The sequence below is a fragment of the Centroberyx gerrardi genome, chromosome 3 (genome assembly GCF_048128805.1).
Source record: "Centroberyx gerrardi isolate f3 chromosome 3, fCenGer3.hap1.cur.20231027, whole genome shotgun sequence".
Taxonomy (NCBI): Eukaryota; Metazoa; Chordata; class Actinopteri; order Beryciformes; family Berycidae; genus Centroberyx; species Centroberyx gerrardi.
Genome location: NC_135999.1, coordinates 13,853,222 through 13,997,400, shown reverse-complemented (window position 1 = coordinate 13,997,400; position 144,179 = coordinate 13,853,222). Strand labels below are relative to the sequence as shown.

At 44.1% G+C, this 144,179-nt stretch overlaps 4 protein-coding genes across 6 annotated transcripts; 1 reads left to right on the top strand and 3 right to left on the bottom strand.

Annotated features, from left to right (window-relative positions):
* Window positions 1-24,844: 24,844 nt before the first annotated feature.
* lsm6 (LSM6 homolog, U6 small nuclear RNA and mRNA degradation associated) lies at window positions 24,845-28,021 on the bottom strand. Its single transcript, XM_071912474.2, has 4 exons — window positions 27,950-28,021; window positions 27,373-27,478; window positions 27,096-27,209; window positions 24,845-25,034 (listed from the first exon to the last, which is right to left on the bottom strand). Exons 2-4 carry the CDS (start codon window positions 27,464-27,466, stop codon window positions 25,000-25,002), a joined length of 243 nt encoding a protein of 80 aa, XP_071768575.1. The 5' UTR covers window positions 27,467-27,478; window positions 27,950-28,021; the 3' UTR covers window positions 24,845-24,999.
* A 30,345-nt stretch (window positions 28,022-58,366) lies between these two features.
* znf827 (zinc finger protein 827) lies at window positions 58,367-105,624 on the top strand. The gene is made up of 14 exons (XM_071912462.2): window positions 58,367-58,421; window positions 63,388-64,674; window positions 67,067-67,239; window positions 67,571-68,066; window positions 76,886-77,176; window positions 85,659-85,901; window positions 87,424-87,478; window positions 87,694-87,794; window positions 92,711-92,848; window positions 94,265-94,436; window positions 95,093-95,259; window positions 97,518-97,727; window positions 97,902-98,079; window positions 101,293-105,624. The coding sequence occupies exons 1-14, from the start codon at window positions 58,367-58,369 to the stop codon at window positions 102,326-102,328; spliced, it is 4,602 nt and encodes a 1,533-aa protein (XP_071768563.1). The 3' UTR covers window positions 102,329-105,624.
* A 10,656-nt stretch (window positions 105,625-116,280) lies between these two features.
* Window positions 116,281-142,699, bottom strand: smad1 (SMAD family member 1). 2 transcript variants are annotated; one of them, XR_013507989.1, is made up of 8 exons: window positions 142,644-142,699; window positions 135,659-136,273; window positions 133,077-133,343; window positions 132,832-132,948; window positions 130,847-131,068; window positions 130,286-130,542; window positions 129,326-129,544; window positions 116,281-116,293 (listed from the first exon to the last, which is right to left on the bottom strand). XR_013507989.1 is itself a non-coding variant. In XM_071911634.2 (7 exons), exons 2-7 carry the CDS (start codon window positions 136,056-136,058, stop codon window positions 129,401-129,403), a joined length of 1,407 nt encoding a protein of 468 aa, XP_071767735.1. In that variant the 5' UTR covers window positions 136,059-136,273; window positions 142,644-142,699; the 3' UTR covers window positions 127,879-129,400. The 2 variants fall into 2 exon arrangements, 1 of the variants encoding a protein (XP_071767735.1); XM_071911634.2 differs by lacking the exon at window positions 116,281-116,293 and having other exon boundaries at window positions 127,879-129,544.
* Window positions 117,230-126,233, bottom strand: mmaa (metabolism of cobalamin associated A). Of its 2 annotated transcripts, XM_071912320.2 has the most exons (7): window positions 126,094-126,233; window positions 125,421-125,850; window positions 124,636-124,758; window positions 124,170-124,340; window positions 123,306-123,391; window positions 121,156-121,305; window positions 117,230-118,616 (listed from the first exon to the last, which is right to left on the bottom strand). In XM_071912320.2, exons 2-7 carry the CDS (start codon window positions 125,827-125,829, stop codon window positions 118,320-118,322), a joined length of 1,236 nt encoding a protein of 411 aa, XP_071768421.2. In that variant the 5' UTR covers window positions 125,830-125,850; window positions 126,094-126,233; the 3' UTR covers window positions 117,230-118,319. The 2 variants fall into 2 exon arrangements, with proteins under 2 accessions (XP_071768421.2, XP_071768429.2); XM_071912328.2 differs by lacking the exon at window positions 126,094-126,233 and having other exon boundaries at window positions 125,421-125,870.
* Window positions 142,700-144,179: the final 1,480 nt, after the last annotated feature.

Genomic DNA, 144,179 nt, shown 5'->3' with positions numbered 1-144,179 from the left:
TATTTCTTATTTCATCACTGGTTTAAAGCCTTTTTCCACTTCCTTCTTTCGGGTCCTTTATTGCAGTTCCACCACTCTTGCTCTCTCTGTAGGACGGGCCCGCGATTATATACCCTATCCTCCATCTTAGAGCTTATTAACCTTTTTGTTGGAATATCTGGAGCATAAAGACCTCATTAAATATTTACATATGCACTAACCACTATGAAAAATTAAGAAACCCAAAGTTTTATTAACCTGTAGTAATATAACGTCTACTCTTGGCCAACAAAAAAGGTCTTTTATATTTTTGCACATTAAAGCATTCTGTAGCGCATAATAATGTATGGTAAGGAGGCTCGCCTTGCATTGATTAACTCCATTTTAATATAACATTAGGTTTCCCTAAACTAGCTTTATCATAGAATTATGCTTTTAATACAAGGTGTGGAATGGAGTGCAGGGGGGGGAGACGTTTTATGCCTCCAGAAATAAACCGTTGCGACAATCCTTAATTATCCATAGCGCGGCGTATTGTGACATACATGAGGACTTCAGCAAAATTCATATGCTCGCATTTCATGAATATATTACAGGCCGTACTGTAAATGCCTGTCCCTGCTAGCCATACTGACCCCGTCCCTCCATAGGTGTATTTGATCCGCAACACTCAGCCATTCAAATGGGACTAAGTGGCTTTCAATTATTCAAACATATATTCAGGAAAGGCTGTATAATGTTCGCTATCATCTGTGCCTGGCATTCCTCTCCTCTGAAGATCACCTGTTTTGGATTGCAAGCGACACCTCAATGCTCACAATTTAGAAAAAGGCTCAAGGTTTTCCTCTGAAATGTTTTCACTTTTATTAATGGCTTACATTTCTCTGGACTGAGAATGCTGCACCAATATCTTTATCATGGCTGTCTTCAGTGTCTTCTTTAGTCTTCTGAAATCATTCCTCTCTCCTCTGATAGGACTCAAACACTCTGGTTCCCAGAGAGCCATGGCTTTGATTCCTTCAGTGGTGCATGCAGAGCAGACTGCTTTCTACTGGGTACCTGGAGGCACTTACTCCTGCATGTCACCGGTGCAGTTCAGCTGAAGGGAAAGCTGCCCATTATGATTATAGCATTCAAAGCAGGAGTGGGAGCCTTATCGCTAGTGCCAAGGCCTTGCGCTGTGCAATCATGGCAATAAAATCAGAGGCAGATTTTAGATAGATAGATAGATAGAGAGGGAGAGAGGGAGAGAGAGAGAGAGAGAGAGAGGGGTCAAAGAAGGACAGACGTGGAGAGAACAGGAATATCAAAGAAAAAGAATTACAGGGCATGACGAAAAGCTAGGAGAAAGAATCGAGGAGAGAAAACATGGAAATATAGAAAGGGAGAGATGAGATGTGACCGAGAGCTGTAGTTGTAGGTGTTAAACTTTGATGCCTCCAGTGAGCGAGGCAGCAAAGTACAGTGTGGTCCAAGAGTAGCAGTAATAGACCGAGGACCTATCCAGGCAGACAGAGGGAGCGGGGTGGGGTGAGGGGAGGGGAGGGGGGGGCAGTGTAGAAGTGAGAGAGAGAGAGAGAGAGAGAGAAGAGAAGAGGCGAGCCATATATAGGGAAAGAGACAGAGAGTAAGTTAGGGGGGGTGCGGATAGTTAGATAGCGAGAGAAACGAGAAGGTTATCCATGATTTAACGCCTATGGGGCCGTGAGATGAGCCTTGCCAGTTCAGGCTGCTGTGATTGCCGGCTGCTGCTGGCTGAGGCTGGGGCCTTTCAGCTCATTTCATCATGGAGCTCCTAATGAGGCCCGGGCCGCGTCCCTGGGCAGAGGGGCTCCAGAGGCACCTCTGATGGAGGGTACCAGGGGGCCGCAGCCTCTACCGGCAACACCAGGTCCTGGGTATGTGAAGGGGGCGCATGTGGGGGGGTGGGGGGTGGGGGTTGGGGGGGGGGGGAGCATTGGCGGGTGTTGCTCCAGGGCGAGCTGGGAGACCCACTTTGTCCCGGGGCTGTGTGAAAAGGTCACTGCCCATGAGGAGTACCCACAGGCCCCCGCTGCAGGGCGTCTGGAGGGAGAGTTGTTTTTGTTCAAACAGGAAGTGGCAGGTTAAGAGGAGCATGTCCATCAAAAAATATGTGCGCTGTTTCAGTCGCACGGAAGTACGAGGCTTTTGTTTGTCAGAGTTTGTCTCTGCGCTCGTTTCATGTGGATTTTTCCAGCTCTGATATTGCATTTGCTCTGTCTTTCCATAGCAATTCAAACAAAGATATCGCTTTGTTTTTTTATCCATGTTGTGCGAAATTTGAAGATATTGAGCCAGGTGTCGCTACCTATTCAGGACATAGCTTTGCAAATATAGCCCTTCCCGTTATTTCATGTTACACCTTAGATCTCTCGCAAATCTGTCTGGGGAAATAGTCGAGGACCCAGGCCCATATGTGGCAGTATGGGTGCCTCCCTAATGAGAGCCGGCTCTAGGGGATATGAAAGGCAGAGCGGTAGGGGCGGGTGGCAGGGGGGTGGGGCCGGGGCTCGCTGGTGGAGCGACCTGTCTGTTCACCCCGGCTCTGGCCTTTGTGCAGAGTTAATGATGCCACTAATATGTTCTTTAAAGACCACACTGTGATTCATGGCTTTCATTAGCCCCGTGTGCCAGGGTGTCTTTCGCTCTCTCTCTCTTTCTGTCGCCCTTTTTAATGATGGCCTGGAGACGAGGTGGCACGCTTGACCCTTAATCATACGAGCGAGAGAGGGCTGGGGCGAGCGAGGGGCGGTGATGAGATGGGAGGAGGTTTTGGGGAAGGCAGGGGGTCGGAGGAGGAAGAAATCTGCTGGTTGTTCTTCATAATCCCGCTCCCTGGAGCTGGTTAAGCAAGGCGAGCGTACTTGGGGGCCGGGACAGCGTAGCATTCAATGCAGCCGGGGCCAGTTACATAAAGATAGACAGACAAACTCACGCATTTACAGATTACTCCCTTTATATTTACAGACAAACACACGCATGAACACATATCCCTTATTATTTTTTTGCCTTCATTTATCTAAGAAAGCTTGCTGATGGTTTAAAAAAAAACTATTTCAGACACACACACTGTCCACACCTGACAGCTGCCCAGTACAAAGAGCAGGTTCAGTGGAGGAGGTGGTGGTCAAGTGGACTGGAGGAAACCTCGACAGCAGTGGTTGAGGAAGAAGAGAACGTTATCCGTTAACTCTCCGGCTCAGTTTTTGATGGACAGCAAGGCTCCAGTCGCCACCCTGCTTCTCTAACCTTTAGGCCACCATCACCCCCGTTCGTATGTTCATCTACAGAAAAGGGTCATGACCCAAGGAGGATTTGGAGTGACGTGTGAGGTAGCTGCTGTCATCACTCCTGTGTGTCTGAGAGGGAGCCTGTGTGTGTGCATTTGCCTCTGTGTGTACATGTGTGGTTAAACATATCTCTCAGCACCAGTTGACTGTCGGGAGGCGGATAAATAAATGATAAATAAATTACACAGGGACATACTTGCGCTGCTTTGCAGAGAATTACAGTTGTTTACAAGTGTGTCAGGGGGCCTGGCAGGTAGAGCCGGGTCGTGTCTCTGTGTATCATGTTGTGTTGTCTTAGGCCACTGATGCCGGGGATAATTTGAATAATTCACACCCCGTGTGATCGTAAGAGACACCTCGTGTGTCGCTGTTTAAAAATGCAGAGCAGGCCATGTTAGTCCCTGCCCACTGGCCATAACCTCCCTGAACACACACCCCCGCATACACAGACACACACACACATACACACACACACACACACATGGACAGCTTTGGCCCAGACGAGCGCCCCCCATGATAAAGAGCAGATGTTTTCCCAACTGGGGGCATGCTTCTAATGCTTCTATACCTACCATCCTTTAAAACCCTCCCCCCTCCTTCTCCTCCTCCTCCTCCTCCTCCTCCTCCTTTCCCTCTGGTCTCTATCCAAGCCATCCATTTTTCGGCAGAGTAAAGACAGATTAGGGCCTAAATCCCTCGCAATTTGGGTCGCGGCCTTTTGTGTGCTCCATACGGCGAGAGGAGCGGCACGCGACTGGGCTCCCATTTGCCAGAGATCAGGGGGTTAGGCCGGCCAGTGATTGAGGGGAGCCGCACAGTGTGACCCTGTTTGGAAAAATAATGAGATTGAATTAACAGGGAGTCTATGGTGGAGAGGCAGCAAGGGCAAGGTTAGATACCCAAGCAGGGGAGAGGTGAGGGGCGGTGGAGGAAGAGAGGAAGGCTAAAAGGGAGAGAAGAGGTAGGGAAGCGTGGTGAGAGGGCTGGTCAGGAGAGTTAGTTGAAGTGGTGGAGTGGGAAAGTTGAGTTAGAGAGTGATGGGATACAGCGGTAAACCTTCATGCCAAGTTGCTGTCATGGAATATATTCTCCTGTGTGCTTTATCCACTATAGCGATATGTAACACTATTAAAGTTGACAACGCTTCTCATCGATAGTCTGATAGAAATTGTCATGCACTATAGTCATCGACAGTGTTACTGTTTCATGGCTTTTTCAAGCCTGTCCAAACCCCTCACTCATCATCATCCAACAGAGGGACTGGAGGGGCTGCCACTTGTACCCATCAATCACTGGGTCATGATAGCAAACAGTTTAGGGTGCATATGTGCTCCCCAAAGACTGTAGCTATAAAGTAGATAAATTCCAGTTTTAGAGGAATAAGCTTGTCTCAGGTTTTAGGCAGGCGCGGATGGTTCAGTGTTTGAACAACAGATGTTCAGACCAATTTAATAGATGTTTTGGGCTTTAAATGGAGGGAAAGTTCTTGTGGGATTACCCAGAAGCTTCAGCGCTTTCCTGAAATATTGTGCAAAACAGGAAACACCATCAGAGAAAACAGCATATCACTGCAACAATCCAACGTAGCGCCTCTCTCCCTAACTTCGGTTTCGGCTGTATTACCATCTCATCCTGAGTTCAAAGCAGCGTGATGTTAATGAAGGTTCCCATGTACAAAGAGAAGCTTATGTAAATGTTACCTCTCCAGATGTTCTATAGCTCTCAGAGCCACAGCTCCAACTAGCCCCGAGCCACACACTACCAGTTAGCATTTAGACAAACCTTTGTACCTTCACTTGCCTATAGGGCCTATCAGATCGTCGCAGCCTGAAAATCAATATCTGCTGCTAATGAAGTTTAGCCACACATTTTAATGAAGGACCCAATTTGCATTTAAAAGTAACATGAGGGGAAATGGGTTCATTTTCCCCCATATCTTATTTAGTATGTACATTTCAACAGAAAGCAATGCGTGGAGTTTGTTGTGTGTGGTAACGTTTGTCTGTTTGTGAGGAGTTTTATTTTAATTGGATATTGTACACATGCTGTTATCACATGTCTGAAGAAATTCAGCTGATGCGTGTGCTCCATGTGGATGTTTAGAAATGAATGGCTCATCATGGCTCTATGTGTGTGAGTGTGTGTGTGCATGTGTGTGTATGCATGTATGTGTCTTGTACATGCAGTTTGAACACAAATAATTTAAACATATTGCATCTGTAGGCCATTTTTTTGTTAAACCAATGAAATTACATCTCTGTACAAACAACACAACACGTCTCTGCACACAACAGACGTGTCCATGACTGTCTCTCTGAACCCTGGCATGGCATCCTGAGTATTATTGATCTATTACAATAAAAGTACATATTACATAAAAGTAGCCTACATATAGAGCTACAATAACCCTTTTCATTATGTAATGCCAAATGTTATTGTTTTTGCGTTTATCTTAAAGGTGTTACGTGTAGTATTTTTAAACCTCAATATATCATTGTCATATTAATTGTGATACCCTGGTGTAATTACTGTAAACAAATGAGACCATGATCGAGACAATTGGTAGCCTCTATCCCATACCAGTTGTATTGTTAGTGCTAATGTAGCTGGTAGAGGCTGCCAATCTTCTCAGCAATGGTCTCATTTGTTTACAGTAATTATACTAATGTCTCAAAATGAATGTGGTAATGATTTATTGATGTTAAAAGGGTATATATCACCTTTAATATCACCCTGCAATTTGTGCTGTTTCTGTTGTGCAATACAATTTTTGTAGATTTGGTATAAGAGAATTTATGTGACATCCATCCCAGAGAGGTGGTGATGTGGTGATCGGCTGCCATCGTGCCAGTGTATGTCAGGGGGGGCAGCTGTTAACTCTATGTACCACAACTGTGAATGGCTCGGAGGCAACATGCAGCTATTATTCACATGTTAAGTGTTTTATGTCTCTCTCTCGCTCTCTCTCTCTCTCTCTCTCTCTCTCTCTCTCTCGCGCTCTCTCTCTGTCTCTGTCTCTCTCTCTCTCTCTCTCTCTCTCTCTCTCTCTCTCTCTCCTCTCTCTCTCTGTCAGCCCCTTTCTCTGTCTCTTTTTCCATTTCTGTCTCTGTCTCACTCCTCTCCTTTCCGTCCCTATCCCGTCTCTCCTCCTCTTTCTCTCCTCCTTCCTCTGATCCACTGCATCTGTTTAATCTCTTCTCCACTGTAGCAGGTAGCTACAGTCTACAAAAAAAACTAGCTTTAATCCTTATTTATCTTGCTGTTCTACATAGATCATACACCCAACCTGTGTGTCTTTTTGTTAGAAGTTAAATTGCTACAGTAAAAAGGCTAAGGGCATGTTTTCCTTTTTTTTTTTTCTTTTTTTTTTACTAAACTCAAATCCCACAATTGAAAGAGGGATGAATGGATGGTGGTTATGCCTCCAGAAAGACTTTATGATATGATTCAGATAAACAACTTGCATGCTGCACAAACTCTCACATGTTGTCTAAGGTGTGTTCTGTGTAGTCTCCTTGTTGTAATAGCAGCTTTGATTCATGTTCTTGTTGGGAATTCTCTCCTGGACCAGGAAAAAACATTAAAGCCTCAACTTTTCACAAAACAGCTGCAGCTCACCCAGGGCATTTTGCCATTGTTTCCATCCCTGTTTTATCCATTTTCCTCCTGTTTTTGACTATATTGTTTTGGTTTATTTTTGTTTTATTTTTCTCTCTAAAACAATATTAAAGCATATCCCTCATGAGGACATGGTTGTATTTTTCACACGTAACATCACTCATCTCATCACTAATGTCTTAATAGAAAAGAGAACCATCTTTGAAAGCCTGGCATAATTAGCGGCCTCTCATGCTATTCCCTTAGAGCTAATGGTGAAACTTTTTCAAACACCGCTTTTACTCCCCAAATGTATACCGTTTCATCACTGACATAAAAAGTTTCACATATATGAACACTGTGTCTAACATGCCTTTACAATGTAATACGGTGTTCATGCTCCTTTTTTTAATCAAGCAGCTCCTCCTTCATGAAAGCCAACCTGCTCATTTTCTGCAAATAATAACAAAGGCAGGGTCTCCTGTGTGCCCGCTTGGTGAGAATACCATGAGATCTTTGCAACAATTTTCCTGCTCTCCCCTGCCGGCAAAGTGTGCCACAATACCAGCTGCAGCAGGAAGGCAACTTAGCCTCCAGCAAGACTAAAATGTGCATCAGAGAAAAACAGTTGTTTACTTTGTTTGAACTACAGTATCTCACCCACGGGAGGCTGTGCGCTTGAAGTTTTGCATCTTTCACTCGCAACTTGCGACAAAGAGACGGATGAATAACAATGTCATTTTCTCTACCTTCCCCCTCCTGTTGTCTTCTTTTCTACGTTCCATCTATTTCTCTTAGCACCCCGCCCCGCCGCCACCCTTCCCCTTTGCACTCCTCTCGAATTATTCATCGGCTATGTTAAAGTTTCAGCATGCAGTAAATTGATGGTGACACACAAACCACATTATGTTTTTTCACTCCTTTTTTATAAACCAACAGCACTGCTCATCTCTCTTTAATTGTGCAGCAGTTGGGGACGCAGATGCACACAGATGCGAGTGCAGGAGGGTGAGACGAGAGGAGGGAGAGTGGGGATGAAGAGACGGTGGAGCGGAGGATTGTGTAACTTAGTTAAAGTGATGAGGCAGAGCTCCTAAGTGACCCGGCTCAGTTGTGAGTCTTGTCTGTGTGCGTATCCGGAGTGTGTAAGTGCCTGTATGTGTCTGGATACCCATTCCCCACTTTGCTTCTACTTGAAATTCAATATTAACTTTCCGTTTAAATGTACTTTTTTGAAAGTTCCCAAAAATACTACTTGTAGTATGCAGATTGTATCTAAATAACAATCTAATCTAAGGAACTCCTAGTGCTATAGATAAAAGAGCATGGATAAAGTGGGATGATGGACACTGACATTAATTTACTGGCTTAAATTCTGAATTAAATCCTAAAAGATTAAATGCTTTGCCATTTCCCCCTTACCAATTCATACAATGTCAGAAAAAAAAAGGTGCAGAGATGTACCTTTTGTCACAAAAAGTACAACTTTTTTTCTGACAGCGCACCATCAGTGTATCAAAAAACTTCTAACGCATTTGAGATCCCCTATCTCTTTGTGAATTAATAGAGAAATAGCAGTGATATCTAGATGGAATAATAGCAGTGTCAGTCTTGGGAGGGGTACAGCAGAATGGAGGCAAGATCAAAGCAACAAAAGATTATTGATCAGAGCAACGGCAAATGTATTTCTTTTTTTTTGCTGGGTTGTCCGGATCCTTGTCCTTGATCCAGTCTGTTTTCTTGTCTTAATGAACATGTCTTTAGGGAGAGGGAGCTTCAGTAAGATACACTGTGAGTGAATTCTTATAGCACAATGCTTTGGGCCTGTTTGTATGTAATTACTAGACACCTAATTCTAGTGTGTGTGTGTGTGTGTGTGTGTGTGTGTGTGTGTGTTTCATATGTCAATCTCTCAATGTACTTGTCAGTAACAAGGCATCTGTCCTCAAGAGAAAAGTGTAATGAAAGACACAAAACACTGAGACAAACAAGTGGAATTTTAAAAAAAAGCCAAAATCCCCCTCTCTCTCTCTCACACACACACACACACACACACACACACATACAAATTACCACGATGAGCAAAAAAAACCCTAACCTCACATGATAAACTGCCACATTTTTACTAATGTGAGAGTCAAACAGGGAAAGAGATCAAAGCGGTACAACATGTTGTGGAACCAACAGTGTGCGGTGGGACAGGCCCGCTTCACCTTCCTGTCGCCTCCTGCTTTTTCAACCCTTCTCAAACGGAAAATAAATAAGTAATACTTAATATCATCACATGTGATTGAAGGGGCTCTGAAATGGAGGAGCGAAGAGCATCGGCGGATGAAGTGAAGTGTTGAAAAGAGTGATTATTTTTGCTTCACTGAGGTCTTATTTTTCAAAGTGCCACTAAAAGCATGAGAGACTTATGTCACTTTGTGCTGGCAGGACGGAGGGGCTGAGGGGTGATTTGATAGGAGATGAAAGAAAGGTACAGACACCCCACCCCCTTCTTTTTCATACCTTTTGCTCAAAACCGTGATACTTCAAGTGGCTCCAATCATATTCTCCACAAGGCAGTGTGATATTTATGGCAGAGTGCCCACAGCCAAAGCTAATATTATGAGGTTCCACAGTGCCATCCATATTGTTTTACCTCCCGTTGCCTGCGGTGAGGAATAAATAAAGTGCCTGCCGCTGTAGAGTGGCATTGGCAGTCTTGGCTTTCAAAGCACTCCTCCTCCTAGCAGGTTGGAGAGAGGGCTGGGCTGGAGAGAGGGAAGAGACGGGAAGAAAGGGGGCTGTCACTTTAGGTTGGGTAATTTTTGACGAGCACGTCAAGGCCTTGACAAGGGGAATGTGGCCGGCTTGTACATTAGAGTGGGGCTCACAGGCAGCACAGCACTGGGGACAGGTAGTAATGCAGTCCCAGAGAGTGCTGCTCATCTGCTCGCACTATGTACTTGTCTGGTGCCACACAAGGATGCCCCCTGTCGCCCCGGCTCCGCTCCCCCATCCCTCTGCAGAAATGACTTTAGTCAGTGAGGGAAGAATCCATTTACAATGTGTGCTTTATAACATCTCCTTGACAATGCAGTAGTGGATTAGAGACATTTGTGATGAATCTTTTATAAAGACTTTTTCCCCCGTCTTTTTTTTTTTTTTTTCTCCATGTGCACAGGCTTTCTGGGTCCTGGCGCGCCACATGCACATGTGTCTGTTCGGATGTCATCGCAGCGAGAGAGGAAGAGGAGATAGCAACGGGTCCTCGCTTAAAAAAAAAAAAAAAAAAAAAGGAAGAGGGAGAGTGACACGGAATCGTCAGAGTGGGGCATTAAAATTTATCCGCAAGTCACAACGGCTGCCATGATAGCGGCATGAAACTTTCCTTTGAAAATGAACGTCACTTGTCCTCTCAGTCATCCACTTCCCTCAGAACCAAGACAAGCGCTCTCTGTCCTCATCAATTCTTCACTGCCATTTTGACATTTATTTCATTCATTTGCATAACCGCTCCCTGTGTCTCTTGTTTCGCGCCCGTCTTAGTTTGAGCACAGCTTTCCTTTTTCCTCAACTTTAAAATGCTGCTCTAAAATTAATGCAAGCCCAACGAAATATATAAATATATCTAAAGTTGACATGATGTTGTTCTACATTATTCCCTTTGAAAAGCGATTTTGTTCGTACTTTAAGGTACTCAGACACGGCGGGTGTGGAGGTGCGGGCACACACTCGGGTTAACAAACACACACTCGCTTGTCTGGCCTTGCCATCCCTCCTGTCTGTCTGCTCTGTGGTGCTACATGGCAAGATGCATACTGAATGCTACAATCCGGAGAAACAGAACACTGCTTTTTTTTTTGCATATGCCTCCGACGCTCAGTAGCAGAAGAGAACTTTACTCCTAGCAGAATTAATTTGAGTTTGTGGCTGAGGCTGGAGGTTTTTGGGGTATTTGTGGACAGTTTGTTGGCCTCTAAAAGTGGCCGCAAGCTCATTACTTCATGTTTTACCTCTTTAAACACAAGTAAAGAAATCATGTAACTCAATGATTAATACTGTATGTCATCAGTGGGAATGAATTTCAACACTTAACCGTTCTTTTAAAGCCACCATGGGGTCAGAGTGGAGGTGAAGAGCAGGGAATGTTCTCTTTCGAGTCGCCGTTTATTCTAAGAGGTGAAGGCTGAATAAATCGGTTTCGGCCTGTGGTGAGTGGGCCAGTTTCCAGGTGTCTGCAGTGCAGATGGGCTCCTCTTCCTTTTTTCCACTTCAAACTCACCTGTCTCTCCCATTGTCCATTTGAAAGGGAAGCAGCAGCAGAATCTGAGAGCGAGTCAATGCAAATGCCGCATGAAAAATATTAAAAATTGATCGCCATTCCATTTGAATTCAAGGTAGGCATCACTCTCCATAAGCAGGCCTGTCTCTTTAAATCAGAGGAACTGTCGCTTCTGTGACTGCCTGTTTACAAAATATGAGGCTGAAAATGAGACCTGCTCCCTGCGGACAACCTCCTTGTATAAATATAAATAATAAATATTAGATAAATAATTTCTGCCCTTTAATAATGCAGAACTCAACGAAATTCACTTACACTGTGAAACTGGAGAATCTAACTAAAAGTAGATAATGCAGTAGTACAATAGGGGTTATAGTGTTGTGTGTGGAGGAGGAACAGGACAGCCGGGGTTAGGAGCCTCGGTGACCCAGCGGTCACCTGAAGAGATTCATACTGTACAGCTGCCACTGCATAGCCTTATGGTCAGATTCACATATTCTATAGCCAGGTCGCCATTGTATATAGGAATTACTTAATTCTTATAGGAATTATGTAATTCTTAATTAACCCGTCCTATAAAAAAAGGTCAAATAAAAATGTATTCACAGCCTGGGAGAGGCAGGAAGGGGAGATGATGCACGCTGCACCCCAGCGATGGCTCAGCTCCCCTGGGGAAAGGTAGTTAGTGGACATGGGAGTCTGGCGGAGCTCGGGGCAGAAGTATACGCCTCTATAACTGGCTGGCTGGGTGTCTTCTGGAGAGAAAGAGGGCGGAGATTTGATAAATGGTAAATTATGAAAACCCTTGTGCCAAAGCTAAAACTGTAATTAGCCTTAATTGGCTAATTGGATAGAATTGGTGGATGGCATAAGCGTAATTGCCCTTTTTTTTCAAAGCATTTAGTGCAAAATTGAGTGCGTGGCTGTGGCAATGACAGTGAAGTCATTTCACACACATGAAGTGCTTTTAAAAGCACAAGAGGACATAACCTGTTGTCAAACTGACCCCAGACTGAAATAATTGCACTGGCATCCAGTTGGGGTTTTTTTCCATCTTTTTGCTGTGTAATTGCATCTCAAATGACCAGTTCTTTTGGCCAGTTTTGTTTCTCACTAGATTTTCGGTGCACAACTCCAGCAGTATTGACCATTGTGGTACGTGGAGCCAAAAGGCTAATAAAACTCTCAGTGAAGCAAGTCAAGCCTTCCCTCTAACCTGCTGATTCACACCAAGGAGATGGAATGTGTAAAGACCTTCACTCCTAGTCTGAGACACTCCACTGAAACAAGAACTCTCTCTCTTTCACACACACACACACACACACACACTGAGTATTAGAGCAGCTCAGCTTAAGGTGCTCAGACTCTCTGCTAATAACACCATCTAGAATTCACGCCCTCCAAATAGGTTAATGTGTTTTTGCCCAGAGGGCCCTATCTACCTCAACAGCAGAACTCTTTTGCTCCACTTCCATTAAGCAAGAACACTGCCGCCTATTAGCCGCTTTGGTGTGCATGGAGCAAGGAGTGAGAATGCGAGTGTGAGTCTGTACGTGTGTGTGTGTGTGTGTGTGTGTGTGTGTGTGTGTGTGGACCACAAAGGTGCTCTGTTGTGCAGGGTGTTACTACCTGCAGTTGCCCAGTGTGCTGTGTTAACTGTTGCAGGAGAACAATGTTGCGGCCCCTGACAGCTTGTTAAAGACTGCACCATGTTGGAGCTGCTCCCACTGTGTTGTGCATTAGCACCCTGCTATATGCCACTATGTCCTGTGCAACCTCGACACATGCATACACACACACACACACACACACACACACACACATGAAAACTCACACAAAGGCTGCGGATCTGTCATGTGTTGTGTGCCTTGTTTGTTAACAAAGATGCACAGGGAGGAGCAAGTGGAGCATGACAGAAATCCATGCTGTGAGTAAACTTTCTCATCCTCATCTAAACCTCGATGCCTTCACCCCCCAAGCAACAAAATCCTTCACTGCAGCAACTAGTTTTAAGGAACTTTGGTTTGTTTGTTTTTTTCTTTCCATGTTACTCGTCCTATTACTGTTTCTCTCCTCTGATTTTTTTGTCATTAGTGACTTTTGATTAGCGTAATCTTTCAATTGAAACAGTCATATCAATCTGTTATCCACTTCAGAGATGTATCTCATTTTCAGCTTCATGATTTATTTTTGTAGTTTTCTCAAAATATACAGTGCTGGTCAGAATTCTGGCAGGGCTTGCATCTGTGTAAGTAATTCATTATTTCTTAAAATAAAATATATATGTATATGGTAAAATTCAAAAGATTTCTGCACCTCCATTATTGATACTCTCCACTTTAGATTGCAAATATAGGATACCAAAAAATAACATAAAATCTAAAAAAAAAAATAAAAAAAAAAAATAAAAATAAAAATGGCCGGGATAATATCATGGACATCCAATGCTCTAGTCACTAATAAAACCTAATCATAGCAGCAATAATATAATGTAGGTCCCTGAAAAATCTGAATTGTGTCACTTCACTGTTTGCACAAAGTTCCTTCAATACATTTTAATAAGGTTTTTCTGCCCAACCACAGATTATAAGCTTGAGCTCTTTGGTGTGTTGAGTGGAACAGCAGGCTGGTTCAGTGATGCTGTTGTCAAAATTCACAGCCGTCAAACAAGCCAAAACAAAACCGTCCCACTCCCACTAAGACATGGTAGACTTTTCAGTGAGTTTGAACTGTCTAATTTGTCTGTAGAAGTTATTAGAAAACAAATTGGCAGAATGAGAATGCTGCAAAGTGAAGGAGAGGAAAGTGGAGACAGTTTGGGGCATGTGGAGGTTAAAGTCCATTAAGATACAATGCAGGAACTTTGCATTCACAGTGCATTAAGCAGTTCTGCAGATATACATTTCATCAGATTTGTATGAAACGTGACACTGAAAAATGTTTTATGTACATCATAGCTATTATGAAAAACTTTATAACTGAAGTCTTGGGTGACAATGTTGTCAGGGCCATTTGCTCACTTTAAATTCTCATCTTAAATTTAATGTTGAGAATCAAATGAAGCCTTATATTAAAAATATTTACAAATGTTTTATTATTATTATTACTATTTGATAGATTTTTTTCAATTTCACCTTATTATCAAAGATATAGTCTAAAAGTCAACAACAGTGACTGACACATTTTTTTATTTGTACTAATAAATTTATTTGTACTAATAAATAAATATCTTGAATCATTATCTTGCATTAATTAATATATCATTGTAGCCGAGAGGCATGTTATAAGGAAGGATATATAGCAATTGGGGGACATAATAATAAAATATAGCTTGAGGTCGTTTCAATATCTGATGGTGCTAGCTGATGGCACAGTGCTTGAAGGTGCATGCACAGACTCACTTATTAAAAATCTAACTGATTATAGGAGAGAATCAGCATAATGTATAAATTCACTGTATGGTCAACAATGATACATAGACTTTACTAGAATATATTTATTTTGCAGACAAATGACACATTTCCATTATCTCCAAGTATTTTTAATGCGTTAGTTATTAATTTCATGCTATATAAAAATTCTAATTTATGAACACTTTCTGCAGAAATTAGATAATTAAGTCCTGCTTATGGCTTTTTTATTTTATTTTGATAAGTATTATAAATGAAAATGTGATTTTTTTTCCTTATCATCAATGTAGACATTTTCCTGTGACTGTCTTGCATTGCATTATTTGACAGTGTTGAAGCCTCTCAGCGTGTGTGGAGCAGGTGTCTGATGTGTTGCATGCACTGTGTCAGCCTGACCCCTAGTGGATGTGAAAAACGCCCACTGGTGTGCAACTCTTGCGTTTATTACACAGATTGCACAAAAATCGTTAGAGAAAAACATCTATAAAATTTGAATACATTTTGTTAAAATGAATAAATCATCTATTGAGTTGTTTTGATTTTATTTTACAAGCAACACATGTCCTAAATTGTTTTGCAGAAAGTATTCATGCTAAAATGCCTTAGGCCCTTACCAATGGTCTGTGTCTATGAACAGTTATTTGTATTTAAGCAGACTAAGCTATTATTCATAATGTTTGATGCCAAAGTCAATAAAGGACTGTACAGATATGTGATTTAAATTGTTCTCAATTCTCTGAACTGCAATGAGTGCTTCTGTCTTTAAAAACAATAAGTCATACATTGAATATGTATTAAAGCCTGAATAGTCCTGAGAGATGCAATGCATATATTTGATGAATTCCATGGCTGACTGGACTAGCCCATATTGTCAAGAGTAAAATAGATCTGACCAACTTAGAGACAGCAGAACTAATTAAATGGATAAAAGATGTATATGGCCTCCTTAGAGTATGTAAAATTAATACCAGACCAAAGGACTTGCCTCTAAGCCACTTCATCCGCTCTGCAGTGCCGAGCTGCTGTAGTGGATTGAGTTTTGACGGAGGGCAAATGGAGCTGTGTGCGTGTGTGTGTGTGTGTGTGTGTGTGCATTCTGGTCCTCTGACACATGGATTATTGTGTTTAAACATTTGTCTTTTGTATTTTTTATCTGTTTGCATGCATTTATCTGCATGTGGTCTCGCTTAAGCTGAAGTATTTATCTTCTGTGCATCTGGTGTATTTGCTGCCTGCGAACATGAATAACTGCATATGCACAGTGCTTACATTTGTTTAAGTGATTGCCAGTGGTGAGGCCAGTGGGGGTTAAGTGTGGAAATGCAGCACGAAAATGGGTTGTGCCCCCAATACTTTATTTAACTACTTTATTTTTATTTTAACTACTTCATTTAAATTCTCTCTCTCTCTCCCTCTCTCTCTCACACACACACACATACACACACAGACTCGTCCGAAGCTTGGGGTCACGCCTGTGCTGTCATACTGGCGGTGCCCCACCCACCCTGGCCCACTCTGATGGGACATTCAACCGCAGGATCGCAACACAGTCTCATCCCCCCTCTCTTCCACTTCTCCTGTTCCACTCACCTCCTAACTTGGGATGAGGAGAGGAGACAGGGACATTCCTTACAGCTGGCCCTCCGAAAAACTCCAGAGACGTCATTCGGCCATCTTAGGGTGGACAGGGAGGCACGCTGAAAAAATGCAGCCTCTGCTCCTGCGTAGGTTTAAGCAGAGGATGAGAGTGTGTTTACACTGAGGCTTGAATGGGTGCCAACATACCAGGCCTGGTAGGGGGGGAGGGAAGGAGAAAAAGTTAGCGTGGTCTGTTTTTTGTCTGCCTGGATCTGAAGTATGGTGTGTATACAGGAAACCAAAACCCATGTCTCATCTTTTATCGACCATCTATCATGTAAGGTTGGGGAAACTGCACTGGCGAGGTTATGTATCTATTGGCAAAATAGCACTAACAACGCTTACATACATGTTTGCACCTTCTGAGGCTTGTAGTCAGCACAACACACCACTAGAGGGCACACCAGTGAGACATCGCTGCTGCAGCTCTCCAAGGAGGCCCAGGCCTGCCAACTTGCCTGGCCTTGACCACGCACTCGGGGAGCCATCATTTATTTTTGGAGCCTGGACTACATGGCAGCTGCGAGAGTGACGGAGGGTGAGGAGGTGGGAGGGTAAGGAGAGAGAGGAGATGGAAGGAGAAGGAGGGGAACCGGGGCAAGTATGCCAGCACCAGTGACACAAAAAGCATTGTCCTGATTTAATGGCTGTGAAGTCTTGCCTCCCCCTGGTCCAAGAAGCTGCTGATGCTTAATTAGGACGAACACTCACTCAAACACACACACATACACACTCACACACACACACACTTCGGCCCCTCCACCCCAAACAGCCTCACCAGCCTTTCGGCTACCAGCCCCAAGCAAAGATGACTCAATCCAACTCTGCCATCATGGGAGATGAGTTATGAAGACAGAGGGTTTTTGTTGTAGCACGACACAACATATTTAATCACTTCCTACAGTGTGGAGGCCGTAAAATTGTCACCAGGCTTTAATGTGAAGAGTTAAACCTCTGATGAGTCATCAAGTGTAAAATCAAACAGCCTCATAGTCTATGATTCATAACTACACAGGGAGTTGTAAGCTATGCACTACAGTGACAAGAGGAAAAGCCAAAGAGCAGCAAGGGAGAAATCATCCCTGAATATGCTTTTATGTAGCCTGGTAAAACACTGTCTGTTGGAGGCTGTGACAGGTATGACTGACTAAATTGTTATGATTTATGCATTTTAAGTAGATACTTTCATCAAGGTAGCTGCAGAGAAACTGTGACTATATTTTAATAGAACAACAGGATTTCAGCGGGCAAACAAGGGAACCACATTATCGGCACCATGTTCTGCCATAAGACCATAGTTAACTTTTTACTGTGGGGATTCAGCTGCACAGATACTTATATTCAGCGTTTTGTATATTTATGTGGAATTTTATGGATTCATAGACACGCTATGTATCCATTAGATGACTGTATAATCTATTAATTACAAAGTTTGATTTTCTATCTCTTTTTGAAACAAATTACATATCTCGTTTTAATCTTTAATGGTGATTGAATGACCTTGTTCATGATGTAGAATATTGATTGCCTTGTATTGATAATATGAACACAACCTTCTTAACAGCACAGACAGCATTAATATGTATCAGATTGATAGTATCTCTCTCCATCTTCTTTTGGTGCAGTACCCAAATGAGCACATGTCCCATTTGTACAGGTTTCTGTTTTTAAAAAAGCGATACTGCTCATTCTCTATGTTTAACATAGTCGAAAATTCAGTGTGAAATGCTGGATGAATATTTTACCGTCTCTTTACACAGAGAAATAAGGATACAAGACAAACTCATGTACAAGCCCCACACAAATATATGCCAAAGTGTTTCTTCAAGGAATTTACATCGAAATGTATTAAAATTCCTCTCTCCATTATCTGGAAATGCATATTTCTTAATTATTCATTGCAAGGCATTGTAGCACCCAGGTCTTTTAAATTTTTTATTTCTGCTCAGCTTCAAACAGTAGATGTTGTAAAGGGGACCCAGTTTTGGGGTGTGGGAATTGCTGCGGGGCGAAACTGACAGGATTTTCAGTCTCGAGGCACCTCTCGCTTTTTCATTACTGCAAAGCAAAGGAACAAATCCAGGTCAATTAAAATAAGGAACAAGAGGGCTTAGTGGCTGGCTGCAGCAGTTAAGTGAAAGCAGCGCCGAGATCTGCCACAAGAGGGCACAAGGGGCTTAGAGATGTGTTGGAAATGTGTTGCAAGCATTTCTCCCAGCAGCACACCAGCCGAGGGACTGGTGACAGCGCAGAACATAACATGCAGATAACCATAACCTCACCTTCCATATTTAACTCAAGGTTAAACTTACAAGCTTTTCCTAAGGGTGGCATGTTACATTAATCAGACGCATGGCCACAATAAAGAAAAAATATAATGATGTAAGAATATGTTTCATGCTGTACGCTTACTTAAAAGCTCAGGCCCTTCACTTTTGGCAGTTCATAAAAGTCTGTCATATGCCTCCTCTCTCAGGTCTTACCTTTATATCCATATTCCCTATAAAAAACTGCTCCTCCAATACTGCTGGTGAAGTGTGTGCTAGAGAGCGTCCCGTCTCCACTTTCCATGATGGTCGTTAAAAACTCTCAAAGTGACACGCCCATGTAAAAAGCATAAGTGGCTAACCTGGGGGTGTCACATTGAATTTAATGGCCTCTTGTTCCTCCCCTCTGCTTTATAGAAAACCATATCTTGATGTGAAAGGTGCTCTCCCTTGCCTGTCTCATAATAAGCTGTGACACAAATGCTCGCTCGCACACTCACACACACACTGTCTCTCTCTCTCTCTCTCTCTCCCTCTCACACAAACACACACACACACACAGAGAGAAGAGAGACCCAGCTCTGGCCCAAGACTGAGAGGCTGTAATTGTGTTTATGACAGTGCCCTGACTCTGATACTGGCCCTAGTCCAGTATGCAAGCATGTGTGCGTGTGTGTGTGTGTGTGTGTTTGTGTCTGAGTGTTTGTGTGGGAGTGTGTGAGATTGATTGGGTAGCTTGGTTTGTGTGCTCATGTGTTTGGTAAGTGTGTGTGTGTGTGTATGTATGTGTGTGTGTGTGTGTGTGTGTGTGTGTGGTTGAGCCTGTGTGAGTGAGTGTAGCCTCCTTATGACCTCCCTGATGGCCAGAGATGGGCTGAAGTCATAACTCTTCTGTCTGGCTTTACCCTTGAGCAATATCACAGGCACTCTGTGAGCCGCGCAGAGTGCAGCAAGTCAAACCATTGAGCTTCTCTCAATGACTGTGGACGCATGCCGATACAAGCACACGCATACAAAAGCATTCCAGTGTGACACACACAATTGAACATTGAATCCCAACGTCTTTTGTGCAATTGAGAGCAAAATATTAATAGCAGGGTCTAGGGAAGAATCCAGTGGTTCATTTAGAAGAGCTAGTTATGATGTCAAATTCAGTAAGCTCAATGAGAAGCTATCAAATTGAGTGAATTTGTATTTTTCCCCGCTTCTCACTTGTAAGCAAAAGCATATGAAAAGGGATACTAATTTTTCTCAGCCTTGGGAATAATAAGTCAGAAGTCACCTACTTAATTACCAGAGTGGAATATTCAGAATAAGACCAATACCTGAACAATAGCCCTCATGCCTCATATTACAAGTCAGTGCTACAGTGTTTCATTGAAGGTCAAAGGTCATTAAATGACTCCTGACTGCCGCGCAAACATTTCCACTTCCAGTTCACCCAGTGACACAACAGCCCGACTATGGCCGTTAGTCTGAAAGGAAACAACAACAAAAGACTCACTTGCAATACCATTACCATTTTGGGTGCTTGCCAACAACACTCTGGATTACCTTGCATGGCAGACAAATTGGCAGTCGGAACGCTGGTGTAATGGAGGCTAATTGCCTGAGTGCAGGGTTAGTTTGTATTTCATGCAAATCTCATGTGCATAGTAGTGAGCCTTGGCTGACAAACAGGATGAACAAAAGCCATTCCGAAGCAAAAAAAAAAAAAGTGAAATTGTTTCTTTGACACAGGCTACGTACCTGCTATTCATTGATAATTGTTCACAAACACAGATCACTGCATTCTCAAATGTGGTACTGTTTTGTAAGTTGAGATCTCAAGATGGGCAATAATTTCAATACCATTCCACAACTGGCTTTACTTTCATACCGGCAATCATTTTCTAACGCTAGATTTTTTTTTCCCCAAATGGTAGATGATTTGTTTGGGAATTAATCTGATATAAACAACAAAAAAAAACTAATATTTCTTTATTTTTTTATTTCTCATTAATCTATGGGGAAATTAATTCAGAATAATCAAATGTCAACACAAACTTCTCCCACTTCCTCATTTTGTCCCATATAAATTTAGAAGTTTTAGAATTGAAGTCACTATGTACATAAAATTTTGCCAACCAAGTGGCAACCTGCCAGTGGCGAGATAGGCCATAAAACACAGCATCAATGTCAAATGTTATGTTCTCCTTTACAAAATTAAAAGTATAACCGATATAATCTTTAATAACCCTTGAGCAAAAGCTCCATTTGTTTTGCCATAAAATTTTACATTTTTGGAATCCAGAAGTTGATAAGTTTTTAGGGTGATGCAGATGGTGCAATGGTGTCGCACTTTACCCGCACCCCTACTATGCCTCTCCTCACTTTGCTGTCACAGGCATGACATAGCTCATTACCTCAGCTCATTAAGACAGACTAATGACATGGAACTAGATATGTGGGACGCACACCCAAAAACACAATCTGAACAATGGTGCTCAGAGTTAACAGTAGACACGATACAGGAGAAGAATAGCGATGATGATGTACTTGGTATTCACACCCATCCAGCTTACTGTAGTGTAAGTGGGTCGGGTCATGGTCAATAATACAACGAGGTTGCCGTTAACATGTAGGCCTACATAGTTACATGTAGGTGCTTGAGTGAGAGTGCGTATCCTGCCGTGTTTCCAAAATAGATCCTGCTGTTGTGGGATAGCCGGAGAGCCTTACAGGTCAAGATGCATGTGTCTTGGGTCACACCACCCAAGACACCCAACTGTACCACGCGTGATTTTTGTTGCCTTCGTCTTCGTAGGGCTGCTACATGGCATAGGCCCTGTGAAAAATATAGCGAACGCTCTGCTGTGAGTGCAACAGCAACGCCCTCTGGCCTCCTGAAGGGTACCTAGTTACCCTCCCCTAACCCTACCATCTGCATCATGCTGCCATTTGGAGCCAAGATAAATCATGGAAGCCCCTGTCCGCGCTGGGAATAGCTCCTTCCAGATAAGAAGGTCGGGGGTCACATTCCTGGCCAAGGTTGACTGTGCTCAGGGCTAAATAAAGAGCCTAGGGGTTGCAGAGCAGTCCAGGCCAGCACAGGCCCTCACACTCAATTAGGATCAAAACAACCATCAAACTTGAACTTGAATTTAGGTTACTGAAAGTTAATGGAAAAATGTGTAGCTATGCAGGGAGCCATCTGGATCAAAATGTCAGTAACGCACACTAATATCTGCGTCACCATGATATTTTGGGAGGGGAATAACCTCAATTGATAAATAGATTGCTACATAAACAATTGGGAAAGTTCAGTTTATTCACGATTAGCAACTGTTTTCCACGTTGTTAATAGTCTGTCACTGTTATCCTGTTTGTAACGTGTTTGTTTATTCTGCACTAACCTATACCTGGACCTCTGACCCTGCCAGTGGAATGTGAGAGGGAGAAACACAGTGTGGGAGGTCAGCGCCATCATTTACATCCTAAACACATGACAGGCTGACAGGCAGAGGTTAAAGCTGGTCAAGTTCACACAGGACAGCCCAGATCTCTACACACACACAAAAATCAAACTGCACCCATTTACACCAACACATAGATTCACCACAGTTTTTCCTCTAAATAAACACATGCAGTAGCCTACATGCATTTACTGTGGTGCTTATCCTTGATACTATTGAATATGTGACATTAAAAAAAAAATCATAAAAGCAAAAAAAGTTATTGTTAATGTTTCCAATGTGTCGTATCTGCTAACCCTGGCAAAAAAAAAAAAACATTCACATGAAAAGATCCACGCTGAATAGATTTGCATAGAGGAAGACAGAAATTTGCCCTTGTCCAAATGAGAACATGGTACAGCCAAACGTCTAAAACTGATTTTCAGGTTGTCCTTGTCATCCTTTGATCCCCAGTGAAAAGGCTAGACAGTCATGCTGCAGTGATCAGTCAGGGTCAAAGTCATCCTCTACTTTCCCTCCTCCTCCTGTCTCTGTACTGTAGTTTTTAGCTCTGGCAGCTGGTGGTGCTATAAGACTTGGGTCTCCGCCGCTTACTCCTTCATAAAAAGGCTGTCACCTCTTCTCTCCTCTTTTGTCCTCTCCTCTCCGTCACTCACCTCCACACGTCAACGCTGAGCCACTGCAGCATCCTCCACCAACCCCTGAGCCGGTCCGCTTTGACGGGGGTGAGTGGGGACCGGTGTCTAGCACAAACTGAACCATACGGGAGGAAAGGGCAAGTGTACTGAAACAAACTACGAGATAAACAGTGAGAGAGGTATTTTTCACAATCGGCCACTTTTTTCCAAGGATCCAAAGGAAAATGTGGGTTGTGAAAGGGGCTGAGATTCTAAAATCAATAGTCACATGTTGACACACACACACAAAGTGATTGCACCAGATCACAGTAGGAAGCGTGTTTTTTTTTTTAAAAAGCCCATGGTACAATAACATGGTGTCTGCCACTAGGTCATTTGTGTGAATGGTATTAATTGGGTTCCCTGTGAGGCCACACAGCCAGCGGCTCAGTTATGATTCCAGTAGGTAAATATTTGCCTGTACTAACCTCACTAGCTGCCGTAATGATTCTTTGTGTGTTGCACTGTGTACAATGTGTGTGTTTCTGTGTACATATCATTCAGTGCATGTGTGTGTGTGTGTTGCAGCTCAATCCCCCACTGTTCCCTCTCTACAGCTGCAGCTCGGCAGAGTTTGATCAATAACGCGTCCTTCATTTTCAAGTCGGGCCTGACCTTGGCAGCCTTTTGTCTCCTTCCAGGGGCCAGAGTGCGCATGTACAGGTTGGAAAACAAGGCTCTCAAAAATCCACCCTTGGAAGGAAAATAATTCCCCTCACTGCCTCCACACTACAGCATTCTCATTAAGAGCCTAATGAATCATATATTTATTGCGTTCTTATCTTAGCATAATGAGGTGACGCTACTTTTGAACTCATTTGCTAAATTACCACAGGCCACTGAAATGGAATAAACTTCCAATTCCTTGCATATGCTCCTGCATTCATTTTCAGGGGGCAACCTCAGCGGAGAGGGAAGAGCCGATCCAAACCCTATACTGACGGACAAGAAGCATCCATACACCCAGTCACAGTTGATAAAGGGTGTGTGCACTATGGGGCATTTGAGAGCAATGAATCAAACAAGACCACAACAGAGGGCAATGGGAGTTGATCTGATAGATCTGTTTACATGTTAATACAGTCTGACATAGCCTGCAGGTGGCACCATTTATAGACACCATTTTCCCTCCAATTTGACTGACTGCTCATAGTTGAAAAAAGGCCTTCAGCCATTGGTCCTGCAGTCACTCTCCTTCAATGTTATCAAATAATGGATGAGATGTTCGAATGGATAGTAAATGAAGAATTTTCTTGTGCAGGTACATGTTTAACCTGTCCACAATACAGCATTAAAAAAAGCAACAAGTTACATTTTGTATGCATGAGTGCTTCATCATGCACCCACATGCTTTATGATCTCTTATGTTATTGGGTACTGGCAAAGCTCAAATGGATGGTGCATTACTGGATTGAGGCAGACACTCCATCAGTATAAGGCTTAGTCATCATCTGGGGCCGTAGAATATTATCAAGTAACATTACTCAAGTTCAGTGTGAAAGAACATGCCAAAGAGATAAAGTTGAATGGGGAACAATAAAAACCTTTCAATTACAAAATCAATTTCCTTTTTATATGGTGCATTACTTGGAACACAATGTTTTATTTTGAACTGTAAAAGACGGCTGATCATCACATCATGTATTATAGATACAGGATGATGTGTACATTTGCAAATAGGTGCTTCAGTAATGGGCTTCTGCAAGCCAGTCCTCCTACTAAGATCAATTACAAAATTAGAAAAGTAGCACTGACAAATTACCATATTATGTATTAATCCATTTGTGGTGATAGGGTGGTAGATTTGGGCTACTTGGCTTGCTCCAGGGCTCAACTTTGAGTCAACGATTCAGACAAAAATGCCCATCAAAAATCCAAAATCTAAAATCCCACTGGCATTAGATAAACCTGATGGGAACTATACTTGAATTAAAGCCAACAATAATAGAAATATGAACCAGAATTCCTTCCAGGTATTGCAAGAGCCTTAAAATTAACCCTTAAAATGTCTTTCAGAATTACTGCTTTTGAAATATTTTAACTCCAAGCAAACCCCTAGTTTAACTTTTTTTCAGCAAGGAAATCTATATGAGACAGATACATTAAGAACAAATACTTATTTACGGCCTCGCAAAAGTTACATTTGCCTTTATATTTTTGGAATCAGCACACATGGTTTACATACTTTCCCTTGCAGCTTTAAACACCCAAATATTTAAATAATATTCACCAAATCAAAGTTAAATCAAAAAGGAGAATTTATTAAATTATTCCACTTCTACAAAACCAAACAATCTTCAGAGTTTGAAGCATTACACAAACAAAAACTTATGACAGTTAACTACTGACACATCAATCATTAAAAAATAAAAATGAAAAAACAAAATTGTCTTCATCACACTTTTCTCTTCTGGGTGCTGATGTACAGAACTGGGGAAGGAGAGGAAAATAAATAAGTACAAACATTAAAAGTCTGTAGCTTGACTTCGCAATACCATTTCATTTCTGTTAGTAGTACTGTTTATTTTATGGTCATCTACTCAAGTTTCGTGTAGGATTGAGCATGTGGGGGTAAAAATGAACATCACAACAGTAAACAAATGAAAAGATGTTTCGGTGATATTGTGAATACACATGAATTTTAGATGGATGTGGCGCACATCAAATGATTCTAAGCTTTCCAGGGAAATAACATACGCTGTACTGGAGGGCAAAGAATCCAGGAGGTAGCCTAAATTAATAAGAATATTAAGATCATTATGTAGGTTGTAAAAACATTTAGGGAATTTTGTCTCTTTCTGTGAAGAGTAAAATTGGAAAGTGGAAAAGTGCAATGTTCATTAGTAATTAGGGATGATTCAATTGATCAGCCACCAAAAATTAGACTATATTCATTCTAGGCTCAACAATGGACAATCATAAAAGCAGATCTAATGATGAAATACGTGGATAAAGTGTAGACATTTTTGTACTGATCAAGTGTATACGATATGGCATTCTGGGTAAAGGTGTAAGGCTGTGTGCTAGTTAGCAAATGTATTGAAGTACAGCCAAGTGAACTGACTGTCTGTTACTTTTCCTTACACACATCTACATAGTGTCAGAGGATAGATTATGGCAAGACCTTCATCAACCCACTCATTATTGACAAAAATATCACCGACTGTTAGCCTTTTAATCACACTGAGCACTCCATTGGCTCCCCATCAACAGGGAATCATGCAACACTGCATGGCTGGTGTCAGGAATATCTATGTTAGGTGGGTAATGATGGGATGGGCATACAGATGGGCATCAGAGTTGAAATTGAGAAAGTTGAGTTCTAAGTATTATGGTGGATACAACACTTAAGAAACACAGGTTTCTTGAATTGACAACAACTTGACAGATTTTAGTGCTACAACTCCTTATTCATCAAAGATAGATAGATTTTGGCCTAGGCCAAAGCAAGAAGGTAGGAAAGATTCCAGTGTCTGTTGCTTTGAGCTGTCCACATATATGCAGTATTTCAGGCTAAAGCCTGTTTCATAGGCTTGAAGTAGTTATTTCAGTGTCTTTTGAACATTAACTTATATAACATTGCTTAGGCTATATCACCTGAGGTTTCTGGGTTGTTTCCTCTCTTATTACATATACAGCTTAAAACAAGAATTATGCATCTAATACTAGAAATATGCATTGCCCAGTCTGCCAGAGGGCTCAGGCGCAGAGAGAAAAATGAGGGTTTTTTTGCCAAACAAACAAATAAACGCACACGCAGAGCCTGGCTCTTATAGAAGTGCTCCTCCCAAACACCTAAATACTACATCAACCTAAACGCAGTCAGTGCAGTCTTTTTTTAATTTTATTTTTTTAATTACATAATGTAATTATAATCATTTCACTTGGCAAGCTTGCTTGCTATTCGTTATAACATAATTCCCTCGCCTAATAAGCTTGTCTAATAGTTGGTGTCAACATAAAGTATAACTTTCGGCACCTGCACTTCACAGGGTTACAGTTTAGTACTTGTTACAGAGTTTAAATGGTTTGTGAATACTCATTACTGCCAATATCAGTATTGGACAAATCTGGAAAGAAGGTGTTATAATATTTGTAATAAAGCCAACACACAAGTCAGTAAACCCTGATGAAGACATTGCTGTAGTTTCAAATTCATTGTTCACCAACATAAAGAATTGTTTCTCCAGTTTATTCATTGTTTCCATAATGATGAAATATTAGAAATGACACCGGAAAATGTCAGCACTTGTGTCTTGCACAAAAATGAACTAATAATCCTAAAATTATTATGCCATGTAGATGTGGATTCATGGGGTTGAGGTACAAAAATGGCCATGATAGAAGAGGAGGATGACAAAAAGTTTGAGACCCATTCATGTAAAGTGCAACAACGACAAATATTGTGTTTCTCTCTGAGATGGAGACCACCACTGCTTCAAGTCTTAAAGTGTATAAACTTATGTATTTAAATGAGTTGCAGGGCCTTACCATTGTTTCCTCTTAGAAAAGCATCTCCATACTTGTTCTTGAGCTGACCATTGACATACTCCTCTGTCTGCTCGATTGCGATGTTCATGTAGCCATCCAGGCAGGCCAGGACACCTGCAGACAGACAGACAGACAGATGCAGTGTGTTCCGTTATGCTGCTCAGTTACTTTAACATCATTAAGTTGGGCTGTACTGTATGACTCTTCAAATGAAAATCACGTCAGGAGAAAACTTGACAGAAGCTGCTCATTAACTTGCCAGCTAGATTAACGTTACCTCTGTAATCGACACCAGAGTTCAGTTTGACCACCACAGGTCTCCCAATTATCTGCTTCAAGAAGTCACTCGGGGTCTGCTTTCTGAGACTCATGTTGACTGCGGTCTGGAAGGGGTCCGAGAGACAATTGGTGTTACGGATTAACATCAACTACATGGGTACTACTGGGTGGCAAGATACCACCCAGCTCGCTATGTAGCTAGATAGCCTTTACTACCAGTGTCTACCAAATAGTTCGTTTTAGGGTGAATGTTGTGAATAACGAAATGTGTTAAATTAGTCTCCAAGCTTGATACACAGCGAATAGCACTGCTAATGTTTATGACTTAGCTAACTAACCCGCTACCTTTGCTTGCTAATGTTACCGTATAACTACGTTAGATGCTAACGTAGTTAGCATAGTCAACTAATCGCTATTACTACAATGGCTATGGTGGTACTGAATGATGAGAGAGACACATTGTTCCTGCAAATACATTAAATGCATTCAATGACACTGATGGGGATTACACTGCATTTGAAAATCTTTAGTTTTCATAACGATTAGCATTAGCATGTATATAGCATTTCACCCACCTGAACGTTTGCTAAACGATTACTTTCGGCACCGAAAATATCGCCCAATCAGAATGACTACTGAGCTCAGCTGTACGGCGTCTGATAGGGGACAAAACAGTTGTTTTGGCTCGCGCTGGTTTGCAGTACAGTTCATTCCTCTCCTCTGAGTCAATATCCGACAGGGACATTTGTGTGCGTGTAAGTGTTATAATGACACAAAATTACAAAAGTGTGTTAATTAGGACACTGGCGTTTATCTATAAGTGAGGGTTGGAAGGAGGAGCACTTATCTTAATGGTGTTAGGATGCCCTGTCTCTATCTTTTTCAACAAGTAGGCTACTGTTCAATGAGTTTAACCAACATGTTCTTTTTATCATTGTACATCAAATTAATTACAGACATAAACCTTTCATTGATAAGTATTATTTGCAAAATAACTGCATATGCCTCTGCAGAGTACAGTTTTTTTCCACAAGAACCGGTTAGGTTAATTTTCTACCCAATTGAAAGATAAGATAAGATAAGATGAGATCCCTGTGGGGAATGGGGTCTTTGTGTCAGTAAATAGTGATAGGATACAGCAAAGTAAAAGAAAATTGAAATAAGAATATAACAAATGAAGGTTATGCTATATAAACATATACACCTGGCAATTTCAACTCGTTAAGTAGACTGTATTACTCCAAAATATGAGAGAATGTATAGATTACAGCATTATGTTATTATACATTATTAAGTAAAAAGCAGCAGAAAAGATTACTGAGCTGAAGACAAAAATGAATGCAGAATATGTACAATATGAAAATAGAACAAAAATAGGGAAAATATACAGTATGAAATAATTGGAAAAATCGCAATACATATGCAACATGTAACAATTAGAAGGACATGAATATATGAAGACAACAAATATAGGCCTATGCATTTACAGCATGTATACAGGATGTGCAAAAATGAGATGTGATTTTTGCCTTATCCGTACATTCAATTTACAGATGTGGATAACGTGAACAGAATGTGCCGATTTGATTAATGCATTGCAAGCTGTTCCTGCGGATGGAGGTACCATATGCACAGAAAAAGTGTTCTGATATGCAGTATATGCAGAGGGGGGCAGTCAGTCACATTGTCACCAGTAAGGGAGTGGGGAGAGGTGGGCAGCGTCAGTGTCAGGTGGGTGGGTGCTCGTGGGTGGTGTCCCATTAGGTGCCGGGGGGTCGGGGCAGCTGGCCTGTGGTCCCCTTGTTAAACCCGTTGAAAAACAAGTTTAACTCCTTCGCTCTGTCCTGGTTCCCCTCCACCAGTTGGTCTGGCTGCTCGTAGCCCGTGATCCTCTCATCTCACTCCACACCTCCTTCACACTGTTCTCCTGCTATTTATTTCATTTCTCTCCCGGGAGGTGTTCTTTCCACCATAAAACACTTTAACACTGTTAAAAACAACTATTGATGATGTACCATGTATTTCTGGGCCCTTCTTGTTGTTTGGTGCTGTATTTTTCTTATTCCTGCAGATAACTGGCCAAATGTAGACAGTGTGATGTCACGGTCACGCCAAGATATTTCCAGTGGAGTTTGCTAGCACAAAATCTTTGAGTTATCTAAAACATTAATGGTAAATGTCAGGTTTTGGTGTCACATCGGAGTTTCCACCTATGTTGAACAATCATACAGGGAGAAAACGATTGTAGATGAGGCAAAGAGACCAATTTCTTCACCGATAGTAGCCTCAATAGGCCATAATGCAATGCAGCCACAAGACATGTTGCATTTTGAGTAAGGAACATGGCCACGATCATAGACACACCCCAATGTTCACACACTATTTGGCTAGCTATCTATATTTACATCCCCATATACCCACCTTTGATTAAAAGCAACAAGTTCACTCCCCGTCTTTGCGCGTTATTGAAAGTCATTTTAGGAAACCTAGGAAATCACTCACTGAAATAAAAGCAGATGAGGCAGGTTGAGGGAAAGTGGGTACACCAAAAAAAAGTAAATAACAACACTTCATCACAAAATAACTCCTGGAGTGCATTGGACATCACAGATTGCACACAGCGAGTCCAGTGTCTCTCTAGTCAGAGTGAAGGAAAGGGAGACATGGTTAAAGTATAAAAATATAAACACAGTCAAAATATTAGAGATGCCTCAATATTCGTCTTCATGATGATGATGTCCTGACATGATGAAGATTATATTTTTGTTTCCTGTTATAGTGTTTCATGAAAAATGCATGAGGAAATTTTAATTGATGGAGGCCCACTTGTACTCATTTGTAGGATATTTTGCTCAGATTAGGCTTATTTCCCCTGACAAAAATCATTGTAATATTCATATAATATTCCTGTAGGGACCAAAATGTGTCTGTTCTACTCAGCTGTGAGTTTAGTGGCCTTATCTTACTTTATGGTATTTTTTTTTTATCTCCTATGGTATCATTATAATGTTCTTATTATATTTTTATAGGGACTTTTGCTTTGACATTTGTATAGTATAGTGCTTTTTCATAAGGGTAATGGTAATTAAGCATCCTCTAGGTTTTAGAGGTTTTCATTATTTTATTATAGGATGGCTGGGTTGTAGTGTGAAGGATAAAGAGAAAGTCCACCATCTGATAAAACTCTGGATGCTGGGTGCATGACCCAAACACTGCACAGCTTGGGAGGTACATGAAAAATGGTGTAGGGGAAAAAGAGGGATGAGATGGTGTGGTGAAAGATAGAAGAGGATATAGGGAGGGAGCATGTGCCAGTACGTGTTGAGAGAGACAGAGAGAGAGAGAGAGAGAGAGAGAGAGAGAGAGAGAGAGAGAGAGGGAGAGAGAGAGGGAACCTGAGAGGTGGAATCATAAAGTACTTCTTGTGTGTCTAGACAGGTTGCTTGTTAGCAGGGCATGGCTAGCCCTGTGGAGGCTAGAGGTTAATTTGGTATCTGCTGCTGTGTTAAACTAAGGTCAGTACTACAAGTCCTTAAGTCATAAACAAGAGTGGTTAAGAGCCATGTATACACCTAGGCACCGGTTAATGAATATTCAATGAAGATTTTTTTTTTTCCCCTTGTCCCCTGTTCCCTTTTTCGTTGCTCGCTTTGAAAGAAATTTTGGAGAGAAAAAAAATCCACAGTTTATCTCGGTGGCCTTCAAAGATTGACCTCAGTGCACTTACACTTTACACTTACTTTTCCTTTGTTATGATAATACATGGCCTTAGACGTAATAGAAAATGGCTTTTATGTGATTGGAATGTGGCACACTCTTTATGCAGTTCTCTCCCTGAATCCGCCAATAATGTAACTACCCATAATTTCATTTCTGGATGTAATAAAACCATTAATGTAATAATAGGCCAATAATGTGAAAGATTATTTTCAAGTTGAAATACAACTTATGACTGAGGCTACTTCCTCATTGACATTTGATGCAAATGTTTTTGCATGCAGCTCAGTAGCTGGGTTGGCTAATACAGAGGTGATGGTGAGGAAATATGAATGAGTGGACAAAAGGGAATGGATTGTAGTTCTCATGGACAGATCATGCCATCTAGGGGCCCTGAGATAAGTGTGTTTCACTTGTAACCTCCAGGAAATCCATGAATAATTAAAATAGAAAATTGAACTATTGAAATTGAATTATTAAAAATAATTAAATTGAAATGAGGGTAATTGTAAACACTGAAACTATAGTCTCAAATCCTCTTCAACATCAAATCCCACTTTTCAATATTTTACCATGGATTAGATGTCAATGATGGGCACGTAGTCTGTAGCCTATACATTATTTAGATGGTAAATGCTTAGGAGTTGGCCTGTTAAATGGCAAGGCATTTTTACATTCTCTATGTACCAGCTGTTAAAAAAAAGTAAGCGCTAGTACTTGCTTTTCAGTTACAAACTAATCTGATTGTTACTAGTCACTATTTGAAAATACTATTTAAAAGACATTACTTATTCAATAATTAGTCTACTCATAGTTATTCTTGTTTTTACACGTTAATTTTCTATTTTTAGAGTTAACTATTTGATAGACAATGATAGAATCCTTATTTTGCTAATTAATCAGGCTGATTTACTCATATACTAATTACTTTCCTCTTAAGACTAGTTTGCAACCTTAACAAGTCTCTATTTAAATTCTTGTCATATTCAGTCTTACTGGTCATTAATGATCGCAGCTTTTGCTACCAGGCCCTGTCCATAGAGATGAGGCTTGCATGTCTTTTAAGTCACTCTTTAAAACACTGAGAAACGGTGACATTTTTATGTAGTGGTTTCTCCTGTGTTAATTGTGTCCTATTGCTTTAATTATTGTATTATTTGTATTTTTTCTCTTTCTCATTGTATTATATTTTTATTACAGTCATCAATAGTACATTTTATTTACTGTTTATGTCATTGTTTTTAATGTTTTCACTTTTTAGTTTCATTGTTTTTAATGTTTTCACCTTTTACTTTCCTTTTTTCTTATGAAACATACTATATTATTATTATAGTTATTATCATAACATCAACATGATTATTATTATTATTATTATTAGTATCAGTAGTAGTAGTTAGTAGCATTAACCTAAACATTATTAGCATTAGAATTAGCATTAATATATGATATGAATAACTACCATCATCAGCAACATCATTGTTTTATTGCTGTTTAAAAAAGATCCATCTGAAATGGAGAAACATGGGTATTTTAACAAAAGAGTGACTTTTCACCAAGCAGTTCTGCATCACGTGGTGTCAGACGCGCTCTGAGCAGCCAGGATAACAGTGGTCAGCTGAAACGCACAACAGCAGTACTGTCAATTCAGAGACAAATCCCTTCTCCATCTCCAGACCCCTTAACCCCGAGGGGCGGGCCAGTGAAATAGAAAGATTATGGTGGCAGGGGATGCTATTGTAGGTGGGAAATGGGGGAATGGACCAGATGAGGGAGAGGCTCAGGGTGAACGGGAATATAGGGAGGGGGCATCCCTCCTGTATCCTAAAGCAATATGCAGGCTGGGGGGTAGGGGTGGGGGTGCTGTATGTGGATAAAGTCTAGACCGCCCTGACCCTTCTGAAGCCAGGTTTTCTCTTCAGGTCAAGCTTGATATGGAGAAGATAATGGAAAAGCTTGGGGGAGTTTTCAAATAAAAAAACAGATTGGTTGACGGAGTGTCCCCGTTCCTGCCTCTATCTAATCCCTAACTGTATGGAGGTAATAGCTTGGAAGTGATGGGCAACATTTCTTCCATCAAAAAGGGGCCAGGAAACCTCAGCTGCCACATCAACTGGCTTGATGCTTAGATCTGTTGCCTCTGCAGCACTGGGGGATGTTTTTAGTGGCTGACTTGTTCAAAGCTCTTATGATTCCATCCATGTCTGGCCTCTGTCCATTTAACAGTACCTAGCACCAAAGGCGCTCAGCGAGACAGGTGGTCAGACCTTCAGGTCCATTACGACAGTTCTGAATTCCTTCGTCATAACAGGTAACTGGCCAATAAAGAATGAAGACAGTCAGTTTATTGGCTGCAGTGGATTACCCACAGGGTGCAATGTGTGCCCCTGTGCTTTGTGTTTTGTTCCTTATTATTTCCATGCCAATGACACATTTCTCAACTTCCACTTAATGACTCAGCTGTGAGCAGTGACAGTTGACAGCGGTTGGCTGGCCTGGGGGCCCCATGGTGAGAAGGGGATGGCGTGAGGCAGACGAGGTGGGATGTAATCACTCCCTGTAATTTGGAGGAAATCCACTGAGCCGCTCACAGTAAAGATGAAAGCCCTCCTCTTGTTCCCTCTCCACAGCCACCAAGCTCCACTGCCTGCAAATGCCTGAAAAGAGAGGCTCAGAGAATCCAGTCTGCCTGGTTGGTGTCCCCCAGGGGTTAGTCCTGGGACCATCTCAAATCAGCTACAGCCCTGGAGGCATGTTCTCTCCCCAAGGAGTGGGGCCACAGACAGACAGTCAGACTGCCCATCCTCCACTGCATGGCCCAGGCGCAGCCAGCCAACACATAACTCTCCTGAGAACATCCTTAGTGGAAGGGAGCTCAGTGGAGCTTATGCTGAGGGGGTCTGCTTCTATCCGGCTGTCTGTCTGTCTGTCTGACACCCTCCCATGTCGCCTTATCTGCTCCCACTCCACTTTAATATCTCAATTTGAGGCATCCTCTGTAAGGAGGGAATGCATGATAAAGCCTCACATCACATCCAGTGTTCCCATTTGTCAGATTAGGGAAGAAACAAAGAACACTGGTGGGGCATTATACAATACACAAATTAAACTATTGTTGACAATATGACATGCTTTTGTGGATAATTGTCCCTAGAAACACATGGCTTGGCATAAAAATAATAATGTGAGCAGTAACCAATAATTACATTTTGTTAACCTCTATATACTATATTGTCTAGGCTATCTAAATGGCAGTCGATTTCACAAGACATTTGGCTCATCTTATGAACAGAGATCACCCAGTTTGATCACTTTGTCACATGACACTATCCTACCAAGATGTCAAAGAGAGACTATAGTGCTTTTGCCTGATAGATGGTGAATGGTGCTTATACAAGGAGCCACTCCAGTGCGCCCATAAATATGCATCGTGACATTTGGAACAAAGCCGCTCGTCCTCTCTTTCCTGATGAGCTCCGCCCGCATACTATAACATATTGCCATACTGTCACACCTTGTGTTTCATAGCCAATCTCTCTGTTCATCAAACTGGCAGATAACCTCTAGATGCTGGCAGATGATATGGAGGATGGCATTAGGGCTCTATGTATGCATGAGCAAGAAGTGAATTTTCAACATTGATGCTTATACCAGTGATTAATAATTTAGCATTATTAATTTCTGATGTTGTATTATATAATATATATGAATATTTCACAAATAGGTTACATTCCTTTGTATTTGTAGGATCTTTCATATTCTGCAAACGGTGACATTTTCACTAGACATTTTTTGAGAAAGTCACTCAAATTTCTCTATTGATCATCAGAGGTGAAGCCATGGTGTCACATATACAGGTTGCAGTCTGTTAAGGAAAGTGCAGCAGAATGTTCCCTGTTCTCATTGTAGCGTTAAGAACATAGCTGGCCTCTTTCTCCAAACACCTCATTGCTTTAGAAAGGAATAAATATCCAAGACAGCCAGGAGCAGTTCCTTTCAAATCCCACACACGCATATCCCTCTCTCCTCCATCTCTCTCTCTCTCCCTCTCTCTCTCTCTCTCTGTCATTTGACCAGCAGTGCTTCCTGCCACAGAGGACCTGTGACTCAACAGCCAGAATACAGCAACGTTCTCTTGCCCACCCTCTTGAATATTCATAGAAATAGGAGGACTGAAGCTCAGACCCATCCATCTCGTATCCATCCACATTTATAAAAAAAATAGGAAGCGTGTGCATGTGTGTGTGTTGGAGGGGGCTACTGCAGGAGAGGGGGGCGTGGGGGGGTTGTTTTACACTAATTTCTTTATCCCTTTCACAGGAGTGCCATGTTACAAGAGAATTCCTGAGGCGAGCCAATGGCCCGATAAATCTGCCGGAGCCTCTCTCTCAATTTGTCTCCGTGGAATGTCAGCTGGCAAGCGCCCAGACACTGAGAACCTCTTTTCACAATGCGCCAATCTAACAGACGAGATCCCATGTTGGAGCTACAGTACAAGGACTGGCATGGATAAATTGCCACGTGCCTTATCTAGGTCTCTTTATGTCTAACTGGCCGAGGTCTCGCTCCGCACAGAGCCTCCGATGACCACTTCCTCCCGGCCCCGGTGGTTAACCCCAACGGCTGAGTGGGTGACACTGACAAAATGCAGGTGTCACTAAAGAGGGACCTGTGATATGACACAGATGCTGTGTCAACCTGTCTCTCTCTATATGACCCGCAGTGCGAACAGAAATTGTCCTGTTTGGTGTCGTTCATCAATGTGTGCTGCGGAGTCTCCCACATAGATAGGTCCAGGTGGTGGAATGGCAGAGTGGGAGAACAGACCATGTTTGTGTGAAGACGCAACAACTCTCTCTTTCTCTCTCTCGCTCTCTCTCTCTCTTTTTTTTAAATAGACTGCTATGGCACTCTTTGTACTCTATTTAAAGGTTGTAGGTTAGCAAACAACAAGTTGCCCCCCACCCCTACCTTCAAATGAGTCATGAATGAATACATCCATTTATCTATCCACAGTACTGCAGAAAACATACATACACAGATAGATAGGAATATATTTATGTTCTTTCCAAATCAAAATATCCACTATTAACAACTGAAAGTAAAATTTATCATGGGGTTTTGTTAATGTTAGGTATCCTATTTGCTTACAAATCTCTAGCATATTTTTAGGATTGAATTATCTGTATATTATGTAATACATTTCTGGTAACAAGTTTAAAAAAAAACACACACTCATGCCATGCTCCAATTACACTGCAGTACAATCAGATGATGACCATGCATATATCTGTTGTATCACAATGTGGTAATCTGAGCACATTAAAAGATCTTTGTTTTGTAAAACATGCACTATCAAATGATGCAGGGCAAAAAAAAACCCACCATGACCACCACCTTATCCTGGACAAGTCCGTAATTCCAACACAGCCAGACACACAAGCTTATTTAAAAGGGGTTCATGTTACTGCATGACAGTTGGCATGACTGTAAAAAAAAGGCATGTGCCATGTAGAGCTGCCAACGCTCGGCATGACTGGTTTTAATATTTTAATGTGTTTCATTACGACAGTATGGGCCAGATAGCCTTCCTGACGTCCAGGCAATTGTCTGCAAATGAACAAGATTACATGACAAGCACTGAATGACAGAACTACCCGCTGCTGCCTACCCCCAGCCACTTATCTGATGGTAGCCTAGCAACAGATCCCTGACCTGGCTTTGACCTCCACCCGATAAGGTCAACACCTGAAGGCTCTCCCATTGGAGGGCTGGCAAAGAGAGAGGTGGAGCTTGGGGATGTAGGGAGACAAAGGACTCGCAGAGCAAGGGCAGACTCCTCTGCATACAGTGAGCATGCTCCCTGCTGACAAAAACATGTTCATACAAAAGCATGCCAGTCCTCTCTGCTAGGGTTTGTTACATCTGTCTGTGTGTGTGTGTGGACACACTTCTGTGTGTGGCAGTGGCAAGCCAATCATAAAAGACTGGTCAGAAAAGGAAAACACTTGCTTTTACAGTATCCCCCTTAGCCAATTCAGACAGCAGCCCCTGATTTTACACAGGGTCAAAAATGTTTCCCCTCAACACATTTTCAGCCAGGGGAAAAACAGCAGCTGTAACTGTTCATAATAAAAACTATTGTGATGATAAACAGAGGAGTCACATTATGAAGGAGGTAGTGAATGTGAAATTAATCGACCACAGCAGCCCACCCTGATAGACATCCTCACTCCCTCTCTATCATTTGCGTGTGAGCACACACACACACACACACACACACACACACACACACACTCACACGCACACACACACCTCACTTAGTTCAACAGCAGTGATATGGAAGTTAATCCAAATTGCAATAGTGGCAATATCCTATTAGACCATGGCAATAAAATCAAGCTGAGACTGGTAACACATTATAGATATCAGAACATGTTCAGCACGCTCCATTTACAGAATGGAGTGACATTAATCAGTGGGGGTCCCCTTACACACACATAGAGGCATAAAACAAACATGCAAATCATACACACACAGACATGCACAACCCCAAAGAACAGCTCATAAAAACAGGAGTATGAGTGTTGAAGGGCTCTCACAATTATCTTTTTTTTTTTTATTGTAAAAAAAGAATAATTTATTTGCTAAATAAAAACAGACCTACTGTAAGTGTAATAAAAAGATACTCAAGCTGCCAAGGGCAGAGAGGTGGACAAATGAATAGCTGTGCATGACACTTTTTGTAATTATTTTTGCTCACCTCGCCTCTGGAATGAAAAAGCAATTGGGAGACAGGCATCAGACAGTGTTAGTGTCCTAGTGCTTCTTGACCACGACAAAGATAATAATTATTCATCAGTATATTCATCCTATTCTGTCCATATGTAAAATCCTTGAATTCATAGAAGTGTATCCTTTGAGAACTGTCTTTGTCGGGGATGTGTCAATGACCAGCTCAGTGATTCCTTTTCAACACACTGAGCTTACAATAAGACGGGGCTGACTTGGCCCTGCAACTTACATCTCTGTCTGACATGCATATTCAGTGAGGTGGTGGCACTGCAGGGATGACCATTCAGCTTGTCAGGATTGGCGCTGCAAGCTAAAATAACTCTTGTCCCTGAGTTGAAGGACCTTCTCTTCTCTCCAGGGCCTTTTGCAAGACCTCTGCCCCAGTTCACCAGGGGCAACCTAGGCTCCTCCTCTGTGAATGTGCGCCTGTGTGTGTCCGTGTGTGTGTCCATGTGTGTGTGTGTGTGTGTGTGTGTGTGTGTGTGTGTGTGTGTGTGTGTACTGTCTCCTTACTGCAGGGAAATTGTTGAAGGTCAAAGGGCAGGAAGTTGGCCACCTGCCTCTGTCACACTAGTAGACGTAGAGGAGAGAGAGAGAGGAAGAGGGAGCAGGAGAGAAAGACGAGAGACAGAAAGAGAGAGAGAGAAAGCATGTAGCTGTGCGAATAGAGTATGTCTGTGTGTGTGCTTTTCTGTGACAGTCTGAAGGAATGACTTTAGCACTAAAAGCCTTGAATAACTACAAATCAATGCTATTCAGGTAACATCGTCTGAATCACCAGTGGCTTCTGCTGAAAATTGAAATGCTTTTCTTATTGTCACTGAATCATCAAGCATGTCTACAGGGAACTTTGTTTACTTGATGTTTCAGCGTTGATGCCCGATTGAAGGGAATGACTGCTAGAGGTGTTGGAGTCCTCCTGAACCACTATTGAATAACCTGATAGAGGACTCTCTCTCTCCGTTGGTATTTGGTCGAAGCGACAACCGCTCTCTCTCCCTGCATCAACGTGCCAACTGAGGGCGAGAGCGTAGAAGGCCAGAGGGCAAAAAGGGAGTGAACCACCTGCTTCTGTCACACTGTCAGGATGAAGCGGGACGAGTGCAAATAGGGTGAAGTGAAGTGTGTGTGTACGCGTAGGGGCTGGGGTGGGGATATTGTGTAGGAGGGGGACAGGTGGTGTGCCGGACAGCCCTGGCACAAGCCGGCCCAGGATTTATCACTCGGCGACAGTCACGGCTGGGCAGGGGACAGATGTTTCTGTTTACCCCAGGGCAACATCTGACTCGCCGAGCCTAACGTTAGCCCAACTAGCCGAGCCCGCACAGGACTGAGCCTGAGAGGATAGACAAGAAAAGGAGAGGGGGGGGGGGGGGAAGAGAGACAGAGAGAGAGACAGTGAGAGAGAGAGAGAGAGAGAGAGAGAGAGAGAGAGAGAGAGAAAAAAAAGAAGGAGAAGAAACTGGAGGATGTTCAGTTTGCCCCTAAGGCAGATAAGCAACTTAGCTCATTTCTTTCTCTCCAGTCTGCTCCATCCTCCACTGAAGCACCTGAAACTCATTTAGCCTCCACTAACTGTTGTGCCGCTATGGGGAACCATTTTAATAAGTAGTAATAATGCCAACTGACAATATGAGCTGTTTTCAAGGCAGGAGAACTGCACCGGTTATTGGGAAGCGAAATAAAACAATTCTAATTGACCTTGCGTATATTCTATATCTTCAGTTGGAAAAGCAGTCACAAGCACACTTACTGTAATGTTGTTTCAGGGCTATTCAGTGAAAGCCTTTTGCATTAGTGTATGTGTGTTCTGGCCGGGACATTTGAGACGTGTCAGTGGTAATAGCAGGAGCACTCATCCCCGGGGCAACGAGGAATGACCTTTAGGTTCAACCCTGAGTGAGGTCATGTCAGCGTCGCCATGGCTACTATCAGTAGATTGTCTCGTTGCCAGCATTACCTCAGCTGCCTGGCATTGTCGGGGTCAGAGAACAGGCTGTGACCTCCACATGGTGACCAAACTCAACTGGGAACAAAAACACCATCAAGCACAAACACTGCTAGTCGGAAGACAGAGAGTGATAGATATTGTATGTCTTATGCTCTGTTGATGAAAAAGCCAAGTGGAAAAGACGGCGTTGCGGTGGAAGTTTTAAAATTACATGCTGATTTATGTCTGAAATAAGTTAGCCTGGTAAATTGAGTTTGATATAACAAAGAGTTTTCTGCCATTAATTACAGTTAATGTGGTATAATAGGCTATGGGTGGACACACACACAACAAGATTTAGCACTGATTAAGCCATCCAGCATGAATAAGCTTAAAGGGGAATATCATTCATTTTAAGAACTCACATATGCTATTCCTATGGCCTGGGGTGGCTCATTCAAAACTTGTAAACATGAACATCGCTCTCCCACAGCCAGAAACCACAGAACAAAGACACTTATCTGTGATGTCATCAAGATGTATAACCCAGAGCTGCTGCATTAGTGAATGGGAGACTGATTTTGTGGAATCATAAAATGTTTGTTTGAGCTTTTGCACACAAATGAGCTTCATTTTATAGGAATGTTAACCGATCTGAACTGGAAAATGTACCCGTATCCCCAGAAAATCACTTGTGTGCTCTCAAAGTCACCTTTTCCATCTTTTCCAAGTCAGCTCTCGACTGAGCTGTGCACTGGCATGACATCACATATATGGAGGACAAACGCTTTAATTTGTAGCTCTTTGGCAAAGTAGAAAATGCTCACCAATCATAACTGTTCCAGGGCATAATTGACTACATAACTGAGTGCTGAAACTCAGCAGCTACTCTACCATACTTTGTACGCTCAACAAAAATATGGACAATGTGAAAGAAACAAGAAACCAAAAAGCATTTAACCTTTTCCTTGTAGCGGATCATCCACTCTCCGGTCAGAGCACCTGGTCCTCACAGTACTCATGGACTGTTCATCTGCAGGTGCAGGTGAGAGACACAGCTGTCCACACATACACACACACACACACACACAGAGACACACACACACACACGCACATACACACACACGCATGTGTTATGCCACTAACAGGAAATTTAAATAAAAGTGTGATTTTTCGCATTTCAGTAGTACATTGTAGTTGAGTGAAAATTCATTCAAGAATCTTCACTATCATATGCCAACACAATTTTCAACAGCAATAAGTATATTAAAATTGTAATGTAGACTATTGTAGTATTCAATATCACAATCCATTATTGTCCTCTCCACAAACCTAATGGGATGTCTTAATCCTTTCATGCTGGAGATGCAATAATAATATATAACCCTTTTAAAGGTTAGTAGCTGTCCTATGTCTATTTGTGGAACATGTTTGTCCACTCTCATCCTGATAGACCCCATTTAATCATGTTGTTCTGTTTCCTAATTAGCAGAAATGCAAAGTGTCTTTGTCACCTGTGGACAGCCAAGAGGGCTAATTTGGGCTTTTCACTAATTGCCACGGTAACGAGCCTCCTGCGCCTCTGCTGGGGGTGGGTGGAAGGGATGGCAGGAGGAGGACGGGAGGATGGAAGGATGGAGGGATGAAGACACAGCTCTCCTCACACACGGCCGAGGTGTGAAAGAACGCGGCAGGCCAACAGAACACAGCCTGGAGGAGTCCAACAGCAGGGAGTGGGGGACAGCCTGCGCTGTGAAAAAGCCCCAACACCCAGCTGAGAGGGAGGAGGATTCAGCTCTGGCCAGTTTTGGTCTCTCAGTGTTGATGAGGAGACGACTGCACCGGGTTGGATATTGTTGGACATTTCTCTCACACTGACACCTGTTATTGCCCTGTACCTGTTAATACAGTTTCAATACGGGTTCTTGAAACAATATACTTTTTCCAGATATTTTTGTTTTTTTTCCTCCTAAATAGACAAATCCTAGGTACAACTCACTAGGCAGTTTTGCATTAGCAGCAGGAGGACATGTGTGTATGTGTGTGTGAGATGGGGGTGGGGGGTGCGGTGAGGGAAATCAACAGTTAAAATTCATAATTTTGGGTTACTGTGATGAATAATTTTACTAAGAACTAAAGCTGTTAATCTCTGATCTTATTCTATATTTTTTCTTTGTGCAGCCTAAATTGGATCATGATGAATTGGCAGCGTGTGTTGTAAATAAGCCAATAACTTATAATGTAGGCTAATCTATCTCTTTACATTCATCAAGATCCTTAAGATGTATTCTGAAAGCAACTCTAATGATAAAGTACTAATATTGTGTATTATTATTTTTTATGACAGTAGTAGTACTAGTCATAATATAGCAGCATAATATATATCAAATTTGGAAACCTGTGTGAAAATTAAATTGGCCATTCAATATTAGCCTACTAATATTTCGTTTCAATATTTAAATTTTACCATACCACTATGGGCTAATTGTTTTCATTCATCAGAAAGATTTGGTAATTGTGAAAAATTGTGTATTATGCTAAATAATGCTACAGTCATATTATGCATCTGCTTCCTTTATTTCACCGTTTCAAATTGAAATGTCCATCCATCTTTGCATCACTTGCATGAAATAGCCTGTAACCGTTATTATAATGTCCTTATTAAGGAAATCAAATTGATTCCATTAATATAGATTGAGTCTATGAATATCGTCCGTTTGCTATTTATTAAAGAATATCATCCTTTTTGTTTTTTTCAAATTATTTTATTTTCAGCAATACACCCTGAAAGCTTGGGGGCACCTTGTCCGTACGCTGCTCTCGGGGGCGAGCTCCTCGAATGTGTGCGTGCGCGCAAGTGTGTGTGTTTGTGTGTGTGCGCGAGTGTGAGAGTGTGTGAGTGTGTGTGTGTGTGTGCGTGCGCGCGTGTGTCTGCTCTGCTGTTGCTGCCCTTTGATCCCTGCATTAGTGTTAGTTAGGGGCTCGGAGACACACTTGCACCGAGAGCAGCCATAGTCAAGACACGGCAACAACAACAGCGGCACCTCCTCCGCCTGTGTTCCCATTCCCCAACAATACACTTTAAACCGAGCAAAGCCAGGTGCACGACCAAGTCCCTGCCATCACTGGCGCCTCCAGTCTCAATGGGAAAAAACCTTTTTTCTTCTTATCCCTAAACAAGGACGAGAATGTGATTAAAAAGGGGGGAAAATGCCAAGGAGGAAGCAGGAGCAACCCAAGCGCCTGCCTTCACGTAAGTCGTTCACTCGATTTGTGCAATTTTTAACGGCTCTCCGTGTGTTTTGCGCAGTAGTTTAGGGTTAAAGAGGTGAAACAGACAAAAGACTCGGCGTAGGTTATTTCTCCCTTTTTAGGTCCGAGCGAGGCAGCCATGTTGTTGGCGATGGGTAACGTTAGCTAGCCAGTGAGTGGATAAATGATACGTGGCTTTATTAAGAGTATAATCGATAAAGGTCCAGTTCCTCTAAAGGTTGCGGTCAGTTGGCATATGTGTCGGTTGTGTGTGAGAAATAACGGCCGAGCGTTTTCGGTTATCTGTCCGCCTCAGCTTGGTCGCTTTTCGGGTAGAAAGGGGAGGATCTGGGAGTCTGGCCGCAATAAAATGAAGGGTCAGTCGGATCAGACAAGCCAGACTCTGGCTACCCATGCCCTAGTGTTCCTAGTTAGCAATAGCGCTATCTAGCAACGCTCGGTAAACTTCATTTCCCCGGCAATAAACGTCTAACTTTCGCCTCACAGTTTTGCTCCAAATCACAGAACCGAATTGTTCGCGCTTGTTTGTCGTCGACTTTAAAAAGTGTGGAGAGATTTTTTTTCAAGCAAAGGTATTTTTCTACCCCTCCCAGTCTGCATTCAGGCTATGTCAGAGCCATGGTCGGTCACCTGAAGTTCAGGGTTTTTTCCCCCTTCCCTTTGCAGCCATTCATTGCAGACAGACTACGATCAATAACGCGGTTAGAAAAAGGAAATGACAGTAATTCATTCCTACGTTTTTAAAAAATGTGTGCAGCAGCAGCCACCAATTATAAATCCAGTCTAGTGGATTTTGGAGGGAGGTCGGTTTACTTTTGTACATTTGACCCTACGTAGCTTGGATGTTCGTATTGTGCTTTTATCAGTCCAAATAATGAAAAGCTGCAATAACACACTACGGCCACTAGAGGATTGCTTAGGTGGATGTGGGCAATGACAACGATTATTAAAGGAATTACCAGAGTGTGACATTTTTTTGCTCTTGAGGAACATTTGTGCTCTATACATGCATAAGTAAACAGCTTAATGAGTCATATTGATATGCAAATGTCACGAATAATTGAGTGATTAATCTTAAATCAACGACGACTTAATGCATTTATCTTATGACACTATCTTCTTCATTTCTTAAATGTCAAACAATGCCAGCTGTTCAGCATAACCAGCCATGATCAAAAGCCACTTTCATTTGTCTCTTTTATCATAGTTTGCTGACATGTATATATATATTTTTTAACATGAAACAGTTTGAGCAAGAACGGATGAGCACCTGCACTTGAACCTTATTTTCAAATGTACATCCACAGATTAATATATAGCTGTACACAATACACAAAAACAATATAAATGTATATCTATATTTTAATATTCACTGATCTAGCGCTCAGGTGTTTGACCCAGGGTTGAACTTGGGAAATTGCAGCGGTTGGCTGGGAGGCATAGAGGTGGAGACTGGGTGAGAGTGGGCGCAGTGAGTGTGTTTGTGTGTGTGTGTGAGAGAGAGAGAGCGAGAGAGTGAGTGATATTTGGACAGTCAGCCCTCACTGATATGCTACTGACGGAGTATGTTAGCCACTTGGTTGGACTGCATAGAGCAGGGTCATGATCTAGCCCTTTGCAGGTTTTCTTTCAAACACTCTGCATATCGAGGCTCCTGTTAGGGTGCTTGTCCACTGCTTGTCCACTGTTTTCCTCATTGTTTACCAAAAAGATGTGTTTAATTTAGCGTATCAGGAAATGATTAAATGCATGGTGTACTATGTTACTTACAAGCGTAACACAGGCGTCCGTTTTCCTGCATTTCCCTTGTTACGTACGTAGTGACATTCAACTACTCAATTTGTGATTTCTCCTGTAAAAACAAGTCCAGTGGGTTTGTACCCTTGCACATCTTCATGATAGGCCTGCTGATACTTTGATACGCAGCAGCATACATGTCTTTCAAATGAGAAAAAGTTTCTCGTCTTGGTTAATTGGACTGACTCATTGTGTAGGATTTCATGACATGTTATCCCTTTAATGGGGACACAAGCAATTCTCAGATTTTCAGGATATTGTTCTGATATGAGCCAGTAGTCTGAAAATAAAGCAGAAGTGAAAGAAACAGTGTATTTGTATAACAGAAAGATATGTGTCTTAGCAATTGAGTTGCCCACCTAAGCATTATGTCTAAGCAATGTCTAAGCAATAGCAATTGAATGTCCATTCCATACCAAATGTACCCTAAAGCTAAACGTCCACAACTGGCTATTATGGAAAACAAGCTGTGTTTTATAATGACTAAAATATACAAAGGACAGACTTTATTGGTTTCACATGTAAAAGTATGAATAGGCTAAATCAGTTTGATTATGGTTTGTGATTCATCTGAAAAGAGGTGGACAGAATAAATTCAAGATATGGCAATAAAAAATCATGAGGTTCGCTACTTCCTGGTTTTGGCCAATTTGGGTATGTGTATCACATGGAACCCAATCCAGAAGTGAAAAACACATTTGGCACAGCCTCTTTACTATATTTCTGATCAGTCAAACATAAAGTCAAATGTTTTTCATCTTTTGAGCATACATTACCAACGTGAGCCCGTGTTAACTGTGCAATTAAGCTGCTCCGTAATGGGCCTGCAGCAACCAGGAATCTGAAATCATGTTCCCCTGTGTATACACTGTACTGAAGCCTTACCTCTCTCCCTGGACTTAAATGAAAGCCTTTTTCTGATTTAGAAGTTGTTTTCCTCTTCAATCATCAAACTGTCACTGAGAAGTATGAATTTGTCAAAAGCTTTTTGCGCTTTGTTTTGGATCTTCCCACTCTAGAATGGAAGTGTCACCTCACGCCATTCGCTGTCAGTCTGTGTGTTTTCATTATTCAGCCAACAACACCTTGGTGGTGTGCCAGCCAACAAGCACAATATCGAGCTTCAAATCTCTTCATCTGTGGTGGAAAAGGGCAAGCTAATACACTGGCTTTAATGCTAGAGGTGCTTTATCTTAGCACAGACCCAGATATATGGGTTCTGTAGCCTAGTGTGTACTGTCTTAACGAATTGTCTATGGCATAGCTTGCGGGAGGAGACTACACGAAAGTGTGCGTGCACGCACATGTGAATGTGAACACGTGTGTGTGTGTGTGTGTGTGTGTGCCCGCGCATGTGTGTGTGAATGTGTGTGTGGGTACATAAGCTGGCTATGGAGGTCACAGTACAGTATGGCGCCTTCACTCTGACAAGTAAACATGACCTTTGGCGCCACAATGAAAACTGCCATTCTTTATGACCTTGGTGTGTGTTATTGTTTGTGTAATTCTGTTGCCTTATTACTCACTCTTAAAAGGTAGGCCTGGTTAAATTGCACACAGGACCTTTGTAATATTTTGTGCCTATGAATTTATGATTTCACAAAAATGACACGCTGAGTTAGGGTAATCTAACTTTTTTTTAAACACATGCTCCATGTTTTGGCACACTATATGCCAATATTGACAGAGTATATGCATACTATATGGATTTTCCTAATCCACCTTAACATTTCTTAACTGGTGGTTATCACTTGTCCTCAAAATCTTAATGAGTGTAGGAGTATGCTAAAAATACAGGCTGAGTGAGACCATATCATAAAGGGCAAAACCTGAAGTGTGTTGGGAGGGAGATTTGTCCTCTACTCCTTCCTTCACTGGTTATCTACATTTGAAATGGAGGGATTTTGAGCCTTTCTACACAGAATTGTGCTCCCTCTCACCAGCCAATGGTTGACTGTCTGGGTGGCTCTCTACCTTACCGTAATGGCGGGTCACTGGCTCCCTTCCACTTGCTATGATTATAATGACCTTGGCGGGGCTGGGGCTTGAAAACATTGGATTAAGGGGAAAGGAAAATGAGAGGAGGTTTCCATTTCGCTCTTGGCATCAAATTTGTGGGGAATTTCTGCCAAGAATCCCCCGCCCCACAACCGCCACGTCCCCCTCAAGTTGATGGGGCTTGGGCGCACTGGCGGTGTCGGCCGAGTGGAGCTCAAGCGAATAATGATACACAGGCTTTCACTTAGAAATGAATTAAAGGGCAGGGGAAAGGTGGTGGATGCCTCTCTCACCATACACTGACATAGAGAGCATAGATACATGTATTCAGTGAGCATTCATATTCAGTGGCCAAACTGGACTCGCACAATCCATCAGTGACTTGACAGATAATTGAACTGATTGTAATTGGAAGCACTGAGGCTGATGTAAATAAAAGAAGTTAGTTGGGTAAGGTTTAATGGGCCTGGTTTCAAAGAAGTAGCCTAGCCTCAGGGCTTGGATCAATACCCATACCCAAATGTTACCTTACTTGCTCCATCAGACAGTGGAGAAGGCACACAGACAGCGAGGTTATCAGTGTGTCAGTGATAAGCTGCAGGTTTTACACAACTTAACTCTAAATGCTTGTTGTCAAGAATCAAAGCTCTCAATGACCTAACGTGTTAAGTTTAATACTTTCCTCACAATAACTTTTGCATGTTGCATTTGAATACTTGATTTGATTTTGTGCGCACATTTTTCTCACACAACACATTAGATATAGCGTCTGTTGTGACATGTTTTCCAGACAGCTAGCCTAAGCACCAACAGGATAGAACTAGGCTAATGCATGAAGTTGTCAATTGACTGAGCACATAAGTGCAGGCGCCTGCCTAGTAGCTAGTTTTATTGAGTACCCTAGCTTTTCACCTTATATTTATCCAGGTAAGGTTTGATGATCACACACGGATGAATGTGAAGCGACACCATGCTTCACATTCATACAGGTAGACATCTGGGAGCTGCCGAGTACAACCACAGTCTTCCAGCATTGGCTACTGAGCAACTCCACTGGAGCAATTGGGGGTTAAGTACTTTGTTCAACAGCACCTTAACAGTAGTTGCTGAAGGAGAGGAACTGCTCATTCACCTTCCCTACCCAGAATTTCTCAGCGCAGGAGCAGAGGAATTCAAACCAGAGACCTTCCAGTCACGAGGCCGCTTCTCTAACCTTTAGACTAGCGCAGTGAATATAGGAATGACTTCGGAAATCCCCTTCACCGAAAAAACATTGTAGACTAATTATCATATCCACTTGTTATTTAAGGGCCCCCTCCAGAGACACCATTGCCCTATACAAATTTCCAACCTCTGAAAACACACATCTCAAAAATGATGAATGATTATTTCCACAAGTCACAATCTCAGTAAAATGAGATTCATGCATGCGTCAGGAGAATAAGGGTGAAGATGCACAGCTGTGCTTGTTTCAGTTGGTCGTTGTCGCTCTCATTTTGCCTTGTAAAGCAATGATTTTCTCTCAAAGCATAATTAACAAAAATGTTTGAGGTCACTGGAGGGGGACCTGAATGGTTACTAGTTTGGATACTAGCTGATCTAATGTGTTTAAGTTTTCAAATGTACATGTAGGCCTATGTAGTGAGTTAGCTGCTTAGCTCCTAGAAGTCTAATGTGTGTTTTTAGGTTGCTTGCTAAAGTTTGTGACAAAGCAACTTTGTGTCAGAAGCAAAAAAATAATCTATGTTGCTTAAGTAGTGACAGTTTATAACATATGAATATGATTATCACATACTTAGTGAGTTTGACAGTGAAGGGCTTTCATTTACCATTGCTTTTAACTCGACGGATAGCAAGGCTACTTAATGAAACCACCAAGCTTCCATTAACCTAGTTGTATCCAGTTTGTGCTTTGACTAGTTGTCTGCTGTACATCTTTGCAAAATCAAGTCTGGTACACTATGCTACGCTTAAGTGGAATTTCAAACATTAAGGCAGAACGTAATTATGTAAACTGGAATATTCAACTTTTTAAAGGTTGAATACAGATGGCAAGTATAGAAAAATGGGGAAAAAAAAGAATTTCTATGTGGGTATGCAAACCAAATGGGCAGCATTTAATAACAAATTATTTTCCGCAACTTCAATAACTACATGAGTTGAAATTCACTCTGGAAATATAGATTTTTTTTCTTATAACAAGTTTTATCTAATCGCTTCAAAGCACCTTCTCTAAGGAGAGAATCCGCTGTAGCACAAAATCAGGCAAGAGTGTAGTTGTCCTGATACCTCCATTACAGTACCTGCCTGTCTGCCTGGTCTCAATCAGAACCCCCTCTGTGTGGAATGGAAGTGCCTCAGCCTTGGTAACGATTTTTCCCGTGTTGACAAGTCACAACATGGAGATCTACAGCTCGGAGAGCAGCCCTTTGGCTACGCAGAGCCCCGCTTGCACTGAGTAATAGCAATCTCACAGGAGTAGCAGGCTTTCAGCTGGCAGCAGTTCATACGGAACAGCTCGCCGGTGCAGCTGGGAAAGACAGAGCAGAGTGGAGAGGGAGAGAGGAGCTGGTGGTGGTAGCAGTGGAGATGGAGGGAGGGAGGAAGTGGAGAGGAAGAGCTGTTAAGAGCTTTGGGCGGTTTCTCTGTTGTTGTACCACACAAGTGCATCCAGGCCCTGCAGGACAAGCCTTTAACAGGCATGAGGGATGGAGAGCATGAGAGAAGAGGAGGAGGAGGCGGCGGAGGAGGTGGTGGTCTGGGGAGCTGAAGTCGGCCAGTTGTGCCAGACGCCCGCTCTAAACAGGGATGTGATTTATTGTTGGTCTCTGTCTCACGTTTCACTCCTAAAAAGACGTAGAAATTACATTGTAGAGAATTAAGGAACTTCCTCAATTGTCTCAGAAGAAAGACCGTCGCCTGTGGGCTGTGAAGAAATGTTACAGCATGTGGAACACGTCTAACTAGTGCATGAAATCCAGGGAAATTTTTTGCTTAGGTTGGCATAGATTTTTTTCTTTTATTGGTGAGGTCCTGTTGCTTTGGATTCTGCTTTGGTTGTTGCTTTTTGATTGCCCCTGCCAACTCCATGCTATGGCTAAATAAGCACAGTCCCTAAAGCTTCTATTTGAAATCTATGGTAATTCAATGTAATTTATCAATGTATGTACATGTTGCCAGGGGGCTTGAAATGGCTCCTGGCCAACACGTTGATCTTTGTCGCCCTCGCTGAATGCACTCTGCACGGCGCAGTGCTATGAGATGACCTCACTTCCTGTGTGGGTAGAAGAGGGCAGGAGGCCTCTTACACACACACGTGCACACACACACACACACACACACACACACACACACTCTCTCTCAAGCACAGCCTGGCTCTTGTTAGCCTTTAGTGCACTAGCCAGGCAAACCCCTCTCTTCTCCTGGTGTGGAAGTGTTTCCACATTGCACATTCAAGCAGTCAAGAGCAAGGCACAGGCTAATGTGTTTAACTAGCCGGGCTAACAGCTGTGTGTCTGCAGCTTTTTGGGACATAGGATCAGTTTTATAGAGAGATTAAAAATGCAGAGAAGGAGGGGGAGTTGCAGACACAGAATAGTAGGACCATAAGGCAGTGACAGCTCTCTAGGGAAACAATATATCACCTCTAAAAAGAGAGTGGAAGCGTTTGGCTCTGGGACAAAAATCCAGAGAAGTTAAAATCATTGATGTGAAGTCATCTCTGTGAAAGCCATTGTCAGTGCAGTGTGAGGTTATTTATGATACTGAAAATGCAGGTGAGTGTCTGACACTAATTCAGTGTTGTACATTACAGAGAAGGCTTCCCCATTTGCACAATGTAGGTTTAGCATCTCATAGTGCATTAAAAGAGAGACAGGCTCAGGTTTCATCCTTTCATTGTTTAAACAAGGGCATTTGGTCACTTGATTTTGCCCTTGTGATGCTAATGAGATTAGTTCATCACTGGATATTTCGTTCTGGGTGAGGAGCGCTGTAGCTTTAGGTGCCCCAAAGACCCTCCTACAAGCTGTAGTAGCCATCAGAGACAAATGTAGATGGACAAAATAGCAGAGTAGCCTCTAAAAAAAAAATCAAAGCTAGGTATTCTGAAGAGAACTGAATCAGATGGCTCAGCCAATGATTGCCTGTGTGTTCCCTCTCCCCACGAGTGTTTTGAATGGGGGCCATGTTGGTTCAGATTGCCATGTCATTAATCCCTCGTACTCTACAGGGGAGTGGTCAGCGGCAGATGTATTTGCACTTCCTCCAGAAGGTTTTCTAGATTAGCACAAATCCTCCCAGAAAAACCGTTTAAAAACCTCATTTGGCACGCACAGCCAGACTTTGTGCTCATAGCTGGCCAAAGACAGCCATCCCTCCCTCTACATCTCATTCTCTGACTCCCCTGATTTTTTTTTTTCCACCCCGTGGTTCTCAGAGCTTAGCTCTATGTCGATTTGGACAGGGCAGTGTAATTGTTTGGAAACTCGGTTCTGTCATTTGCATGTAGCAAGCAGCCACTTTTCCAGTTTCAGTGGTTTGACCTTGTTGTACCTGCCAGCCAGAAATGAGATCATCAGAGGAGTAGACGAGAACCTGACATCTCTCCTCCACCTACCCGTGGCTTTAAGTGATGGTTGTCATAGCAATCATTATGCCACAGAACAGACTCAGTGGGTGAAGGATGGCTTTGAATGCGGCAGCCTCAGGTCACAACCTGGTTATGACAGAACAGATAGACCTATGAGGGTTGGCAACAGCACATTGTCTGCACAAAGTAAACAGCTGCATACATTGCATGTTAGGTTCATATAGCTTTCAGGTCGAGATTGAGGCAATGTGTCTTTTTATACCTTGAGGAAAGCAAGGCAGGTATTGGTGTAACGGAGAGGGAAAGAGCAGCATGGGGCGAACAATGCCTCTCATTCCCATCAGCTGCCCTGGCCAGCATTTAACATGGAGATTGGAAATGGAATAAGCTCTCCCCCCGTTCTCTCTGGACCTGCATGTAAATGAGGTTAGCGGTTAGCATTTCCTGCTGTGCCACGGCAATTCTTCTCTCTCTCTCTCGCTCCCCCTTTCTCCGTTTTTTTTATAATGGCCTGAAACTGCTCCCCCTTTCCTGGGGAAGGGACCGGGACCAATCCTGATTAGTGTCCCTGTCCTAAGTGACAGGCTAAAATCCAAGCAGGCACTGCCTTGGGCGCCTCTGCCAAACAGCCGTCAACCCAATACCACCATAAAAAAAGCCATCTTTTTTCCCCCTCAATTCTCCCTCTTTCTCCTTGCCCACTCTTTTCCTCATTCTCTCCTGCTGTCCTTTCTAAGCGTCTCAAACAGACATTGCCTTTTTTCGCTCCTACATACACACAGTCCCCTTACATACATGCACATATAGAATTACCCCTCACTCTACCCCCACCTCCCGCTGGACCACGCTTTGTATCTCTGGGTTGACTGGCTGCTATAGAGCGGCTGAGTGTCCCTTTGCCAGTAGGGCGATTTACAAACAATACATGGATGCTGTACACACTCCCACCTTCCACCCTCCTACTCTCTCTCTCACTTCTCTTCTACAGACACACAATCACCTCTGTGAGCAGCTTCAGTATGCCAGAAAACGACGCAGCAGGGTGATGGCCTGTTCATTTAGCACTTTTTTCAAAGAATGTACCCTGTCTTCTTGAGAATGGTGGTGTGACATCCAGTCTTGCTGAATGAGGTTACTTTGTTGACCAGTAACAAAAATGTATGGGATCTGACTATATTATGTGGCTTATAATTAATAGTTTTCAAGACCACATGAAATGGTAATCTGAACTCAGTTCACGACAAGTTCCTCCGATATGAAGAAAATATGAGAGTGGGGGGCACATTGCATTGGTGAATGCTAGCCTAATGCTTAATGGCAGCAACTAATTACTCAGTATTTTATATATGAGAGGGCAATGAAAAAATAAAGAAGCAGGGTTGAAATATGATTGTAGTCATATCACCATACTTGCTGTAATAAATTGGGTATCGTGCTGTTTTTTGGATTTGCTAGCATGCCAATTTGTAGTAAACACAAACAAACAGACCATTGTAGAGGCTGCATGATACTTTGGAACCGAGCCCTCAGCACAGCACCTTGATCTGGCAACGTCGATCAAAATGTAACGCACCCACAGAGTTTTTATGGGTTACACAGACATGCAATTCGAAAAACGCACCTTTACCCCTAGTGGTCAAATATGATGGCGTTCTTTCTCGCAGAGAGTCCAGATGGAATGGAGAGTTGGCATAAAAGTGTCATGTGAATGACTGAAAGCTCCCATTGTGGACTGAATTTACTGACATACGACCCAGGTAGTATTTGCTCTAGATGTAAAGCTATGGGTTTATTATTATTATTATTATTATCATATGGGTTTGTTTTTGCCCATTATCTCATGAATAATTAATGTACGTCTGATAGCATCAATTGTAAACATGATTTCCAGCAGTAGTAAACTTTTTATGGCAGTGGTGTTTTGCCGAGTGTGGAAGTATTGAAGACTCTGTGAGCCGTGATTTTATTTAATCCTGTTTTATTTTATTAATTCTAGGTAGTGAGATTAGATTACAGAGGGCGAGGTGGCTGTCGACAAGGTTGCTCGCACCAAGTGTCGTAAAAGAGTCGTGCAGACATGGGATTCAGCTACTTATTATTCATAAACCCTTTCAGCCAATGAGTGCTGATTAGCCACAGTGCTAGCATGGACATGTAGCATGAATTCTAAGAAAAAAACCAAGAAATAATCACGCAATTTATATTTTTATATTCATCGACATTGAAATGATGTTGCACTTTTAGACGTTTTCCAGGCTAACAGCTCTGTAATGATACAATAGACCATATTAGCCATTTAGCCTTACTGACTTCCATGCAGTGCTGGTCTCTGCCCCCAGAGCAAGTTGCAAAGCTGTCTATGACTATAATGGCTGTAACGCCCCCAAGTACAGGTTGAGTAAACGATCCATCATTAAGCATTTAAAGGAAGAACAAAGAAAAATATTGTGTGCTGTTGTGAGTGCAAATTTCTCACAGGCGGAATTGTGGATATTTTTTGGCCTGTTGCATCTCCATGTAATGACTCCAAAAGGTTGTTTTTTTTCAGCTATATGCGGTCTTGTGTGAAGTGTGATGCATGTGCTTGCCTGTATTCAGTTTCACAAAGGAGAATGCCACCCACATATGCTATTCCTATGAGATAGAACGGCCCTATCAGTGTTTATGAGCATGAAAAACTCTTTCTCAGAAATTAGAATCCAGTGAACCAAGACTTCAATTTGTGATGTATAGCATAGAGACACTGCACTGACAATGAGTGGGAGACTGACTTTGTGGAGGCATAGTATGTTTGACCTTTGACATTTAAATACATTTAAATTATAGTAGTGCTATCAGCTCTGAACCACAAAGTACCCTGATCTCCAGAAAATCATTGTGGCTATTATTGTCAGAGTCACATTTTCTCTTATGTTATTTCATTGATGTACATTGATGTGCCATCAGGGCAGGTGTGGGCAACCTTGTTGGGCATGAGATCTACTTTTCACATGACTATGCTGAGATGATCTGCCAGCGCCTGTCAGATTCAGTAAAAAGTATGACTCATAACTCATAACCAGAATTAGGCAAGCATAGAACAAGTCATTCATAATAAAGTATAAATTCTGGCACAGGGTTTGACAATAAGGATTGCCCAATGACCCGGGGCCAGTAAGACGTTGTGGCCAGTTGATTGGCCAGGCCAGTGTCTGTGGGGGAAGAAAAAGTTTCTGGTCTTTCTATTTCTCACCTAGTAATAAGCCGGTTATCTTTGCCTCTCCGCTCTGGCACTGGCCTGCTCTCCTTTCTGTTGTGCTTTTTCCTACCCAATCAGATTGGATGCCACCTCAGAGTTAGTCAGGGACCAGCAATGCGGCGAGTTGTGTGGAGTTGACATGGTGGTGGCTGCCTCGAATTACAAAGTGAAAAGTAAAAGCCTGTTTCTTTTGTCATGGACGCGACGGTGTCCTTGCGTTGAAGATGATAAATCTGTCCTGTACCCTTTGTTAGGGATTTTCAAGTAAGTCGGACTGAGGTGGCTGATTTTTAAAGGCACTTACAATTACTACAAACGCACACGTAATGCCCGCATGACACATGACAAGGGCCGACTTACCAGACTCATGAGTATAATGGGAGAATAAATGCCATTTTATAATTTGGAATTTTACAACGTTGTGAAAGTTGTTAAAATCTGTGATGTGTTGGAACTGTTGTTAAAATAATTATTCACAATTAGTCATTTACTTTTTGTTGCTTATTGTTCAGTCACTTTGCTGTAAAATTATGAACATGTTATACTAATACATTATGAAAAAGTGGTTATTTTTAGTTTTGCTCGCTGCGTTAGGGTTAGAAATATAGGCTAAATTAATATTACTATCTAAAATAATGGCAAAAAACATACAAGTTAGGGTTCCTTTGGAAGACTGAACCACTCAACTAGCTGCCCTGAGAAGGTTGAGTGGTGAAGTTCCCCACCTCTGGAGCAGCATGTTAGCCCCTGCTGGTTTTGGATTGAATCCCACCAGCAATTTCTCTACTATGTCTCCCTCTGTACTTTCCCACTGTCTAAATAAAAAATAGAAATACTTAGTGAGTGGAATGCCCACTTTTCTTTAAAAAAAATCTCAAAATCAAATGTGGCTATTCAGTTTTAAAAATCTATTTATTGGAAGCATGGCAGTGTCTTACTAATGCTTATTTTACTTTTTTAAAGTTGTACTAGGCAAGGCTTTTATGTGTAAATACATGCGTTTTATCAGCCTAAATCACCAAGTCGGGATGCAACAGAGAAGAGCGTCCCATCTCCCCCAAATTGAGACATCGTAGAAAAAGAGTGAAATACATAACTTGAACTAAACAACAAGCAAGTGCTCTGTCAACAGAAACGCTAGATCTTGTATATTTTGCCTCTCTCATCCCTTTGGTATCCTTTGGTATAAAGCAATCACACACCAGCCAGGTTGGTAAACATGAGTGTGCTGTGTGCAGTTAACTAACATTGCGTTACATTATTGAAGTCCTCAAAATTTCAAACATTTACCTCTCACTGCCTTATGTGGCTGCCAACATGTGAAATTGCCAGGTGCAGTTTATTAAAAGATGTATTGCTACTAGTGGGCATCAAGGTGGTGCAGTAGAGTAGAGAGACTGTCCTTCAACTGGACCACCTGGGTTAAAGCGCATTTGTCCGCTCTGCTGAAGTGTCCTTGAGCAAGACACTGAATCCCCACCAACTCCTGGGTTGTGTAGCTGACCCTCTGCTCTGACATCCCTATGGGTGGGGTGGGGTGGGGTGGGGGGTGGAGACACATCACACATATACAGTAAAGCTTTTGCAGACACACATCCACCCTGGCACCTGTATTGGTCTCATAGTCTGCTCTCTGAGTCCGGTTGTCCACATGAGTCCAATTTTGCTTTTTGTGGATCTTTACTAAGCGAAGTGTGGAAGTGTGGTCATGAATCTGTTGTCTTAAATGTCAGGAGTTAACTTTCAGCAGAGTGTCCAGTAGTGTTTCCCCATCGCCACTTCTAACATTGTAAATGCAGCCTAATTATTACTTGGAAGAATTCTTTTTTTACAGCGATAGGATTTGACAGTCTCATGTGAAATGGATGATTCAAACATTCTGACACTGAAAAAAATATTTATTCGAACACCAACAGAGAACATTAGTTGGATGATGCAGTAACCTATATGATGTTTTCAAGCTTGGGCTGCACAATTATTGCTAAAATTATAATCTTGGTTATTTGGTGAGGTATTGTGATCACAATTACTAATCATTATTATTCATCTCAATGATTTTAGGACTCTTTGCCAATTTTCAGCTACAGTGGGTTGTCTTAAGTGAAATGACAGGTTTTGGTATTACAATATGCCAATATTCTATTATTATTGTAGAAACTAAAATCGTGACATGATTACACTTAAGACTCAACTCGTGCAACCCTTCATCTACGCAAGTAAATATAATGGAGTCAATAAGCCATAATGGAGACCAGCAGACTTTGAATAGTGGGCCGCAGAGAAAAAATGTCAGGAATTCTTCTGAATTTATGTTGGTTGAGTTTGTAACATTGCAGGGATCATGGTGACTTGACTTTTTTTTCTTTCTTCAAAATCATTCCATGATTGCCTGGAAGAGATGCTGCAAACCACTGATTGATTACAAAACTTATGTTGCCCGACCCAGGATTTGGGGGCAGAACACACTCTTCTCTTTTGCGTCTGGCTATGAGGGACAGGATAGTGTGTTCACTAACATAGAGTGAACTGTTCGACTAAGACTAATAAGGCGGGACCTTATTAATCCCTGTAGTGAAATTCTGTTTTTGCTTTCCCTCCTCCATAGGGAGGACACACGTATACCTGGTAGGGATTCAGTGTGTTGTTCAAGAACACAAGCAGGGCATGAATAGTGTTCTCTCCTAAGTGTTGACAACATGTTTTAAATAGACTATAGCCTAAATACTAGTGCTTCCAACTTTTAGTCAATTAGTTGCCCAGCCTGTTTGGTTGTAATGGTCTCACTCCATGCCATGACATTTTTGTCTGCACAATTGAAATTGGCACTATCTATTAACAAACATGGCAAAATTACAAAACTAGCTATTGCGGGAATTGCACAGCACACTGTAATAGCCCAAGATCACGTCCTGTGCTACGAGCAGCGCAAACAAAAATTGGTCGTTCTTGCCAATGTTTTGTATCTTCATCTAGCAGGTGAACAGTCAGTCAGATGAAATGATAAGATAGACAACAGGTCAGATTGGAGATTGGAGATTGCAGGTCAGATATCTGCTGAGTTTGATTTTCAGTAATATTTTTCCCTCCTGCTATTGAGTTCTGAGTTGCACGAGTTGCAGCTTTTTGAATGGAATATGTGAACAAGGGCTTTGTGAATCCTTTGTGACTTTTTTTGACACGATTTTTTCCACCTCTTATGTTGAAAAACAGGTCTGTTTACCCCTACCTTTACAAACATTATAAATAAAACAAATGCATGTAAAACTCAAGTTCTGCTGTCACATACTGCTAGTCCTTGTATCAAACGCTCAGGGCTGAATCATTCTAGGGCAGGACAATAAAGTGACAAATGAAATGTAGTTGTTTTCCCCTTTAATCACAAATCTTTGCAGTGTATCGGTTTTTGCTGCAAAGATGCAATAGACATAGCCTACCACTTCTCTCCCTCCAGCAGTTTAAGGCCATAGCTTTGATGACACATCTGAGATTATGAGCATGTGGGTTTTTTTTAAAACATGAGATGCTAAAAATGGAAGGGAAAAATAAACCAGGGGGTAAAGGGCGCTCCATCTGCAATGAGGAATTTCAGAGGTCTGGGGCTCTCAGTCGTCTCATTCTCTTCCAAGAACACTTCTCCTTCCTGTTTCACCTCTGGCATGCTGCCCAAAGTACCCACAAACCACGGAGGCCAAGGCCGAAAATACACAGATGGTAATTTGCACTACATTTCAATACGACTCAACCACCATTATATATAGCCCTGCTGCCTGAACCCTGATCCGCACTGTGAGTGTCACCTCACCTCAGATTCCAACTAAAAGATGGGCTTTCTGGGTTATCTTTGTCACAGACTGCCAGTTGGACAGGATAACAGGTCTAGTTAGCTATAGAGTTTTGAAATGGTGGGGAGTTGGAAGTTCTTGGGTGTAGTTTTCCTAATGTTAGAGCGGGATGTGATAAGCTGAACCTTGATCGATACACGGGAGGAATTTTTACCTCTGGATCAAGACACAGTGTCAGCCTACCGATGGCTAGATGGCTGTCTAATGGTTTAACTAACTCTACTGCTACATGTATATTAAACTACTGGATGCTAAGAGGACAGTCTGTCGAAGGTGCACTTTTTTTAAATGGCAAAGGGTGGTGTTACTTCCCAAGTGCACAGGGCACCAGTCCAGCACCAAGATCAACAAAAGACAATGAGCTGCCTACTGTAATGACATTTTGCCTCACTGATCACCGATCTTGCCCGTACTCTCGTTGGTTGTCATGTTTCATCTGCTTCATAACAGAAATAACATGATGGATAAACTTTAGAGCAATTATCACATTGCTCCTCCAAAAGAGCGAGAGAAAAACAACTACATTTAAGATTGATGACCCATAAATTCATGTGAAGGGGGAGGAATTTATGTCTGCTAGCTCAGCCACATCCAGCTGGTTATATTTAGAGCATCTGTATTTTTTACATCATATTCCAGGGTAGTGAGACATAGGGGAAGGGATAGAGGGAGACACAGACAGGAAGAGAGAGAGAAAGTGTGGGTGTGAAAGAGAGCAAGCAAGTGAGAGATTACGAAAAAGAGAAGGGAAGAGATCCTGATCCAATGCGTCCCAATTAATGGAATTACCTTCCTCCTCGGGAGAACTGTTAGTCATTTGCAGAGACGTGAGCCCGCCGGTAGAGCGTCTCTCCCACCATATTGTCCAGTGAGCGCTAATAAGGCAGCCCTGACCGCCGGGCGCGCTCATTAGCATAGCCCGCGGCCGTGGCAACCCCCGCCAGGCCCAGCCGGACACTTAATTACCGCCGTGGCTCCTTCTCCACCACATCCATACTCACTCCCTTCCTCCCTGTGTCCTCACCCCCCTGCCCTCCCTCCTTAACCCACGCCTAAACACACACACGCACACAGACACACACACCACACCACTACCTTCCCCTCGCAGTCATAGCAGGGAAGATGTGAGGATAATCAATTCAGGTGCAGTGTGGATGCGATGGCTTTAGTCTTGGTATGTTGTGGTAGTCTTTAATGTTTTGACAGGTTTTATGGTTTGCCGGGCTGCAGTCGTTGCAGTTTTCGGTGATTCCTTGACCTGCACCACCACTGCTGCTTGTCACTAATCAGTTAGTCTTTCCGCTGTGATCTCTCTCTCTCTCTCTTTCTCTTTCTCTTTCTCTTCCCTCTCTCTCTCTCTCTCTGTCGTTGCTATATTAGCTCATGGGCATGACTCTCCTTTTGACATCGGCACAGTATTGATGCACCCGTCCAGCCTTAATCGGCTAATGGCCTCCTCTTCTCTCCTGCCCAGCCAAAGCAACCCCTCCCTTATCCATCCCTCCATCCGTTCCTTCCTTCCCCTTTCCGCCTCCTCTCCCTCTACCCCGTTCAGGCCTGGGGTCAGTGAGGCCAATTTTCATGCCTGGCTAAGTCACAGAATAGCTGTGTGTGTGTTTGTGTGTGTGTGTGTGTGTGAGAGAGAGAGAGAGAGAGAGAAAGAGAAGGAATATGTTGGTCGGCAGCCTCACGCAAGTCATGTGGTGGGTGACCTGCCGAACAACCTTTACTCCAGTCCCTTGCTCTTCTCTCCCTCCTCTAACTCTCCCACCTCCCTTTACCAGGGATCATTGTGTGTGTGACAAGGTTAGCTGAAATCTGGCTGTACTGAGCCCAGCAAAACACACAAATGTATGTGCGTATACACACACACACACACACAAACACACACCACTCTGCCCTAGAAAAGCCATGGCCAAAATAATCCTGCCAAGTTCATAAATGGAGATTGTTGACAGCACTGCATGGTGAAACAATGAACAAGTAGGCTACCTGTGATGTCCAACTGTTTTTAGCTGTAGTCACAGTCCGTGGGCTCCCTGTCTCTTGTTTTGACAGGTCAACACAACACATGGATTTCCAAACACTGTAAGTTATAGTGGAGCTACATATCACTATTTTTAGTTCCTCAGAGTAGATCTCTGTGTGGTCAGGCTTCAGGCAGTTTATTCTAGCTGGTCTTAAATTCTATAGGCCCACTCGTTCTGTAGCCTCTGCTGTCACTCTTACTCGTTATTGCTCTCTCTTTGTCTATAATGCGGTGGCGCTATACGTCTGTGGCCCAGCGAGAGAATCCCCCGCCGCTGCACCACTGAATCACCCGTGTGTGAGTGATAACAGATCCGGACTGCTGAGCACCCCGCAGCTGTTTGTCTCAACATGCAAGTCATCCCCGCCATTACACCGCTAAATGGTTCCCTTTCAGTGGCAGACGCTTGCCGCCTCGGCCCGTATCTCCCTGCCTCCATCACTGGGGGGGGTTGCAGTCACTGTCGCCTAGCCAGCCACTGTACTGGAGGCAAGGCAGTTGAATGTGTGTCACAGAAAAAAAAAAAGAATGCAGTTGGGGGGAGGGGCTTTAGGTTGCGTTTAATCACATTCTTGGCTGCATATTTGTAGTTAAACGTGTGTGTGCACGTGCATATGTTTCTGCCTGTGTGTGTGGTGGGCATACAGCAGTGGTCGCGAGTAGGGAGCTCAGACAAAGCCCCCTGAGAGCTCGGGCCGGAGACCATGACCTTGGGAAATGTCATCCCGCCCACGGGGTGGCTCGCCTGTGTCACACAAAGCCGCGGTAGCAGAGCGCATCAGTGCACTGTAGCATTCTGGCAGAAGCCTAGCGGTGTAGTGTTGCGTTCAGTTGCCCCCCAACCTCACACCCCCCCACCCCTGAGGTTTACCAGTGAACCTAGGAAGCAAGAGAGTTCAGCCTCAAAGCTGAGACCTTGGGTCAGCAATCTAGCCATTTCCCTCTAACCACATTACAGCCATTAGAGGCTCTTGCTGCTTTTCGCATGTCACATGGAAACGGGTCAAGCCCTGCCCTGCATGACTCACTCGCTCTTTCTCCCTCTCCCTCTCTTTCATTCCTGTTAACCCTACTCAGGTGACAAAAAGCTTCAAGGAGCATGGGAAATCAGTGTGTCACAATCAGCACAATCTGAGGTTTTCTTTCACCTCTATGACAGCCTTAAGAAATGAGGAGGGTCATGCACACCATGTATGCTCATCAGTCTATTATATCTTGCATTGTAGGCCTAGGCAGGTTCTATTAGACATGGGTTTTTAGATGTTTAGAGGAATGCCCTTAGGCCAGTTTTATTGCATAATCCATTGCTTTTGTTTTTGGCATCTGACATTTTGTGTGAGCGTTTGATTGTGTAAATACTGTAAAGTGTAAGATGGCAGTGTGTATGTGTGTGAGAGATAGAGATGAGAAGATGTTGTTAGTAAGTGTGTAAGCCCTGTTTGATATCTGTTGCAGCAGGAGAGTAGCGGTCATAGTGGGCTGTGATTGTGGTCACCTTTGTGGACCGTGGTCAGTCACGCTGGCCAGATGTCAGCCAACTCTAATGATCCCAACAGGTCGCTGGGCTGGGGTTGCCTGGCAACCATTCTGCCTTTGCCTGTAAACAGAGAGCAGGCCCACCAGGCCTCTGTTAGGGTCGTCAGGGTGAAGACAGCCTGGGTGTGTGTGTATGTGTATGTGTGTGTGTGGTGTGTGTCTGTGAGACATTTTAAATAATTATTTTGTTGCTTCACAGTTTTGCAAATGCATGATTGCCCTATTTATCCAGTAAATTTCAGCTGGTTCATATGCATTAGAATCATGCTTTGTTAAGGTTGTATACAGTAACCCAGAGAAAAGAAAAAAAATCAGTTTTGACATTTTCTTTTGCCCAGGCTTTGACATATTCTTATGGAGGTTTGTTAATATGTATCAGGAATATTCACTTTTCTTTGTTCGCCCTTGTCTGGCAAGCTGTAATGTTTTGCTTATGAATATTGATACATGAAGTGTATATTAATGACCCTTGGTGACCTTAACCCTATCCTTATTGGCTCCCCGGTGGTATCTGCAGGCTCATGAATATTAATCTAGTTCTGTAACCTCCATTACCCTAATCTTTGCTGTCTAGCCTCCCAGAAGGACCCGTCGTCATGGTAACCCCTTTACTAGGCTCTTCTAGACCAAGGGTGGGAAAAAATATGGTTAAAAAAGGACAGAAAAATCTAAATTACTCAACCATCTTGGATGCACCTTGTGGGAAGCTGCCAATATATAAGAAAAAGGTTGAATTTGCGTTGCAACTCATTTTAGCTGTCTGCTTGCTGTTACCCCTGCTGTGAGCACTGAAGTCTATTTTGCAGCTTTAAAGGGCCATTTGATTTGTGCTTGGGCTGGTAATTGAGAATGCTTACTTTGGATAATGAGATGTCAAAATCCTAGTCCTAGTTTGGCTTCCTGGTGGTACAAGTGGCTTTTGCTATGTGACAGTTGACAAATCAAGGATGGTAATAGGCTGTATATTTCAGTGATTTCTAGAGATAAAAGCTGCCTGACTGCCGTCAGCCAGAGGCTATGGTGACCTCCTTTTTTTAACTGTTACAAAATAGGTGCCTGATGTTCACAGTTCTTACTCAGAATTCACAACCTTTGTGTTCTAGCTGAAAGATTATGCCCAAGTCTGTCTATTAACGAAAGCAATGTGTTGACTTTATTCCCTCCATACAGATACAGACCTAGTAGATGATCTGCGTCTCCGTCACAAAATTCTCAATGTTTTCGTCTCTGTTCCCTCATAGTAAATTCTTTGTCCTTTCTCCTCTCCTAGATGTGGACAGCAACGAGGAGGGAGGGCCTGATGGCGGTCCTGTGGAGGAGGAAAGCTGGTTTGGGAACGCCTCTGACACGCGCTCAGAGTCGTCATCCTACGGAGACGCCCAGGACGAGCTCCTCCTGCCCCGGGGCTCTTCTCCTGACGAACGGCCCGGAGTCACCGCTGGGTCCGGGGACCATGATACCTCTGGAGGCGAGAGCTCACTGGGTTGCCCCACACCCGTCCACCGTGCCTCTCTGGAGCTTCTTGGACTGGACGGGGGTGCGTTCTCTGCTCAGGACACACTCTCCTCAGTGGTATCATCGCTGTACGGCGAGGCAGCCTCTCGCGCCCTGGGGAAGCCCCTCAGCAGCAACCTACGGCGCCTCCTAGAGGCTGGGTCATTGAAACTTGAAGCTGGGGAGCTCCTGGGCCGGTCATCCAGGGGGGGTGCTGGGGGAGAGTCTCCTCCCATAGGTCTAGCCCCACCCCTGACTCTCTCCCCGTCTTCCCACCATGCCCAGCAGCTAAGTGCTCTTGCCCGAAAACTGGCCAATAACAACAACAACAGCAGCTCAGCCTCGGCCTCACCAGCCTCCTTGGCACCCTCAGTCACCAACATCAAGCAAGAGCCCCTTGACCCCTTTTCCTCTGTCACCCCTAGCAACGGCAGCGGCTTTGTATGGGTGGGTGTTGCAGACAAGTGGCCACCGGCCGGCTGCTCAGCGCCCTGCGGCTCCAGCCTGTCCCCGGACTCTGCCATCCAGAAGCTAAAAGCAGCAGCAAATGCTGTACTTCAAGACAAGAATGCAGTGGCCTCCTCCTCGTCAACTTCTTCTTCCTCCTCCTCCACCTCTGCCTCCTCCGCAGTCTCCACCCTTGGGGGAGGTGGTCGAGGAGAAGATGTGGTGCGCTTTGATGCCTTCACCTCCCCGTTCAGCCCGCAGTCGGCTAGCTCCACCCTCGCAGCACTTTCCAAGAAAGTCAGTGAACGGAGCCAAGCCTCGTCAACGGCCAGCGCTGCTACTGACCACCAAGCCTCGGCCAGCTCCTTCCTCTCGTTGGTGTCAATGACCTCCTCGGCTGCCTTGCTCAAAGAGGTGGCAGCCAGGGCAGCGGGGAACCTGCTAGCAGAGAAGAAAGAGGGTTCTCCCCTGGCCAGTGCTGGGGTCCTCCAGGAGGATGTGAAGCCCCTCCTGGACAGGAACCAGAAGGCCCCCACGCCCTCTACACCCACCCAGGGCCTAGAGTTGCTGTTGCCCTCCACCCCAAAGAGCAGAGGAAAACCTAGCAGCCAAGCAGGTAACTTAATTGACCTCTCAACCAATACCACTATGTCCATAGTTGTAGTAGTACTCCATTCAGCTATTTTGGAAATAATGGTATTACCAATATTTTTGAAAGTGGCTTATAATGAGAGTGAGAGTGAATTGCCAGTTGGAAAGATGTTTTTTTTTCTTCAGTGATTCTTGCTGTCAGTTAAACACAGAAGCTCAAGCAAGGTTATTACAATAAAATGAAAAGACCTTACTATTTGTATTGAAGAGAGACTACAAAGGTTCAAGAGCATTCCTGCAGCACTTCATATATGGAAAGTTTTCTTCCTCTGTCACCTTGCCCTTTTCTTTTGAAAAATTGTGGTACAAATTTACCTGAAGTTCAAGAGATCTTTATCTGTTTTAAAAAATGTTTTTGCAACCAGTATACTTCTTCAAATTCAACAGTAATTAAAAGTTACTTCAAAACGAATATAGCAATGGAAATGCAAAACCAAATGGATAAAAATGCATTACTAACACAAAATAGTAGAGTAGATGGTTCTCTCATAATTCCTAAAATGCAATTATCAGAAATGGCACAGTTCTGAACGTCCGTGATATGTTTTCCCCAGTTTTGTAATGGTTTTGTTCTCACCTCAGTGACGCTGAAGTAGCGAGTAGTGTAGCCTCAGTTTAACTGTCAGCCGAGCAGAGAGCAGAGCCGAGAGAAAACAGCCCTGGCTGGCCTTCTAGTCTGGGAAATGGTCTGTGGGCTCGACGGGGGGTTCCGACTGAGACCTCACTGCCTTCCCAGACCAGCTCGTTTGCGCTCGGATGTGCGCGCTGCCAAAAGGGGGCCGTCAGTGTGTGCTCGGCACAGTGGGGAGCCCTGGAGTCCATATCCATCTCAGCAGCCTCCTCCTGGCTTCAACCCCCACTAACCAGAGCCCTCTGCACTGATCAGCACAGCAGACTTAAGGCCAAACACATCATACTTTCCACTGACTGGATACAGATGCGTGCACTCTCTCTCTCTCTCTCTCTCTCTCTCTCTCTCTCTCTCTCTCTCTCTCTCTCTCTCTCTCTCTCTCTCTCTCTTTTCTCTTCTCTTCTCTCTCTCTCTCTCTCTCTCTCTCTCTCTCTCTCTCTCTCTCTCTCTCTCTCTCTCTCTCTCTCTCTCTCTCTCTCTCTCTCTGAGTAACTCACAAATGGCCATGCAGTATATTCTATAAGTGTGTACTCAGACTTAGACATATAACCCAAACAAGCGTGCACACAGCGATCTCACTCTTACAGACAGACGGAGAGAGAAAGCTTGAAAGGGCAGGCTCTAACTGAACAGCCTTTAGGGAGAACAGAATGTTTTCAGGGAGACGGATGGCCACTTTTGAGGGATTGTGTCGTAACCCCGCCAAATCTAAAATGGCTGGATCAAATTGACTTCAGACAGATGAGGCAGTCGATGTAATATTCTGTGATCTGCATGCTAAAAAGGGGGTCTGCTCCAACCCGCAAGCCGTCAAGGTCGAGCAGCGCTGTAAAAATGCAGGTAGTTGTTTGGTCGCCAGACTGAAAAATGTGACCTTGATTATTGACTGTCATGTCTTGTTTTATTGTAGTCCCTTGCCAGTTCCGCTATAAAACTGTATTGCACTGGTAGGTACGACACTCTGCATATATATGTGAAGCATACCTCTCTTTTCTAAAAAATGATCTTGATTACATAGGAAACAGGCATGTAAGTACCAAGGCTAAGGCACTAACCCACACGTACCTCTCCATTTTTATTTCTGCTTCACTTGCCTCATCCTAGAGTAAGCAGAAGTCGTTTTTGCGTGGTGATCTCTTCTGCGCTTGGAGAGGTTGGGCCGCAGATGGCGGTTTATTGTTGCAAATAGGCAGTCTCGAGGTTTTACACCTCAGGTCAATGAATGGCTGAGCACAGTAATTTCACCAAACACTGATTACCAGATGTTTTTCAAGGAACAGCACTGGAATACTTATGAAGCCATCCTGACAGGCCCTTGTAGAATTTGTAATGCAATCATGCCTCTTTCTAATAAGACCAATTAAACAGTAATGGATGCCGGATATGAAGCCAACAACAATAATCGAGATACTAAAACATGCTTGAGTTTTTACTTCCATTGTTCCATTGCTTCCAGCTGGCATTTCCCTTGATAGTTTTCACTATTAGGTGTGTGGAAGTAGTCTCTCACAGACCTGAACACAGTCAGAGTTACCATTGACTGTAAGAGATGATTTTTATTTCTTCACAGGAAGCAAATCACGGTTCATTTTGCTCAATAAATTTTGCATTGCTCTAAAATACTTAAGTCTAGCTATTCTGAAACTCCTTGGATTTTAATGACCAGCTGAGGTTGAGCCAGAACTATAATTTGTAAATGATAACAATGACCTGTTGTCCCCTCAAGGCTCTCCTGAGGATGGTGGCAAGCCGTTCCAATGTCCTGTGTGCGGACTGGTCATCAAACGCAAGAGCTACTGGAAGAGACACATGGTCATCCACACAGGCTTGAAAAGCCACCAGTGTCCCCTGTGTCCCTTCCGCTGTGCTCGCAAAGACAATCTCAAGTCCCACATGAAGGTGAGATGATATGGGCTCATGTCCTTTCTTTAACCTGTGACCCTTTCCCCCTTACACATCAACTGTCCCCAGTGGCTATTATGGCTCTCGGGATGTAACTAATTGCTGACACTAAAGGATATGCATGCTTTAGTTAAAGTCACCTCTAATATACTGTTCTACATGGCACAATTAAACACTATGGCATGTTTGTTATAGCACCTCACCAGTGGATATTACTGAAATGCAGCAGTGCCTCCAGAAAACGAAGCATCCCGTCTCTGTTCTCAGTGTTCTGTAGTGCCAGAGAAAATGGTGATTCAAAACTTAAACAAATCCTGCTTACTTCCAGGTCCATCAGCACCAGGACCGGGGTGAGACGTTCCAGTGCGAACTTTGCCCTTTCACCTCCTCCCGCCACTTCAGCCTGAAGCTTCACATGCGCTGCCACCAGCACTTCCCCCGCACAGACGTCAAGGTGAAAGAGGAGGTCACCACCGACACAGAGGGCGAGGGCTCCCTGATGGGTGACAGTGGCCCCGCGGACCTGAGGGGGACTGAGGCGTCCCCCTTGCACTCAGACTCTAGGCAGCAGACATCCCCTCCAGTTGAGCCTTCCCCCAACCACGTCCACATCAAGGAGGAGCCACAGGAGAGAGACCTGTCAGTGCTCTCTCCCTTTACCATCTGCAGGGAGCGCCCCAGCAGCAGTGCCAACTCGCTGGACCTCTCCGTGGTCGGGGTAGGAGTGGGGGTCAGGTCCAGTCCCAGTGGTCCAACCACAGCCTCCCTCTTCAGCCCTGATATCTCTACCAAGACAGCCACTGACCTGCTTATGAAGCTGTCAGGTAAGCACAAATTGTTAATATCTTTAATGTCTTAGGGACCTATATAAAATGGCAGCAGCTTATAAGAGCCTATTAAGCTGATAAGCTAAAGCATAGTGTAATTTTAGTTTTTTCCATCACCATTATTGCCCATGAGATGTCTAAACCCACCAATACATTTGCCACAGTCAGATGCTACTTTTGTCAGTTCTACTGCAGGTTTGCCTTACCTCCCAGAAGTCATAGGCTCCCATTGTTTTCAAAAATCCACTAAAAACAGCTCACAGAGACATACTGCTGCATTAACTAAATTAATCCGTCATGTATTGTATTATTTCCTAACATGACTTTATAATGCCACAGTCATTGCAGCTGCAATCAAAGTAGTTCCATTCTGCCAGAATTGAATGTGAAGAGATCATTGCGCGTCTCCAGCCAGATGTTGCCTCCCACTCTGCCTTAAGTTTTATTTTGCCTCTTCACTGCCACCAGTAGTAAGTAACATTGCACAGTAATGGAAAAAATGAAAATATGATGTATTATGTTAGTCAAGGCAGCAGTACGTCTCTGCGAGCTGTTTTTGATGCATTTGTGAAAACAACGGGAGCCTATGACTTCCGGGAGGCAAGGCAAACCTACAGTAGAAAAGACAGTAGTAGCTTCTGACTTTTCATGGGCAATAATGGGCGAAATTACACCGGTGTTACCCTTTAAACGCTGAATTAAAATTTTAGTTCCTGTGCAGTTTGAATAATATGGGCCCAATTCAGGCTGCACAAAGATATGCAGGTCTTGCGTGGATTTAGACATTCATGTTTGAGCTGTTCTTTTTTAGACCTGGACTATTTGATGTGCATGCTGAGATACTGGACATGCCTTTGTTTGTGCACAGGTTTACTGAAAACCTTGGCTTTTGTATCCTTCCCGTCAGTATGGTGGAAAATGGAGCCATGGACTTTTCGCCTTTTCATGTCTTTCTCCTGAGGCTTTGCCTTTAAGTACCTCGTGCCTTTAAAATCAATTTTGTTTAGGACAACACAAAAATTGAATTGGAAAGTTACTCTTAGAACATCATTTATAATAGGCCATTCACATTTTTTCCTATAAGAAACCGCAGAAAGGCTTATTTTTATATCAAAAGATGATTTTCTTAATGTCAACTGCTTTCTACTCAGCTCACCAACAAGCAATGAAACTTTGCACAGACACTTGTTATTGCCATGTCTGCATCACATACCAATTATATACTGTTCATGGAAAGTTGTCTTTTCCTATGTCTAAAAGTTTATTCTTGTGCACTCAGCACCCTGATGATCACATGCGTACATTCAATGGCACATATGGCATTTGGAAAACCCACAACATAATGAAATCTGCCATTGATCAATGTTTTTGCGGAACAGTGTCAAGCCAATGCGTACATAAATGGCAGGACCCATCTTGATTGCTTAGTTATGGAGAGTCATCAGATTGCTTCAGATAACATTCCAATTGTTCTGAGACCAGTCGTTAGCATTGCATTGTCTGATTCATTTGTAATCCATTCAAGTGTTTTTACTCAACACTTTGTTTCCTATTTGGGGTCTTTGGCAGTTATTAGAATGTACATTTCTTGTTTTACATCATGAGACAGATGGGAGTGCTGGACAGATTGCAGAGTTTCAGGTGTGTAAGGAAAGGAGCATATACAAATGGACAAGTCATAGTCGGAATCTGCGTATCATAATGTGACAGTGGACACGCCTTGATTTTCATATTCATCACCAAGGTTTAAATCAGTCCCCATGTGAGTTAATATTTGGCACAAAATCCTGCAGGTAAATAATGGTCTTTTTTTGTGAAGTTGAGTAGTAGTAAGGGACATGAATAGACAGTGGAGTACAACATTTGATTTATTTTGAGCACTTATGTAGTCAACCTACAGTCATCGACTATACCTTGTTGGCTTAGGCTTCATCACACCGCCCCAGAGATGTCACACCTGAGCATTTTTTTGTACCCTTTATCCAGGGAAAGTTGACAGAGTACGCTTGCTCTTTTCCAGCAATGCCTTGCTTCACATTGACACATTTACTGAAAATCACACCTGGGAGCTGCCCAGTACCTCCATAGTCTTCTACTGTTGACCACTGAGCAGTTCCACTCGAGCAATTGGGGATTAAATGCTTTGCTCAAGGGCACCTTGGCAGTTGTTGTTGAGGGAGGGAATAGCGTTGCTCATTCATTTTCCCCACCCATGTCCTCCCAGCTGGTCTGGCGATTCAACGGTGACCTTCCAGTCACGAGCCTGCTTCTCTAACCTCTAGACCAGCAATTATAGCAAATTATATTCTGAACATGTTGATGAGACCAACTAAAAATGTTAGTGACACCAATGGGAAAAGTTGGTCTGGAGCCCTGCATTAAGGATTGTGCATATAAAGCTACGTTGTTTAAAAGAAGCTTGTTTAAAAGCTAGTCTAGAAACAGAACAGTGCCAATCATCTTCCTATTCTTGGCCTTGTTATGGGGTATTTCAAACTGAAACTCAGGTTGCAATTGATGCTGTGAACCTGGTTGTCTGTACCCCATGAGCTATAAGCAGTTGTTAGCTATTGCTCAGTCATAGAGTATAAAGACATACAACTGTTTTATTCCATTTCATTTTATACCATTGTCAATGTTGTATTGTTTCTGCATTGGCTCTTTAACTTTCCTAGCTTTCCCTGTTATGAACAACATGCTCACAATAATGCTATTCATCTGGTCTCTTGCAAACAAATGGCTGGAATGTGACATGTGACATGAAATGTTAAAAAGTTTTAGAACATATTGATTCAGTTTTCTTTAAAAAAGGAAAACCGTATCTGTTTTCCCTGAATAAACTTGACAAACATGCTGTGCTAAGGTATATTGGGTCCAGACCGTGTTTAGATGCATTTCACCATGTTGCAAAATGTCAAAGGATGAGCTGCTTTGAGACAATGGCAAGATTGATGGAAAAAGGTTGATCAAGGTTCAGCGCCGGGGTCGAGGCTACGGCTGCCACTCTTCCACTTAATGCTGTGTAATTAGATTGAGATCTCGAGCGAGGAGGGGAGGAAAAAACCCTGGGAACATTAGATTAATTAAAAATTTATGCATAATTCATAATTAAAAAGGAATTCATAATTTGAAATGATTAGCGCCCTCAGTGCCATCCTGTGACCCTGCTAGGATGCACGGGGACTGGGCTGGCTTAGTTAATTCCCCCTCGATCTTGCACACCCCGGCTCCACATGGATGCCCCCTGGGTGCCAGTTGCACTTCACTCCCAGACTGCACAATCAAGCCCAGGCAACTCCCAGAGGAGCCAAGATGGCTCCTCACAATGTCAGTCCAGTGTCAAGTGGCGGACATCTTAGTTAGGGCATCACTCAAGGAGAATGAGGGAGGATTTAAAAAGACAGGACGAGAGGATAGTGAACTTGAATGAGTGATGATGGGTTTTAATGAATGCTGGTTCTTTTGATCACAACGTTCTGTCTTCGTTGGAGGGTAGAGTTAAAGATAGAGGAATATGAAGCTAAGTAGAACTGGTCTCAGATCTTTGTGAGACTTAGCCATGCCATGGAGCAGCCAGGGAGAGAGAGGTGAGGAAGTTCCTCCTGGGACCTCTAGACTCCATTTCTTTTGACCTCCCTGCCAACCCAGATTGAGTGTGTACACGAGCAGCTCATCCCTCCTGCTTTTACACTGCTGTCTCGGTGCCTCAATCCCATAAGGCCTGTGAGAGGGGGGGGGGGGGGGGGTATAAAAAGCTAGAGAGGGAAAGATAAAAAAAGAGACAGATAAAGTGACAGCGAGTGAGGGAGACAGAGAAAGAGGCAAAGAGAGAGTTGCATCCGAGTTCCCCAGGCATAAAAAGCCAGTGAACTCTTCCTGACCTCTGACATAATAAGCATATCATTTTTTGGGCTGCCCTGCTTTCCACTGGGTGTTAGACTGATACCCTTTGATTTTTATCCTTGCATGCTGACACAACCGTTAGCTATCCAGTGTGATCCACATTTTGATTCAGAGATGAAAGCCACTGAGGCACTTTGAAATGCACAGCCCCTACCCTGCGCCCAGTGGACCCAGAGTTAATAATGACAGTGGGCACTGCACACCCTCCAAACACCACCCCACCCCCTGCTGTGGTGACACGGGGACAACGAGCTTGACCCTGGCTGGGTGTGAATAATTGGCATGCAGGGGGTTGTGGGAGGTGTCGTATCTGTCGTGATGCTTCTGCAGTTGTCTTATTTATCTTTTCCTGGGAGAGTATCTTGCATGCAATGCATTGCTCCAAGGCGATGATGCAGAGGCAGAACTGAAGCATTGTACATGGGCAATGTTGTCAACAGTGACAACCAGGAGTATTTGTTTCATGCAGCCCAATGTGCTATGCACATTGATTTTTCTCGCATTTTCTTGTTGTTATCCTGGCTGAAGGATAAATTCCACATGTATTCCACGTGGGATCACCATAGTGGCATCTGTATATCTATATTCAGGTGTTGAAATATGTGGGCTTTGTTACACCATCTCTTAATCAAACCAAGTTGACAAGCCAAGTATTTTGAGTTGTCTAGTTTTTAGTTTCCTTTTGTCCCTTTCTGAACATCTAGAATTAATCTGCATGTCCCTCGCTTTCTAGCTCCGCATGAGCAGGCACAGGCAGGCCTTTTGTGTGTGACCTCTGGTCCATACATCCCCACTGCAGCCATCAGTATCACTGTCCAGTGTCTAGCACACTGTCAGCTATTGTTGGGTTCTCAACCTGCCCCACGTAGCCCTCTTTTTTTTTTTCTCCTGGAGAAAACAGCAGCCAATTGTCAGAGGGAGAGCAGGCCGGCGTGACAGAGGTGGAAAGCTAATGAAGTTATTTGACGGCAGCCCTGGCCACGGAGCGAGAGGTGAGGCGGAGTGGACAAGCGCCTGGCAGCGAGACGGATGAGGCGCGAGGGAGAAGCGTGGCGAGAGAGAGAGAGCGAAAGAGGGAAAAGAATGGCAATGGAAGGAGCGTTGGTGGCAGGTGTCAGAAGGGTGTGATAACATGGAGACAAGCTGATAGCATCGTCAACCCTGGGCTGGAACCAGCCTTACAATACCATGCACAGGGAGCTGACATTGGCCAGGGTACATATTCACACAGGCAGGAAGCTTACAGCAGAGATGCCCAGTCACCCAGAGATGCCCGTCTCCTCCTCAGATCTGTGCTGCCTTCACAAGATGATGTGCAAGAGCGATTGTACATGAGAATATTGTGATTGGGAAATTCTGTCAGACCAAAGCCTAAAGCGTAAGCTTGGTGTTGTAGGCTGAATTGTTCCTGTTGATACTGTGCTGCAGCTTTTTGTTATCGAGCCATCAGCCTGGAGGAATAAAAAACTTGCCCATTGGATTAGGCTACTAAATAATTCATTGGGCTCTGTAACATAGATTCTGAGTGGAAATACACTCTATTTATAGCGACAATCCAAAAGGTCACTGGAGTGGTGTGACTTTGTGTGTGAGTGCACGTCCCGGGGTTGTTTTTGTTCTGGTGAGGCCACAGAGGAGTAGAATGTGTGAATGTAAGTTTGTGTGAGTCTGTATTTACTAGTGGTTTATGTGCAGCACAGCACTTGCGTACAGTTTAGGTGCAGCACGATACAGCATGTGTGTGGTGTGGTGCCTACATGTGTGTAAAATGTATATGCCTGTCGTATGTGACTACGTAAAATATAGGTTTCCCTCTGCAGACATACTGTAGATTTGTATGTGTCTGTGTGGGTAAATGTGAAAGTGTATTTTTATGCGTGTGTGTAAGGCTGTGACCAAGTGTGCTGTCCCTGTCTGATCCGACATGGCCGAACACGCTTCTAATTAGAGGACGTCCTTCCAGGTGCTGACCAGGTTATACTTAGCCTGCCCGCTGACATCTGACGGTGTGACATTTCCAGCTGGTGCCGCGTGCGACCCCGCGCCACTGCCCCCTAACTTGAAGGTCACTGTCCCCCTCCCCCACCTCCCAACCTCCTCCTTCTCCCCCTCTTGAACTACAGCCCTGGCGCGCCATGGTGTGGCACTGTGGCATCGTGGCACCGCATGGGTGGTCAAAACACCAGCACCTGTCCCCTTTCCCTGCCCCGTATCCCCTGTCCCCGAGCCCTCTATCCCTCCGGCATAGATCATCATTAATCAGAGTGGCCGGAGCCGGCACAGATTGATGATGCGGGCAGGGGGCGGCAGGCCTGTGGCGGTTAGAGATGTTAGGTGAGACGGCAGGGTGAAGAGTGGAGCAGATCTCTGCTGGGGCCGGAGGAGACTGGACAGCAGTCGGCCCAAGAGTGATAGCCTCTCTTATATCTGTGCCCTGTGTGTGTGTCTGTGTGACCGTGCGTACATTGAGGTGTAAAGATGGTTTGAAAACTGTAGATGTGTCAAGGGTTGTGCTGATGGATGTGTGCATGTATGTTTTTGGGTGTATTTAGGACAGGAAACTAAAATTCACCAGCCACTCTCACCGTTTTACCAGCCAACCAGGTTAGAATAGAATAGGATCTCCAAACTCTGGTTAGTTACTGGCAAAAGTGGCTGGTAGAATAAACAGGTCAAACTTACCAGCCATACCAGAATTCGGCCGATGACTAGTGTTAGTGTATGTTCAGACTGCCAGCCCAAATCGGATTTTTGGCATATCCAGATTGGAGTCGGATTGATTTTATCAAGTCTGAACAGCAAAAAACCACATGGAAACCGATTTTTGCAAATCAGATTTAAGCATGTGGTTTGAAATGCAATTCAAATTTCAATTCGGATTTCTACAGATGCGTCTCAGTCTGACCACTCTAGCTGCTCAAAACGGTTTTCAAACTGTCCTTAACTCACACTCACAGCACGACACATGGCGTTGCCGTCACATCCAGAGCATGGAGAACGTAAACAACAGCCTTTACCACCGGGGATGTTTGCTGCGATGTGGAATTCTGTACCGCAACTAGATTGTCCTGTGGCACGGAGGAAAAGATGATAAGTCTCCATTATGCATTTGCAGCTTTTTGTTTTGGTTCCGTATCTGAAAAACGTGCCGTCAGTTACCGTGCGTACACACGCCGACGTCGTTACCACAGCAACCAATGCAGATAGCTTAACGGTGCCTGAACACACAAATCCGACCTGCTCACTTGCAAATAACAGTGTGGACAGTCAGAACTAAAGATCGGATTTGAGAAACAAATCGGATTTGCCTGCAGTCTGAACAAAGCCTTAGTTTCTTCGTATTACCAACCACTGTACATTAACAAAAAAAACACACTTATTTCCAAATGTTTCGTTGTTTGGTGAATAAATGAATGAATGAGAGTATCACTGTTTTGGATAGAATTCATTTGGAGATATTTCCAGAGACTAGATATTGTAAGTGAAGTTCTTAGGTTACAAGAATGTCCCAGCCTGCAGTTCTGACAGAGCACTGAATAAATTGGAAAACTGATTGATTTCCATAGGTTTTCTCAGTATTTATGGCTATTATTAAATTTAAATCATATAAGCTAAAGCCTATATACTATTTGCTCCTTATTTTAAGTGATGTAGGAAGTGCAGTGGGAAGTGGTGAGAGACACAAAGAGAGGCGCTGGCCCCGCTGTTCTTTTCTTGGCGGCTATCGGAAGTTGCTCCATGTCTAATTATTAATTATTCATCTAAGGCGGATTAGATGTGGCCCAGTTTCTCTTGAAGATGACTTTGGAGCAGAGGGATCCATGTGACACTTCACTCCCTAACCTAGGCTACGCACTGCGGAGATGGCAGATAAGACTTCAGCTGATTGCTATCGCGCTCTACAGAAGTACAGGAATTATTTCATGTCCTTGTGTCTGAAGAGGATTGAGACGGTGTCAGAGGGAAAGAAGGGACGAGGAAGCCAATCATAAGTGGAATGGAGCTGAGAATAAAGTGTACAGAAATGAGTTGGACAGAGCCAGTGTGAAAGAGAAAAGAGGAAAGGGAGGAAGGGGGGAGATAGTGGTGGATGCCCTGCAGACCTGGAGGGAGAAAGACTCAGTCATGAGGTCCCACCATCTGTGTTGGCCCACAGTGCCCCTACTGTGACTTCTGTTGGAGCAATAGGACTGTGAAGACAGGCTTCAACCCACTGCTGACCACTTTGTGTCATGTCCCATATTAATCTGCATTTCTGTGTATTATGTTGTATCAATATTCTTCTGATTTATTTTATTGTGACATAACTCATTTCCTTTTCTCAAATGTTGACAAGATACTCTCATGGCTCATTTAAGAGTTTTATTGTTTGTATGTCAGTTACATCAAAATAGATTTGTTTGTTATGGGTGATTATCACAAGCTGAAGCACCAGTAGCATACTCTCACCAGTAGTATACTGGCAATGTGTGAACCTATGGTGCATGCAAGCTTTAGAAACCTGTTGCCCTACAGTTCTGCACAGCAGATGCTGTGATAGAAAGAATCTTGAGCCTCTGCATGGCCTCCATCAGACCTGTTAGTGCTGGGTTAAAGTAATCAACCGGAGTCAAACACTGGTTAATCCAAACCTTTCTCAAAAGTGTTTTAAGAGTCATTTCTCAAAATATCACAGATCTCACTCTCAGATCAACCTCTCTCTCTCTCTCTCTCTCTCTCTCTCTCTCTCTCTCTCTCTATCTCTCTCTCTATCTCTCTCTCTCTCTCTCTCTCTCTCTCTCTCTCTCTCTCTCTCTCTCTCTCTCTCTGGCTCGCTCACTCACTCACTTACTCGCTCGCTTGCCTCATTCCTCTATGCTTTTTTACTCCCTTTTCCCATCCCTTTAAACTCTTTTCTGTCTTTCTCACCTCAGCGGCCAACCAGAGGGAGGCACTGAAGTCCCCATTCCACCTGAAGGAGGAACCCAAGGCAGAAGAAGCCTTGAGCCCCAGACCTGCCTCCCAGTCCCAGAGCCAGTCCCAGAACCAGGGCCAGCCAAGCTTCCCTGCTGCTTTCTGCCAGGATGGGCCAACGGGGGCTGCAGGAGCCACAGAGCGCCCAGGGCCCCTGAAACCAAGGGAGGGAAGCCCCATGGCCAAGAACAGCTTGCTGAGCCAGGATATTAACGTTAAGGTGGCCTCTGAGCTGCTGATTAAGCTTTCAGGTAGGGTTTGTTGGTGTTGGTGGCTGTGTGTGCATGCATGGTATGGGTGGCAAAAAAAGAAATGAGCAAATGAGCTCCACAGACCTCAGATTGACTTATGCATTCACAATCCACAAACAAATCTGCTCCATCATAATCTTATAATCCCTCTGAATCTGAGAATAAGAACATTTTATCCATGGTGTTGAAATGATGGGTATTGGATGGATATATTTCTGTATTTAATGTAAAATACTTTACAAATGTGAACGCACTCAAATATGTTAAATAATTTATCACCGCTTTGCAGCAGTGGTTTTAGGAGAGAATGTATAAGTTTAGGCCATGCACTCTTTTATTGATATTTGTTCTGCTGGTGGTCTCTTGGGGCTTCAGATCAGCCAATAGGAGCTAGCTGTAGGCCAAAGGTTATGCTATTGGCCACCATAAAAAGATTCTGTTGTTTTCTACTATGGCACACCTCACCAAGCTAAAATTGAGGGCTTCTCAAAGGTGAGCAAAGGGTACCTGTGGGAAAAAGCTCATCTGGTGAAATAGTCTTTGTTTCTCTGAGGCCTCTGTTCCAGATTTTGGCTGCAAAGCCTTTGTGTCCTTTGTGACGATATACAGGTCACTCGTCTCAACCCTCCATTTTCTCTCCATCCCTCTCTGCATCTATGGCTCTCCCCATCCTGCATTTTAGTGGAGGAAGGGTGGTACGCTGAGGGTCAGTTCTTTTTTATGTTGTGCAGTCAATAGTCTTCTCTCTCTTCTGAAGTCCCTCTCCAAAACAATGCCATCGATTGGCACAAGGTCTATCTGCTCGCTACATTGCACTTAAAACCCAACCCTGTCTTGCCCCCTGTTCTACGGCGGATGATGAAACAATAAAACAATAAAAGGTTTTTGAGAAGCACCCTATCTAAACCTGCGTGCCCAACAGGGACCACTCTGACATCTTCCCATACGGCATGAATTAGTCTTCACGCCGTCTGGTTTGAGCTCAGCAAGCGGGTCAGTAACAAGTCTGCAGGCAGGGGCTCAAATTTCACCCAGTTCTTTGTTTTGCAGCGTGTACTTGGCAGTATGTAAATGTTATTGTTGTTTTTCAATTACTGTACACTTTGTGTCACTGCTAATGAAAGTTTAAAGTAGCTGCTTATTTTAGCCTCCATCCAAAAACACTACTGAGTGTCAGGTCTAGTTCAAGTGTGTTACAGACAGGTGTTTGTCCACTGTGGGCTGCTGGAGTGTGTCTCTCAGGCAATCGAGAGTGTTATTTGCTCAAGTATGTATCAATATGTACCAATAGAGCTAGCTGCTACAGCTACATGATATGCAGACAAAATCTTTGTTTTTCCAATTAATTGCAATTCATGTATATTTTTCAACATGTAGTTTCCTAAACAATTTTATTATTTGATCTCTAGATCAGATATTCTGTACAGCCCCAATATATATTTTAAGTAAAATAAAATAAATAATTAAGTAAAATAATAAAGTAATTACAGCCTGTTTTGGAATTGGACATTGGAGTGGTTAGTATGTTGAAATTGTGCAGCCCACAAATTAATGTGGCATCAAGCTTGTGCAATATGTGTGAGCAAGCATGCATGTGTACATGCATCCATGAGTGTTGAAAACATGAAGCAAATGGCAATCTGAGGGTGGCGCAGTGGGGCACCGCTCCATCCACAGCTCTTCATCCTGTGCCAGTGTGTGCGTGCTTGACAGACACCTCACACACCGGTTGCCATTGTTCTCCCTGGGTCGACTGGTGTTCAGAGTGAGTCATGCTGGCTGGGAGCGCTGTGGTACTACACGTGTGATGCTCCACTGCCTGCCCCCAGGTCACGTTTCCCTGTGTGTGCATGTGCTTTTGTGTGCGTGTTTCAGAAAGACAAAGATGACATGATTAGTACTTACAAACAACAGAGAAAGCAAATATGAGATATTGGTCAGTGTGTGTGTGTGTGTGTGTGTGTGTGTGTGTAAAACGGAGAGGGAGAGAATGATGTGGGTAGTGTATAATTCCTCCACTGTACTGCCCCCGCCTTTGTTCTTTGTTTCATCGCCCCTATCTCTCTCTCCCTCTCTCTCTCTCCCTCTCTCTCCCCTTCCTTTTTGCCGTTTCCACCCTGCGCTAACGTTATTCTGCTAGTCTATTTAGTCCACAAGCAGCATGGCCAGCGTTTATCCCCCTATCACTTAGACTAGCTCTGCAAGTGCAAGGTTGACCTGGGTTAGGGAAAGATGCTGCAGCGTTCGTCCGTCCACTGGCTCCCTCTGCCCCCTCACACAGTCCTCGGAGCACAGTGCCGTCCATCGCCATGGCAACAGCGGGGGCGGTAGATGGAGAGGGCTGTCTGGAGTGACAGCCTTGACAAGAGTCTGGACCCTCAGATGACCCTGGGGGGAGGGGAAGGAGAAAAAGAGGTGGTGAGGAGGAAAGGAGAGAGAGCCAGGGAAAGGTCAATGCCATTAGAGTCACGTGTGATTACGGTCATGAGGTTCAAGGGCATCTGCACCATAACCTTTCTCTGTCCCCTGTTAAAGGTCAACCCCAGAACACAATAACCTAGTGAGGACACTTAAATAGGGAAATCACATTGGGGAGTTTAGGCAAGCATTTTCTTTGTTCAAAACACCACTATTTGCCTATTAAAAACTGCTTATTTCCTCATTCTTACTAGTGAGCACAGCAAATAGACATAGCCTAATTGAATTTCTGCAGCTCATTCTCCTTCGACCATGGCGGTGGACAGTCGGAGCAAGTGGGGTTGTCATCATTACTGCCCATTGTGCTGTAACATGAGTTGCATCATCCCTTTAACTAGGTCACTTCTTCTTTTCTCCCTCCTTCCCCTCTCTCTCCCTCTTCCTTATCAAATGTTGGTTGGTCGCGTTGAGTCGCCTTGCTAGCGCTACCTCCCCCACATCTGTTTAAAACCAGGCTGCTGGTGTCTGGGGGCTAATTACGCCGGGCTAAATAGTCCCTGGCGCCAGTGGCTAACGTGCACCAGCAGATGGGCACTGGTGTTGCAGGGCAAGGGGAACATGGCGTCACAGGAAGGGAGGGGGAGGGGGGCACAGGGCCCTAGGTGGTGCCCCGGCAGGCTGGCAGAGTGTGGGTAACAGCCGTGCCACCCACTCACCATCCAGCCACCCTCACTATAGGTGTGAAATCACACTCTGTACTGGCTAAACTCACTCCTCATTCCTTAGGAATAGCCCTTCCCTGTTTTGAACATTTCACAGGCCCCCTCGCTTCTACAATGGTCGTCACCTTGCTAATTAAACAGTGAGCCAGGCCCTTTGTGATATATAGAGATATGAGAATGAATGGATGGATAGGGCTCAGTGACCAGGGCTTTTGACTGAAAGGACTCACATTTATACACTTTGCATTTTGCTCGCACATGACCATGCATGCACATAGACTCGCTTACACAGGAAAGCTAGTTAATGAATGATAATGCTCATAATTTATCTATAGCCTCACCAGAAATGTAAAGACTGCTCTTGATGTAAAGATGAACAGCATTCATATCTACAGTATGTAATGTAGCTTAATGCAGCCTATAAGCAAACTATGGCATACTGTAAGCAAACAACTCACCGTTCTAATTCATAACACTGGCATTGCGCCGGTATCACTTTATCTAAAGCTCTGTGCTTTGACAGTGTCCTCGCCATGCCCCCTCAGTGTGCCCGTTAGATGACCTCTCTAACTCCCACCCTGCCTGCCTCCATCTCTGTCTCTCTCTCTCTCTGTCTCTCTCTCTCTCTCTCTCTCTCTATCACTCCCTATAGGTTAGGAAATGCAGTATTGCTTCCTTTCGTCCTTTGCTATATGTCTTCTTCCTGGGGTGGCTTGCTTTATGTGCTGCGATGATTGACTGAATTATTGAGAGGCAATCAATTGGCTTCACCAGTACTTAGTCTTCTTTTGTCTCAACTTTTTAAGATAAAGCCTCACTAGCCTTGGATCAGCTGCAGCTGCCACTTGTATCCAAATTGTTTTGTCTAGGACCAGTTTATAGGGGCCATAGCTGGCTCCCTATGGGCTGTTTATCAAGCATGCTGGTCTAGAGTCAGATGTAGCCGCAGTTTGCGACTGTTGGGAGGCTGAGCTATTTAAAGCTAGCTGGTCTAGGATCAACTGTAGCAGCAGCTGTCTGTGGAGTCTGCAGGCAAGGCTGCTGTGGCTCCCACATGACATGCAGTCTCCACACTGCAGCCTTTGAAGCGCCTGAACTCTTCACCCCTGTCTGAGCAGGTCGGCGAGAGAGCAGGAGAATAGAGAGATTGAGAGAGAGAGAGGGATGGGGGCAGGGATAGAGAGATGCGGAATAACATAGCAGGGAGAAGGGGTAGAATGAGAGAGGGGGAGGGAGAGAGGTGGAGAGGTTGTCATTTAGGCTACAGCCTCTCCTCATCCTCCTGTCCTCCTCTAGCTCCTCTCTCTCATCCCCCTTTCTTCTTTCCTCTCTTACCCTCGGGTGTTCCTTTTCTGGCACTCCTTGCAAAATTTTTTCCCTCTCCTTTCCCTTATACTTTCCTTATACCTCTCTCCTCCTGTCTGTCGCTCTCCCTGCCTGTCTGTCTTCATCTTTTTTATTCCAACTCTGTCATCAAAGCACAGCGTGATGAGATGGCTTTGCATGCATTGAATCAGTAATGGCGTGTGGCTGTTTCATCTAGTTATGGTTATACAGCTATCCGGGGTCTATACCTGCCTACTGTATACACACAGCCAGACAAACTCTCACGTCCGCACTGATTCAAGTAGACACCTAAGGTCAAAGTTGATCACTAAAAACAGAGCAGCCCACAAACCCCAGTCACTTTCACTCTGTCTCAAAAACTGAGCGCTATGTCAGAAGGATCAAGGAATGTATAGTACATTTACACTTGGCTTGGCGGACATCCCTTATTCATGAGTGATATGATCCAAAGCATGGATTACTTCTTAATGGTGTGCTATGTGCGGGATTTCTTAATCCATGTGACACTTTCAAATCAGCGGTCATAACACATCACAAGTCTTGCAACACTGTGCAACATGGTTGCTATCACAAACCTCATCAGGCTCATATAAGCTTTCATTCAGGACCATTTTGGAGGCTAATTTAACTCCTTTAACCCCCTTCAAGAGCACTGGTAAGCGACAAAACACATGGCTAGGGCGGCTTTACAAGTAGCACCCATGTGCGTTTGTTTATGTAAGTAGAGACATGAAGCTTGAGGGAAGTGAAAGTGAAACAAGCACACTTCCTAATCTCCAACCAAACGAAAACTAACAGAACAAAGACGACACGCACAGATTGTCTAAAAAAGGGGGCATCCTTCATTGTGTGGACACGGTTTTGTTATAAAAACTCAGACACTGAGCAGGAAACCATCATCTGCAAGCTGTCATTGCCATGGGTGGAAACACCTGCGACATATTTTACCATCTGAAGATGAAACGTGTGTGAGTACAGATATTGTAAGCTTGTTTCAGTTTTATCCAAAAGTTTTACCTAAAGGAAGTGTGTTCCAAATAAAAAAATAAGTACTTAATTGTTACACCTGCCCTCAAATTAACAAAATGTTAAATTAACTTAACACTGTTGAAACGCTAGGCAAAACAGGCATAAGCGACTTCTTGTACTTAACATTCTTCAAATAACATTACCACAAAAATGATTACCGTGATTACACCATTACCATCCAAAATTGTGAAAATATCATGATGTAAAATTCAGGCCATATTGCCCACCACTACATACTTACCACCTTTATTTAATAGCCTGTTTAACCACTTTATTTCACAGAGTTCATTTCTAGGTTCTATTTGAATATATATTTTTTCTTTTTTATTTGCTGTATTTTGAATGAATATATAGTGGAATTGGAGCAATAGCGACGAAGCTAACAGAGCTGTGATATTTACTGAGAAAGGTTGACAGGCACCTTCTTACTCAGGGTGCACACACACACACACACACACACACACACACACACACCGAGACATTCCTCCAGACCCGATTCTGTGGCCTAATGGCAGCTGGTGTATCACAGAGAAGGCTTCTGCACCAGAGGGGATGACACATATGTGCATACACACACACACACACACACACACACACACACACACACACACACACAAGCTGGATTCAGGCGGACTGAGAGCTGCTTTTTATGGCTTCTGAACATTAGGTCATGACCCCGACCAAAAAGCCGTAGCTGTTATCAGTGTGGGACTTGGGGGATGGGTTGATTTTTATTTTGTGGCAGGTAGGCTTCTGATCTGGGCTGTTGTGATGCTTCCAATGTGACGTCGGTGTGAAAAATATTTTCTCTCTGTGGGTGACCGTGTGATCTCTCTGTGATGGCCCTTTGTGTGACGTAAGCATGTTTATCCCAGATCTGGGAGCTCCAGTACATACAGTATAGTATCACCCTGTGTGTGTGTGTGTGTGTGTGTGTGTGTTTGTGTGGCCCAGCAGTCCACTCAGCCCCTGTCGTTAGGGGGTGGTGAACCCGTGATGGAAGCGCGCGTGTCCCTTGGTTGACCCTGGCGGCGCGGTGCCCCCTACCCCTCCACCCTCCCCTCTCTCCTCCACCCCTCTGCCCCTCCACCCCTCCTTCCCAGGCCACTCCTGGCCAACTCTGGCCACCTGATTAAGGGATTAGCGGGCTGATGGTTGTCAGTGTCCCCTTCACACTGACTACTACCACTACCCCACCTGGGCCTAGGGGAGGAGGCTGCGGGGCGCTTACACTTAGATTCATCCGCACGAACAGTATACACACTCTCAGTCACGTCTGCATGCATACACATATGATAGATACACTCTTGCGTGTTCGCACATGCACACAATGTAGGTCATGCTCCAGCCTCAGTGACTCACTCTCACCCTGTTCAGAGGAGGAGGAGGAGAGAATGTGAGGGGAGGGGTGGCAGGGTCAGCGCAGGGTTACTGCCTCGTATCTCCCCTCCTTTTCTGCCTCCCTCCCTCCTTTTGCTCCTGCTCTCCTAACCTCCCCTTACCCCCTCCGCTGCTCCCTGTATCCTGCCAAATTCATATATCCCATAATCGCGCTGAGTCGCCATGTCAGCAGCACTGTATCAACTCCGCTGCTTTGTCTTCCTCCTGCCTGTCGCCACATTGAGACAGTGCACTCCTGCCATCACCCCAGTCAAGATCTGTTACCTCGGAAATACAGATGCCATCTCTTTCCCAACTATTTTTAGCCTGCTCCATTTGCCTAACCTTTTGAACTTGTCTGATAAGTGGCACATGAGCAAACGGCTGTTTCACCCGTTCAGGATTCCATCCCCTTACTGTCTCCTTCCCCATTCTGTCCCAGAAAACCATCAAAATAATACTTTATAATGCCTCTCCCATTATACTTCTAATGGGAGAGTCGTATCTCCATCACCTCTACTTATTATAAACATACCTACAGGACTGCTTAGCTCATATTTAGTGTGTTAGCATCCTTCTCGCTTGCTTCAGTGAACCTGCACGAGCTGCTGTAGTCCTCCCCAAGCGAGTGTGTGACCTGCCGGTGCCCTCTTGCCCTAATAATCACAAGCTAGATGCTAACCGGCTCAGCTCGGCTTTAGAGGGAATGTTCATGTTTTGAGTGTCATTTGGATTTCCTTATTTTGCCTTTAATTCCATCCATACCACATCTCTGACCACTCGAGTATGCAGGGCAAGGTTTTGAAAGACAGGGTTGGAAGGAGAATGAAAGGAATGGAATTATTTGGTCTCAGGAGTTGTACAGCACAGTGACATCTGCTACTGCAAATGGAAAACTTAAAACATGCTTATTTTGATGCATTCATGGGATGTTCTAAGTGGGTCCAGCTTGCATGAAGCATACAATTATGGTCATTTTGTGTAGATTACTGGAGCAGCTCAATCTAGTTCATTAATCCTCTGAATACACCAATATGAAATCCTAGTTTTCATAAACTGTTCAGTGCTTTGAGGAAAGCAATTAACCTCCCCCAATTATCATTTGTACAGGATAAGCGCATCTGTCAGGTACTTTGATAGAAAGGACATCAACTTCAGTTAGATCTTTATTTGTGATGCATGTACAGTATAATCTTCTGTGTTCAAATCATTCTGCAATCAGGGTGACTGGGGATGCAGAGATGCTCTGATCATTCAGTTTAAGAATATCAAAGCTTTCACTGAAATCCATTCAGTCTAATGAAATTGAACTCATCAACAAAGAAATTCCAAAAATTTGACATGTTTTGTAGCATGTATTTGCTTCATTTCTGTTTTGTTTGCTTTTCTCCTTTCACCAGCTGGTCCTTTTCAGTTTTTAGTACTGAAGTCTGAATATATCAGGGTATTGTGAAGATTTACCAGCCTTTGTCCTATGATTAAAACAAATTCTTTACTCTTTATTCTTTACATATACAGTAATGCTTAATCCTTTTGATCAAAGCCGTACCACTCACTCTGTCTTTTGCTTCTGTCATCATCCACAGAGAACAACAAAGACACCCAGTACCAGACGGTGACAGTGAAGGCAGAGCCTATGGAGGTGGACCCGCTCCCTACAGAACTGGCCCCACCTGCCTCTCACCTGCTGGCCTTCAGCACTTTAGGGGCGAGCGGGAAGAGTGAGCCAATGGCCAACCTCCCTGAGACGTTGGCCCGCCCCCAGAAAGACCTCTTCTCCCAGGACATATCGGTCAAAATGGCCTCCGAACTCCTGTTCAAATTGTCAGGTATGTTCCTTCCAGAGCTAAAACACACGTATACAAACAGTGTGCAGGATACACTGTCAGGTACACACTGTTCTCTGAGCAACAGTAGATACACACATACACACACACACACACCCGTGCACACCAGCATGTCTCCTTTTCCCTGTGGCACATCAGTGTAAACCTTGGACTGTTTGTGATACTTGACTATAAAACCTACATGTTTCCATTTCCATCCTCTGGTGGCTCTGTAGTAAAGTCGAGGATATATGACATGTAATGTGGTCCATAGGTTTCCCCTCCTTTTTCCCTGCTTGGCCATGAAAGTGACATTGAAGCAGCAGACAGCTGTTTGTATTGCTAGATAAAGACAGAGCTTTGAAGTGGACCCATTGCCCCCCAGAGAAAAGGTGTGTGTGTGTGTGTGTGTGTGTGTGTGTGTCAATGGGGAACAGGCTTGTAGTCCTGTAGCCGCAGCTCTAGCTAGCTTCTGATTGCTTCACTTAAATGCCATGTACAGAAGCAAGCGTGTTTAAAATCTGTCTCCCTCTCTTTGCTCTCTTTTGCTCTCACACATATTCACATATTCACACATTCACACACTGACAATCTCTTTCTTTCCCACACAGTCTGTCTCGCAATACACACCTTTACACACTCGCACAAGGCCCCATGGGGAGCGGTGTCTGCACAAATGCCCCCTCTTCCCTCCTCCCTCTCCTCCTTCTCTCATTCTCTCTCCCTCCCTTGACTCGTTTTCAAACATGCCGGCTCAAGCACACTTGGCTGCACACGCTCTCCCCCTGCACTTCCCCTCCCTCCTCCCTTTACATTTCTCCCGTGCGGCATCTCCATGGCAACGTGGAAAGAGACCTCTGTCCTTGGCGAGCAGTGTGACGGAGTGGGGTGTTTGGGGGGGGGGGGGGGGGGACGTGGTGGTGGTGGGGGGGGGGGCAGAGGATAAGGAGGGCAGAGAGGGCAGCGGGGGTACAGAGCATGCCCACCCAGGGAGCCAGGGCATCACTAGCCTGGCAACAGCGACAACCACTCCCTTACAACTGGGCTCTACTGTTTTAATGTGAGGGGGACTGGAACAGAGTGGGCTGCTGTCACACAATGAGCAATCAATATGAATTACCCAGAGCAGTAGGACCTCTGAGACACATCAGTAACCAAGGTCGCTCTGAACACTGAGATGGTTGCAGCTTTGAAATTCACTTCAATACATTGCCTTGAAGCTCACGCATATGGCTCCATTCTCGGGCATTTGTATAGCATTTTGTATAGCTGGATTCTGAAAATCCATGGACAGTACGCGCATTAGCAAGTAGTGGTATTAGTTGAGTTAACCCTGTTCAATTTACTTAGCAGTTTAGTGCTCTTAAAAGCTTTTGCATTTCTTGAGATTTAACCACTCTGTCATCAAGCAGAAACGGCTGCTACATTACAGTGAAAAATAAGTTCTCAGTAGCAAACTCAGGACTTGTACTAAATCGTGTAGTAATGACTTTTCACTTGATGACTTCTGTTTTTTGTTTTGCAGAAAAAGTCAGCAAAGCCAATGACCATAAAGACAGTAACATGGTGGGAATAAACAGGTGAGACAATCTCTCTCTCAATCTCACTCTGTGTAGTTGCTGTTTGTTTACACTGTTGATCATAATTACGAAATGCTCTTTTATTTTTTTCTCAATCTCACAATTTGTAATATTGATTTTTTTTTTAAATTTAAATATTTGTTTAATTTATTAGCTACATAATTGTATGTATGCAGTATCTGTATTATATTATGTATTATATCTCTTTGTTGCAGTCCGTTCCTGGACGAGCGCTTCAGACAATCACCCTTTAATTCGCGCTCCAAGAGCTCTTCCCCTGCAGAGGCCAGCTCCTCTGCCAGGGCAGCCTTCCATGGTAAGACACATGCAACACACACACACACACACACACACACACACACACACAGTAGAGGAACATAGACATCTCATATCACTTGAATGCAGGCATAGAAGAGAGGGATGTGCAGTATATTGGCACCCATATTGTATCTTGTTTGCCATTTTGTCATTTTACGTAAAGGTTATCTCTTCCAAAGAAAAATAGACAGGCAAATAATCTGTCCAAAACAGAGAACTACTGGAAGTCATTCATCGGTAAAAAGTCAATATTACCGCATTATTAATAGAACAGTATCTTCAAAGACAAGTATGCAGGTCTTCATCTTATTCACACACTAGCTTTGAGAAAAAAAGAACTGATTATGCAGAGAAGCCCATTATACACACACACACACACGCGTGTGCATGCATACACACACCCCCACACAGACACACACACATACTCCCACCTAGTCACACAGAAGCCTCAAGGCCTTTGTAGCACGGCAAGCTCCTCAAGATCATAACATCCAGGCAACTACACATAAAGACACATCCATTTCTGAGGATGCTGCCACAAGGACACAACACAATCAACCACCTCCGACTCTTCATCTCCAACCAGGACGAAGGCCTCCCGCACTTAAACTTAAACATCTCCCCAGCCACAAGCATCAACGTCAGTCAATCCTCTCTGGTACACCCCCCTCTCTCTATTTCCACCTTTGCAGCTCCATCAGGCCTCTCTGCACTCGGACGCATTTCCCCAACCTGAAGGCCTCTGCCCGGGGCATCCCCTGCCTCCCCCCCCTCTACTCTTCCCTGGCATCCAAGAGCTTCCCTTCATGTTCCTTTGGCAGTGAGAGATCCAGAGGTTAATTAGCTTGTGCCAGCTTTGCCCGTCCCTCTGCCAGTTAATGAAAATCTGATTGGCTTCTGGGTGTCAAGGGTGTCCTGAAAGTTAATTCGCCCAGCCCACCTCCCCTTTCCCTTGTGTGTTTAGTGCTGCAGAACCAGCCTCTGCTTTCTCTCTCTCTGTTTTACTCTTTTTCTTCTTCTGTCTCACTCTCTCATGTTCTCTCCCTCATATGTGTCTATCCACACCTATTCTTTTTTCTTTGGTGTGTCTCATAGTTATCTCCCTCCCTCTCCCTCTTTATCACCCTCACTCTCTTGATGTTAGTAAGCATAGTTTTGGCTGTAGCTGTAGAGCTTCAAACAGCTGTCCTCTGTATAATGGCCAGTGAACTTCTCCGGTCCTCTGCTCTTCCCAGTTCACCCCACCTCTCCCGCACTAGCCATTACCTATTTGGACCCAGCATTGCCAGAATCATAGTTCGTGCTAGCTTTATTCCAAATGCATGACTGAGTACTTATGATTTACTGGGTGTAAAAATGATTTTATCTGTCTCAGCACTCCAAAATGAGTGTGTTTGAGTGAGAACTGTATGCTGTTTCACATGCTGTGTATTTAAGAGAGAGAGAGTGAGCAAGAGAGAGTGAGTAAGTGTGTGTTTGTGTGTTAGCAATGTGACTTCAGGGGTTTGCCCTCCTCTCCCTCCAGTCTGGGGTTAAGCACAATCCATCGTCTCTCGTCCGTGCCCCTCTCTCTCCAGCTCTAATAACACTAATTAAACCATTAACCACTTCAAGGCCCACACCACACCCTAATTGGCTTAATTATCAGCGTGTGTGCTGGGCCGTGGCCCCAGGCCATTGCCCATTGGCTCCTGGTCACCTCGAGTGACCAGGCCCTACCCTAGTCTCACCTTTGACTCAGGACAGCTAATGCTGTTATGTGCTCAGCTTCAGCTACAAGCACCTTAAGAAGCTCTTTGGTTCCCGGGATAAGCCATTCACAGACAGGGAGGCTGGAGAAGAACGGTGTGAATGGCCAGCCAGTCAGACATGGGGGCCGCTGTCATGGTGAGAGGCAGCTTCCAGCCAATAGAAAGGTCAGGAGATCCATAACCTGGAGGTTGGCTGAGGTCGCGGAGACTCAGGTTTCTTGACGAGTCTCATGTTTTGACACCTTTGCCACCTGTCTGGCTTGGGGTGCGTGTGAGGAAACCACAGACACGCACACACACACTTCCCTTGGTGATCTTAAACGAGTTCACATGCAAGTGTTCTCTTAAACTAGTCTACTTGCATGCCTTTACCACCACACACATACACTCACTCACTGTCAGCTGGGTGTCACACTCCCACTGGTGTTTCAGTGCTGGACCCTTGTTACAGTAGTGAGTCAGAGAGCTGCAGTAGCAGGGGCTCACATGACGGCTGACTCAGTAGCAATAGGATGATTAAAACTAACCTACATATCAGCAGGCTCATTTAAGATTTCATAGTTTGCAGTCTATTGCTAAAATCTGGGAGACTGAATTTCTTAGAGGGAACACTCTCTATATGAAAGTAGAATTTCATTACTAAATTAAATGTTGCGAGAACTTGGTGTTGGAGTTCATAAAAATCTTATGTAGTGTAGTACTGCATGGATGTATGGTAACTTTGTTATGGTAATGTTTACGTATGTAGTCTTTCTTGAAATTGTACTGTATTAAACTGGATACAGGCCTGATTTCTTTTTCTCAAGAAAAAAAAATGAAATTAGATTATATTAAGTAAACTATGGAATGTTTTTTCTCGCAGCACATATTCACCTAAATTGCAAAATAACATACCCAAAGATAGTCGAGTGGTTAAGTCCACCACCTCTGGAACCACGTGTGTGTGCTGCTGGTCTGGGATTGATCCTACCAGAACATACTCTCCTGTGTCTCCCCTACTCCGTCTCCCTCTTTACTTTCCAACTGTCTACATAAATAAAAGATACTCATGGTGAGTGGACTACCCACTCCTTTTGAGAGAGAAAAAATCCAAAATAACAGATTTCTATACTTAATACAGTATATTACCCACCTGAATTAAACAGAGTCTTAAGATGGATCCAACAAAGCCACCAAAAAAAGATTTGTGAGTGATGGTGCGACACAAGTGAAAGCAAATAATTTTTCTTAAAAATTGTGGAGGGAGAGGACAAAGAGGAGTTGAAATATGTAAGAGAAAGGGACAGAAAGAAGGCTCCAGGGCGATCTTGTAGATTCAATGCAACCCCAGCAAAGAGTCCTTCAGCACCACTTTCCAAGGCCAATGCATCTGTTCTTTAATGCTTGCCATAAAATCTCCCTCCAAATGCCAAAAAACATTCCTTGCTACCTTGCCTCACTCTGGGATTCCTGCCCCCAAAATGCCCCATCAGTTGTCCAGGTTGTGTAGCTTATGACAGTTTTCACAAATGGCCCTTTTAAGATGTATCTTAAAGGATCTTAAAGGGGGGGGTGGGGAGTGCGGAGTGCGCATTGATTGCCATCTGCAAAGAATCAAAACTTTTACTGAAAGGGAGAAACTGACTGAGCAGCTTTTTTAAGCATTGGAAATGAAACTCATAGTAGCATAAAGGATCCTCTCACTTTTCTGTGCTTTGCACTTAAAAATGTTTTGGCCAATGTCATCTGTGTAGCATGTTCTCTGAACAAAGCAAACAATAAGCAAAAATCAGATTTGTATAGTGCAGACTGAAGACTGAAACACGGCTACCTTCTTTTTACTCTGTTCAAGCCAAACTATTAAACTATTAAACCAATAAACTGCTCTGTTCTAGCCTAATTCTAACCCTACATAGTGAGTTTAAGGTTACATTCAAAGAAGCAACTGTATTTCTTCAGATTCTATCAAAGCATCTGAAAAAATATTCTCGCTCTCATTCTTTTTTTTTTTTTCCTTTTGATTGAGGTGTGGATGAAGGGAAGGGAGGGTGACATAAGGAGAGCTACAGCGGGTGCCATGGGTGTGCCGCAGGCATTAGAGCAAAGGACTGGTGCTCACTGAAATATAGTTGACATTAAGAGCGCGTTTGCACTGCATCCCACCCGTAGGCTATACAAGGAGCATCTGCCAAACGGCAGTAGACAGGTTTCAGTCTTGTGGGTTAGTAAATTTAGCCTACAGTGCATTAATTGTTCCATTGAATCATTGAAACTTAAGTGAGGCAAGTGAGACATTCTTTCTGGCTTACATATATCAGGAAAGATCATTTAAAAGTTCCTAGATTTAGGCAACATTTTCATAGATTTGTCTACCCCTTTTTGTCTAGTTTTCGGACACATAATATTTACACAGGGTTTGGGGCTGTTCTGTGCCTTACATATTGATAGGCCTGCCATGATTTAATGCAGCCATGTGAGCAAAAGCTATGCTTCGCTTTTGTGTGGCGTAGAATCTTCAAGGGAGAACCACACTTTTACAAAGAGGTTAATTTTCTACCACTCCTTGTTGAATGTAAGGCTGTGTTGTCTCTTTCTCTCTCTTCATCTCTCTTTCTCGCTCTGTCGTTCCCTCTCTCCTGTTTTTTTTTTCTCATCTCTTTTATGCCGTTCTGTCTCACTTGTCCCGTCACCAGTCCCCCTCCAGCCTCTCCCGTATGTCGGTGCAATGGGGCGGAGGCCAGGGGCAGAGCGTAGTATGCAGGCTGATTAGCATGGATAACCACACACACCCTCCGGAGAAGGGCTTAGGACTGATAGGTGGTGGAGGGCATATGGGCACCTGCTCAGAACGAGGCTATTGTATGAGATTATAATAGCTATTAAGGAAACAACGTATTTTTTTTATTTGAGATTTCAAGCAAATGTGAAGGAAAAACAAGATATGCCCTGCGTTGTGTCCTCTGATAATTCAAAGAACAAAACAATCAATACATGAGCACATAGCACAGCAGTGTGTTCGGAGTGTCAACATCTTCACATATTTAACTCAGAAGTTGCTGTGTGTTTGATGTATGTCAGCATGATATCACACCCCTCAGTCGACCTGCAAATGCTGTTTTGGATGATCGTGGCAGTAGTGATAATGATATGTGTGTGTGTGTGTGTGTGTGTGTGTGTGTTCCAGACTCAGAAAAGGGTGGCGGGGAGCCGGGAAACGGGATTGCCCAGTGGAGACTGAATGAACAGCTCTACCCCTGTCCTGTCTGCGGCAAGGTGTTTGGTAGACAGCAGACCCTTTCCAGACATCTGTCTCTACACACAGGTAAGCACACACACACACACACACACACACACAGGGACATCGTTGGTGTAAGTGTATGTGCGCACTGCTGTGTACATGCATGTCGGCTTGTGCATTTGCATGTTCATGCGTAGATGCCAGCACAAGTGTTTGGGCATGCATGCTTGTGTATGTGCTGCCCAGAGTAAGTAAATAAGGTTGACTAGACTGGATTACCCTTCCTTTAAAGAGATTACTACCATGATTAGTCTCACTGGGAAAACTGCCCGTGTAATTACCCAGCTAGAAGGATGCCTCCCAGAATGTACACACACTCACACGTACACACAGACAGACACACACACACACACAGACTCCACTAATTCCGATGCAGCTACAATTGGTTCCCTCTTTCACTTTCTCTCTCTCTCTCTTTCTCCCTCTCTCACACTCAGACACAGGAGACGTCCTCAGGATAGAGCTGTGTTCTCCCCAGTGTCCTGATTACGCTATGTTTTCAAACTTGGCCCCTCAGAACCCCTAATCACTCCCTGCTCCCAATTGATCCATTCTACCCCATCACACTCCTCTGCAAGCCTTCCCCGGGTCCTTATTAGGAAACAAATAATGAATATTATCCTTATACTAAGCATTTTATTTAAAGCAAATTAACACTGGATCAGAAATTAATGTAACCTACTTGGGAGAGCAAACTAATTCACTGAGCTCACAAATGGAGTCTCATGTACAAAATGCCCCCACACAATTGGACATGCTCTCACATTTTGCGTGCACACATACACATGAAGAGAGACACACACACACACACCATCTGAGAGGGTTGGCTGTGAACAGCTTGGCCACACCACAGAGAGCAGAAGCAGGGGCATATGTCAGCGTGATGGTCTTTTTGGTTTCCCCGGCGACATAAAGGTTGCCTGGCTTCATGTCCTTGGGGCAAATTGTGTGTGTGTGTGTGTGTGTGTGTTTTTCAGGGGGAGCTGTGTGTGTTACTATGTTTGTGTGTATTGGGATACAGGGGAAGGTTGTGTCTATGCATAATTGTTTTTTGAGTGCTCTCAAATAACGTGTATGAAATTATGTGCTTGCTTGCACCTCTTGTATATGACTCTGTGTGTGTGTGCGTGCGCGCGTGTGTGTGCGTGCGTGTGTGCACCATGTTATGGCATCCAAATGAGCCCACAGGAATATTTGGATGTGAGACAAACCCAAAAAAGTTGGTCAATTATGAGGGCAAATTGTTAGACATCACAAAGGATTTCTTTCCTAGGATTAGGATTAGAGTTACAATTGGGGTCGGGTTAAGGGTTAGGCATTAAGTAATTAGGTTTGCGCTTGTGGTAAGGGCTTAGAGACTGACTGTAACTTAATGAAATACCATCTGAGGTAATGTGTACAGTAACCCGAGGACGTGTGTCTGTGTGTGTTTTGTTGCAGAGGAGAGGAAGTACAAGTGTCACCTGTGTCCTTATGCAGCCAAGTGCAGGGCTAACCTCAATCAGCACCTGACCATCCATTCTGTCAAGCTGGTCAACACAGACACCGACCAGATCGTCACCGCAGTTACCGCCGACTCTGCCGAGCGCAAGAACTGCCCCTACTACTACAGGTAGTGATAATGGACCAAATCAAATACCTTCCCCCTACTACCACAGACCTGGCTCATGGCATTTGTTTTAACCTACTTGGATAGAAAAGCACACTAAATTGACTTTTCAAATGAAGTGTCATTCCAAAATTAGATACTTACCATTTGAAAATTGTGACATCGATCTGATAAAAAAAGATTGATGGCATGAATGATAAAATCTGATAATGATAAAATCTTTATAAATGTTTTGAGGATGAAATCAATTATGTTTTTAAGTACTCAGTTTAATTTCAGGCAGCAAACGTTTCCAAAATGTTTACATAACATTTTGGAATGCATTTCTAGCACTCATATGTATTGTCCTCCATGGAAAACCCCACCCACAGGGCTTGTAAAAAAACAAACAAAGAATAATTTGGGAGTATGATTTGATCCAGGTCTGACTACAGGCAGTATTACACATAAGACAAACATCTAAGAACTACACTTAACTACAACTGGTAGTCTGCTGATGGATAGCAAAAACTTCCCTTAACATAAGAAGTGGTGATGCATCAAATCGTGAGGATTTCTACTGATGGTTGTACAACACACTGATATCTGAGGGCATAACGACGCCAAAGCTAACTGTCCTCTTGTTCTCGCCTTCCTCTTCCTCTCTGTTCTCTGTCCAGCTGCCATGTGTGCGGTTTCCAGACGGAGCTGAACGCCCAGTTCGTCAGCCACATGTCGCTCCATGTGGACAAGGAGCAGTGGATGTTCTCGCTCTGCTGCAGCGTCTGTGACTACGTCTGCGTGGAGGAGAACGACATGAAGAACCACGTCAGTACCGGACACGCAGGTAGAGATCCTCCGATGTTGTGTGCCGGTCCAATGGGTCCGACGGACTGTGACGGTAGAACCAGAAATAGCCATAATGAGCTGGACTCTACAATACGTGTCGGTGGAATATCCCTCTGTCCTCTCTTCTTGCAGCCTTCTCAAAATGTATTGGATGAGAAAGAACAGGATTTAGTCATTTTCAAAATGACTATCACATGCTGGAGAGTGGTTAGTAGCATTACACATCGTGGCTCTTGTTCATAGCTCAGAATAGAAATAATATGGCCAGTTATTTATGAGGATGGGAGCCAACAAGGTCTGTTTCAAGTCAATACATTGAAACATAACAGTAATTTAAACATGAAGGCACAGTTCAGTATCAGAGGAGGATTCAGTGACTCTGAAAGACAAGGACTAGGACTAGGTTTCACAAACAGGAATAGGACGGCCTCCTCCAGTCGACCTTCTCTGGACTTTCAAAGCTGCAGGTCTGAACCCCTGTTGGTCGATATGAGTGTTTTTGTCTGAAACAGCTTTGTCCAGTTTATTGCTGACGTTTTGCCCTTCCACCGTTTCTGAGTGTGAGTGTGTGTGCTTGTGTGTGTGTATGTGTGGGTGGGTGGGATTGTCCAGCCTAGACAGCTGAGGGGTCTTTCAGAGGCCACAGTGGCCTTGTTTATCTGAGAGGGTTGGCCCTTATCGTGCCTGAGGGGAAAAAATCAATAGGCCTTGGGTCCTTTGGAGACGAGCTGGGTTTACGATGCCACTGTGGCCATCTTTTAAGTCTCTCCGCCTAGCTTGGCATTTACCTCACACCCACACAAGATGGACACCTCAGCCGACCACACAAACGTACAGGAGCACTGTTTAGTGCTCACAGTCCCCACTTCTCAAACACAAACATCTTACCTTCTTTAAGTTGAGGCTTGCATCCTATTTCAAGGTCCTAAGGTTCTATCTCACTTAGCCCTGCTTGGTAAGGTATCTAAAACTCTGAGAGGGAATCCAGCCAGACTGTAAAAGGCTGGTTATCTGGTCAACTGGGTGACTCTGGACATGCCCAGAGGAGAAATGGCTGAGCTCAGCAGGTGTTGTGGTTCAAGCTGACCTCCCACCACCCATGAAGGCTGGCCACCGCTTGGGAAAAGGGTCAGTCGGGTGCCCTCATCAGTAGGGGGGGGATATCTGGCAGTATTTGCTGATATCTGCCCTGGATATTCTGGAAGCTAGAATTTGCTTCTGTGTGTTTTGTTTTTTTTTCATTCATATACTATGAATGCTACCGGCCATTTGCAGATGAAGCTACAAGGTAAAAGAGCTAATGGGATATCTTTCAATTAGAATGGAGGAAGTTGATGTGTTACATGGTCAAGGCCCACGGGCTTTGAGAACCGTCAGTTTTTCCTTTTGCTTACATTTTGTGGCGTTTCTTTAGATACTGTAAGAGAGGCCGTGTAGATGTTAAATACTGCAATACAAAGTTCAATATTGTATTCAAAACGCTGCCAAGACTGTGCTGTAAATTACTACGGCACCTTTTGATTTGATTGATGACAATTAATGATATCTTCCATGTACTATTATTCTTGGTATGAAAAAGCATGTGCACTGGATGTGTGCATTCCTGTAGGTCATTGACTCAGACTTATGTGTGTGTGTGCCTGCATTAAATAGATAGGTCAACCATTTCACAATCCGTGCAGCCCTTTCTCCCTCCTTTCACTCCTTTCCAGAGTGAATGCCCTTTGTTGAGCCGTGCCCTGAGATGCTCCCGCCATCTTAGCTCCTTTGGCCATGACCCTCGCTCCTCACCCCTCCCTCTCTAATTCTCTCTCTCTTCCTCCATCCTAGTGAATTGCAGACTGGGAGAGGGGGATCAATAAAAGCACACTGCCTCTTGATTGGACTGGCAGCAGGGCCTCAGTCAGAGGACAGAACACTGCAGCTGAGGCTGCCTGCTTGTAGACTCTGTGTGTGTGTGTGTGTGTGTGTGTGTGTGTGGGTGTGTGTGTGTCAGTGTGTGTCAGTGTGTGTATGTATGAACGTAAAAGAGGTGGCGATCTTGCAGCTCTGAGGTTTTTCTGCATCAAGCATTCCACACAATTTCTGTAGATTTTCTGTTCATATTTTTGTCCCTGCTTTGTCTTCAGTGTGGCAGTTATGGCAGACTTTACCCCAGGCAACATGGCTTTGACGTTGCTGATTTAGCACACATGGAAACATGAATCATTATGATACAGATTTGTCCTTTTCTGCCCTCTGTCCTCGTGTATCCAGGTCTGAACTCACGGAGTCCCCTAAGTGAGACCAAGAGCACCTCCTCCTCTCTCTCAGCTCTCAGCGATTCACTCAACAGCTCCGAGGGCGGAGACCTCACCCACGGTAACGAAGAACTCAAGAGCCTGCTAGCCCCGCCCTCCTCTGCAGGCAGCCAATCCAGCTCCGGAAGCCACTCGGGATCAGGAACTGAGGAAAAGTCTGACAAAGGCAAGGGATTGTGGGAGCTGCTGCTACCTGACAGAGCCTTGAAACCTCATGTTTGATGTCACATATACTTAATAAATTCATAACCGTAACCATCTTGCCTGTCTACACGATAATTAACCTCCTCTTCTGCAGCTCTGCTAACTCTCCCTCTCTTCCTCGGCCCCCTCTCTCCAGGCTTCGAGTGTGTCTTCTGCAACTTTGTGTGCAAGACGCGTAGCATGTACGAGCGGCACCTCCAGATCCACCTCATCACACGCATGTTTGAGTGCGACGTCTGCCACAAGTTCCTCAAGACGCCCGAGCAGCTGCTGGAGCACAAGAAGTGCCACACCGTCCCCTCCGGAGGGCTCAAGTAAGGAAAGCAAGTACAGACAGAGGTTCCTAACTCCGCCCGTCCTCCCCCTCCCTCACCCCTCTCCCTTTCCCTCACTACACACACACGCACGCATAGATAGAAATTAGGGGTGTGCCAATTCTGGGATATTTGGATTTCTTCGTGTCCATAAAGCGCGGGAGGGACTAAAACTTGCAGAATCAGAAATGGTTGCAGAAATCAAACAGTATGACAGTACAAAGAAACGGTATGACGGTAACGTTGTGCCACCTTTCAGTTTGTAGCACCCATCTCACAATATTTTCAGTTATTATCAGTTAATGCACCACTGATTGCTTCAAAAGGTGCATCGTTTTAGATATATAAAGCTGCCCCTCAGTCCCACGGTTCATTTTAATAAGGGCTGTTCAATACAGGGACTGCCGAGCACTTCTTGTGACAGCCGGACAGATTGTTTCTCCCACCTGTAAGCTTCTAGTAGTGAGACGAATGAATACAAGAAACATACACGTATGTTTAATTTGAAGTAGATTCTAGACAGTTGTTATTTAATCTGTCCTCAATCAGGTAATTTCACTTGAAAGTTGAAGCTATCATTTGCTGGCTGCAGATAACAAATGTTCATTAAAATTACTTTTGCTTGACAACCTCTCTTGGCAAGTGTAACTTGTTAGACAGTGGTCACAGTGTCTGCAGTGGCTGTTAGGAACAGAAGGGAGAAAGGAAAGGAGATGGAGACGGAGTTCCCCTCAGGGTCTGTTGTCCCATTGCCCGCAGCGAACAGTCATGCCAAAGAAAAACAATCTGATGAAACCTGTGCTAAAGAAAGATACAGTTCTTCCAGCACAGATAATATATCACAATGATTGGATGAAATTCAGACTCGTTAAAAAAAATAGCAACAACAACAACAAAAAAAGATCTATAAAGGCTATTCTTTTGATCTGGTTTCTTGGCACACCCCTACTTGACAGCCACTCACAAGCAAGTGCATACTTGAAATTTTCTAGATCACTCCACTCACACTCCACAAGCATAAATGTCAGATCACTCACAACTGAAACATCATACGCTGAAATTACCCTTACAGACATTCACACAAGTCAAGTCTAAATGTACGCTCGCAAAGAATCGGCACGCTTGCAAGCTCACACTCTCACACGTCTGACGCACAGCATGCATATCCGAGGAAACACTGACCCCAGATGAAAAGCTTTAGAATATGCATGTTTTCACCTCGCTCACATCCTAGCTTGCATCCACCCCAGATACTTAAGACCCCCCAAAAATGCAAATGTATGCACAACACGCACATGCATATTTGATATAGTGAGCTTATTTCACAATAACTTGATAGGGCAGCCTTATTATTCCTTGATTCACTGCTTATGTAGCTAGCTTGCTCACACGCTTCCCTCTCCAACTCCATACTCCAATCCTATAGGAGCCTCCGTTGTACTGTGACATGTTTATGTCCCATTCTCAGCCTGTCAAGCTAACATTTAAGCCCATCTGTTGACCTCAAACCAATGCCAGCACATAAGATCCACCACATCACACACTAATGATGTTAGTATGTGCTTTTAAGCTAGTCACGATAATGTACCAGACAAACATTTAACATACACTCAGTTCTAGCTTAGCATTTGAAACAATTTGGGATTGAAAGAACTTGCACTCACATGAAAATATTTACCTAAATTACTGGCTACAGTTTACTTAACATCTAGGAAAGATACCAGGAAAATAATCACAAATGTAGGTCTTTTTTCAAACGTTCATTTCAAGTAACACAACAGTCATTTTTTGTGCTTTTGAGTTGTTCTCATAACTACAAAGTCTGTGCATGTGCAGAACCATTGATGATCATTATGATTATCGCCTCATCTTGTCATAAACAAAGATCTGTGTTCTACATCTTGTTTCTGTGCAGCCATCAGTGGTTTCAGGGTATTTTCAACATTTGCAAATGTCTGGAAAGAGTAGCATTTCATTGGATGTAGCCTAGACAGTTACCAACAGGGTTACTTCGACTTGTATTATACACAAGTCTTGTAGCTGACAGCACACAACTATTCAAACAAGCCCCTTTGTAGTTTAAGGATACTATTTGAACAGCATGTCTGTAGTCACTAACTAGTGTAACTTAAGCACCTGTCGCTAACTGTAGTGTGTGAGTGAAGGATAATGAATGTAATGGGATTTTGTTTACGTTTTAAGTGGTAAAAATGAATGTATCCTCTGTCTGGTACCAATGTTATTGTCTGGTACCAATGTTATTTAGACCAGATTGATCTCTTCAAGCTACCATTCAAGAGGGAAAGGAACAGGTGGTGGATATATTGGGTTTTTTCGGTTCAAGGGAGGAATGAAAAAAGAAGGAAGGAGCCAGCTTTCACTGATACTTTTTCCATATTCATACAATAAGTTATCAGCAAATTCACATTTGTACACACATTGTCGCTGTACTGTTTATATCCGCACACGTGGGTTGTATTTCTGTCAGGTTCACACCGTCTCCTCTTTATGTTATGTGAACCGAATTTGTCCTTACTATCAAAAGGTGTAGAATGAGCTAATGGACCTGCAAGCAGGTCAGCAGAGGTTTGAGATAAACCAACACCGATAGCCTACATTTTTTGACCTCCCAGTCCAGATCAAGAGAGGGTTTTTAGACCAGTGTGTACACTTAGCAATGTGAAGTGTGTCTATATATGTAGGAGTGTGTAGAGAGGGAGAGAGGGCCTTGACCATTCGAGGTTTTTCTGAGGTGATTCTGTTCTGCAGGGTTTGTGAAGCGCTTTGGGGCCCAGAGCAGATGAAAGGTGCTATTTAAATGTAAGTGCCACTCCATTTCTTCATTTCCCTTCATGTCCTACTGCTCCCATCTTTTCTCCAGCCTGTCACCCCCTCCCACACACACACATACTCATACCCACACATACCTGATCACCTCGATTCTTTCACAGACATACCCCTAAAACCACCACACATACCACCATGAGCATACCACATCCTAAAGCATAGAATGTACACACTACACACACTTTTCCTTCACCTGTCCCTCTCCTCTTCATCCCTGAGTGTTATTAAATTTAAAGGTGTGTTTTGTGGTTCTGTATGTGCTGTGCACGTCCCCTTCAACTGTCTTTTGCTTTTGTGTGTTGTGTCCCTCCCTCCTTCCCTCCCTCCTCCCTTCCCTCCCTCCTGGCCCTTTATTCCCTTATCCAGGTGCCCTTTCTGCATCTACTCCACCAATCGTCCAGCGGCCATGGAGTGCCACCTGAAGACGCACTGTAAGATGGAGTACCGCTGCCGCATCTGCCAGGCATTGTGGCCCGACCAGGCCTCGTTGGAGGCGCACATGCGCGGCCACCGCCTGGGCAACCACTACAAGTGTGAGCAGTGCGGCTACCTGTCCAAGACGGCCAATAAGCTGATCGAGCATGTGCGTGTGCACACAGGCGAGCGGCCCTTCCACTGTGACCGCTGCTCTTATAGCTGCAAGCGCAAGGACAACCTCAACCTGCACAAGAAGCTGAAGCACGCGCCGCGCCAGACTTTCGGCTGCCAAGAGTGCCCTTTCACCACCACACACCCCTTTGTCTTCAGCCGCCACCTCAAGAAACACCAGGGCGGAGGGGCAGGGGGACTGGGTGGAGGCGGAGGAGGAGAGGAAGAGGAGGATGAGGAGGCCGGAGAGGAGGAGCTGCCGCTCGAGGGTACGTCGCCGGGGGGCTCGTCGACGAGGAAGAGCCAGGAGCCCTTCCTGTTGGGTGGAGGAGGCGGGGGGAGCAGCGGAGGGAGCGGGAGCAGCAGCCCCCTCATGAGTCTCACAGCGTCCCAGGCCCTGCAGTCTGTCGCCCTGTCACTCACGCTGGGCAAGTCCCATCAGCTGGAAGTCCCGCCCCCCGCCGCTCAGCACCGCTTGGTGAGCACTAACCGCAGCGACGCCGCCAGGACCCTCGGCGGTCCGAGCGGCGGAGGCCCCTCCCTCTTCTTCCCCTCCTCCCACCACATCTTCGAGCAGTACAGGAACTGTGAACGGGCACACCTGATCCCCCTCACCACTCTGTTCACCCACAACAGCCGCTTCACATTCCACTCGCACCCCCACTCACCCCACTCCAGATGGCGGCCCACCACGTCCCCTTTCCTCTTCTCCTCCAGCTCCTTGTCCCCCTCTCACTCTCCTCCCTCACCCACCTCCCACAAACACTCCTTCCTGGCCTACCTGGGACTGATGGAGAGGGCCAAGACTGTTTGACCTCACCCACTTCTTCTCCTCCTCTCCTCGCTCTTTCCCTCACTCCTCGGACAGTGGTGTGAATGACACTAACCCACTGCAGTGGGAGCAACTTCTTTTCCAATCAGACCAGCAGAATAAGCTGGACCAGACACAAACTTATTGAAGAAAAAAAAAACATTTATGAGAGAAAAAGGCTGTACGTGCTAAAAATGCATTTATATCAAAAAGCTGCTTTTCTTATCAGTTCTATCAATTGAATTATTACTACTACTACTACTCTCTTATCCTTTTTTCTGTTTTTAAACTTCTGAATGACCTGGACCCAATTGCATTATCTGAGGAAAATAACGTATCTCAATTTTATAGATATTTTTCTTTAGTTGTTTGACAAGATAAAAGTTGAAAAAGAAGAAACAAAACTTGCAAGTGCTACATTTTAGTGCATTTTTGTCTATTGCTATTATGCATCAAAATAGCATGCCTGTTTCTGTGTTTCAACTAGCTTTGACGTCATTAGGAAGCTAATTCGAACTATCCTGAAGTGTTAGCGGCGCAACGTGGACAGAACCAATGAAACGGAATGCTTTTCTTTGAAAAAGGCACGTTTCCAAAGCAACGCCTCAAACCACGCACTTACTTATTTATCAATCTTGTACATAGTTTTGTAGCCCTCCCCCTTCCCACCACTTTGATTTCTGTTGGTTTTGTATAACGGTGAAACCATATGCATAGTTGCTGCCTGATGACACCTCTGTCTCAGAATAAATGTTGGCTGTCATTAACAAATGTCATTTTAATGGCCATTGGCTAATATGGACAGTTTTCCCTCTTATTCTTAAATCTACACTCTGTTACCATCCTGGTTCTGAATACTTAGTAGAAGCTGTTATTCTTTATAAGCTTGTAAAAAAAAAGAAAAGAAAATAAGCTATGATAATCTAAATATGGAAAATATTCAGTCTGGGTCTATCATATGACAAGAAACAATAGCTATACATTTATTACAATTAATTATTAGATTTGAGATTAAAATGTCACCAACGCGTTTGCACTCCCAAGTGAGAAGGCATTGAAGTCCCTCAAGATGGAAACATTCATTCACTTATATCTGAGACCAGGTGGATATCAGAGCAGCATTACATGCAGAACTATGTATCGCGCACCTATACTTAGAAGAGATATATGAGATAACTGTTTTGTGGAGGTGACCGGCTCTGGGCTAGATATCTACCCACCGCTCACGGTCACCACAGGCCGATTCAATGGTGCTTTTTGGAGCTTTTTGTAATTTTGTGTAAAAAAAAAAAAAAAAAAACTGTTCCAAAATGACTTGAATGAATGTATTTTTGTTTATGTACATGAGAAAGTGATACAGAAGTGTAAACAGAGAGGTCTTCTGTGCTGGTAAAGAGAGGAAAGTGGTGTGTTTGGTGGCCTTCTGTGTCTTTTTTTTGTTTGTTTTTGTTTGTTTTTTGGTCTTTTGTTTTTTATTATTATTTTTCTTTTTTTTTACTGAGCCTTCTACATCATAATAAAATATTTTCTACTAACATTCATAGAGAACCCATTGTGAGAAAAGCTCCTGTAGGTGCAATGAAGAAGCAAGCCATTCACTTGTACAGGATTGTGTTCGATGGCATGGCTTCTGTTAGGCCGGCAGACATGGTACTGCTTTCTATTCCCCTCCTCTCAACCTTTGAGTTTTAATTGCACTTAACATAGTTACATTTCAAGCCAAAAGCACTTAGACCCTCTATTTTCCTTTTTAAAAGTGCAAACTTAGATCCATCAAGTCACTATTATACGAACTAGACAGTAGCCTGGAAATGTTTGCTGGAAATGACTCAATCAAAACTCATAGTTTTGTGTGTAGGCATTTCTGGTGGTGCAAGGGTCTGCCTTTGTGAAATTGGAGAAAGTAAATGAATACAAATTGCATGAATTAGACAGTAGAGGTCAAGCTCTCCCTGGGAACTAAAGGTCCCAGGCTAAATTGTTATAGCCAATTTTGCACAGTGCTGCACTTTTGATTATGAGAATATGTATTTATCCGTACAAGTCTAAAATGCTCAAAAAGGAGTATGTTTGTGAGATAGGGCAGCATAGTACAAGCGTTTTATTTTGAAAAAGCTTTACCCATAATTGACAGTGCTTGTGTTCCTAAGTGGTCTTCAAGCCAAAATGGTTTCTTATTTGTAAAGGGATTGTTTTTATTTTCCTCATCTTTTATATTTTCCTCACCTGTTTGTCTGTTTTGCATTTTCTTATGATTTGTTGTTGATGTTTTTATTTTTCTACTTAAATCATGTCAAAAATGTTGATTGGACAGAGAACATGCATTGTCAAGACCAAAATGTAACTTAACGCAGGATGTGATGTTAGGATTGAATCCGTCATGCCCTGTTCTGGAGTAATGCCTAGATTGTCTCCCCTACACTGGTCTTTGTTAGTTCCTTTTGCTCTGTCAATGTCTGGCATGCTGTCTCTGGAGCGACAGGAGCATCCCTCCAACACACACACACACACACACACACACACACACATACACACACACACACACACACAATGAATTGAGCTCCTTGTACTATCTACGTTATCTTTTATACTCTAGTGCCACTTGGTGGAAGGAAACCACCTGAGACTTCTGAGAATTAGTCAAACTAATTGTCAGGGTCCAAAAGAAAAGATAAAAAGAAGAGAAAAAAGAATGTGTCCACTGACACCTTTTTGACTGTCTGCCTTTTTAATACTGCATAATCATTATGTAATCAAGAATGGCTGCACTTCCTTAATTCCCCCTTATTTGAAAAGGCAACAGGGCTCTATCTTTTTGAAAACCAGTATTTCTAAGCACTTATTTCAATGTTTATTTTGCCTAATTGTAAGCAGCACAGTGACTTTTTTTTTTTTTTTTTTTACGTTAAAGTGTGACTACCTTTTCAGCACTTCAGAGTATGCATGACATTGCCCTCTCTCTCTAGTTATTAGCACTTAATTGTTTTTATTCTCAACTAACTCCCTCGGTTGCATTTAGTTGTTAGCATCACACTGCACAGTCTACAATCAGTTAGCTTTAAGTTTGGCTGTATTTTATGATTAGAAAAGGCTCAACTATCTTTTATCTTTTGGCACTCGGTAAAAATTGGTATGTGCTGTATAAAGCTTTTTTTTATTACTCCATTGTTAAGGCTGTACAGGGTTGTGACGATAACTGGTAAATAGATCATTTGTACTTTTTTGGTTTTGTATTTGTTTTCTTTGTTTGGCATTATTTTATGTTCAACTTGCCAGATCTAAATGTAACAGGATTTGAAAGTAAAGCTTACATCAGATATTACATCAGCTTGTCTGTCCTTTCTCTGTCTATTGTTTTATATTTTTGCGCCTATTCCAAACAGTAAACCCTGTTCACTTCCAATTTTGCAAGTATATAAAAAGAAGATTTCCTCTCATCTTTCTGGCTAGCTAGTTTTTCAGTGGATACCTAACTGACCAAGAGATGTTCATCGCCCCCATCCACATGTACCTAAACTCACAGCAACCGTTTAATTTGAGCATCATCTGTGCTACATATCACAGATCATTAGGTTTCAGGCAATGTTCCAAAACGCTCACTAGGATCCTCATATTTAAAATTTAAGGCATTTAGCTCACACTCTTATCCGGAGCAACTGACAATCAGTGCAACAGTAGAGTAAATTCCTACATCGCTAAAATTACTGCACAAGCAACTAACAGTAAGGAATGCAAAGGTCTTAGTGCCCTTTTCAATATTCCTGTGACCAAAGAAAGATCACTTAAGGGAGAGCTTCTAGGAAATAAATAAAATGAGGGCTTTTTTGAGAGCAGTTACAGTGGTAGAAAAGATATCATTCAGTGGAGAGAAGGAAAACAAAACACAAAGAAAGCACGGATCAGTTTTTTAGGGGTTACACCGTTCCCTCTAATTCATAGCGGTGGAATGCCATCATACCAATAAGGAATAGGATCTGTCATGGTGTCTAGCTGGTGTTTTTATTAGACCGATGGGAGGTCTCTCTCCCTCTCCTTTCTACGTCGTAGTAATGAAAGTTACAGCACGTTCTCGCCCAGCCAAAGGTTGGCCCTGCCTAATGAAAACAGATGAAGCAGAGATAAAGTGTTTGCCGACATTAAGGGACTCATTTATCACCGTTAGCCCCCGAGCTATAGAACACCTTGGTCTGGAGCTCTCCTTTAACAGGCCCTGCCTCACAGCACCGGTGGCAGACTGCAGCCTTCCAGGCACATACACACTGCCATCCCTCTCAGTCCCGATGTCTCTCTCTCTCTCTCCCTCTCTCTCCTCTCTTTCTCTCTCTCTCTGTCTCTCTCTCTGTCTCATCCATTGCAGTGCTGTCTCAGCCGTTTACATATAACTGTTTTTCTCATTCACAGGCTCCGTATTTGTTACGTTGTAGGTTTTAGCGGCAGAGAGGATCGAGTTTTAGTGGACCCTTTGCCGAATCCAAAAGGGTCTGGCGGTCCTTGGGGGACCTCCATCGCCGTGCCCCCGGCGTTGACCCGCGCGGGTTCAACAGCCGTCTGAAGCCTCGCACTCCTCTTCTGTAGAGGGGCCATGTTCTCATCTAGCTGCTCATCTTGCCTGTGTATTAATGAATCTTTTCGGCTGTGTTTAAAGCTGCTTAATTAAGTTCAAAGCAGCGCTCGGGGCACTGTGCGCCTGCTCAGCTGACCTCCCTGCGAGTGGAAGTGTTGATTAGGAAGTGAGGAGACACACAGGCACTGCAGGGGATGGCTATTGATTGAAAGGATAGAAACCTAATTTGGATTTTGTGATTGGAATATTGCACTGTACGGGGGGTATTTTTCTTCCGTTTCACTCGGCGAATAACAATATCTCAATTCCTGGGCTGACAGTTAGTGAAATTGTCCGCTAAGTGAAGAATTTCTGTGATACGGGCAAACGCCGGAGTTTTCCCTCATCCCAATAATAGCCCTTCACCCCGGCCCAAGCTGTCTGCACAATGTCGACCTTTCGACACCACCTCGCGAAAGTTGGCCGCTGTCGATCGATAGCGTGTTAGCTTTTTGTTTGTAGGTTCAGGCTGCCTTGGCTTTATTACAGCGGCTGAGAGTCATGGGGGAGTCGTGCACGGCTTTGCGAGAGAGGAGCTCCCTCTTGTTTGCCAAAAGTGTAATCCCGCCGTGACCCGGCGTGACCCCGCCCTGAGAGGAAAGCTGCTTAGACAGAAGTGCGTGTCTGCGGGAGCTCCCAGCTGCCTGGCCTCTCTCTCTCTCTCTCTCTCTCTCTCTCTCTCTCTCTCTCTCTCTCTCTCTCTCTCTCTCTCTCTCTCTCTCTCTCTCTCTCTCTCTCTCTCTCTCTCTCTCTCTCTCTCTCTCTCTCTCTTTTTCTGTTTTGCTCACTACATCTGCCTCTCTCTCACTCTCTTGCTTTTTTCTTCACAGCTCTTTCTCTCACTCACAGTACAGTCCAGCTCCAACTCTCTTTTCCCCCCCCAATATTTCTATCTCTCCCTTTGTCCACTCAATACTCAATCTTTCACCTTTTCTCCCCAGCTCTTTAACTCTTCCTCATTCCTTTCTCCCTGCTCCCTCTGTTTGTCCCTGTCATTTTTCCTCCTCTCTCTCTCTCTCAACAGTAGGCAGTACTTCCACCATCACCCCCCACATCACCCCATCACACCCCCCCCCCCCTTACCACCCTCTCCATTCGGCATCGATACTTCCCAGGCTCTCTCTCCTCACCCCCCGTTCACCAAGGGGTTTTAGCCTGTGAGGGAGCGGAGGGTTTGCTAAGTGGAGACAGATCTCCTTTTTCGCCCAACACAGAAAATAAACACAGAGGGCCTAATGTACAGGCCCGGCCATAGACAGCCTTTTGGTACAGGCAAGAGAGCAGGACCGCTGGTGCACAGGGAAAAAAAAAATGAAGGGAGAAAATGAGCTCTGGAATCGATTTGGCATGGGCTGGAGCCAGGGCTAAAACTGTGTGGAATAAAGCTGCGCTGAAAGCCGCTTGTTGATTCACAAATCCATTCATCTTTTTTTTTTTTTTTTTTTTTCTTTTTTTAATGAAAAATGAAGCACTGAAGTGAATTGGTGAATATGAAGATCCGTGTTAATTGAGTCGGTGATAATGTGTACAAGCTGTATACACTACCAGTCAAAAGTCTGGACACACCTGATCCAAGGTATTATGTTTTTCATTATCTTAAAGCCATTTTGAGCTAAAGGCTTATGCTTAAATGCTTGAAATTTGTTTCTTAGACAACTATAAATAGTTAAGTTGATGCCTTTCCAAAGCCTTTGCCTTTCCATCAAGGGCAAAGGGTGGCTACTTAAATAATCTAAAATATAAAATAGTTTTGTTTTAACACTTTTTTTGGTCACTGCATACTTCCATTTGTGTTATTTCATATTTTCGATGTCTTTACTATTATTCTAAAATGTGGAAAAACTGTCCAAGCTTTTGACTGCTAGTGTAGGTCTGCAATGCCTGCCAGAAAACTATGCAGCACTGTGCAAAGTGCAAGTCGAGGATAAAGATGCTCCATTGAACAAATCACATTCAAGGTTACTGCAACATGACGGTCACGTTCAAGTCCGCGCAAAAGCAAGAAAGCAGCCCCGCGTATCATTTACACAAATCCCGATCTGAGGTAGACCTCAGGAGAATAGCAGTGAGAGATGATCCGCAGGCTCCTGTGGTGTAGCACTCATTTGCCAGTCTTGGATTGGACACACATGGTGGGACGTGTATTTACATGCATGCCTATTGGTGCCCGGCCCAGGGGCATAGCGTCACTGGCTGCCGACCCCCTGCTGGGCCCGCTCCCCATTCTTTGGGGTGAGACATCACTCGGTGGGGGTCAGCAGCAATCTGATTCAGGAAGCGCTGCAGGGGAGTGTGTGTGTGTGTGTGTGTGTGTGTGGGGGGGGGGGGTTACGCAGAGGAGGAGGGATTACCCACAAGGCTTTGGGCCTGGCATATCCAGACTTAGGGCAGCCCAAATCAGCAAGGGGGACAGATCACACACCCCTGGCTACTGCCTCGAATATACGGCTACTGCCTGGCCACTCCTATTGGATGACAAACACATTATAGAGGAGAGGAGGAGGAGGAGGAGGAGGAGGAGGAGGAGGGAAATGGGCGGTGGGGGGGAGCAGCTCTACTTAACTATGATCATGTCTCTGAAAAAGATAGGACACAAGCCAGCCAACTCCCCTGTTGTTAGGCTCCGCTGTTACCATGGCATTACATGACAGTCATCAGCCATAGGTTACTTGGTTTCTATGGGTAACAGTCAGCGCCGCACTTCTTCCACATCCACTGTGACACTGAACCTGAAGATATCTCCCACCGATCCTCAGAACTTCACGTGTAAAATCGCTCTCCTCGAATGCCGGGGAGTGTTCATTTTGAAATATCAATACGTGCAAACGCTCTTTTATTTCCAAGCGTTTCGCCTGTGAGACACAATGATTTCAATGATTCAGGTCTGCTGAGATCTGGAGTGAGCAGATTTAGTGAGTCTGGCTTTAACAGAATAGCCCAAGGTCAGGCCCAAACTAATCAGGCTCCTCATTTCCCTGGGTGGAGTAATGAAGTAGAACGCTGACCCCAGCCTGACCCTGGGAATCTGTAGCAGGGAAAACAGGCCTGGAGACCAATTAGCCAATAGTAAAAGGAATTATTAAAACAGAGCATTTATTTATTAAATTTGATCTGTACTACACACAAAGTGCTTCAAATGCACCTTAATGTGTAAAGCTTGATATACTGTATATTATATAGCAACTGTCATGAAATGTTGAGTCCTACTAGATAATATGTTCCTCTTTGTGCGTATCCTAAAGATTATTTGTAGTGAGGGTTGATAACAACCTGGTTAGCTCTCCTAATTATCTTATGCACTTGAGCTTTTAATGATTTCCATGATTCAATTATCCCTAACTGAATTCCTGTCTTCAATCAATTAAAGCCATAGCTGCATACTCATCCATCTTCCAATCTAGACATCGGGAATCCCTCCATCCATTCTCATTTGAGAAGAGAGTGGGTCAAACAAATTAACAGAGATCGCATCCATCCATGTCTTTTTTTTTTTTTTTTTTTTTTTGTCATTTTCTCACCTTTGTTACTTCGACATCCAGGGAAGGAGACGGAGTGTGGCAAGGATTTCTTTTGGGATGGAAACGCGAAACCCTGCGTCACTTTCAGAACTTTCTTATTCGTGCCTTCGCCTCCATGTGTCCTGCTAAAAAAAAAGAAAAAAATCAAAGAAATGGTTAAGGGGTGATGTAGAAAAAAAGTGCTTTGTGACTATTTTACACTCACATCACATTTCAAGAAGGTCAAAGATTGTCAAAGTTGTAGTTAAACATTTTTGTTGCTCTTTATGGACTGGAACAATGCATCTCTGCTGTGAAGGATGGTACTCTTGGTTAAAATGCGTTCTGTTGAAACCTTGAATAAACTACAATATAGTCTTTTCATCCAGGCCCCTTTGTTGTGCCCCTCTCCATTGGTTATTGTGGCACTCAAGGTGAAGGTGATGGTTCTTTTGATCTCTCAAGAACACTCACACACAAACACACACACTTAAGGATGTCAATACACATACACACACTCTTTCCAATTCGCTTTCTCTTTCTTTCTTACTCTTTAAGACAGAAACAGTTATACAATAATGTACCATAAAGACAAAAATACAAAACAATCAGACAAGAAAAAAGCAAAAAAAGAAACACAACCTGTGGCATTATAAAGTGTTCTAATAACTTAGAGAATTCATTATAAAATCTTGCTCATGGACTTCATGTTTGAGTAAAGTTATCCTCTTGACCTTCTCTAGACTCAAACACACAAACGCAAACAAACACACACTCGCACACCCGCACACACACACACACACACACACAGTTTGGCACCATCTGCTGGAACTTTGAGAAGCATGTGGTTTCTTAGAGAGAGATTTAGCTTGAGAATTAATAAATGGGTAATAAAGTAAACAGAAAAGGATCAAACAACCCAAAACTCAAATCATGCTTAAGCCAGAACTGCATACTGTTTTTGAAACAAGCCTTCTCAATTCGTTACAGTGAGATCAAATGCACACACACATATTTCAGGGTTCCTTAATAGTATATTGGTTATTTTCCACAGAAAGGCAAGGGTACATTGACTGATGAATGCAGTCTGTTCAGCCAGTTCACAGCCGACTTAGAAGAAGCACAGCAATGGTTGCCAAGGTGCCCAGATAGTCATTTAACCCTCATTGGTTGAGAGAGAAGCCGAGGGCAGTGTAGCCTTTTCACATGCTGCTCTTTCCATCCCCATTATCTCTTCTGTCTCATCCCTGCGACGACCAATATGGGTTCTTTGAAAGGGTTTAGCATTCTTTTAAATGTAAATACCAGACTGTGCTCTTTCTGCACAGACTCGCAGGATGGCGTTGAAGATTAGGCTTGATGGTTTGTCAGCACAGCACTGCTCTTGAGCAAATCGTTTACCGACAGCGCCAACTGCAGCACACAGCATTAGGCACATTTTGTGAATCACTGGTCACATTTAACACTGGAAAAGGCGATCAAACACACGGATAGGCCTGCTACACTTGTTATGGCCTGTTCAAGCATCACACTACGACAGACTGTGTGACAGAGGCATGGCGGCACGTACAAACTTACAATCCCATCACTCTCAGCAGTGTTCATCCGGAGAGAAACACAAACAGAGGGCACTAGGTGGCTTCGGACGTCGTCATACAGAGGGACCCTCGGCCACCGCGGTTCTCAGGGCCGTGGCATGTTTGGATGGCGGCGGGTGTGCGTTCCATGGCACTACTTTCAATAGAGCTCCCCCTGGAGTAGCCAGGGAATGGCTATCACAACAATTACACTGACAGCTCTTTTCTAAAGTGCACTTGATTTATTTGATTTAGCTAAGATTAATGGCCTTCCCCTCCAGCAGGCCTGGCTGAGATGTGCAGGAGAACACAGGCTTCTCTCACAGAGGCACAGGTGTATACTAACACAGATAATGAAATCGTATAAGCAATGTGCACACTTCCAAACACTCCTGCGCACACACTCACAAATCATCCTTGATGATGCTTCAGTCTGACAGGAGTGTCAGACTGTCCAGGTAACTACTACCAGTCATAAAATAACTTTAAATGACATTTATAGAAAAGATGATGCACACAACTAACAATATGAGTTAGATTTTGTTTGGCAGACTGAAATAAATAACAGATTTGATTAGCTCTCTCTCTCGGTCTGTCTCTCTGTCACACACACACACACACAGGCACACACACACATACATAAGTACATATGTGCGTGCACACACATTCCCACAGCTTGCTGCTAGAGGGAGACACCTGCCCCTCCTCTGTGTGCCAGAAAGCACTCTGTCTGCTCTGTCTGGCTGGCTGGCCGACAGTTGCCAGGCCAGCGGTCCGGTATGGTCCAGTGCGGTTGGCACTGAAGCCTGCCCATCTGCCCGAGTTGACTCGTTCGCTCCCACACCACTTGTCCGCGAGGACGAAATGTGCTGTGGTGTCCTGGCACGGCTCCCTGAAATGTCAACCTGGCGTGACAAACCCGGGCCGGCCCCTTGGCCCTCACAGGCCGAGTATTGTGGGGCATTGCCCTGGATCAGACAGGGAGCCAGGAACATGCCAGGGTAACAACAACCACTGATCGACTACCGGGGTGCTGCCATCTTGTCCTGGGTGGGTAGAGCTTGTTCGGTCGGGTAGAGAATGACTGCTCTCATTACTGGCCCTGGACCTTACAAAACATGGCTATTCACTAGTTGATAGAGGGCAGCTGGATAGAAATGAGACACCATGACCGGGAAATACATTGGGGGAAAACAGTTGGACCCTCCACTGAAACAGTACCATCCCATACAAAATTGTTATGAATGAAACAAATTGTAACTTGGCATCTCTTCTTACAGGGCAAAGACAATAAACCTGGAAGACAAATAACATGCGGAACATATTTTCTGTTGTTTTGACCAGATGGGCTTGGAGGTGCAGTGAGGGTCTGATGTTGGCTGACTCTGTCCTGCATCCCCCTCAGGGCTGCAACTGTGAGTGGTCATTAACACAGGGAGCAGCCATGCCAGCAGAGAGTGGAGTCTAGCGGTAGTTAACAGCCACTATGCAGTTAAATCCTCCTTCTCTGTGCTAAATAGGAACAAGTACAGCATGCCTCCTGCTTGCCAAGGCTCTAAAAGAAGCACATCATCTAAGACCTTTAAAAAAAAAAAATATTGTTTTGCAAGCACAAAGGAATAGAATGGGAGAGGTGTACCATTTCTACTCCACCGCTCCTCGTAGCTCAATTCTGCTGAGTCTGGGGTTATGGCTAGGGCTGTCTGGCAGTTATCCATACACAGCAAAGCACTGCGTGTGTGCGCACATGTGCATGTACATGTGTGTGTACAGTGGAGCTGTGGACAGGTATGACAGGCTGACCTCCACATGTTGCCGGGGAGAGTGTGTGGCCCAGCGTTACCTGTCATAACACGGCCTGTCTGGAGTCCTGCAGCACCAGTGACCAGGCCACTGGGCAGCCAGAAATAATAGAGACTGGCAAGAGGGCAACGAGAGGTCACAAGGGAGGGATCAAGGGCGGGAGGGGGGGGGGGGATCGGGGACATATGACAGGGGAAGGATGAAGGCAGGAGAGTGAGAGGGAGAAAACAAGAGGTAGGGGAAAAGAGAGAAATTTACTGTAGTGAGAAGGAGAGTAGTAAAGATAATGATGCTGGAGCAAGTGACTAAATCAGAGAGAGAAAATGAGAGAGGCTGTGCTGTGTGGCTGTGCTTCTCCCTGCATATCACATATTCGGGCCTCTGAAGAGAGCCAGAAATGAAGCCGAGTGGCAGGGAGGGAAGAGAAGAGCGGGCAGTTGGCAAGACATAATCTCACTTGTGCTTTTTGAGTTCTCTCTCTCAGTCTGACACCCTGAGGTGGCCACACACAAACCAGAAAAATAAGCCCCATCTTTAACTAGACAGACCACCATGCATCAGTTCCCCTTTGTTTTGAAACTCAATCTATCTTTGCCAGTATGATGTTGTTACAGCATTCTCAAGGTACAACCACTCGCCTGCAGAGATCGTACAGCTGAATTCACTTAGGCAAGCTTGGCCAGCAATTAAAGTGGCGGATTAAGAGTGATTGCATTTTGTGTCCTGAGGAGGCGCTGCCTGCCATCTTGAGAGGTCTCATTAACATGGCTGCCGTGGGCCGTGCTGAGCACGGCCACGGGCAGTTAAAAAATAATGGAGACATTATCAACCTTAATGTCTTGTACCTGGAGTGGGGAAGATTTTATAATCACTATTGTGACGGGCCACAGGCCGGCAGTTGTGCGAAAGGGAAAGGTTGGATGAAGATAACCCTTTTTCTGACCAGACCCCTGTGTGTTTTTTGATCAGGCACGACACGTGGGGAGTCTGAGCAGCTGGATTTCATTAATTGAGTGCTGGCAGCATTCTGCTCTGGCGGCAGGGGTGAGTCACACTGGTGGGATTGGTCTCTCTCTCCCTGATATCATCTTCCAACCATAACTACAAATAATTATTCACTCAAATCCATTACCGGGGGTCAATCAAGTTCCCCAATCACTTCTAAAGTCCAATTACTGGCGCCAAGGCTCTGTTCGCGCCTTCCTGCAGATGAAGGCCTGGCCCACAGGCTGCCCAGTAAATTACACATAGCAAACAGGAGAGTGTGCTTGTGTGTATGTGTGGGAGAATGAGCCTCCTCAGGTGGGTAATAAAGCAGGGGTACACACTGGCCTCCCTGGGGCATTCTGACCGTACCATCCTGCAGACTTCACCAGGTTAAATAGAATTAGCCCATGCAACGAGACACACTGCGAATACCAAGCGCGTCTCATCATTCTACGGGAAGAGCGCACACAGTATGCACCCCGTAGATTGGTATTAACATCCATCTCAGCAGTTGATATAATAAGACATGTCGCCATAAGGGTCTTCTTATAAAGAGGCTGCACAGTGACCCATCAGAGCAGCATAATGAGTGAGTGTCTTGGGGTGTTAGATCTACAAGAAGACACACACACACACACACACACACACACGCACAGCTTCCTTGCAGCTCTCCACCCCCATTAGCGTGTGGCTCCTTGTATCGTTTTGCAGCCGTCTTGAAAGTGAGCCGTGAGCCTGGAGGAAATGCTTCTCACACACTCATCTGTCACGACAGAGAGACAGCAGTGCAGCCAGCCGAGTCGGAGCGGGTGTGCAAGAAAGCAGGCAGTGTGTGTGTGTGTGTGTGTGTGTGTGACAGGGAAGAGGAGGGGGTGCTGTATGTACAAGGCGTGTAGGAGGTGAGCAGAAAGGGAGGCAGGAGGGCTGTTCATATGTGTTTGTTGTGTGTAAGGAGGAGGGAGGGTGAGTGTATCTGCTATGGTATGTGCCTGTGTGTGTGTGAGGAGTAGAGCAAACACAGCAGGGAAGGGTGGAGGCTTTGTGGATCGGCAGTGCATGACCAGTCATCACACTGTACACACACACACACACATATACACACAAGCTCCCAAACCAGCATGGTGGGAGGGCCACTGTGACATTTCACTCAGTGTCAGGCTTCCCTCACGCTCTGATCCGACCGGACAACAACCAAAATACAGCGCTGACACAACCAACAACACAAACCCATAAACGTCTGTCCCCGCTAAGATGCTTGCTTTGTTTACTGACATTTGTAGCAGCCCATTGTTCTGTGCCTATTCCAGACTTTGAGGTTTCTGGAGGGGAAAAAAGCTGAGTTCTGGACTGCAATTACAACAGTATGAGGGCACCATTTGTTTGTTGTGTGCCAGGAAAGCATTTTGACTTCAGACTGCTGACACAAAGAGACGCTGTCAGTGGAAGCCCCGCCATTAAACATGAAAATCCTCCCAACCTCATCAAAGAGCCAGTCTCTGTCCTCTGCTTACATTCGAGAGATCCAGCGAAATGCCAAACACATGTGGACGGCCCTGTGTTTAGGCTAAAATGGCTGAACATGATACGGCAGCATTTGAGTTAATCTTCCTCAGTGAAACCGCATGGTGTGTTTACACTGGAGCCTGTGTGTGTATGTATATGAGTGTGTGCGTGTGTGTATCTTGTGTTGTGGAGAATGTCCAGAGCTGCAGAACTCACTGTTCCCTTTGCAAAGCCAGAGCTGTACAGTGTGTGTGTGTGTGTGTGTGTGTGTGTGTGTGTGTTTGTGTCAGCATGATGGAGGAGAAGGGTGTTACTCAGACCTAATGAATCCATCTGCATTCAAGGGGCATTCTTCCTCCTGTATGCAGGCAGGAGCAAACGAGCAGCGACCTGGGAGCCGGTCCAGCAGTAGGGGGTTCTTGCTCGCTCGTTTGCTCTTCCAATGCAGACCAGTAAAGACAATCAAGAAAACTATGCATTAGTATTGAATTTGTTCCGTTTTTTCCATGACGTACAGGCTAGTTGAAGGTTACAGACGGCCGTTGCTGCAGCCGTACAGTCATTTTTAAACCGGCTGTCCTGCACTCCCATCATTCCTTTTTGTGTGCATCAGTGAGGCTTGAGAATAGCGGAGGGTTGGCACAGAGGGCGAGGACTACAGTACAGCCCGAGCTCCAGGAGAGTGGCAGCTGCTGATGTCCTCGCCTCTATGTGACCTGGCACCCTAGACAGCCACAATGGAGAATGGATGGGGGGAGGTTATGCAGGGGGAGGGTGGCTGGCACCAAGAGGCCAGTCATTAGGATAATGAACCCAGTAATTGAGTGGAATTTGGGAGACCTCTAGTGGTTCAGAGGAGATGGTGCATGGTGAAGGTAATTCTGAAGATATTTAATAAAGTGTGGGTTGACTGAAATTAAAAGGAACTGCGAGAAGCTGACTCATTCAGAGGATTTCTAACACAGGGGTTTCTGGCTCCAGAATGCAGAAATTTAATTACATCTTTAACACAAATTTCAAGACTAATATTTACAGAGGCAGCATTAATCATTCCCCCTTTTTCATATCAGGAGCAAACACAAGGAGAGAGAAAAAAGCTCACCCAAATATACGGACCGATTTAATATTATTGATTTATAATCCATTTATCATTCACATCACTCATTAAATATTTAATTTATTCCACTCAGAAACAATAATAGTGAATAAAAAAAAATAATTTTAAAAACACATCTATTGATATTCTGAGGAAAATAGTGTTTATGATTGTCTAAGAACAATTTCCACAGCAGTGCAGAGCAATGGAATAAACAACTGACCGTGACAATCCCAAAGCTCTAGAAACTCATCATCACTATTGGGTCAAAGGTGTTGTGTTTTAACAATGAGTGGGCAGGCAGGGACGCCAGTCAGAACTGTCCATCGTAGATGATGCTCCCACCATATGTCACAAAAAGCCACAGCTTCACCTTCTGCTGAGCCTGTTGGCTACAGTGTTCGGTATTTTGCATCTTATTTTCCAAATGTAATGATGAGACATTCGCAATTCTCAAATGCACCGGGCTAATCTCATTGCAACTGTTCTTGTCTAGTTTTCTTTTCCAAGTAAAACGAGCAATTGTGACAGTCCCAGTCTCTGGTTTAGAAAACCCAGGGTGATGGCAGTAAAAAGTTTAATAAGTTTAATATCTGACAGCATTAAACCTTATCTCTCATTCAAATGAAATGATATTGAGCTTTATTTTGCCATGTACTGTCCAAATATGAATGTGCCATGAAGCTGTGGGTGAGAAGTGATCAGTTCAGTAAAGTAGGTTGAGCTCTTCTCTGTGCTGAGTGATGACTTCTATCTCAGCTATTTTACATATGGATTTAGTGTAAAAGAGTGAGGCTGCGTCCTTTTGCACTAACCACAGAATCAAGGACAGATATTCTCACTTTGCCCTGACGTTACTTGGCACTGAGTGGACCTCATCAGCCACTATGCGATCCCTCCTTCTCCAGAAGTGCAGTCCCAGCGCTAACTATGAAGATGACGATGAGGAGGAGAAGGCTTTGAGGAGCAGGTCAGCAGCCAGGCCCGGGGAGATGGCTCCTCTGGTCACCCTGTCCTCTAGGTGGGGTAGCGCCTGTCTGACGGCGGGGTGGCTCTGGAAATGGCAGAGGACGTTCTCCTGGATCAAGCTCCACATCCAGACCTTCTGCTGGGCCCTGCGCCGGCCCTGCAGGGCGCCGCTGGCTGACATGGCGTCCCGGTACGACTCCATCTTGGCCCACAGCTCTGGGATGCCCTCTCCAGTCTGAGAGGAGACGCGCACCACCTGAAGAGGGAGTCAGTGGTCAGTGTGATCACTCAGAAATAATTCCTTACTGTAAATGGAGTCATAAAGCCCAATGAACATTGCGAGACTGGTGCTAAATCCCCCCCAAAAACCAGACTGCATTCAGTACAACTCAAGTTCAGCCTGAGGATCCGATGTGTCACTAGAGGCGCTGTGAGACATTTCAGCCTCCTGCCTTCTTAAGAAGCTCTGCATTGAAAGGTCCTGATTTTCCTTTGGTTTTGGCAAAATGCTGCATGTCTAACAGAATACATCCATTGAAAGAAATGGCTGCCACATGCCAAAAAAAACACGGTGTATAATTTCTATTCCCTCTTATTCACACAAGCACTCTTGAAATAAACATCACTTGACAGAGATTATTAGTTCAACAAGTGACTTGAATTCATGGCTGTATCTTACTAAGAGCTTACTGTGGATTCCAAAAGACATCATCAAATTCAGGGTAATTATTAATGAAATCATTTAATTCATCTAACAGTTTGTTTGATACCAGTGAGATATTGCGGTGGAAAGAAAATGCTAATATGCTATGAAACATTCAAATGTTGAAATTATTTAGAACCATCTAACAGGGTCCTAATTAAAGTACCGTAGATATAAAAGTGGAAGTACATCACATGAACAGGATTCCCAAAAATCCATGGCATTCAGAGGTGTCGCATTTAGGACCCATCAAACAGTTTGTTCAGAGAAATAAGTTAACCTCCTGCAATTCATCACTTTATCACGCACTAATGAATCAGGAGGAGAGGAGGGAGTTTGGAGGATGAGAGACGAGAGAAGAGTGCTCATGTAAAATAAACCTTGCAGATGTTACTAATCTTCCACCATCTCCAGATTGGTGAAGTGTGATTAAGTTAAATCTATTAGTTGCAGATAATTTGGCATAAAGTGACAGTTGGTAGAGTTGGATTTGACACCCTGGTACAAATTGGAGACATGTGATCAATCAACAACCAATCATAAGCAAATCTCCAAAATTTATTGGAGGCACCTAATCAAATCATGAGGTCAACTTGTACACATCATTTTACAAGGACAAGGCAAAACGGGGAAATCAAACTCTCTGAGACTGAATGTACTGTATGCAGAGGTGTGACAAAGTCAACTTTGCTCGAGTCCCAAGTCAGTCTCAAGTCTTGAGGCACAAGTCTCAAGTCAAGTCTAAGGTCTAAATGTAGAATGCCAAGTCAAGTCAAAAGTCCAGTAGTCCAGTAGTAGAATTTAGTATAAATTGAGTCCAGTATCAATTTAATATCTTAAAGAAAACAAAATATCTAGGACTTTTCAATGCAATATCGTTTTAAAAACTTAAATAAGTGCACCATGAGTTTGATTTCTATAATCAGTTTCAACTTCAATAAATGTAATCATTCCATACAAACTCTGAAAACAGAATTTAAAATCAAGTCAAGTCTCAAGTATTCTCTTCATGCATCAAGTAAAGCCTAAAGCAAAACTGCAAATTATTCTCTTTTCAAGCAAGACACTGACTGAGAAGACTAGTCAATATTAACTGTGGTAATTGACGGTCTCAAAATCAATTTGCTTAAATTAATTCCCCACTTGTCTGGAATACACAGTTAGTGAAATAAATATATAATTAGTAGTTTTTTTTTTTCTTTCACAAATCACCCTCAACTTAGAAAAGCAAGGAGCCCATGCAACCTTTAATGGGCTTTTTTATGTTCATGTGACACACCAGTGGAAACTGACCTACAGTTTTAAACCCACCAATATAGAGAAGGGAGCCAGGTACACAATGAAAGGGAGAGGTGATGGGGAGAGTGAGAGAGAAAGAGAGAGAGTGTGTAAATTGGAAATTGTGGACAGGCCTAACCAACAGAGACAAAAGAGGGCAAGAAAGAGAAGATAAGGAATAGAGAAAGAAACTAGGAGAGGAGGAAGACAGCAAGGGACCAGTGTCTCAGCTTTTATGTGAGTGTGCGGGCTTCTAATCAGCAAAATGCATGACACAGCAGCCCAGTATTCAGAGCAGCGGTAGCAGGGGGAGGGGGGATGGGGAGGGGGGAGGAGGGGGAGAGAGAGGGGGGGGGAGAGGGGGGGGGTGTTGCCTGGCAGCCTGCCATGTGGGCAGATGCTGCATTGGGCCAGGGAAACAAAGGGACAAGGCCAGGCAGGCGGGTGAGCTGGGGCGTGCGGGGAGGGGGGGGTGAGACACTGCAGCACTGAGTCCATGACGCTATGACATCATCACCATCATCGTCCACCCCTCCTCCCAGGTCAGCTGACCTCGCTGTGGGATGTCTTGTTGGGTCCACAGTGCGCGCGTGTGTGTGTGTGTGTGTGTGTGGTAGAGGGACAGAGCAATGCTGCTTATGCTCCTGCCCAGCGGGTTAAATGCTGAACACTTCTGACACATCAATTATCCTTGTTTATTGTATCCGATCCATAATCATTATAATCCTAATCAGTCTTTCGTTGACCCACCCTGTTTATGCACTGTTTTTATGCATACAGACACACACACACACTCATTCTCTTACACACACACCTTAGGGTTCCAGGACTTGGACTTCTTCCTGAGCAGCTTGAGTGCGCTGGTGTACTCAGCCTGGATCCTCCTGGCTGGAACCACGAGGTCTCCATCTGACTTGGTCACCACCACCAGGTCCGCCATCTCGATGATGCCCCTCTTGATGCCCTGAGTGGAGATGGTGGGGGTGGGTGGGGGGCATTAAGTTCACAACACTGTAAATAAATCTGATGTCTAGACACCTAAGCTGATTGAGGGATCCGTGTACAGAGCGATGTGGCTTACTGTTTACTAGAAGGGACTCAGTTGACTCAAGGGATGCAATTGATGTTATTTTTACTTCAGTTTCAGTGCGATCCAAAGTAAGGAAAGTAAATGGGCTTATTTGTAACATTAATTATAAAAAAGCAACAATACAGAAGTCCTACAGTGAGAATCGCTTTTTGTTTTGTGTTACAATCAGTGTGAAACATCCCAGTACTTCAGTACTTCTTCACATGCTGCTGTTGTCATGACATGGTATTATCACGCTGTCCAGTGCCTTGCAGCTGTCTGAGTGCAGTTTCAGCGTGGGCGCACGCATTTTAGTATCCAGGTGGTGAACGGTTGGAGATCACTGGCTGGAGTGAATGTACTGAATACTTGTAGCATCTCTGAATATTCCAAGTTGTGCTATTTGTTATTTATGCGTTAATTGTTTTGCTACATTTTAGCCATGTAATTAATGCCTCAATGCATAGCTGAGTAATTACTGCGCTGATATTTATGAACGATGTGTCTGCATTACGGTTTGTCATGTTGTTTGCTGCAATTGTACAGGATGCAGCCTGTATTAGTTTCAACACACTTTAACTGTTTGCTTGTTTATTTGTTTTTGTTTATTGGGAATACTTTTGCAATCTTAATCACATTTATACAGTTTATTGATTGGATGAATTTTGATTTCAGTAATGTTTTCTATGGCAGTCTGTTTTTCCATGTTTTCATTGTAGAAACCAACAGCTACAATAATTAAAACAAAAAGCACTTCAGCTGCCTAATGTCCCGCCATAATCACCATGATATATTCATCATAACCAGTTATGCTAATTAGGTTATTAATTAAGCAAATTAATGCATTAATTAGATATTTCTTTGCAAACATACTTGTCTTCACATAACACATGGGCAGCATTAATATGAACTCCAGATTTTAAAGCATCAAGAAGTTACAGTAGTTTCAAGAAAATCTGTTTTTCCTCATTAATATGCTAATTTATGCAGCAAGATGCTCCAAAATCTAATCAGATCATCTACTCTATAGGGGAACCTGTGGTGTGAGTATGAAGTTTCTATGTTTTCCATATTTTGTTCTTGAGTTATTGACAAGAATGTGTCTACAGACAGACAGACAGACGGACAGACGGACAGACGGACAGACGGACAGACAGACAGACAGACGGACGGACAGACGCACAGACGGACAGACAGACAGACAGACAGGCAGACAGACAGACAGACAGACAGAGGGACAGACTGACAGACAGACAGACAGACAGAGGGACAGACTGACAGACAGACAGACAGACGGACGGACAGACAGACAGACGGACAGGCAGACAGACAGAGGGACAGACAGACAGGCAGACAGACAGACAGACAGACAGACAGACAGACAGACGGACGGACAGACGGACAGGCAGACAGACAGAGGGACAGACTGACAGGCAGACAGACAGAGGGACAGACAGACAGACAGAGGGACAGACTGACAGACAGAGGGACAGACTGACAGGCAGACAGACAGACAGGCAGACTGACAGAGGGACAGACTGACAGACAGACAGACAGACAGACAGACAGGCAGACTGACAGAGGGACAGACAGACAGACAGACAGACAGACAGACAGGCAGACAGGCAGACAGAGGGACAGACTGACAGACAGACAGACAGACAGACAGACAGACAGACAGACATCACCATGACAACATAACGTCCTGCATACCATGAAACCACGGTGGCAGGACATAACAATTACATTCCTCAGACAACTGCAATAAAAAGTCATGTGGAATAATCTTCAGTAAGCTGCATCACATGGATTCCAGCCCTGCTGTGTTTTAAGGGACCCATCATCTTCTTCCTTCCAGGTCTATACAGATGAAAACAGAACTGTTGTTCACTGACCTGGAGTTCATCGCCCCCTGCTGGTGGAATCAGCAACACAAACATGTCCACCATGTCAGCCACCGCAAACTCTGACTGGCCCACACCTGGGAACAAAGACAGAAGTTACTGTCACCGCTGAGCGGCAATATGACAAACCAGCACAGGACCAACGTGATGTTGACAGACAACAAATGAGACAAAATCCACAAGTACACAGAAACCTCAAACTGTGATGAATCCACCAACCCATTTAATGTTTTATACTAGAATTACACTGCAGGTTCACCTATGCAGGGCAGATCTGACCAAAGCATGAACAGGGGGAAAAAAACAAAAACTGGAAACTTTTTTCCATGTAGATAGAAGTCACAAGGAAATGGCATGTTGGGACGGGACATAACAAGGGCAGGAACTGTTCAAACATGTACAAAAGCGTTAAAAAATGGTTTGTGCATAATCTTGAACTGTCATGAATTTATTTAAATCAATAAATTCCAGCCACTGGGACGCAACCATGGTGTCCTAGGAACAGAAAACAGGATTTTCTGAAAAATGTACCACTGTGACATGTCACTTGTGTGTGTGATAGTACTGTTGCTTGGAAGTTTTTATGTTCACATCATCAAGTAAAAATATGCTGTTTTACAGAGAGTAAAAGTAATAAAATTCTGTAAAAAATGACAATTTTGTAGAATTTTTGGCATGTATTGTTATATAGATGTACATTATGATATGGAGAATTAGCTAATAAGGTGAAAAAGTCAATGCTTCATTCATTTCATCGGATCTGTCTCGTACAGGTAAGAAAAAAGAAAGATTTGAGCCTGCAGTGTAAATATAGGCTTGGTGAAAGACATACGAGTGGAAACCCCAGTGTCTTACCTACAGTCTCTACCAGCACTATGTCGTATCCGGCCCCCTCACACAGGACAATGGCCTCATTAGTGGTTCTGGTGACTCCGCCCAGCGTCCCAGAGGTTGGAGACGGCCTGATGAAGGCATTCATGTCCCTGGAGAGCTCAGTCATACGAGTCTTATCGCCCATCAAAGACCCTGGAACAAGAAGGATGATTTATATAGTATGTAACACCAACTAAACTATTCATTACTGTAACGGTGCCACTGCAGCATGTACTGAAAGAGGATTATGTGGCAGCATTAGTGCATCAAGCCACAAACAGCATGGGAACATCACTGAAACTAAAAGATGAGAGAATCCTGCTTGAAGCGTCCTTAGGAATCAAACTACAATCATCCACTTAAATCTACTTTGTAAAGCATCCATTGTCATCCCAAAAACATTCTCTCATCTATATCTTATGATGATGGTGTATGTCTGAGATGCTACCTCCTGTAGTGCAGGAGGACGGGTCCACAGCCAGCACTGACACTTTATGTCCACGTCCCGTCAGCATCTTCCCCACCACCTCGATGAAGGAGGACTTCCCTGCTCCCGGAGGACCAGACAGACCTACGGAATCAGCACACAGCTCGAATCAGCAACAAATCTTACAAAGAGGCTGATTTCTTATAAGCATAGACTGTTACTTCGAGACAAGCAGGCTGCCAAGCAAGACTAAAACTGGCTGCCCAACTCATGTAGTCGTTCTCTTAAACAATCGTTGTTAGTTATCAATTACTTGTCTGATGCCGGGTGTAGAGCACATATGCGTATGAGGCCACTGCAATTTCATTTTCAGTTAATCTAGTTGTGTAGAAACTACACAGACAAGTAGAATGACTTACAAAACATAAACAAAAGTTCATCCACTCCTTCAGATAGATCCATGTTTCAAAATGAAGGAACAAACATGGCACTTAGATCGATATATCAGTTTGCAGATATATTTTAGCTGGATATTTTGAATTTTTGGCATGACAGAATATCGGCACAAAAAATCAGATATCTGCAGCTTCAACACAAAAATATCACCATCAGTCTGTATACATGCAGCCTTATTACTAATCATCATACAGGCAAGAGATCAATCAAGAGAATACAAATATATCCCCTACAGCTGACAAAACCAAGTCCCACTTTGTACACGTGGACCAGTTTATGTGGCCTGGTCTTAGCTCACATGCCCAGCTGAATACAGAAACCCTGTAGCCATTCAACCCCAGACCACACACCTACTCTGAAGGCCAGCGGCTTCCCTCCATTGCGCTCCTCCTGCTCCCTCTTGTAGGCCAGCACCCTCTGCAGCAGCACCTGGGCCAGCTCCTTCTTCCTGGGATGCTGCGTCTCCACCAGGGTGATGGACTCGGCCAGAGACGCCCGCTGTCCCCGGGTCAGCCCTTCGTACAGTTTGCTCAGCAGCCTCTTCTCGGGCTCACTCGGGTCCTGTATGTGCTGGCTGAGCGCCGCCTCGGTGCTCACAGCCCGCCTGTCCTGCCAGCTGGGCCCGGGGACGGGGCTCCGATAGCGGCTGTGAGGACCGGAGAGGAGCCCTCGGCGGAGGCACTGGGTCCTGCTGACCGAGGGGAAGGTGAATGAAGGGGGGGTCAGGTGGCAGAGCAGGGAGAGACCGGACCGTCCCATTGTATGGTACACCTGGGTCAGCTAGGAGGAGAAACAGGACGTTAAACAACAAGTCTCAGGTGTTGTTGTTGTTGTTGTGTTTTCCATTGGCTAAACTGGTAGGCTACTGAATATTTCAGAAGAATGAATTTTGGTAACATGCAAACTGGAAGATATTTCCCGGCATGCTTTTTGTATTAACCCGACATAACACACTGCTAGCTCTGCTTTCTAGGCAACCAGCTGCTGAACACAAACTGCAAAGTTACAAAACTTGCCACTCACTGTTTATGACAAGAGCGCGCACCAAATTGCGTCTAAATCCTCCTCTACATTAGGCAGTATCGACACAACTTTAGCCCGTAATGTGACTACAGATATATCTCAAAGAGCAGTGTTTAGATAGCAGACATTTCAGATAAAATGTCCATGTAGGCTATTCTGTAAGAAGCATTCACGCTGACCTCCTACCAGTTTAATTCATTCTCTTCCTGCTTCCGGTCACGTGTGGTACCGCCCCCCTCCGCCCCGCTCCGTCCACAACAAATACTTCCGCCATTCATTTTTGCAATGAGAAAAACAACTTTATAAAACATGTTTAAAATTAAATGTACATATAAAATCGTGTAGCAAAACGTCTGCGTGATTTATGAACTATGTGAAAAAAAATTACCACTGAAAATGAAAAGTTAATGCACTGGCACGTCAGTAGACCACTTTATCCGCTAGATGGCAGCAAATATACATTTTTCCAATCCCGCCTTGAAGGCTGAAACACAAGTAGTAGTTTTCCCTGAGCCACACAGCATAGACGATTTCGTTTGTATTATGTAACTGTAAATGTGCCTTTGAATTCCTAAATGTCAGCACCTGTTTATCCTCATTGTTTCATTGGTGAAAACAACAGTTTTTAAGGGAGGACTGTCATGATCTGCTCTGCCACAGTGAGAATCAGGTGTAATAACAATCAACTATAATTTGTTGGGCTCCTTTCCAAACGGAGTCGCAAAGTACTTTACAGTCCATAAAACAATACGAAATAAAAGCCATCAAGATAAGAAACTTACTTTACATTGGATAAAACAATAAGAAGTGGAAGCCAAGAAGATATATATAAAAAAAACGTATTAGTGGTTGAAAGTGCCAAGATGAAGCTCAATACTACACTTCGCCTGCAACCTTTCCTGGGTGTTATATTGTATGCAAATGTTGTAGGCTATGTGAAGTATAATCATTCATGCATTTTCTCTACCTGCTTATTTCTTTTCAGAGTCAAGGGGGGCTGAGGCCGAAGGCAGGGAGACACTGGACAGGTCATCAGTCCATCACAGAGCGAACACAGGTAGACAGTCACTCACAGTCATTTATACCTCTCTTGATTCATACCTATTGGCAATTTGGGAGTCTCCAATCCACCTGGCTTGTTTGTCTGTGGGAAGTGGGAGGAAACCAGACAACCTGAAGGAAACCCACACAGAAACAAACTACACACAGAAAGTGGTGGGAATTAAAGTCCAGCTCCTTCTTGCTGTGAAGCAACAGTGCGAACCACTGAGCCACTGTGCCACCCCTTCAAATGAAATTCAAACACATACAGCATGCACACGACCCACTGTATATGCACACACACGCATTTGGCCCAATGCTTTTTTCTAATGCACCTTACTGGAAGCTGCTTCTAACTGGTCAAGTACTGTCACAATGGAGTGTCCAATTAAGACGCTGTAGGGCTGGAATCCATTTTATTGAATTTATTGAAAAATATTATCCCACATGACTTTATTGCAGTTGGCTTTGGGATGTAATTGTTGTGACCTTCAACTCTCTAACCCCAACCGTCTACACACACACACACACACACACACACACACACACACACACACACACACATTCTTTGGTTGATGTTTTTTGAAAATGCCTGACAATACCATGAGTGTATACAGTTTTTTAGCATGGGTTGTCCCAACAATACGGACACACACACACACACACACACACACACACACACACTGAGTGGTCATAAAAAAAGACAGAAGTTGCAAGTGATGAAACAAATTTATTGAATCTTCCAGTAGAGACTTGATATTCATGGAATAAAACTGCTTTTCTGGGAGTTCTACTGAGCAAAAACAGAAAAAAAGAAAAGAAAAACAAAACAAAGAGGCAATGTGTGAAAGTGCAGACAAATGAAACAGAAAACATGTTCAAAAATACAAAAAGAATATAAAGAATATAACAGTTTAATAGCAAATAGGATTGCTCAAAGCATAAAAGAATTGAATGGCAAAATCTGCATTTTATTAAAAAAAAAATCATATTGGGACCATCAGTAACTGATAGCTACCCTTTTTTCAGTCAACAATTTTAAAATTTTGAATGCTCAGGCAAAAACATGTTTTTTTTTTCCCCTAACAGTCATTTAGCAAGTTTTGCTGAGTCAATGTAATAAGAGAATGAAGCACAGCCACTGAAATATTTATATCCTCAATGTGACTCTGTATTTGACACGTTTTATTTTGCTGTAGCATATACAGCAAGGGACAAACTGAACTGCACTTGTATTTGCCTCTGCTCGGTGTCATTTTCAGCTACCAGCCTTAAATGTGTAACACTACACTAACCAAACTACGCTTTGCAAAACCAGACTGCACAGCACGTACTCTAATGGTGAATATACCTAAACACTATTCTTTTTTTCTTAAAATTCAGTTGAACACGAGTGTAACACAAGATGAGCAACATTTAAACATTAGTCTTTTTCTGAAAATGCCCTTTTAGTGCCATGCCCCACACTAAACCCCACCCGAAAACTCTCAGACTCTCCCTAATTTTGCCCTCCTGTTATTTTTCAAGATTTGCGATATGGGATTTCATTTTGATTTTTACTGCTTCAATTTATTTTGCCAGACCTAAAAAAAGAACACTTCTGGGAGACATTTAATCATCCTGATCTCAGTGTCTGGAGATGATTTAAAATTTTCAGTCATACTGGTCATCCTCCAAGCCCCTGCTAACTCTGCACACGTCCTTTAGTACATTTCATGCCGACCCCATTGCAGTCAGGCAGCAGACAGCAGGCACAGTCAGATCTAGCAGGCGACTGCAATTTAAGCGACCTGGAATGTCCCGTGATCATTGTAACGACACATGTAAATCTGGACTTCCGAGGGAATACTAAGATGCAAACTAGGTATGAGAGGGAACAATAGAATAATGAAAAAGAGAAACTGTGGGAGCAAGATCAGGGAGGATACTTGCGTCATGATGAGTGTGATGGTCTAATTATTACAGTTGGTCACAAAGATCAAGTATCTTCCAGTTGCATCACGCTCACTTTGCTTACCCCTCTCCCAGTCTGTAAATGTGCCCAATTCAGACGTCCTTCAAGTAGAGTACAAACCAACCCATACAGCAACCTGCCCAACCCAACTGGTCCCAGATCAGCTCGTGCTTCAGCCAAAACCTCTATCAATTATTGGAAAAAGCAGATTGGCTAAAGCACACGGCAGTCTCGGACCAGCTGACCCCTGTTCTCGCTACTTGAACCAAAATGCTGGGGTGTGGACAGCCACGGGGCTGAGGACAGTTTAGTCTAGGAGACGGAGGAGATGGGGTTGTGGGGCGAGCCCATCTGGGTTAGCACCTTGTCCAGCCACTGCAGCGGGCCGTGCAGATGGATCTCAATCCAGCAAGGCGTGCTGGTCACATCCTGGCGGTGGTATTCTGCACCCCAGCCCTGGAACATGTAAAAACACGTCATTTTAGATTATCGTATAAGAGTCTGAACACAAGTATTAGGGATGGGACGATTCGATAAGCGATATGGGGTTCATGATTTGATACACCACAATACGATGTAATAAATAAAAGTTCAATAACAATGTAGTATGACTGTGCAGAATTATGTTTATTTCTGAGCCACAGATCTTTCTAGTGATGGCATTGGCTTGTTAGAATGTAAACAACAATTTAAAAATGTCATTACAAAGTGAAAATAATATAATTGGATGGAGAGCTTGAGAAATGATGGGCAAGTCATCTCATTTGTGATTACTACAGCAGAATAGTTTTGTACATTTTTATATTTTATATAAATTCATATTTTCTAGTGCTATTCTGTTTTTTTACTGCTAATAGTACTGCTTGAATATATGCTTATTGCCTATTGTCTATTGCTTGTGTCTGTATATTGCACTGGATGCCACTTTACTGTTATTGTTTTATTGTTTTGTTTTGTCTGTCTGCTATTTGCACCACACCAACGCACCAAGCTAAATTCCTCATATGTGCATATGTACCTGGCGAAAATAAATCTGAATCTGTATGTAGCTAATATTGCAATTCATTTTTCTGCCCCACGAAGTGTCACATTTTTGTATTGCAATATATTGAATTTCGATATGTTGTCCCATCCCTAACAAGTACTGTATATTTCTGTCCTCCTCATCTGTAAGCTTCTTCCATCCGATCAGGTTACCTTGACGAAGCTCATGCGGATGGTGCACATCTTGGTGAGCTCGTAGACGGCCTCGAAGCCGTGGTTGACGGACTGGGCCAGCAGCTCGGCAAACTCCTGGTTGTTGAAAATCTTCAGGCTGCAGCCGCTGGGGATCTTGCACACGGTCGTGGGATGGAACCCGTGGTGGTAGTTACAGTTGCGACTCTGGACGAAGATACTGCTATCACTCAGGCACTCTGCGTACACCTCCCCGCCGACGTAATACAGATGGACACCTGGGAGGAAACGGAAGAGGATAGGGGGATTTATACAAGCGCTGGCCATCTGGGGCAGCAGTGGAGGTTAGAGCTCTTCCACATCCTGCTCTCTGTCTGCCTCGTCTGGCACTTCCCCGAAAACAACTAATGACCACAAATCATCAATGTGGTAAATCTAAAATCAATAGACTAAAATGTTCACTCAGTTTGTTGTTACTGTCCCGTACGCCTCTTAATCCCAATCCCTAACATCTATTGACGACGAGCATTGATCTCGTCTCGTCTGTGCGCTGCAGCCATCGACGGGCCTCGCCTACCGCACCTTTGCCAATGTGCCGCCGGGTGTTCTCGATGGTGGAGTTGCGGTTGACGTTGGAGAGCAGGCCGAGGCAGAAGCGGTTGCGGTTGTTGGAGGGGTCTGTGAAGCCGTCGACGAGCACGCTGGTGGAGGAAGCCTGGAACGCCTCCCCGACGCGGTTGTTGAGCTCGTAGTAAACAATGGAGCACCAGTGCTTCGGTTCCTCATAGGCCACGGGCTGCACATCTGCACAGGAAACACATCAACAGGTTACAGGGGTGAGATAAGTACAATGCAACTCTCATGCGCACACACACACACACACATATTTAATTATGTGTTTGATCTTAAAGCCGCCTAAGATAAATTGTCAGGAGCAATAGATGCCTGCTGAGGCTCAGCTGTAGATTTTATTCATCCGCAAAAACTAATTCTTCCAAATCGTCCCCTGTAGCCCATAACAATGATTTGAATAAACATATAGGACCCACTGGCTACATTTGTATACATTTGCCCTGACCAAAATCAATGCAGACCAATCTTACGGCGAACTCCTCCAGATTGTCTGCGGTCTGTGTGCCAGCCTTTATTGAGCAGGCAGGCAGTCAATAGAAGGTGCCTGGCCCATGCGCTCTGTGCCTGGTATCTCGGGTGAGCCGGTGCCAGCTGGCCTCACCCTCTCTGGGGGAGGAATAAATCATGTTTATCTAAGCGCATACTTCTCCCAAACTTCCTCTGTAGCGTGGCACTGGCTAGCAGGTGTGTTTTGTCTGCCCCGTTCCCAGAAGCGGCCTACAATGGAAACCCAGTCCCGTGCACAGGATGCAGCTTGTGGAAAAGAACTTCAAAACTCCCCAAACTCCCACTTCCAGCACGCATTTCAACAGCTCTTCCCGCCACCGCTGTCACTGTGTGTGGGTGGGATGGTGTTCCAGTCTCTGGGCCTTGACTGCATGGTGATAAGAAACAGAAAGCTTCAGTGGGGTCAGGTGTGGAGAGACTGAAGGTCTGTAAGTCCAGCTTTGTATTCCGATGTAATATGAGATTCTAATTTAATCTAAACTAATTTAATTGAAATCGCCCCCACAGTGTATTAGAGCAGCCCCCCCCCCCCCCCCAAATCAGTCAGTATGTGACACAAAGGACAGAGATCTGCTCTACTTTACAACCTCATGTGGGTTTGCTCACCTTGCCAAACCAACAAGAGTCTATCCAATTCAGACTGAAAGCATCAGATGCACATGATTAAGACCAGTGCTTGAATAAAGCAAATTAAGAGAAGACATATTTGATGGGCTTTTGGACCACAATAGGCTTTCAGAGATATCACAGGACATATTTTGTTTTATTTGTGTGGCCCTTCTTATCCCTACAGTGAGTATAAAGACTATACAATCATCCAATACATGTCCTTTGTACGGTTTATTACGTATTCATGAATGCACTGTTCAGATGTGTGAGGTAAAGCCTGTCAAAACCACAACGCCGAGATAGCAGCAATTATTGCAGCACATTTCAGATCTGGAAGTTGGAGGTAATTAGTGAAGCTGATGGTTAACGAGGTTGAAGTCATTACCACCAGCGGAGATGACATAAGCCCCAGGTTTTACAGGGCTCATAAAAGCTGCTATGAGCCCCGTCTTAATTGGCTGAGGCTTTGAACTTCCCCTGGGGTTGCACCCATAGACAGCGCCTCGCTGTAACCAAAGCAAATCCCTTCCACGCTCCTGCTAAAGTTGTCCACAACTGCATCAGACAAGATACGGTCTACCAACTCAACTGAATTTTTTCCATTTGTATTTGGAAGCGCGTGTGCTTAAACTTGTGACCGCAACAGCAGAAACAGATTCAAAACAGTTCCCAGAAATCTTTGCACCTGCAGCACAAGGGGAGCAGGTGCGGACAGCTCTATGTGGATGATATCACAGCGAGCACAGGCGAGCGATGCTGCCGTGGGAGAAATTAAACCAGGGGTGTGTGTGTGTGTCAGTTAATATCGCCATGGATACCTGGCCTGTTGTTACTCTCTACAGGCAAGGGCGGAGCCAGGAGGTTGGTGTCCATAGGCTGGGGGCAGTCCTGAGTCATCTGCTCCTCTGGGGGCATGTAGGCTGGAGGGGGCGTCTCTGCATCGGGAAGGAGGGAAGAGGGAAGAGGAGAGAGGAGAGAAGAGAGTTCTGCTGTTGAGTATGGAGGAAACATGGAGTATGGAGGGTACAGGAGGAGCTAGTTCACTGTCACATCAAAGTCTCACCTGGCATTTGGAATGGACTGCCGGGGTCGGAGCTGGTTGGAGAGTGAGGGAAGGTGGCGCTGCTGCTGCCGCTCCCGGGCGAGTTTGGGTAGCTGTTGCCCGGCGAATGAGGGAAGGGCATTGTGTTGGCCTGGGCAAAGGATTCTGGGAAGGTGGCATTCTGGGGCATGTGCGGCTCGTTCTGTTGAAGAGGATTACGGAAGCGCGGCAACATCGTATGCTTGGCGTTGAACTCGCTGTTCCTAGGTACCAACACAGGAGGCAACACTGAGGAGAGAGAGGAGGACATGAAGGTCGTAACTGAAAGAGCTTAGATACTAGAGCTGAACAATTAATCCAAAAACAAAAACAAAACCACAATATGAACTTCTGCAGTTTCCAAATCACAGAGGATGCACTTAATTGCTTAAGATTAAAATGGATTTCTAAACAAGGTATTTTAGTGCTCTGGGTAATTTTTAGTCCATGAACCAAGTATAATATTGGTGAAAACCTTTCATCATACTCAAACTCAGTAAATCCTGCACACTGACATCTACAAAATCACTTTTCTTTAAACAATTTTACATTTTAAAGCCCTAAAAAAATTATGACGAGAAAAACTATGAATCGCAGTTTAAATCGAGACTGCAATATTCTGTCAAATAATCATAATTAGATGTTTTATCAATATCTTTCAGCCCTATTAAGACACATCAGCAATATTCTCAGGCCAATCAAGACATGAACTTGAACGTGAAGGGAGGTTACATTTAGATATCCTTAAATGAAGTCAAATTAAATTGTCCACTAGTCAAACAATACTCCATTAATGCGATAGTGCAGCTTCTAAAGCTCTCACTGCACACATTTTTTATAGTTGGTCTACTTACTTTCAAAGAACTGCAACGAGCCTTTTTCTCTCCATTCTGATGTAATGTTTGACCCCACAGGCGATGATCGCTCGGGTGGGGTTAGCTCTCTCTTTGAGTCAGTAAGCTCCCAGAGTCTAGTTAACACTATTAACTCCCACGGGCAAGCATGAACATGTGCACAAACACACGCAAAACACATGCACGCAAACTCAATAAGGATCGAGTTCTTTGATTACGGCATAATAAAGAAATCTCTCTCCATCTTGCTATCTGGCTCTATCCGTCATTCTGCTCGCCGAGCGCAGATGTCCCTGCATTTTTGAAATGTCAGCTTCCAGCCTGTTGGTTTTAGCCAGCAGTATTTGGCCTCGACTCCCAGACATTCTGCTCTGAAAAAACATCTCTGAGGTGAGCCTTTCTGGAGGAATTCATCACTTGGGGCAAATATCCTGGCTGATACGCAATGTGAGGGCCATTCAGGTGCAGCAGATACAAACCGCAGAGATATGCTCCACTTGTGTCTATAAATACCTGCGCGGATAAATAAAGTTTGTGCTGAAATTTTAGAAGGGGGCCCTGCGCTGCTGTCAGTGTTCCTACAGGTAGCCCACGTAAGCTGCAGTAAGCCAATGCTTCAATGCATCAGTTTATTTAAAGTTTGTAACTGTGCAGAAGCGGCCTGTCAGCTGTGTTGTTTGGTCGGATGGTGAGGGGAGATTGACAGGATGTGTGTGAGTGTGTGTAGGAGCGTGGGAGGGGGTGGAGGGGTGGGGGGTGGAGGGGTGGGGGCAGTGCGGACAGACAGGTGTTCTGGGGTTGGATCACCTTAGCCCTCTGCCTTCCACCCGCTGCTAAAACAAAAGTGTGCGAGGCAGGCAACCACTCTTTCCTCCCATTGTGTGTGGGTGACTGGCTTCCTGTCCCAGCCGTCCTCAGAGAAACTGTGTGCGCATGCATGAGTGTGTATGTATGTGCGTCTGTGGAACTGCGCGTGCGTGTGTGAGTGTGTGTGTACGTATAAATGTGTGTGGGTGTGTGTGTGTATAAGTGAGCTCTGGCCAGCAGCACAGAGCATGCCCAAAACAAAGCCCTCATTCTCCCCCGGCTGGAATTTCCTGCTCTGCACACACATGAACACACACACACACACACACACACACACACACACACTCAACCCCTTTCTCTAGCACCCTGCGGACAGCTGTTTCTATCTTGTCAGCTGACCCTCATTTTCTGCTTAGTAGAAAAGAGGCAAAAGAGTGCGTTTGATTTGCCTTGCATCTACCCTTTCAAAGTAAACTAACATCTCTAGACTCTGGATTTAGCCCCCAGTCTTCTCTCCTCCCTCTCTCTCTCTCTCACACACACACAAACCCAACAACATAAACTCATGCATACACACACTGGTCAAACTCCTGCACCGCATCAGCCTTGTGAATCAAAGGTGTGTCAATTCAAACAGATAAACCCCCTTGCAGGAGGATATAAAAGATGACGGAGTAAAAGGAGTGAACATCTGCAGAAGCAATTACCGGAAAGGAAAAGGCATGAACTTCAAGGTTAATGCCCTACAGGCTCCGGGAATTAATCATTAGTCATTAGATCGCTGAAATTCCATTTTAGCACTAATGCGTAAATGCTTTCTATAGAGTCTAATTTTACATATGAAATAACTTAGTATCACACTGTTTCACTGTGGGATAAATTCTGGACCATATCGCGGCTCACCTGGACTGTCCACTCTTTTGTAGTGGTAGGGGTTGATACACACATCCTTCTGTTTGGAGCCGAACGGGTACTCGCAGCACTCCAGGGCCTTCAGCTCATGGTGGGACTGCAGGTCGGGCCAGCGCCACACCCGGCAGTAGATGACATGGGGCAGACCCTTCCTGTGGGACACCTGCAGCCGGCCGTCCAGGGAGCGAGGGATGGTCACACAGTTACTGGGCTGACCGGGGCAGCTGAGAGCCCTCTCCAGCTCCTCCATGGCCCCCTTCTTCTTTTTCAGTTTCTTCACCAGGGCGTCCACGGCCTTTTCCGCCCATTTCTCCTCCTCGTCGCCCTGCTTCCAACCCAGGAGCCGCTTGACCGCCGGGCTGGTGAAGGAGAAGAGCGAGGTGACGTTCATGTTGGACAGGCCTCCCTCCTCTCCTCTCTTTTTTTTTTTTCCTCTGACAGGCGTTCAAAGGGCAGAAACACTTAGGGAAGTGTGAGCAAGGGGTGGGGGATAGTCCAGTTTCAGAGGGGAAAGGGTAAGATGTTATTGGCGCGGTTGTTTGTCCTTCTGGCTTCCTGATAATCCTCAATTTCCACGGCTTCGGATTAGGTCCTCTCTAAGTCCACCTATCAGAAGAGATGGAGAAGTAGGTTAGAAAAGTAAGAGACATGTAAAAAATCTCTTCCAATAGAGATTTAAAAAAACTTTTTGCACAGCTCCTAGTTCCTTTGCCCTCTCTCTAGCACAGTTTGAGCAACTGTGGTGGACGCTCAACTCTGTCCCTTCTGCTTCATTAGCACTGATGTCTCATCAGCACACAGGCGGAACAACCCTCGACGAGGCGGACGAGGATGAGCGGTGATGTCACTCTGTTATGGCTTCTGGGAATCGGCAGCGGCAGAGGAGTCACAACTGACGCCCTCCTGTGAGCGTCAGCCCCAACCGGGCATTCTCTAGATAGCTCCCTGTCCATATGGCTTGTCACATTACCACCACTCACTAATGTCACTTAGAGCAACTTAACGTACACAGCCCAACGCAACCTATAGGAAGGGCTGTTGAGGAATCTGGCCGACAAGTTTAACACCTGACTCACCTGATAGGAAATGTAACTCTTGAGCAGCTCGAATGAGAAGTGGTTGTAGTAGATGCTGAGGCATAAAACCAATTAGCAGAAACATGTAGAATCCAAACTCTGCCTCTCTGTCCATTTCACCTTCCATTTCATAGCTGTACTGCAGCTAACATGTCTAACTCTCTCCCCCATCTTGTTGGTAGTAGAACTGCTAGAGCGGAGGATGGGTTAAACTGCCAATTTGACGGATTTGACTTCCTAATTGTAGATCAGAGAAATCTCTCTCCCTCCCTCCTTCTCTCACACAAACACACAAACACACACACACACACATAGTGGAGGAAGGGTTACACTGACAACTGTACATCTGAGATTTGAAAACAATTTGAAGTTAGTGCTGCTGAGGCCGTCTTTCAAAGGAGGGAGAGCTTCAGCGAGCGGCCTGCTGAGGCGAATGTTCTGCAAAGCATCAACACCAGCAACAAACACGGGTTTGAGCAGGAATCTGGCAACGTCTGGGACAATAAAAAAGGAAGTGCATGTGGACCTCAGGATAAATGTGCCCATTCACCGGGGTCCCACGGGAGCGATTCGGTAGCCAGGAGGTACACGCATTCTCGCTTTTAAAGGGGGAAACAAGAGGGCATTAAGCTCTCGCAGTTCCACCTTCTTTTCAAGCTATTCTGTATGCAATTAGGGAGATAAAAATGTTGTTGTGGCTGAGGTTTGGCCGCGCATACAGGTACAAACAAACAGTGTGTCAGAAATCCACCTCCTTTTTATCCCTACTGACTCAGGGTGAGGATGCATCACTCGCTGACAGTAAATACAGCAGTATATTGGATTTCCTACAAGCAGGAACAAATACATCAGGAAGACTCTGCTTGGCTCGCTCCAAAGTTATTCTTGGCCCTTCAGATTATGGGATGAATAGCCATTTCTATCTTTGTCGGCTACTGTATGTGTAGGCTGCATCATACTGACAAACGGGCAGACAAGTTTGATGAGAACAGGTGCTGTTTACAACACATGGTGTGTGTGTGTGTGTGTGTGTTGTGGAGGCATTGGAAGCCTACTATTGCCAACCACACTGACAGGAAAGCTGCAAGTTGCACCTATATTTAGCTTAGCCGCCCGAATCACATTGGCTAATCTAAAAAGTGAGGGCTGAACTGCTAACAGGGGAGGGAGGGGACACACGGGTGGACTAGGGTGTGTCCGTGTGTGTGTGTCTGTGTGTGAGAAAGAGGGAGAGAGCGACAGAGAGAGATAGTGAGTGTGAGATGGAGGGAGAGAGAGAGAGAGACATCAAGGGAAACATATTTGAATGCAGATATCCTTTGTGTCTCAGGCAGACGTCGCTCCCCACTGCCACCTCGGTGTATTGTCCCACCATGAGGGAGGCAGGAAACAGGCTGTGTAATTATTTCTTCATTTCTGTCATCGCCGGCACAGCAGCGACATCACTTCCTTCTGCTGAGGCCGGCAGGTCTCTCCACAGGTGCAGGGTGGGAGAGAAAATGGCAATTTCCTTAACTGATTCTCTCTCTCTCTCTCTCTATCTCTATCTCACACACACACACACCTCCTACACTCCTCTCTCTCCTTTGGTAGTAGAAGTGCTAGAGTGGAGGATGGGTCAGAAATGTCATGGGTGCGGTCTCTGTTCCCGCCTGTTTGAGCATCAAAGTAGTTGGATTTCTGTGATGTTAACTGAGAGGACGAACCTTTGTACTCCTGTTACTGCTGCTTGGTTTTGTGTTCTTATAATAAATCAACCGATGCGCTGGATTTTGATACGATTTAGCGCTGAATAAACGATCATCACAAGAGTTTTCTGGAGCATTACTTGGAAATCTCAGCTGATGCATTGCTGCATTGTGGCCATGTCACAGTGTCTGACGCAAAACTGACTCAGCAGATCTGCACATAGAGCAATTAGACATACTTTAGAACTGAGCATGCAGCGTTGCAATACGGCTTATATCAGAGACAGACGGGGTCAGTTGGCGCGGGGAAGGGATAAAAACAGCAAAACTACCTCGGCACCAGTGTCATGACCCAGAAGACAGCCACAGTCCTGCTTTGACAGCCACTCTGTGACAGCCGGCCCTATCGGCACACGTTCAGGACTAGCTGCAGAGAGACGGCCTTTAATCCAATTCAGATGGAGAATTCCAGAAAAGTACGCGCTGGAACATCTGGAGCAGGCTTCACAATCCTCTACTGTCATCCCGCTGCAGCTGGAGACCATATCTCTCTTGGGTATTTCCAAAACTGACAATCCATAATATCTGACCGCTGGCTTGACCACATGCTTACTTAAAGGGGCTGAGATGGTTTTGTGTTGACGGTTCTTTAGACAATGCTAGTTTAGAGTTGCCTGTGAAGCAGTCAAAATATGGCGGCGCCGGCCTGCCTCCCTGGCCCTATACCTATGTATAGACTGGGATGTTTGTGTGGCTTTTCCAAACTATTCCCTGAAATTTCCACCTTAAAGGATAGGATTGATGTTCCCATACAGGTGGTTTCAGAGCCAGTATCCCAAAGCCCAGTAACCTGCATTGAATCTAACAAATCTATATCAGATCTAATCCAACGGCAAAACAAAAACCCTTCATGGAAAATCTCAGCCCACCATTAAATCAACTTGGAAAACTCTCATACTAGGCCTGTATCGCTGTAGATTAAGCCTCTATTGGTCACACACTGATTCATTGATCCTATGATAATCCTCTTTACTGACCGTGAGTTAAATATATCAACATCCTTTCCATGTGTCGAACATCTCTATGCCGTCATCAAACTTTTAGCCAACACACTCATCACCCTCGTATCTCTTACGGTCTATGAAGCGTCACACAGATGCCTCCGGTGGACTCGCCCACTGCTCCCCTCCCTGTTAAAGCTGAAACACACACCGTCATTTACACAAGAACTCCATAAAAATCACTCTGACATTCCCCGCAGCTGAGCCCGTGCAATTCTCCCGCTAGCCTATTGCGTTAGGTAGAGGTAGCTTGTTACAGCGACGGAGGCTGAGGCTAATGGGAGCATAGAGTGGGATCATGCGACATTGACAGGCGGAGGGTTTGACCCACCTGGTGCGAGCTGTTAGCCACTACACTAGCCCCATGGATCATTTTGCACTGCTCCAGTGTCTGTTAATCAATTTAGGACTGGGCTGTGTAGGATGAGGAGGCAGTAATGATGCTCTCTGGACCCTCCCCGGGGACGGAGCATTATAAAGAAGCTACATTATTTATCAGCAGGGCCCTGGATGGGGCCTCCATTAGCCCCCGCTCAATGGAGTCACTGGCTATAAACAGAGGAGTGGAGGCAGAGAGAGGGTGATAGATAAAGAGAGAGGGAGAGAGAGAGAGAGGGGGAAGAGGCAGAGAGGGGGAATGATGCAGAGAGGGAGAGGGAGAAAGCGAAAGTGACGGCAAAGCCAGAGATTTTTAAGACAGACTGTATATGGGTGTGTGTGTGTGTGTGTGTGTGTCAGAGAGAGAGAAGGGAGGGGGCACACACACACACACAAACACACACAGATATAGACACACTCTCTTAACCAAGCACTTCTCACAAAAGTGTTTTCGAGGGTCATTCCTGAGTAAATAGTGACACTAAAGGATGGAATATGTGCTTTTTCACAGCAATGCAGCAGTGGCACAGCTTTTCCAGGGCAGCATCTTTTCAAGAATAAAAAAAGTTCTACGTCATTTGATTGAATAAGTAAAAATGAGCTAAATACAGCCAAACCAGTGGCCAATGTGGCAAATGTAGCTTTTCACCGCAGTCGCTCAAGCCTCCAGTCTCACACAATAGTCTATGAGCTGGGCTGGAAATAACCACAGTCAGACATGAGGTGTTGCCCTTAGTGACTAGACATGGCATTGACCCGGGAGGCTCCTTAAACTCCATGGGGTCACTTTTCCTCACAAACACCACACCACGCATACAGCACTGACCTAGTAAAGATTAAGCTGCTGTATGAGCGCGTCTATGAGTGAAATCTAGCTTTCACGCCACTTAGAGCGTGACATGGACGGGCTGCTGGACTGGAAACACACAGAAAAACACTGGAAAGCCTGTCACAGCCAAACTGTGGTCGGTAACGTCCAGCCCCTTAGGGTGCGAGCAATGACTTTGAAGGGCTTCGGAAGCTGAACTGGGATCAGATTGTGTATGTACCCAGACAGACCAGTCCACACACGACCACAGACATAACTAGCGAACACATGGGGTTTCAAGCAGCTATCCCAACCATGCTTGGCACTCAGTGTTGGGTTAGTGTTGTGTTAGGGGTGGACACCTCACCCCAACACATGGCAGGCTAGGGTGTCTGGGCCGTACGGACAGACAGAAGGGTTTTCTGAGACTGACATCGCTCAGTTCTGTTGTGACTGACTCTTTGAAAACAGAGGAATGTGCATAACCTATATTTACACCTTGTAGCTGAGCGTTTTTGTGCTGTGATGTGATATATTGTCGCAAGATAAATCTGGGCATTACCCGAATACTTTTAATTAAAACTATTGTAATAACACTGTAATAGTTCTGTCTTCAGCTCAAAACAATATTGCTATCAGAGTGTTAGGTTTTATGCATGGTGCAAGGTAAATAATAAAGTATGTTTATAATAGGGGTGGGACAACAAGCCACAAAATATTTGCTCCTGCCATGTTTTGCCGTTTGTATTTGGCTTAACAATGCCTTACACAGAAGGAATACAACTGAACCTGATAATAGCATCAGATAATCACATGTGCATTTGATATATTGAAGTTAACGTGAAACTAACCATGTCATTTCAATTCCATGAAAAAAACAAAAAACATTGGTTTATTTTTCAAACAGAATTTAAAGCTGCATATATTGAGCATGCAGGATGATAAAACAATTGAAGTAAATCACGGACAAGGACAAATTCCCGTCCTTTGGGTAATCTGATATGTCATCTTCAATAATGTCAGGAGGTCTAGCCTTAGCTGCTGTAGGTCTCTCTCTCTCTCTCTCTCTCTCGCTCTCATACACACACACAAATTCATAAACTCATTGACATAATTGTGCATAAAACCACACACATTTATGCTACACTGAAGCACACCAGTGCAGATGATAGCCTCAGTAGATTTACATCAGCCACAAGACAATACAACTGAGAAAATGTTAAGATGATGCTGTTGGTAAAGAGATGGCATGTGGATGTTGGTAACCAGTGTAGAGTAGTATAGCCTACTGCATACATTCTTCCTCATCCAATAAACTCTTATCAATGACTTCAAAATATGATCAGTGAACAATAAATCATGTCATCTACTGTATGAAACCAAATCACCACCCATCAATCTACAAATAAATGATCTACAATACAGTGCCTGTAAACCTGTAGCTTAATAAACTCAATATACTATTGGACAATGTATAATAACCTTTAATCCCTAATGAAAAATCACTATGATATCCCTATAGGCACTCATAGTGTGTTTGTGGTACTCAGTAGTGAGTTTATAGTGATCATATCGCATTTTATGGTATTTTTCTCCTGTAGTATCACTATAACAGTCCTGTAGCTATTTGTACAATATCCTTGTAAAATGTATTATAAGATTAGCTACTATGGTTCTTTTTCAAAGGAGCCAAGTTGCTAACACATCGCAAAAGCAATCAGTTTACACCTAAACGAAAAATGATGACTTCAAGTTTCAGTTTGCCTACATTTGCAACTCTGTAACCAAGCTGATAGTCAGTTACGAAAAAAAAAAGTTTGAAGCTGCCAAGTGCCAGACTGTTCAGTTGAATCGTTTGAATCTACTTTTCTTACGAATAGAGTCATGCAAACTAGAAGGGTGTAAATACAAGTGAAGAATTGGTACTTTTCATTTTGCATATAGGAAACCAAAAGTTTACAGTACCTTTTTTGTGCAGCTTTGAGTCTCCCTCCTCCTATGTGCTCTCATACAGCTGCCTGTCTTGGGTCTGCTTGGCCTGGCGTCAGTGAGTCGCGGAGCCGTCTCACCCTCCGCTGAGCGCCAGTATCACACCGCGGGATGCAGTCCGACAATAACAAGACCTACTTTTTACACATCTAACATCTTCATTCGGTGTGTGGAAATGGATTATGTAACTGTGAAACAATGCGGTCTTTTCGTTAAGTTTAAAGAGGCTCACCAGTGGAGGGTTTCTTTTAGAGTCTCGGAGTGTTTTTTGTTGTTACAACTTGCCTGTTGAGGGGTGAAACCATGTTGCCTAATCACTTGGTGATAGCCTACTTTTAGAAAGGAAGAAGATAATAAGGCCAGTGGATCTCAACCTGAAAACGTCCCAGCAAAATGTGGGGTAGTTTAATTTCAACGTTATTCCATTCATTACCAGTTAGCACATAATTACTTTTCTGATCAGAGGTTTTGCTCTCTCCACTGTGGTTTCCTACCTACTCACAGTACAGACATACAACAGCAATCCTCTTAGATGGGGGTCCATGAGACAAAACCTTTAATAAGTGAGTATCTTTGATCTAAGCATGCCTATATGGGGGCCTTGAAAAGACAAAGGTTGGGTATAGGTATAAATGAGGTATACATTTATACATGAGGTATAAATTCAGCCTACAAATTAGTTGATTATTTGACCTCATGTGTAACCTTTAGTTTGCAGGAAATGCCTCTTTCCTTCTTTCTTTTTTTCTTTCTTTCAAATAACGCGTCACCATACATCGGCTGGTTTTAGGTCACATCATCCCTCGTCACTGAAACAAAACAGCTCTATACTGATTCTCCAAACTGGGCCAGTGACCTCTTGCTGTAGTTATAACTGACAGACAGGGAACTCTTCTTGGCTGTGGTTTATCTGATGGTGAACTCCTGAACTGCACTGTGTTAAGCTTGCCTCTCAGTTCCCCCTGCTTTGATTGTGATATGATAAGCACTATTTATGTTGTCAGGAGAACAAAAGTGTCTAAGAGAAGGGTAAGCACAGGAGCATGCTCACACATGCCGTCATCTCAGATTCTCACCTCAAGACAATGCCTTCATGCACACAGCCTATAACACAGACCTCTGCATGTAGCAGGCTATCTATGTTGGGTACTGGCATAATTTTGCACTGTCAAGAGTGAAACTTCAACAGTTCTTCAAACCATCTCATTAATATTGCATGCTAATGCATGAAAATAGCCTTCAGGGCAGCAGCAGAGGACAGGAACACAAAGTGTCATTTCCTCTTCTCAGATGTGAGAACCTAATCAGTCCTATCTTACACAAAAGTTGATGTGATGGAGAAATACTATGATTCAAAATTAAGTAGAATCCAGAATATTCTATGATGCAAATACTTTTATTAAACCTGCCAAAACAAAAGTGAATAGGCTTACATCATTTTCCCCTTACAAAAAGGAACTATATTAATACCATAGCACTTTTTAGAAGGATAGGCTGCAATACAAAAGTCAC

What these genes read in the sequence shown, in the direction of transcription:
- lsm6 (XM_071912474.2), bottom strand. Translation starts at nt 27,466, where the DNA reads ATGAGTCTCAGAAAGCAGACCCCGAGTGACTTCTTGAAGCAGATAATT. An exon ending in CTCTGGTGTCGATTACAGAG is followed by an intron (nt 27,210 to 27,372) that starts GTAACGTTAATC and finishes GTCTGTCTGCAG; the next exon opens with GTGTCCTGGCCTGCCTGGAT. An exon ending in TTTTCTAAGAGGAAACAATG is followed by an intron (nt 25,035 to 27,095) that starts GTAAGGCCCTGC and finishes CTCCTTCCCCAG; the next exon opens with TTCTGTACATCAGCACCCAG.
- znf827 (XM_071912462.2), top strand. Translation starts at nt 58,367, where the DNA reads ATGCTGCCCAAAGTACCCACAAACCACGGAGGCCAAGGCCGAAAATAC. An exon ending in CGTCAGTACCGGACACGCAG is followed by an intron (nt 95,260 to 97,517) that starts GTAGAGATCCTC and finishes TCGTGTATCCAG; the next exon opens with GTCTGAACTCACGGAGTCCC. An exon ending in GTCCCCTCCGGAGGGCTCAA is followed by an intron (nt 98,080 to 101,292) that starts GTAAGGAAAGCA and finishes TCCCTTATCCAG; the next exon opens with GTGCCCTTTCTGCATCTACT.
- mmaa (XM_071912320.2), bottom strand. Translation starts at nt 125,829, where the DNA reads ATGGGACGGTCCGGTCTCTCCCTGCTCTGCCACCTGACCCCCCCTTCA. An exon ending in GCCGCTGGCCTTCAGAGTAG is followed by an intron (nt 124,759 to 125,420) that starts GTGTGTGGTCTG and finishes CTGATTCCGTAG; the next exon opens with GTCTGTCTGGTCCTCCGGGA. An exon ending in CCAAGTCCTGGAACCCTAAG is followed by an intron (nt 118,617 to 121,155) that starts GTGTGTGTGTAA and finishes CTCCCTCTTCAG; the next exon opens with GTGGTGCGCGTCTCCTCTCA.
- smad1 (XM_071911634.2), bottom strand. Translation starts at nt 136,058, where the DNA reads ATGAACGTCACCTCGCTCTTCTCCTTCACCAGCCCGGCGGTCAAGCGG. An exon ending in CAGTCCATTCCAAATGCCAG is followed by an intron (nt 132,949 to 133,076) that starts GTGAGACTTTGA and finishes TTCCCGATGCAG; the next exon opens with AGACGCCCCCTCCAGCCTAC. An exon ending in TCCGCATGAGCTTCGTCAAG is followed by an intron (nt 129,545 to 130,285) that starts GTAACCTGATCG and finishes TACATGTTCCAG; the next exon opens with GGCTGGGGTGCAGAATACCA.